This window comes from Calliphora vicina, chromosome 4, assembly GCF_958450345.1.
Source record: "Calliphora vicina chromosome 4, idCalVici1.1, whole genome shotgun sequence".
NCBI classification, from domain to species: domain Eukaryota; kingdom Metazoa; phylum Arthropoda; class Insecta; order Diptera; family Calliphoridae; genus Calliphora; species Calliphora vicina.
Window position 1 is genome coordinate 53,727,309 of NC_088783.1, and position 115,129 is coordinate 53,842,437.

Sequence of the window (115,129 nt, forward strand, 5' to 3'; positions counted from 1 at the left end):
CGAATAATCGTTAAATATTTCGCTTCACAACCACAAAACCTGTTCCAAATTAATATAATTATGAAAAAAATCAAATAATAACAGATTTTTGTAGCGAATAAAATATTATTCGAATAATTATAAACGAATAATCGGTAAAATTAGAATGCTTTATTACAAAAACATTTCGTATGATGTTGAATAAAAACATTTTGTTATAAAATTTGATTTTTGTAATGAATAAAAAGTTAATCGAATAATTGAGAACGATTAATCGTTAAAATTTGGGCCCGACAACCACAAAACTTAATTGATATTATTATTATAATAAAAAATATTAGATAATAAAAAAATTTTGCAGCGAATAAAATATTATTCGAATAATTATAAAATAATAATCTGTAAAATTATTACAAAAACTTTTGGTAGAGTGTTAAATAAGACAATTTTGGTGTATAATGTGATTTTGGCAACGAATAAAAAGTTAATCGAATAATTGAGAACGATTAATAGTTAAAACTTAGGCTAAATAACAACAAAACATAATCCAAATCAGTGCCTTAATAAAAAATATTAAAGAATATACGATTTTTGTAGCGAATAAAATATTATTCGAATAATCGCTAACAAAACCACTGCCTAATAACAAAAACTTGGTTTAAACTGTTAAATAAAGAAATTTTGATATAACAATTAATTTTTGCAACGAATAAAAAATTAATCGAATAACTGAGAACGAATAATCGTTAAATATTTCGCTTCACAACCACAAAACCTGTTCCAAATTAATATAATTAATAACAAAAATCAAATAATAACAGATTTGTGTAGCAAATAAAATATTATTCCAATAATTATAAACGAATAATCGGTAAAATTAGAATGTTTTATTACAAAAACGTTTTGTAAGGTGTTGAATAAGAACATTTTGTTATAAAATTTAGTTTTTGCAACGAATAAAAAAATTAATCGAATAATTGAGAACGATTAATCGTTAAATTTTAGGCTTAAGAATGTAAATACTTTTTGCAAAGTTTACGAAAACTTATTTCAAAGCTTTAAATAAAAATATTTATAGTATAAAATTTGATTTTTGTAACGAATAAAAAATTAATCGAATAATTGAGAACGAATAATCGTTAAAATTTTGACCTTAGATACACTCAACTTAATTGATGTTATTATTATAATAAAAAATATTAGATAAAAAAAATTTTGTCAGCGAATAAAATATTATTCGAATAATTATAAAATAATAATCTGTAAAATTATTACAAAAACTTTTGGTAGAGTGTTAAATAAGACAATTTTGATTCGAATAATTGAGAACGATATTAAAAAATATTAAAGAATATACGATTTTTGTATCGAATAAAATATTATTCGAATAATCGCTAACAAAACCACTGTCTAATAACAAATACTTGATTTAAACTGCTAAATAAAGAAATTTTCGTAAACCAATTGATTTTTACAACGAATAAAAAATTAGTCGAATAATTGAGAACGAAAATTCTTTAAATATTTGTCTATAGAGAGAACGAAAATTCGTTAAATATTTGTCTATAGAACCATTTAATCTGCTTCAAATTAGTATAATAGTATAAAAAAAGTAAGAAATATAAAATTTTCGTATCGAATAAAATTTTATTCGAATAATTATAAACGAATAATCGATCAAATTAGCATGTATTATTACAAAAAAAAAATTAAAGAATATTTTTGTATAAAATGTGATTTTTGTAACAAACGAAAAGTTAGTCGAATAATTAAGAACAAATAATCGTTAAAAATGTGGCTTAATCAAAATCGAATAATCGATAATAAAGCAATTGCCTAATAACAAAAACTTCATTTAAACTATTAAATAAATTAATTTTGATACCAATTAATTTTTGCAACGAATAAAACAATTAATCGAATAATTGAGAACGAATAGTTTTTAAAATGAAGGTTTTATAATTAAAAAACCTGCTTTAAGTTAGTATAATAATGAAAACAAATTAAAGAAAATACGATTTTAGTAGCGTATAAAATGTTATTCGAATAATTATTAACGAATAATCGGCCAAATAAAACTATATTATTACCAAATCTTTTTGTAAAATGTTAAATATGAAAATTTGGTTGTAAAATGGGATTTTTGCAACGAATATAAGGTTAATCGAATAATTTAGAACGAATGTTGGCTTTTGAAATACAAATTTTAACTCAAATATAACAAATTTTAAATAATATAACATTTATGTAGCGAATATACACTTATTCGAATTATTAGAATCGAATAATCGTTAAAATTAGAATAAGTGTTAAAATAAAGTGATTTTTGCAAATAATAAAGCAAATCATCGAATAATTAAGAACGAATAATCGTTACAATTAACTTGTTCCAAATAAGTATAACAACAACAAAAATAAATAATATAAGAGTTTTGTAACGAAAAATGTTGTATACCAATAGATGTTAGCAACGAATAAAAAGTTAATCGAATAATTATTACCGATTAATCGTTAAAATTTCTGCTAAGGATCCCAAAACATAATTTGAATATGTATCATAATAAAAAATATTAAATAATCTAAGATTTTTGTAGCGAATAAAATATTATTCGAATAATTATAAACGAATAATCATCCAAATCAAACTACCTTATAACAAAAACTTAACAAAAAAAAGCTTGTAAAGGGTTAAGTAAGAAAATTTTGGTGTAAAAAGCGAATAAAATATTATTCGAATAATTATAAACGAATAATCATCCAAATCAAACTACCTTATAACAAAAACTTAACAAAAAAAAGCTTGTAAAGGGTTAAGTAAGAAAATTTTGGTGTAAAAAGGAATTTATACATCGAATAAAAAGATAATCGAACAATTGAGAACGAATAATCGTTAAAATTTTTGATTTTAAACTTAATTAAAATTTGTACCATAATGAAAAATATTAAATAATATAAGATTTATGTAACGAATATACACTTATTCGGATAATTATAAACGAATAATCGGTAAAAATAGAATGTTTTATTACAAAATATTTTTGTAAAGATTTAAAATCGAAAATTTTGGTATAAAATGTGATATTTGCAACGAATAAAAAATTAATCGAATAATTAAAAACGATTAATCGTTAAAATGTTGGCCTTAGAACCAAAAAACTTAATTGACTTTAGTATTATAATAAAAAAATATTAAATAATATAAAATTTTTGTAGCGAATAAAATATTATTCGCATAATTAAAAACAATTATCCGCTAACAAAACAAGTGCCTCATAACAAAAGCTTCGTTTAAATTGTTAAATAAATATATTTTGGTATACCAATTGATTTTTGTCACGAATAAAAAAATTAATCGAATAATTGAGAACGAATAATTGTTAACATTTTGGTCTTAGAATCACTAAACTTAATCCAATTCAGATTCATAATAAAAAATATTAAATTATCTAAGATTTTTGTTGCGAATAATTATAATCGATTAATCGGTAATAAAACAAGTACGTAATAACAAAAGCTTCGTTTAAATTGTTAAATAAAAATGTTTTGGTATTCTAATAGATTTTTGCAACGAATAAAAAATTAATCGAATAATTAAAAACGATTAATCGTTAAAATGTTGGCCTAAGAACTGCAAAACATAATTCAAATTTGTGTCATAACAAAAAAATATTAAACAATCTAAGATTTTTGTAGCGAATAAAATATTATTCGTATAATTATAAACGAATAATCGAATAAAATTAGAAGGCAGAATTAATAAATTTTTTTATAAAACGTTAATAACGACAATTTCGGTATAAAATGTGATATTAGCAACGAATAAAAAATTAATCGAATAAATAAGAACGATTAATCGTTAACAGTTTGGCTAGGGATCCACAAAACATAATTAAAATTAGTACCATAATGATAAATATTAAACAATATACGATTTTTGCAGCGAATAAAATATTATTCGAATAATTAAAAACGAATAATTTGAAAAAAAAAAATTACTTTATAACAAAAAATTCGTTTAAACTACTAAATAAAGAAATTTTCATTTATTAATTGATTTTGGTAACGAATAAAAAATTAATCGAATAATAGAGAACGAATAATCGTTAAAATGTTTAGCTTTAACGAAGCAGAAATATTCCTAAGTAGTTTGGGGCGATATTATTTCAAGCAAATCTGAATCTTTTAGAATGTGAACTACACCCCTTTAAAGGATCACATGTTTTATTATGTGATAATTATCGCTCCGCTATCCTTGATAAGTTGTAGTAAAAGTTCTTTGTAAAAAAATTGTTTCAAACAAGCAGAAAATATTCCAAAGTAATTGCGATCGCTATTATTTCAAGCAAATGTGAATCTGAACTACCCCTAATTTAATCGCTCCGTTTTCTTTGATAAGTTGCAGGTAAAGTTCTTTATAGCAGAATGAACTGTGATCAATGTTATTTACATTACTGTAAATAACATTTCTCCTCATAACAAATGAATCTGCCGGAAAACTCGTGTAAAGGAATTTGATTTTGTGAATTCTTTATTAAAAAGAACTTCTGTATTTGTTAATTAAGTTGATTAAAGCAAAAGCTGATAATTGTTTATCAAATGTCAAAACAATATACATATATAAATATATATTTTTGTTTACAGTAATCACACAAATTGCATTTTCAAAACAGATCGAATCGGAGACATGTTAATTTGATTTTAACACTCAAATACTAATGTCGGCGATCGCAACACAATCCAAACAAGACTGCGAGTTATAGAACGCTTCATTTGGGAAGATCTTTATGGTGAAAATTCAAAATGTAAACAAAACTTAAGCTGCTGAGAGATTATGTTGTTGTTGCTGCTTCTGTAGGATTTATTTTTTTTTAAATGAGAGAAAGTTTAATATTAAAATCATCTGTTTCTTTCTTTGTAGCAGCTAAATGTATTGATATGAAGATGAACAAAAAACATGTTGTTGCTGTGAGTAACTCTGCTGCGTAAGGCTCTGCCTCAACCTCTGCTGCTAATGTTGTATATTATCAGTAAACAAACAAACAAACAAAAAAAAAAAGACGCATAGAATATACTACTTTATAGACTTGACAGCGGCAGCGTTTAGTTAGCAGCTACGCCACGTTTTATTAACGTTATTTTATAGAATCGTTTACTACGAGCACAACAACAAAAACAAACAGAAAATATACAAAATTGTAGATCACGTATATTGAAATACATCAGTTTAGATTTAACACTGCTTGACAGCGGAACACGTTCGTCGTAGATTCAGTGTTTTTTTTTCTCGATATTTTTAATGCAAATAGAAAAAAACATTTTAAATAAATTTTTGGGTAATAATACCAACCAAGTGTATATTATAGAAATAATAAAAGAAAGAAGATTTGTTTGCAATGACACAAAAATTTTAAAATTTATTTTCTGAAAAAAAGTGCAAATAAAATTTAATTTAATTTCAAAAAAAGTGTTTTAATTTAAGCCGGTTTTATTTATTTTTTTAAATAATATAATTCTGTGTGAAAAGTTTTTGGATGATCATCACATCATTAAAGTGGTAACAAAATAATAAAAAAAAAACGAGAAACTTGTCTGAAATACTGAAAATAAAATATAATAAAGACAAAAGAATACAACAGCAAATAATACAAATAAAGAAAAAACAAAACAAATACAATTGTTTCTGTTGAGTGAGAACAGAGAAAAAAAAGAAATAAATCTGTACAAAAAAACCCACCAAACCACTACAGGGAAGGAAATTTAAATAGAGGCAGTTGGAACATCCTAAACAACTCTTTATAGTTAAAATCTGTGTAAAAAACTGTATTAAATCAGGTACAAATTTTTCGTCTTGTTTAATTGTTAAAGAATTGTTAAACCAGAAAGTTTTTTCTCCATTAATTTGACATTTAGAAAAGTTAAGTTACATCAAATCGAATAATATTAACCTATCGACTCTTAATATTGAAAAAGAGTTTACAAGAGAAAAAAACATTTGGTTTGAAGTGGTTGGGAAGTTTTGCCTCATCCGCTTTATAGTTCAGACCTTGCCCCATCCGACTACTATTTGTTCCGATCAAAGCAGAACGCTTCCTCTGGGATACGCTTCATTTTGGAATAGAGTATCCGAAATTGTATTGATTCCTTTTTGGCCTTAAAAGATGAGCAGTTCTTTTGGCTCGGAATCCATATTTTGCCAGAAATATGGGAAAAGGTCATCGCTAACAATGGCCAATACTTTGAATAAATTTATATTGTACAAATGTCTAAAAATTTGAAAAAAAAACCGCATTTTTAAGTCATAAACCAAATATTCTGGGTCATTTGACTCATTTTTAAGTCAATCATTTGACACGCATGAGCACTTTGTAGTGCAGAGAAAAGTCAATTGGTTACTTAATACATCCCAGGTAATCTAGCGTGAAGTTTTTTGTCACTAAAGTGTCTCTAAGTAATCTAGAGTGCAGTCACATTATAGAAGTAATCTATTGGATAGTTGTCGTAGGAAGGTTTTTCGCAAAATCTACAACTAATTCAAAGCTATTCTGAGTTAAGCTTTGAACCTTTGCTATTGGAAGCTGACATTGCTGTGATCGCCGCCATTGTTTATTTCCATTTGGACTCTTTTGCAGTATTTTCAAGTGTTTTAAATATCTCGTAGTCTTGTGGGATATTTTATTTAAGAACTTCCAAGAGTCTGAAACTTTTTCACAAAGTAACTTCAAAAAACACCAATGAAAGATGGCTGTAGAATCGAGAGATCTTGTCGGTCACTACAAATTACAAAAAAAAAATCCATTGTCGCGTAAACTGTATGTCCAGTTGCTACTACAAGTTATAACCACAAGCAGGGTTATTATAGCCTCCGATAAATTTTAAAATTTTCGGAATTTTAATTTTTAAATTTTTAGTTATTTAGAATTTGAGTAGTTATTCTTTAGTCGGCTAACAGCTGGCTTTGAACCGCCGCCGACCATTTTTGGAGTCAGCCGCCGGCGCCGGGAAATTTTGTCGGCGCAGGTCTCTGCACAGAGAAAACATATTCGTGATAGCAACCGAATTTGTTGCCAATCGAATGATTCGGTTGCACACATAGAATTTTTCAGTTTTAACAACAGAAAGTCAGTTGATAAAGAAGAATTTCAGTTGAGGCAACCAAACTTTAGTTGCCCCTTCCAAAATATTGTAGCCACAACTGTAAAATTCGGTCACTAAGACAGAATCATTCGATTGGCAACAAATTCGGTTGCTATCACGAATCTGTTTGCTCTGTGTGACTACAAGTCCCCAATTCATTAATTTGCGGTAATAGTTGATCATGGTTCATTACTGATCACTAGCCACAGTAACCGAGTTAATTACATTGTTTTATGAATATAAGATCAGTGTCCCAGAAGAGCGAATTTTATTTGTTTACGTATCCGTTTAGATGAAAATTGTCAACGCCGCTAAAGATTAATTTCGACTTTGAGTTTCAGGAGAAGTGTTTTTGAGGAGTATAACTTTCCATGTCGCCATTGGAGAGTTTTATACGGCTAAAAAAACATGACACACAAAATTTCACGTGCTAAAATTATGACAGCACTTACAAAACAGCTGACAAAACAAAAACTAAAAGTCAGAATGCATTTCGACCTTCGAGGGAAAGGTTTACAAAGGGTTTAAAGGGTTGTGGCGAATCTTATATACCCTCCACCAAATTATACTTAAAATTTTTTTTTGTTTTTTTAATTTTTTTTTTTGGGTAAAAAAAATTCGGGTTAAAAAATATTTTTTCGGATTTTGACCCATTGTAGGTCCAACTTATTATGATCTTATATACGTCGTTGCAAAGGTCTTTGAAATATCTATCATTATATATCCATATTGTCTATATTAATGACTTAGTAATCCAGATATAGATCAAAAATAGGTCAAAAATCGAGGTTGTCCTGGTTTTTTCTTCATATCTCAGCCATTTGTGGACCGATTTTGCTGATTTTACATAGGAAACTTCTCGAAAGCATGTCTGACAGAATTCATATTGAAGATTTGGATCCCGAAGATATCTGGGGTCTTCAGAAAATTGATTTTAACAGACAGACAGTCGGTCATGGCTTAATCGACTCCGCTATCTATAAGCATACAGAATATATATACTTTATAGGGTCGAAAAATTATATTGTGGAAATTACAAACGGAATAACAAACTTATATATACCCTTCTCACGAAGCTGAAGGGTATAAAAACATAATTACTTATTGAGATAATCGGTGTTTTGTAATGCATGCCTTGAGGCACTCTTAGAGGGTTAACACTGACATCAGTCTGTTAATGTTCAGCCGGTTTCCATTGAAATGATAATTTCTCGTTATATTGCACTCCATCTTTTATTAACTCGCTGAAGAAAGCAATCTGTATTCTTCCAAAAATATTGAAAGCAGATCCCGCTCCGGCCTTAAAATGTTCTTCGGGTTTCTTTTCAAAAGTTGTAAAGTGCGTTTCTCTTAGCATTTGAACCATATTTTTCTGACAACCTTACATCATATATATTTTACACCATTCCAATCATAAGCAGCCCTCTAAAAATACCTGCTGATTAGAATAAATGTGCTGAAGAAATAGTGAAAGATATGCCGTCTGACTGTCGACAATGATAGCAATGTTTACACGAATATTTCTGTCATAAAGAGTGCCTCCCCGATCAATCTAATATCAAAAAAACATTGGCTTCCACTGGAAGTCTGTATAAAGTCCCTCAGAAAATATTAGAGATCATGTAACACAATTGATCTTACAACCTAGAATCCTCAGATATCTTTAAACCAGTGGTCGGCAATTATAGCCATCAGGTGCTGAATGCGATCAATAATTCAGGGGAGGAATTACCTCAGTCGTGATCGAATGAGATTTCGTATAGTAAAATAATTTCGAATGCCATAATCACTTCTCCATGAGTGACAAGGGTATATATAAGTTTGTCATTCCGTTTGTAATTTCTACATTTTTCATTTGCGACCGCACAAAGTATATATATTCTGGATTGTTATAGATAGCGAAGTCGATATAGCCATGTCCGTCTGTATGTTGAAATCAACTTTATGTAGCCCCCAAATAACTTACATACATGATTCATATATCAATATATCGAGAATTCTCCCGGCTCGGTAGCCATTTAAAATCAACAAAATCGGCCCATAAATGGCTGTGATATAAGGAAAAAACCGGGAGAACCTCGATGTTGACCCTATTTTTGACCTATATCTGGATTACTAAATCATTAATATAGACAATATGGATATCTAATAATAAATAGTTCAAAGTCCATTGAAACGATGTATACAAGGCTATAGTAAGTTGGACCTAGAATGGGTCAAAATCGGGAAAAAATTTGTCATCCAAAAAAATTTTTTTTTTCAAAAATTCTTCCAAAAAAAAAAATTTGGAAAAAAAAATTTTTTTTAAATTTATAAAAACAATTTAAAAAAATTATGGTTTAGTGAAAGATATATAAGATTCGGCACAGCCGAATGTAGCTCTCTTACTTGTTTACTTTTAATTTTTTTCAAGAATTTTCTTGACATTTGTCAACTACGTTCAGTCCCTGGTGGCTATGAGTTGCGATCACTTATCTAGCTGCAAATAGTCTCAAGAACTAATACGTAATATTGTTTTTTAAACCAGGATATCTCTTTAATTTATTTAATATGTAATATTTTTTACATCTGCCTCTATTTAATTTCCGCCCCAAGTAAACCCCCATTAAATTTTCCCTCACTGTTTTCAAATAGCCAAAACATTAAGCAGGCAGCAGCAGGCAAAAGAAGAATAAAAAAAAACACAGCAACTTTGGCAAAGAAGTTGAAGAATAAATGAAGAAAAGAGCAGCGCACCAACAATCAGCCAACCAACAATAAACAAGAAAAAGAAGTGGTTAAGGAAGACTGACTTGACTGACTTGCCACTAAATACAGTTTATTGGCCTTGACAACTCAACTAAAGAAGATCTACCACTTTGGCTGGCTGGCTGGCAGTATTTCTTTCTAACAACCATTATAATAAAACACATTACAATAGAAACAACAGCGGAGAAAAAGAAACCAACCAAAAACGAAACACTTGAAATCTTACACGGAAATTCAATATTCTGCAGAGACGGAGCCAAAGACAAGAAAACTCAATAGACTCAACAATACTCTTTTTTTACACGCACACGATCTTACAAACCAAGTGATCAAAATATTAGAGTCTCATATTAAACACAGTGTAATGAAACATAAAACGAGGCGTTTAAAGATCAATAAAATTAAACGACGTTACAGATTAAGTTTAATTGAATTTAATGAAAATAAATTTATGCAAATCAGTGCTAAAAACAATAAGAACAACAACAGCAACAGTCCAGAAAAGTGAAATAAAAAAATTAAAAATTTTGTTCTCAAAATTTCATTAATTAAACAAAAAGCAAGCAGAAACCACGCGTTTTAAGCAAAAATAACAATATTTAAAATTTTGTGAGAGTATCTGTGTTTATGTGGTTTGTCCTAAAAAACAGCAACATACATAAATATTGCATGCAACAGCCGTACATGTTGATGCCACACATAAACCAAACCAACATAAAAAGTGCAATAACCCAAACAGCAACATCAATGTTCTAAAAAATAAAACACACACAACCAAACACAGACAGTTTTTTGAAATACAAACTAAAATTAAATAAAAAAAAATAGTGTCATACTGATAATAAAAACAACAACAACATTTTACCAGCCAATTTCACAATTTTCTCAATTAAAGAAAAATCTTTTTCATATTTTTATTTCCACAAAAAATATTCTTAAAAAAAGATTTTATTTATTCCAAAACAAACATAAATGCATAAAAAAAACTTGTGTATTTTTTAAATTAATAAAGATCAAAGATCTTAATTGACCAAAAATAACAAAATCAACGAAAACAAAACACAAAAAAATTCAAAACAAAAAAGAGAGAGAAAAAAATCCCCAGCATCAACAACAACAACAATTAAAGAAAAGTGTGGCAGCAAAACAAAAACATCCAAAATCCAACATCAAGAAAACAACAACAAAAGCAGCAGCATTTATTAAAAAAAAGGGAATAAATTTGGTGCTTAATTTTGGAACATTTTTGGTTTTCTTTTTTGCATTCAACACCTAAAAAAAGTACCCCCCAAGTAAGTAATTCATTTCAAAATATGTTTAAATTTTGTGTTTTTTTTATTCAAAACATTCAATTAATGTAAATGAATATTTTGTTTTATTTATGTTATAAGGAAGTATTTTGAATATTAACTAATAAGTTGATTATTGACAGAATACAAATTAGCCAACGAATAATGATGATTAATTAAAAGGGGATTTTGTTTTTTTTTCGAAATTACAAAATACAATAGTTTTTTTATGAAAATTATATTGAAAACAAGTACAGATGTTTTAAAGTTTTTAGAATTTTATCGGAGAAAACGTTTTTCCCCATGTTTAAGGATTTTTTTTATTTTTTATCATATAAATTGCAACAATATATTTGTAATTCATGATAATTCCTTTACGACTAGCTTTTAAACTAGTTATGCCAGCAGTTTTTTTTATCAAAGCTTTAACTAAATACTATAGTATTCAATGGAATAATTGAAAATAACAAAAAAAAAATCAATTAATTACATATGGGCAATTCCATATCATCGTACGTGACATTTGTACGCCTATAGATTGGAATAGATTTTGCAAAAATAAGAGTATCTGAAAAATAATTTGTTCTTTATGTTCCATTCAGAGGGTACTATATTTTAAAATAATAAAAAGTTCTTTCGAAATATTGTTGTCCAAAATATTGAGCGAAATAAGGGTATATCGTACGTGACATAAAACGGAACTCATTTTGAGGTACATGTAGAAATATGCGAAAATAATCGAATCGTGAGAGGCGTTATGTTTTCTTTTAATTTCTTACACTAAACGAAATATTTTTCCTTTACAATCCGTCATATTTAAATAAAAACAATCTTTGGATGATTTTATAATAAATAAAATTTAATATCGTACGTGACATACCGTACGTGACAGATTTTTCTCTTATAATAAAACAATATATATTCTGTAAATATATGTATACAAAAACTAAAAACATTAATAGAAAATATTCATTCGGTTTCAATAAACAATTTGGCAATAGCAAAAAAGCAATCAGAGTCAAATTTATTTCATACTACAAGCTAATTGGGAGCCTAGTTTTCGCCTCAATTTTAGCCTAAAACATTAAAAAAATTAGATATTATCAGTTTAAACTATTATTTTTGTTTTTAAAATATTGTAAAATGATCTAAGTACTTTCACATAGTAACATTTTATTATTTTCTTCTATTCAAATCATCTTGAAAAAAAGTAGCGATTTTCGTGGAATTCCCCATATTTTACTTATAGACTAGGATTAACAATTTCATGAACTTTCTCCATTCCCAGGAAATATTGTAATTAAAACAAGTAAGAGAACTATATTCGGCTATGCCAAATCTTATATAGGCTTCTCCAAACTAAACTTAAATTTTTTTTTTGAAAATTTAAAAAAAAAATTTCAAAATTTTTTAATTTTTTTTTCGAAATTGTTTTTTTTAATTTCCAAAAAAAAATTTTTTATGTTTCAAAATTTTTTGCTATTTAAAATCGAGAAAATCGGCCTACAAATGGCTGATATATAAGGAAAAACACGGACAGTTATGCCAGCAGTTTTTTTTTATCAAAGATTTAACCTAAATACTATAGTATTCAATCGAATAATTCAAAATAACAATTAATTACATATTTTACTTATAGACTAGGATAAACAATTTCACGAACTTTCTCCATTCCCAGGAAATATTGTAATTAAAACAAGATAACTATATTCGGCTGTGCCGAATCTTATATACCCTTCTCCAAACTAAACTTAATTTTTTTTTTAAATTTTATTTGAAAATTTAAAATTTTTTTTTTTCAAAATTTTGTAAATTTTTTTTTTTAATTTTTTAAATTTATTAGTAAAAAAAAATTATGACAAAAAAAATTTCCTTATACTTCAGCCATTTGTGGGCCGATTTTCTCGATTTTAAACAGCAACCGATCCGGGAGAAATCCCGATATATTGATGTATCAATCATGTTTGTAAGTTATTTGGGGGCTACGGAAAGTTGATTTCAACATACATGTCTATATCGACTTCGCTATCTATAACGATCCAGAATATACTATATACTTTGTGGGGTCGCAAATAAAAAATGTAGAAATTACAAACGGAATGACAACCTTATATATACCCCTGCCACTCATGGTGAAGGGTATAAACTAAATAAGTTTGGAAATTCGAACCCTAAAGAGATGAATTAAAAAGAATTTTATTTTTGGTACATTTTTTCATAAATTATGTTTTTCTATAAATTGTCATAGACATATGAACATTTAATTATGAGCTGTCACTACGATATTCAAATTTATTTGCACTCACATGTGTATTAATTACCACAATGGAGACAAAAGTTACCAAAAAGGGGTAAAAATAGAAAATTGCATTTTATTAAAAATTATGATGGTAATTTTGATATATTGAAACAAAAATTAACTAGCTGGAGTTTTATTTGGAACTATAATGCTAAGTAGTAGCTAGGTGTAAATTTGGACATTTTAAGCAAATGATTAGCGATTTAAATTGGTTCATATATCGAGACCTTAGCGCCAAATTATCGTAAGCGACATTTTCTAATTTTTTTTTATTGACCGACTGATGTTTTAGCGTTCTCAGAATATCAAAATTGTTAATAACTTCAAAATTATAGGGTAAATTATTATACAGTAAACGAGTTTTATCGTAAGCGACACATAGTGGTATAGAAAAAAAAGAAGGAAATAAATCTGTAACTTCTTAATGGTTAGATTGGTTTGAAAGAAATTTCACATGCGCAAAGAAGAAGTGTTGTCGAGTTTAAGTTCTGAAGGTGGACCTCATGGGCCCACCAGGGGCGCGACCAAGGTAGTAGTCCTCAAAGTAGGATACCTCGGGTATGTTACATTTTTAAAACGACGCTATTTCTTCGTTTGTGTTCCGATTTCAAATAGCGTATCCAAATATTTTCCGATTTTGTCCAGTTTTCCTTCATTGGACTACAACATATGTATGTGTCAAATAGAAAAAGAACTGTTTAAAAATAATGACTAAGTTTAAAGTAATATGCATTAGAATTAAAAAAATTTTAAAAAGCCGATTTTCGATAATTTTTTTTGGGAAAAAAGAACTGTTTTTCTTTTTAAGTTATCACAAAAAATTTCTAAGAGGATGTATAAGGAATTTATACTTTCTGAAAGCTAAGTTTTCATAAAATATTTTAAATAAAAAAAAAATTAAAAATTTTTGTTACCGAAGGGACAGGTCCATTCAAAAAAACACCTATTTTTTATGTAAAATTAAACTTTAGGGCAAAAATTCTCAAATCGCATATTCGACATCAAAATATAGTAACCGATTTTAGATGGCCCAATATGCTTTTAATTATTTTGTAAAGGGTTCCGATAACTCCGACCCTGGTATGGATATTATAGTCCAAAAAACTAAAAATTTCCATTTTTGGGATTTTTCAACACTTTTTTGGGAATTGCGGGATTGCTGGTAATAGATTTCAAAATTCGTTTTTATTTTTCCATTTTGAATAGAAAATTTTACATAACTGTGAAATTTCATTAAAAACTATTCATAAATAACAATTTATACAATTCTTGTAATGTCAAACAAAAGAAAATATAAAAAATATGAAAAAAAATCAAAATCAAAGTTTGACATTATAGGGCTAAATATTGAAAACTCTCCCTAGTGATTCTACCTTCTACAATTATTGTATCATGGCTTGAACGAAATTATATTATATCGCATCATAACATTTTTAATTTTATGTATAAATTTCAAAATAATCGAAAAAACCATCTCCTGTAAAATTTGTGTTTTACACAACACTTTTATGAAAACAAAGTATTTGAAATTTCAGTTTAGTGGATAATCAATGGAAAAACGTTTAATTGGTACTTTTACTTCTAATAGTACTCTAAAAGTATTGTATTTACCAACTTAAAACTAAGGTGGTATGGTTCTTAGTGAAGTAAGAATCAAGGATGGAGAAGTTTAATGGGAGAGCTAAATGGTACCTTTTCTGTCTCCAAATGCTAGAGTAACTTCGGGTATTGTGGACTATGCGTCTAATGTGGACCAGTGTCTTTTTTCAGAAACTATTGAAGGTATGATAAAACTGATTTGTCGTACATTTTACAATTTGTTTGAAACGACAATTGCACATATGCTTTCATGAGTTATTGATATGTTGACTTTTAATTCTTGTATTGAAATTAATGCGCCTGCTCAACATTTTTTTCGGCTCAAGTAAGAAACAAAATTTGGTACAGTTACTTGGTAGAATTTAATGTTTGGTTGTTTTATATAGTTAAAGAGGACACGTAGTTTTGCATATATTTGGTAAGAATTTAAGCACATTTAGATTATTAGGTAAAAATAACTTTTTACCACTGTAACCCAAGTTCGTGTAATGTGGACCACTTAAATTACTTGATTATGTACTACTGGTCCATATTACCCGACAATAACTATGTACTTTGTAAGCAATCTATCTAAGCCAAGAACGCGACTTTTTAGTTTGTATTAATAAAAATATATTGAAATTAAATTTTTTAATCATTCATGATTAGCTGGTTCATGAATTTTATTCATTAAATACTAGTCCACATTACCCTCATATAGTGGTCCATATTACCCTCCAATTTTTTTAATGCTGATTTTTGGGTTCCTTACAATATTTTCACATAAATTTTTTATCCTTTAACGGAAAAAATATTCAACTGCAAAAACCATTAGAGAATACATTAGCTAATTTATTGCTTCACAACTCTTTTAATATCCATATATATTGTGGCCAAAATTTAGAAGAAACAAAACGGTAGTCCACATTACCCGAAGTTACTCTACTTTTCGAAATTTCTATCATAGTGAACGTACAAAAAGAAATTAAGCTCATATGAGGAATTAATTGGATTTTTTCCTTTTTGAATAGTACTTGGATTTTCTAAATTAATGAACTTAGACACATAAAATTAGACCCATTTGATTCTGACTGAAATAGGAACCCTAAAAGGGGAAATTAGCGGTACTTTATTTAGAAACTAGTCACATAAAATGAGAACCGTCAAAAGGGAACTTTTTTGCATTGATGTATAAAATAAGTCACCTCTAGAAATTTGGCAAAACACCGCTATTTTAAAAAAAATTTGATCCTTATATAGAAAATACCGTACGCTTATGTTGTCAATTCACCGTCGAATTTCAACTTTCAGAGCATCAGCTGTTTGTGGTTTCCTCATGAAAATAGTCCACAGGGTAGAACAAAACGGCAACCGAAATATTTCTCATGCAACAACTGAATTGTTTAGCCGGTTGTCTGGCGCCCACCCGTTATTAAGAAACATAAATAAATTGCATTTTTTACCTTTACATTTTTTTAATACAACTTTTTTTCCTACAAAACAGAACAAATGAAAGTTTCACCAAATCAATTTAAATAAAGAAATTTGGTTTGCAAATTTGCATAATTTTCAAACAAATTGTATTTTTTTTTTCAAACAAATGGCACCGTTACTTGCTATTCTTTATGATTTTAGATTTATGAATTTAATAAAGAATAAAGTTTTGAAATGATTTCAAATTAATTTGCATTATCAACCATAATCTTTTCTTAAATGAAAAGAAGTATAGATATGAAACGTGTTATTTTTGGTTTATTCCTGTTTCAAATATTTATATTAAATGGTGGGTACTTTTACGTTTATGTTTGTATGCAAAGGTGTTTATTTTTGGTACATTTTCGAATATACAATAACTGAACAAAAGCGTATTATTTATTTATTTTTTCAAGTTCAAATGAAGTGTGTGGTGTGCCAGTTTTTATTTATTTATTCAATTATTTTAGAACTTGTATAAATATTTATTTATATGTTAATAAGAAAAAAAATGGTGGAACGTTTTTAAGAAAGAATAATTTATTATATATATTATTTTAAGTAAATAATACTTATCATACGAATTCAAAAATAATAATAAAACAAAATGTTTAAAAATAAATCCAAACAATTTTAGAGAATTTTTAAAATAACGAATCTTTGTAAGTGAAAATAAATCTCGAACCTTAGAGAATGAGAATTTAAACTGCAATTACTCTGATGCTTTCTGTTATTTTTTTAACAATTATTAAATTTAACCCTAAACGGCGAAAGTGACCCATCTATGAGTTAGACACAAAACAAAAACTTTTCCTATAAAATCTAGGTTATATAAAAAAGTCTCTCTAATCGCACATTAAACCCCCTTCCCAAAAAAGATTAGATATAAATACAGAATTCTCACACAACTAAGTATGTACTTAAATCAAAAAAAGTATGTGACAAGTTTAACTCCCCCTGGTAAAACAAAAAAGAAAATTTATTATAAACAAATACTTTCCATTTCATTTGAAAACTGTAATTAAAAAGAAATCCAAATAAAAGTGTAACAGACAGACAAACGGCACCTACAATTTCAAATACAGTGGAAATTTTAATTATAACCCAATTTTTTTGGAGTAAATTTTTGACTTAAACTAATGTTAATGTTAATAAAATGTTTACATATGAATTAACTAAAATATTAAATTAATTGCTGTAGTAAATTAACAGCCATAATTTAAATTTAATTTTAAACAAAAAAATAAGAAGAAAAATCATATAATTTCACTTCTCTATTTTCAAAATTTATTTTTATTTTGAGGGCAAGTGTGAAGTGAAATCTGTAATGTTTTCTTTTTCTAAGAGTTTTAGTTTTATTTTTATTTTAAAAAGAAGGAGGGGCTAATGAAAACACAGCATTATTTAATTTGTTTATTGTTTAAAAACAAAAACCAAAAGTTTTATTGTTTAAACTTTTTTTTTTTTTTGCTTAGTTAACAGAAAAAGGGAAATAGTAACCCAATTTCGTCTGCAGTTCTAGGTTAAAATTATAAATAAAACTCTAAACATTATTGTAATTTATAATAAAATTGTGAAATGTTGTCTGTTTTTTTTTAGAAAACATTTTACAATAATTTGCAGTTTCATTACATTTCAGTTTTGTTTATTTTGTAAAATTATTTGAAACATTAAACAAAATTTTCCGCTGAATTGATTTTTTTTGTTTTCTTCTTCAAAATTTTTATTTATTTTGTTTATTTCAAGGTGAGTTTTACCTTGAATTTAAGCAATTTTGTTTTTATTTTTCTGTTGTTTTTTATTTGCTGTTTACAAATTATGATTTCCCTTTTTTAATTTGTTGAAATATTTACCAGCCAGCTCCATAAATTTTCCTAAATGTAATTTTTCAAGATTTATAATATTGTTTATAAACGATTTTCATTTGGCAAATAAACATTTAAATAAAATATTTAGAATTTTATGCCAAAATAACACCTGTTACGACACTACAGTGGGGCAAAAAAAAAATAAGTTAACAACAAGTGAAAGAGCTATATCACCAAATTATACTTAAAAATTTGTTTTTTTAAATATTATTATTTAAACAAAATAATTTTTTTTTTTCAAATTGTTTTTAATTTTTTTTTAAAAAAGTTTTTTTAAATTTTTTAATTTTTAAAAATAAATTTTTTTGAAAAGGAATTTATGACAAAAAAATTTTTTTTTTGGTAAAAAAAAAATTCGGGTTAAAAAATATTTTTCCCGATTTTGACCCATTGTAGGTCCAACTTACTATAGCCTTATATACATACATCGTTGCAATGGTCTTTGAAATATCTATTATTGGATATCCATATTGTCTATATTAATGACTTAGTAATCCAGATATAGATCAAAAATAGGGCAAAAATCTAGGTTGTCTCGGTTTTTCCTTATATCTCAGCCATTTGTGGGCCGATTTTGTCGATTTTAAATAGCAACCGATCCGGAAGAATTCCCGATATATTGATATATTATCCATGTATGTCAGTTTTTTGTGGGCTACGGAAAGTTGATTTCAACATACAGACGGACAGACGAACATGGCTATATCGACTTCGCTATCTATAACGATCGAGAATATATATACTTTGTGGGGTCGCAAATGAATAATGTAGATATTACAAACGTAAGGACAAACTTATATATACCCTTGCCACTCATGGCGAAGGTTATAATAAAATCAAATTTTGGAAATTGAATATTCTCTGTTCTGGTACCCAATTTCCCTTCCCATCTTTTGGATGAATACTGATGCTCACAAACGGTTTTGATATTGATGCTTGAATAGCTGCCAATGATTTTGCAGGGTCTTTTTGAGTTATACAACAATCTTCATGGAGTAATTCCACCAATTCGTGGTCTTCAAACTTTTTTTGGCTGGCCTAGGCGTTATTTGTCTTCCGTGTCAAAATCACCACTTCTGAACCGAACAAATCAACTCTTCAATAATTAAGTGACAATAAATGACAGATATGTAGCCTTAAAAATCACCGTATAAGTTATTAAAAACAAAAACCGCGTTCAAAAGATACGCCATCCATTGTAAAGCCCACATTTTTAAGTCTCACACTCAATATAACAGCGTCTTCTATACACTAACTCTCTCACAACTTGCTGTTACCATCTTCTAGAAGTTTCGTGAATAATCTAAAGAATGTTTCATTTCCACAACAATCATCTAGAGTTTTTAAAGCTGATTTACAAACAATAAAGTTTATATTGATGGAAATGTTTATATAAATGCTAGCAGCAGTTACAAACCATTAAATTATATAAATACATCAATAGAAACTTCATTGTTTGTAAATCAGGTATAAAAGCTCGAGATGAACATTGTGGAAATGGAAACTTCGTTAGATTATTCACAAGATTTCTTGAAGATGGCGCTGTGTATATAAATAGCGAGTTGTGAGAGAGTTTGTGTATAGTAGGCGCTATTATCTTCCTAAATTGACATAGGCATGTTATGAGCTCCCACCATGATACTAAAATATATTTGAATAAACTTTGTATCATTTTAATTTGGACAAAAAAAGTACCAAAAAGGGGTAAAAACTGAAATTAAAAAGAAATGCATTTTACGATTATTTTGATAAAATTTTAAACATTGGTTTCTCCAAAATTAAGTAATAGATTGTTATTTGGAACTCGAGTGCTAAGGGTTACATTGGGCCAAATTTAGAAAAACCCGTTTGGTACTTTTTTTAAACTTTTTTTTTTGAGAAAATCAATAGGCTTGAATCGTTTGAGAGTGAAATTTCAAACTCGTTATCTATATCTGCAGCATGATTATCTTGGTGCAACGAATGGAATTTATTGTAACTACAGCGATTTTCGAGAAGTCTTTTAGTATTAGTCTGGGCCGCATTCGGGGCAACGTGATCTCAATCTACACTAACGGATCAAAGACGGCAACTGCCACTGGTTCAGGGATATTCTCTGATGAACATGGCCTCTCTCAGACTGCCCAATATCTGCACCGACATCCAGGCAGAGGAAGAATCAATTAAATGTCGAAAGTGTAACCATTAATGTCTTATAGATTGCATATAATCCTTGGCCCAATTTGGACAAAACATTGTCGAGTTAATATGGAGAGTTCCATGTCATCTAGACTCGCATGGCTATTGGTAGGAATTCGATTAGACTTCTTACGTATATAATCACGTTGGAACGTTTGGGTTATCCAAGCAATAACTATTGCTGAACACCTCCTATGTGACTGTTCAGCTCTGCAGTAGATATCCTGCTATAGGTCTCTTTCATGAGAACGATTATTCATATTCAATATTAAGGGCCTCCTAGTGTATTCGCTAATTTTGAGCATCCACCTCAATCCATCACATATTATTAATTTAAAAATAATAATTCTATATTTCATTTTTCTAATCGGTTCCATGAACTAGTTTGTGTTCCATAGAACGAATTGCTGAAGCAATTGCTACAGAACTGTAATCAATTTCTTTATGTTATTGCGCAATTGTTTTGTTTGCAATTATTCGTTTAATTTATTCGAATAATTTTATATTCGCTAGAAAAATTTTTTATTATTTAATATTTTGTATTATAAAGCAAATTTTTATTAAGTTTTGTGATTATTTAGTGTAAATTTTAACGATTATTCGTTCTCAATTATTCGATTAACTTTTTATTCGTTGCAAAAATCACATTTTATACCTACATGTTCTTATTTAACACTTTACAAAAAGTTTTTGTAATAAAGCATTCTAGTTTTGCAAATTATTCGTTTATAATTATTCGAATAATATTTTATTCGCCACAAAAATCATAGATTAGTTAATATTATTATTATTACTATTATTATGAAACTAATTGGATTAGGTTTTGTGGTTCTAAGACCAAAATTTTAACGATTATTCGTTCTCAATTATTCGATTAACTTTTTATTCGTTGCAAAAATTAGATTTTATACCAACGAGTTTTTATTTACAAAAAGTTTTTGTAATAAAGCATTTTAGTTTTACCCATTATTCGTTTATAATTATTCGAATAATATTTTATTCGCCACAAAAATCATAGATTAGTTAATATTATTATTATGAAACTGATTTGGATTAGATTTTATGGTTCTAAGACCAAATTTTTAACGATTATTCGTTCTCAATTATTCGATTAACTATTTATTCGTTACAAAAAAATCAAATTTTTTATCAACAAATTCTTATTTAACACCTTACAAAAAGTTTTTGTAATAAATCATTCTAGTTTTACCGATTATTCGAATAATATTTTATTCGCTTTATTTTAGAACAAATTCCAGAAATATTCCTGGGAGATTTAGATTTTAAAAGTTGTTTTCTAGCAAAGTATAGTATAAAACCCCTGCTCTTGCACACACTCTTTTAAACTTAAGAATTCCCAGAGAAATTGCCAATATTTGCGCGTATGACAAAGACAAATTTCCAAACATATTTTGTTTTAGTCGCAATTTAAAGAAAATTTCTCAAAAATATTGAAATTATTTCTCATTAAGTAAAGAATACGTTAAAAACAAAATTCTAGCATATGGTTATGTAGTCCATAAATTGAAATAAAAAAAACCTAGAAAAAATATTATCTATCACCTCAGTATTTATTTGTTTTGTTTCGACTTATAGGTCAGTAGGAAAAAATATATAAATATCATTAATAAGAATCTGTCTATCTAAATAAAAAAAAAATAGAAACGGAAAATGTTTGCTTAGGTTTTTGCCCCACCTTTGAACAGTGTGACAAACGGCACGTATACAGACTAATTTTACAATAGTGGACAGGTTTCTAGCGCTGACTCATCTAAAGAGATTTTTATAATTTAATTATAAAAATCTTAAATATTGTGGAAATACTTGAATATCTAAATCTAAATAATTGGATTTTAAAATAATTACCGTATAAAAATATGAAAATTAATTTTCAAACTTTTGGGCAATTTGGACACAATCTTTCTCTTAATTCAGAAAAAGTAACAAATAAAATTTGTTACGAACAAATCCAATTTTGAACAGGTTGTCGAACATTGATCTGTAAATTTCAGAATCTATACAAAATCTATAACAGTATCTTTAAAAATGTTTTAAAAAAAACCTAGAAAAATAATTGATAACAAAACATAAAACAAAAGCAAAAAAACTTGAATTCTATAAACGAAATTGAATTATGTTTATAGCCAAATCGGACATTGACTTTGTTGCCAAAAAAGTCTACCAGCTAATAAAAAAAACAAATCGCAAATAAATAATAATTAAAAATCTTTATATGGACAAAAACAAAACACTCGCAATTTCGCAATGAGTGAGAAAATTAAAATATTTGAAAAAGTGTGTGAATGATTGGTGGGCTTTGTTTATGATTATTAACTAAACAATTGATTATTTTTAATTTAAACAAATTTTTTTCCCCCAATTTTATGGAATTTCATTTAAAAACAAGTGATTTTAAATTCTAATACGTTTTGGTTTTTTCTCCAAACGACACATGTCAGTAAAGTACATAATTTAAATATTTATTGTTTAGTTTTTGTTACTTTTTAAGCTAAATTTAGATTTAACACTTTGGAAAAGTATAAAAAGTTATCTAAAGAGAATTAAAACAAACATGAGAGTAAATTCAAATAATTATAACGAATAATCGTTGACAAAACAACTGCCTAATAACAAAAACTTCAATTAAACTAATAAATAAACAAATTTTGGTTTACCAAATTGATTTTTGCAACGATTAAAAAGATTAATCGAATAATTGGGAACAAATAATCGTTAAATATTTCACTTTACAACCACAAAACCTGTTCCAAATTAGTATAATAATGAAAAAAATCAAATAACAGATTTTTGTAGCGAATAAAATATTATTCGAATAATTATAAACGAATAATGGATAAAACTAGAATTCTTTATTACAACAACTTTTTGTAAAGTGTTGAATAAGAATATTTTGGTATAAAATGTGATTTTTGCAACGAATAAAAAGTTAATCGAATAATTGAGAACGAATAATCGTTAATATTTAGGCTAAATACCCACAAAACATAATTTAAATTAGTTTCATAATAAAAAATATTAAATAATATAAGATTTCTGTAGCGAATAAAATATTATTCGAATAATTATAAACGAATAATCGGTAAAAAATAAAATTCTTTATTACAAAATTTTTTTGTACGGTGTTGAATAAGAATATTTTGATATAAAATGTGATTTTTGCAACGAATAAAAAGTTAATCGAATAATTGAGAACGATTAGTCACAATTTTGGCTAAATAACCACAAAACTTAATCCGCATCAGTTTCGTAATAAAAAATATTAAATGTAGCGAATAAAAATATTTTGTAGCGAATAAAATATTATTCGAATAATTATAAACGAATAATCGGCAAAATTAGAATGCTTTATTATAAAAACTATTTATAAAATGTTAAATAAAAACATTTTTGTTATAAAATGTGATTTTTACAACGAATAAAAAATTAATCGAATAATCGAGAACAAATAATCGTTAAATATTTCGCTCCACGACCACAAAACCTGTTTCAAATTAGTAAAATAATGAAAAAATCAAATAACAGATTTTTGTAGCGAATAAAATATTATTCGAATAATTATAAGCGAATAATCGGTAAAACTAAAATTCTTTATTACAAAAAGTTTTTGATTTTTATAAAGAATAAAAAAATTTATCGAATAATTGAGAACGATTAATCGTTAAAATTTAGGCTTAAGAATGCTTTATTACAAAAAGTTTTTAATTTTTATAACGAATAAAAAATTAATCAAATAATTGGGAACGATTAATCGTTAAAATTTAAGCTTAAGAACGACAAAACTTAATCCAAATCAGTTTCATAATAAAAAATATTAAATAATATATGTTTTTTGTAGCGAATAAAATATTATTCGAATAATTATATACGAATAATGGTTAAAAATAAAATGCTTTATTACACAATTTTATTTTAAAAGTATTGAATAAGAAAATTTTGGTACAAAATGCGACTTTTGCAACGAATAAAAAGTTAATCGAATAATTGAAAACGATTTCGGCCTTAGAACCGCAAAACTGAATCCAAATCAGTTAAATAATAAAAATATTTAATAATATAAGTTTTTTGTAACGAATTAAACAAATTAATCCAATGATTGGCAACGATTTACGCTTAAGAACCACAGGACTTGTTTAAAATTTTAAAAAATAATGAAATAAATAAAATAACAGATTTTTGTAGCGAATATAATATTAAAATGTGATTTTTGCAACGAATAAAAAATTAATCGAATAATTTACAACGATTAATCGTTAAAAATTATGCTAAATACCCACAAAACTTCATCCAAATTAATTTCATAATAAAAAATATTAAATAATATAAGATTTTTGTAGCGAATAAAATATTATTCGAATAATTATAAACGAATAATGGTTAAAAATAAAATGCTTTATTATAAAATTTGATTGTAAAAGTATTGAATAAGAAAATTTTGGTATAAAATGTGATTTTTGTAACGAACAAAAAGTTAATGGAATAATTAAAAACGATTAATCGTCGAAATTTCGGCCTTAGAATTGCAAAACTGAATAAATAATAAAAAATATTTAATAATATAAGATTTTTGTAGCGAACAAAAAAAATTTTTGGAATAATTGGGGATATTAATCGTTAAAATTTAGGCTTAAGAACCACAGTTTAAAATTTTAAAAAAATAATGAAATAAAATAATAACAGATTTTTGTTGCGATTATAATATTAAAATGTGATTTTTACAACGAATAAAAAGTTAATCGCATAATTGAGAACGAATAATCGTTAAAATTTACACTAAATAACCACAAAACGTAATCCAAATTAGATTCATAATAAAAAATATTAAATAATATGAGATTTTTGCAGCGAATCAAATATTATTCGAATAATATAAACGAATAATTGGTAAAATTATAATACGTTCTAAGAAAAACTTTTTTTAAAGTGTTAAATAAGAACATTTTGTTATAAAATATAATTTTTGCAACGAATAAAAAGTTAATCGAATAATTGAAAACGATTAATCGCTAAATAACCACATAACTCAATCCAAATCAGTTTCATAATAAAAAATATTAAATAATCGAAGATTTTTGTAGCGAATAAAATATTATTCGAATAATTTTAAACGAATATTTGCCAACAAAACAACTGCTTAATAACAAAAAACTTTGTTTAAACTGTTAAATAAGATAAATATAATAAATTAAATTTTTCAACGAATAAAAAGTTAATCGAATAATTAAGAACAATTAATCGTTCAAATTTAGGCTTATGAAACACAAAACTTAAAGTATTATAATAAAAAATATAAATTTTTTTCAGCGAATCTAAGATTATTCGAATAATCTTGTTCATAACAATTAAACTATTATAGAGTATTGCAAAAACGTGTGTGTGTTTATTTAAATATCTCTAACGATTATTCATTTGTTTGTTTAGTTGTTCACTTGCATTTAATTCTATTAATTTTACTATTTAATTTACATACTTGTACTGGCTATTTTTAGTGACAAAACGAGAATAATAATATTTACTTAATTTAAAATACAGAAGAATTGACACCACAGTCACCACTCAATTAAGATGAAATACTCGATTTCATAATAGCAATTTGTCGTTGTCGTTGTACTGCTGGCTCGTTTTATTATTAAATAATATTCTTATTGCTGTTGTATTTAGCTTTTATTATTATTATTGCAAAAAAATATATAAATTTTTGAAAAGGGAAAAAAACACAATATTGTGTAATAAAGTTGCCTTAGAAACTGGCTGCTATTAAATTGACCGATCTTGTGGAGGTTCTTTGTAAAGATACAATATTTTCCGTACTGGTTTTAATTACAATGCAGTTTAATTCATAAATAATTTATTAATAATACTTAAGCTATTTAAGTGGTTATGGTGGGCAGTTTGTAAATTTGAATTGCAAAAGGGAGCTAGCTTAAAACATGTTTAGAAAGAGATAAATATGAATAAGAATTTCATGGCAGGCATCTGTCAGATGTTAAGTTGCCGCTTGGACAATGAGGATTTATAGTTTCAACTTAAATTAAGGGAAATGTAAGAAATCAATACAATTCTGCTTTAAAAATACATAAATAAGCTTAGAGCAACTTGTAAATGATAGCCTCTACAAACATTTTGTAAAACCAACTAAAAACTTAGGTTCCGGAAACTAAATCGTTTGAATGTTAGCAAAATTATGCTCTATAATATGATTTTTAATATATTAATACAATTTCTATACTTGTTTCTTGACTACTGAGAAATTTATAACAAAAAAATCAAATTTCTCTCTCCTAAAATTGTTACGATTGTGGTGGCTTGGTAAAGAAACCACAATATATTTCAATCGGTTTAGTAAACCAACTAGATTTTGATTACAAATCTATCCAGACATAATAAACACGCTTACAAAAGTTTCTAATGAAATAACAATTTTGTGGTTAAGACTGTAATACAATAAAAAAAAGAAACCTCATATTTCTGAGGTTTCTGTTTAAAAGAAATATTTATTTAATTATTAACAAACACAGTTAAATTATGATTTTTTTAATCATAATTTAAGAACTATTTCAAGTACTTTCCGTTATTTAGATAAGGGAAAGATTTGTTTTCCTTTCTAAAGACGTTCGATTTTAGGATTTTAGCATTAAAAAATTTAAAACAGAACTCTGAAATTTTTATTTTTAGCACAATAATTGTTTATTATTAATTTTGTAATTATTTAATATTTTTTCCTATAAAGACACCAACGCAATAGGAATAATTAAATCATATTTTGTTTGGCTGTTTTCTGGGAGGCACGACCAAAGTGAGTAATATAACAATAACAATATAAGCCAAATGTAATTTGATCATGGCACAGTGTTTTACTGAAGTGAAACAGATCATAAAAATGGTCTACTTTTAAATTAGTCTTTTTGGGCCATTGAAATTTGCCAAAAATATAACAAAGTATCTTTATTTAACAGTTGAAACCAAATTTTTCTTAAAGGCAGTTGTTTTTTGCCGATTATTCGTTTAAAATTATTCGAATAATATTTTATTCGCTACAAAAATCTCAAATTATTTAATATTTTTATTGTAAGACTAATTTTAATTAAGTTTTGAGGTGTTTATGCCTCAATTTTAACGAATAATCGTTTTAAATTATTATAACGCCTTTTAATTTTACCGATTATTCGTTTATAAATATTCGAATAATATTTTATTCGCCACAAAAATCTTATATTATTCAATATTTTTTATTATAATACTAATTTCAATTTAGTTTTGTGGTTGTAACACTAACATCTTAAAGATTAATCGTTTCAAATTATTCGATTAACATTTTATTCGTTGCAAAAATCATATTTTATAACATAATTATCTTATTTAACATTTTACAAACAGTTTTGGTAGTAACGCCTTCTAATTTTACCGATTATTCGTTTATAATTAATCGATTAATATTTTATTCGCTACAAAAATTGTATATTATTTAATATTTTTATTATAAAACTAATTTCAATTTAGTTTTGTGGTTCTTATGCCTAAATTTTAGCGATTAATCGTTTTAAATTATTCGATTAACTTTTTACTCGTTGCAAAAAAAAATTTTAAAGCTTAATGTTGTTATTTAACACTTTACAAACAGTTTTAGTATAAGGCCTTTGAATTTTATCGATTATTCGTTTATAATTATTCGAATAATATTTTATTCGCTACAAACATTTTATTTAATATTTGTTATTATAATACTAATTTCAATTAAGTCTAGTGTTTCTTAAGCATAAATTTTAACGATTAATCGTTTTAAATTATTCGATTAACTTTATATTCGTTGCAAAAATCATATTTTATAACATAATTTTCTTATTTAACACTTTACAAACAGTTTTAGTAATAACGCCTTTCAATATTCGTTAATAATTATTCGAATAATATTTTATTCGCTACAAAAATCGTATATTATTTAATATTTTTTATTATAATACTAATTTCAATTTAGTTTTGTGGTTGTAAAACTAACATCTTAACGATTAATCGTTTTAAATTATTCGATTAACTTTTTATTCGTTTCAAAAATCATATTTTATAACATAATTTTCTTATCTAACACTTTACAAACAGTTTTGGTAATAATGCCTTCTAATTTTACCGATTATTCGTTTATAATTAGTCGAATAATATTTTATTCGCTACAAAAATTGTATATTATTTAATATTTTTTATTATAATACTAATTTCAATTTAGTTTTGTGGTTGTAAAACTAACATCTTAACGATTAATCGTTTTAAATTATTCGATTAATTTTTTATTCGTTGCAAAATTCATATTTTATTACATAATTTTCTTATTTAACAATTTACTAACAGTTTTAGTAATAACACCTTCTAATTTAACCGATTATTCGGTTATTATTATTCGAATAACATTTTATTCGCTACAAAAATCTTATATTATTTAATATTTTTCATTACAATACCAATTTCAATTTAGTTTTGAGGTCTTTATGCCTAAATTTTAACGATTAATCGTTTTAAATTATTCGATTAACTTTTTATTCGTTTCAAAAATCATATTTTATAACATAATTTTCTTATTTAACACTTTACAAATAGTTTTGGTAATAACGCCTTCCAATTTTATCGATTATTCGTTTATAATTATTCGAATAATATTTTATTCGGTACAAAAATCTAATATTATTTAATATTTTTTAGTAAAATACTAATTTCAATTTAGTTTTGTGGTGTAAGACCAACATTTTAACGATTAATCGTTCTCAATTATTCGATTAAATTTTTATTCGTTGCAAAAATCCAGTGGTATAACAAAATATCTTTATTTAAAAGTTAAAAAAAGTTTTTTGTTGTTTTATTTTATTATAGTACTAATTTAAATTTAATTTTGTGTTTGTAAGACCAACATTTTACCGATTAATCGCTCTTAATTATTCGATTAACTTTTTATTCGTTGCAAAAATCACCTTTTTTAACAACATGTTTTTATTCAACACTTTACAAAAGTTTTTTGTAATAAAGCATTTTAGTTTTACCCATTATTGGTCTATAATTATTCGATTAATATTTTATTCGCTACAAAAATCTTCGATTATTTAATATTTTTTTTCGTTGCAAAAATTAAATTTTATAGCATAATGTTGTCATTTAACACTTTACAAATAGTTTTAGTAATAACGACTTTTAATTTTATCGATTATTCGTTTATAATTATTCGAATAATATTTTATTCGCTACAAAAATCGTATATTATTTAATATTTTTTATTACAAAACTAATTTGGATTAAATCTAGTGTTTCTTAACCCTAAATTTTAACGATTATTCATTATTAATTATTCGATTAATTTGTTGATTCGTTGCAAAAATATAATGTTTAGCATAATCTTCTTATTTAATAATTTACAAACAGTTTTATACGCCTTCTAATTTAATTTTACCGATTATTCGTTTATAATTATTCGATTAATATTTTATTCGCTACAGAATTTTGTTATTATTTAATTTCTTCATTATCATAATAATTTGGAACAGGTTTTTTAGTCGTGAAGCCACATATTAAACAATTATTTTTTTTCTCAATTATTCGATTAATATTTTATTCGTTGCAAAAATCCAGTGGTATAACCAAAAATCTTTATTTATTTGTTTAAACGAAGTTTTTTTGTTTTTATGCAGTTGTTTTGTTACCGATTATTCGTTTATAATTATTCGAATAATATTTTATTCGCTACAAAAATCTTATATTATTCAATATTTTTTATTATGAAACTGATTTGAATTAAGTTAATTTAGCCTAAATATTAACGATTATTCGTTTTCAATTATTCGATTAACTTTTTATTCGTTGCAAAAATCACATTTTATACCAAAATGTTCTTATTCAACACCTTAAAAAAGTTTTTGTAATAAAGCATTTTACTTTTACCCATTATTCGTTTATAATATTCGAATAATATTATATTCGCTACAAAAATCTGTTATTATTTGATTTTCTTTTCATTTTTATATTAATTTAGAACAGGTTTTGGGGTCGAATGACCATTTTTATATGAAAAACCTCTAGTGACACAGTTCACATCTGCTTTGTTTGCAATTCGGTTGTACATCAGATTTGGAAGAGAGGAGAATAGTGTAAGCCTGATGACATGCACTGATTTCCTCATACTTTTGGTGAAATGTCAGCAGGACAAAATCAACTATTGTGCTACAAAAAAATTTCGCTCCTAAACAATATCAGTACTATTGACAATCTGCTGTTATTTGCTTAAATGAGCAAGTATGGAGTTTTCAGATTTGTTACAAATAAAGATCTCTACTTTTTAATCTTCTAACCGATATCTAATCCCTACTTTACGACTTTTCAATTAGTCTTAATGGGAAATATTAAAATAATTGTTTTCTTTCTTAACTCTAAATTCTTTTTACTGACACGTTCCACAACAAACTATTTATTGAAATTTTCTGATTTCCTTAACACAACCATAATTGTTATAAACAAAAGAAATGAAAATCCGTTATAGTTCATTTCCCCTTTTACAAAAGTTCTTCTATTGTTTGCTAAATAAAACACTGTTTCCTTTTATTTCCTAAAGTTAAAGCATGAAATAAAAATACTCATTCATATTACTGAATAGAAGCCAGCCCAGCCAGCCAGCTGTTGCAGTCACGTTTTTTAGTTTAAAGTCCAACGATGGGATTTGTAGTTATAATAAAAATCTGCTGCATCAGCAGCAACAAACCAAAAAAACATAACAAATAAAATGAAACCACAGCAAAATGTAATTGTAATACCGAATAAATAATATAATAACAAACCAACACAAAAAACAAAAACTCCAGGCACTATGTCGGTCTCAATGACTTTCCGACATGATCGATATGAGTCAAACTGTTATGAGAGTCGAGGGTTCCTAAAAGAAAAGCAACTGCAGCAGCAGTACAAACTACAAAAAATGCTTCATTTATTAACTACATTGATAATAAATTAAATTTTATCATACAGACAGACAGACGGACGGACGTAAAAAAATTAAGTACAATATCATCATCATCATGATCACCATGATTGTAAGTATGTATTTAAATCACTTATATCTGTCTGTCGATCGTTCTGCCGTTTTGTATTGTATAAAAAAACTCTACGTTGGAGAAAAAAAGTACTACAGCAAAAAAAATAATAATAATAATTGTAATTTTCTTTAAAGTTTAATGTAAATTTTAACAGTCAATCAACAACGTTTGTGGCAAAAGGTTTATTTTATCGTGTTTGTTTTAACGTTTAAAAAACAACAATTCAATGCGGAGTTTTTAAAGTGTTTTTTCTTTGATTTTGAAATAAATATAAATAATTTTAATGAGTTTATTAAACAATTGAAAAAATATAAAATAAATAAAAAAACTAAATAAAGTATTTAACCAAATAATAAAAAAAAAATATATAGAGAATTAAACAAATCTGTTTTTGAAATAATTTTGTTTAAAACTGAATCATTAATTGTTTAAATAATAATAAAAATAATTACTCTGTGCTAATACTAACGAAAATTAAAGTTAATTGAGACAAATATTAAAAAAAATGTTAAATCAAATGATCGAATTATGTTTATGATTTTAATCTATTAAGATTTGTTTAAAGTGTAGCAAAATATAAAAACCGTTACTAGTTACACAACTAGTTCTAAAGTACATGCAACGGGACATCACGAATTCCATTCAAACATCAGCGTGCTCTGATTTAAAATGTTGAAGCAAAATATTCAAATATGTTTGTGATTAAATATTAAGATTTATTTTAAAGTGTGGCAAAATAATATGTTACAGAAAAAACGATACTCCATAATTAATTCTAGAATGCAAGCAAAGGGGCATAAAACAATCCAGTTTGACAGTGACACCAATTATTATGGCCTTTACATACCAGAGCAGTTAGGAAACTACTTGACTTTTTGAGTTTCCCTCTTGTTAATTAAAATTCAACACTGTTCCTGTCAACTACCTACCACCTGTTAACAGATAACTAAAGTGTTAATTGTATATTACAGTTGCAGAAGGGGAAAAAAGAGCCTGATGACATGTTCTAGTTTTTTCATACTTTTGCTTAAATTTAGGAGAACAAAAGCAACAGCAATTTTATTTAAAACGTCTTTACTGCGCTAAAAAATATCAGTAATATTAACAGCCTACAGATAATTGATTAAATAAGGATGTTTGTAGTTGTAGAATTTGATAGATAAATTTATCTAGTTTTTAAACGTGTTTCCGATTTCAAATCCCTATTTTACCTAAATAGACATTTAAACTGTGTTTTTGAAAGTCTGGAAGTTTTGAGTTCCAATTCAATTCTAGTTCAGTTCTAGTTCAGCTCTAGTTCAGTTCTAGTTCAGTTCTAGTTCAGTTCTAGTTCAGTTCTAGTTCAGTTCTAGTTCAGTTCTAGTTCAGTTCTAGTTCAGTTCTAGTTCAGTTCTAGTTCAGTTCTAGTTCAGTTCTAGTTCAGTTCTAGTTCAGTTCTAGTTCAGTTCTAGTTCAGTTCTAGTTCAGTTCTAGTTCAGTTCTAGTTCAGTTCTAGTTCAGTTCTAGTTCAGTTCTAGTTCAGTTCTAGTTCAGTTCTAGTTCAGTTCTAGTTCAGTTCTAGTTCAGTTCTAGTTCAGTTCTAGTTCAGTTCTAGTTCAGTTCTAGTTCAGTTCTAGTTCAGTTCTAGTTCAGTTCTAGTTCAGTTCTAGTTCAGTTCTAGTTCAGTTCTAGTTCAGTTCTAGTTCAGTTCTAGTTCAGTTCTAGTTCAGTTCTAGTTCAGTTCTAGTTCAGTTCTAGTTCAGTTCTAGTTCAGTTCTAGTTCAGTTCTAGTTCAGTTCTAGTTCAGTTCTAGTTCAGTTCTAGTTCAGTTCTAGTTCAGTTCTAGTTCAGTTCTAGTTCAGTTCTAGTTCAGTTCTAGTTCAGTTCTAGTTCAGTTCTAGTTCAGTTCTAGTTCAGTTCTAGTTCAGTTCTAGTTCAGTTCTAGTTCAGTTCTAGTTCAGTTCTAGTTCAGTTCTAGTTCAGTTCTAGTTCAGTTCTAGTTCAGTAAATAAGGGATCAACAGTAATCTTTAGGAGTTTTTGTGAATTTTGCGAATTTCAACGAAAGTGAGAAAAAATGAATTTCGTGTGCTAAAAAAATCTATAAATTGGGCTACGATTTGCTACCCCATCCATCATATTCTCTATAAAAAAGGCCAAGTATGTTCTGTTGTCCAAAAAAGTAATGGTGACAGTTTTTTTGGATGCTTACGGGATCGCCGATCTCGGGCGAATATTATTCACAACTAAATATCGTTTTGCAACAAAAAACGAACACCTTTAATAAAGAAAAACAAAAAGCTTTTCCACAATGACACACATGGCAAAAATCTATTAATAAAGGTAATAAATTTATCCTCCAGCGATTATTTCCTGTTTCCTAACCTGAAGAAATGGCTCTGCGGTAAGAGAACTTTTAGCTGGACAAATTTTGAGGTTAGAAGTAAATTGGCTGTCATATAATGAAATGTCAAGAATTGCGCTGTCATCCTTTGATAATTATATAGTAAAAACTTGGGAATTTTCAACCATGAAATGCTTTGGACTCACGGAACTTTTTAAAAATCTAAACTGAAACGCATTTTCATCATCTTTAGAGAGAGCCCATTTTCTATTATACGGTTACGTAAAGATCAGTGATCTTTAGTTTCAGCCACATAGCCGGCCAGATAACTATGTTGTTGCATAAGATTCCGTTCGTGTATTTTCTCCATTTGTCGATGTAAATTAGCAGCCTTGTAGACGAATTTCGAGTAAATTTAAAGGGGTTAATTAATGTTTAATGTAGCGTTTAGCGGCTAGGTTGCAGACAAAAATTATAATTAAACAATCTTGTTTATTCATTTAAACTTCCTCTGTTCTTTGTGTAAACAAGATTCTTTCCCGCCTCAATAATGGCAATGAAAATTATAAAATGACGTTGGTAATTGATTAATAACAATGAATGTGTTGTGTAAAATATTTAAATATTTCCGCAAACTAGCAACAACAATAAAAATATGTATATTCACAGATGGCAACTGCGTGCTGCTCACGAGAAAATCATGAATGAATTGAATTGCTTATTGATAAATAAATACAAATAATACATTGATCCAATTAACACATTAATTAAGTTCGATAACTCACTCACTCTCTTGCTGCCAGCTTTTAGAGAAATGATTTTAGTTTTATTTAAATTGTTACGTGTGAACATATGTGATTGATTTAAGTTGGCTGTGGCTAGCAATTTGAAAAGCAAATATGTATTACATAAACTGTAATATGATTTAATATTTATTTGTTATTAAATTATATTTATGCATAAATGATTTAAGTAATTGAACGGTTTTATAATTCAATTGAAAAGTCTAGAACAAACATTATTGATGTTGTAATTTGTAAATAAACAAATCGTGTTTTGCAATGATCGTCATTGTTTATTTAAATGTTTAATAAATTATTGTTAAACTGTTGCAAATTGCCTATGATTTTAAAGTAAAATTGAGTTGGAGTTAAATATTTAAAGTTGTGTTTTAATGCGTTTATTTATGACCCAAATAAGGGAACCAACCACTTATTTATTTCAAATTCACTTTTTCGCATTAAATCTCTTAAAGAAATCTGTAGTTTAGAACTAAATATTGCCCAATAATGTATAAATTTCACCTGACGATCTTGCAATATCAGTGATCGAAAACGAACGACAGCCACGATTAAACTATAAATAGAGAAATGCTGAGGTAATTGGTTGAAATATTCATGATTAAATTTATATTATTGTTCAAAATTGACATCTCAGTTTATTTCAGATGTTCTAAACCAGGGGTGCCCACAAGTTCCTTATGGAAGAGTAAACACCAATACATTTAAAGAAAAGCTACTTTTTATTCAATATTTGTTGTTGCTAAAACCAATTCATACAAAGAAAAAAGAAAAAACTCACTTTCAACACACAAACATTTTTAAAATATCATACGATAAACAAAAACAAAATCTACATGGATGATCGCAGTCTTCAATGTTTACCAGCAAAGCATACGAAAGTGTTGTTGGTTTCAACATGCGTGTATTCAGTGAAGAACGACAAAAAAATAATAAGACAAAGTTGTTTGTGTATTTTGAATTGCTAGTGCTGAGTGCTCTAGTGAGTATACAAAACACACAGCCTATAGCTAAGAGCAATTACAAAAACAAAAGAGTACCAAGAGTATAGGGCTTGGGCATGACTGTTCTAGATTAAAGCTAATTAATCTTAATTAATTAAATTTTTATTTTGAGTAATTAAACAAACATGTTTTCTGCTTTAGTTTTAACAAATTCAGATCATCATTCAACAACAAACTGCAATTTAAATGCAATAATTTTTACACAATTCATACGAATACCAACTCATTACGAGTACACTACACCACCCAACTTCTCGTGAGCCCACTTTTATAGAAATCGTTTTAGTCACATGATTTGGAATATAAATTGGAACAGCCAACAACTACTACTAGCAACAAAAAATTAATTTACACCATTATGGAAACAAATATTTCATTAAATATATAAAAAAAATACTTTATACGACAGCAATTTTACACTCTCTTATCATTAGCTCACTACTCACATGTGCAATTTAAATAAATCTATATTTAAATAAAAAAAAAATTAAACTAAGAATTTATTTAGCAGCAGCTACATACAACACTGTAACAATAAAAGTAACAACTAAATGAAAAAAGATAAACAAACATCATCATCATCGTCACTCTCTGTCATCTTATTTATTTATTATTGTTTACTTTTTGTACAAGTCATTCTCCTACACTTGTTAGTGTGTAAATAATATAAATACATAAATAACAATTGTTGTTGTAAGAGAACAACTACAATAACAACAACCAAGTCTTAATAAACACATGTTGTCATTGTTGTAGCCAATGCAAAAAAAAAAGAAAAGCAAAACAAAATGAATATATATTTATATATATTTATATTTACCGTTGCAACACAATTTAATTGCTCATTTTTTTTTGCTTCTTTTAATCTCTAACCAAATGACCTTTTGTTATCATACATACAATAAAAAGAAGAAGAAAAAGTGCTACAACAGCAACAACAAAAACATACGATTAATAATCATCATCACAATTTCAATGAGCTCTTATCACAAAGTCATAATTAGTGCGATGACTGCATTTATCTGCTAGTCTACTGCATCAGCTCTACATTAGCCTGATCGTTATCGTTATAATCGTTTATTACCTTATCATAAACATAATTAAAACGACAAACGTTTTTAAGAGGCGGTTGTAAAGTTAATTAATCACATCGAGGGGCTATAATCAATACTCTCTATCTTAGATTTTCATGAAAATGAGTTTTTGCTGGCAAAATTTCATTTAAAAGAAAAAAATAAATTTGTATTTTTGTAATTTTTCTATCACCTATATAACCCTCTATCTTTTTTAAAATAATTGCTTTTTAATTAAATTATTTTGTAGAATTTCAATTTGTAAAATATGTACAGTGCCGGTCAAAATAATAGCACCACAGAACCTTAAAGCAATTAACATGGGAAATATTTTTATTTATATAGTAGTTTTAATTAAATATAATATAAGATCGTTAATTAATCTCTGTTTCTTCTATGAGTAAAGTTTTCTTTAAGAAATATTAACCTTTCAATCAATTATATGGTATTTTTGAAAAATACCCAGATTTTGTGCAGTCAAAATAATAGCACCATCGTAAGAAATTGTCGAAAAAATATAGAATATTCATGTTTTTGTTTTAAAAAATCGCCATTAAATTATAATTTGAATCTATTTATATCGAAATGAATAAAATTAAAAACAAAAAAAATTAATTTTACTTTTCTAATTTTTTTAGTAACAAAAAAAGTGGTACATGTGAGCTCTAGTTTAAAAAATTATGATTTCTGAACATACAAATTAGATTAATTCAGAATAAAACTACTTATAGATATTTAGAAATGGTTTTAAAAAAACATTGCGTTGAAATATAAATATAAATTTTAGGTTGCCCAACCGCTTATCGCTTTTAATCATAACACTCTTGGCCCACCGTTTCGAAAATCAGGCATTTATGTTCTGCACGGTGGTCAAAAGTGACGACTAGTGTTGCAGTTATTCGCTGACCATTACCATTTTTCAACATTCAAGTACCAAAACACTTTTTGGTCAAATAATTAAACAAATTATATTGTTTGATATCAGACTTCTATAGAAAGTTATCCGAATCCAATTTCAACCAAAAGAAAAGATAATCACTCCAATCGCGAATCAACATTTCACATGAAATATTTTCCCTTTTCCATTTTTCGTTCATCAACTTTGTTCACGTGAAAAAAATTCCCCTTGTTGTGAAATTTTTAGATGGAATTTTGTAAACAATAAACAGCTGTTACGAACAAAATCAACTATTGTGAATGTAAAGTTCATCATGATATTCCCGATAGCAATTTTCCCTTCGAGGGAAATGGATATTTCATGGGAACAAAATTTCACATGTTATTGCCGATAGGGGTGAATATATTCATCTTATCTTACAAACACACAGATTTTAAAATTGTATTTTGATTGTGGTTTTTCTATTACAACATTCGAAGACTATATTGAATATGTGGAATAAATAATTCAATCTTATATGATCAAATGCTTGATAAAATCATACTCAGATATAAATCAATGAAATTATGACCATAGGAATGATCTATGGAATAATAAACTGATATAAATTTGGGTTTCAAGCTAAAAGGTCAATGTCGTGGGACAGGATGCGATATCCCCAAACACAATTTTATTCAAAACAGATGGCCAAAAGTCACAGAAAGGGTAAAAGGAAACCAAAAATATTTAAGAATTTATTTTGGGGAATGAAAAAATATATTTGGCATACAAGTTCGATAAAAAATGTTTAAAATTTAAGAATCTTTATAGGTAGGAAGGAGGTGGTCGGTCTCTTTTTTGCCAAAAAATACGAAAACAAAAGACAACAATATTTTACTTTTAATAATAACGTGTTAAGAACATTACAAACCATAATAATTGTTACTAAATTAAATTTTGTCCTGGTTAATTTTTATTTATTTTAATCGATTTCTATCGTGGTGCTATTTTTTTGACTGATGAATTTCTTAGGTATTTATATATTATGAAGTTTTTCTTTAAAATTTGCATCTAATTTTCAAAACTATTTTTAAGGTTTGAAAGTTCATTGAATTAAGCATAAATTTATACAAAAACAACAAAAATTAATTTAACAGTTTTTACGTAATATTATTATAAAACAATATGAATGTCGTGGTGCTATTATTTTGACCGCAGCTGTATGTATGTTTTCTTATTAATTTGGACATGGTGATCACGAATATTTTAAATTGACTAATGAAAATTATCGCCAATTTTATATCTCTCAGGTGGTAGCATAAGGTAAAGAGTACATTAATATAGTTTAAGTTGATCTACCTGTTCGAATTAAACCATATACAAGTCATATTCTGGACCATGTTCAGCTTAATGCCTTCAAATAAATGAATGAATTTATAATCTTTAAATAGTGTAATATCCCTGGAATACAATATTAATATTTTTATAGAAAAAAACGTCTATCTTTTATAAAATTGCCAGTGGACAATTTTGAAAATAAATTATCAGCCCAATTATGTAAAAAAAAAATTCCCTGGAAGTTTCGTTTTTTTAACATAGAATTTGAATAGGAAAAATGAGAAAAGGGAAAAAAACTCCCGGCGAGTTTTTTCATAATTGGGCTGTATATGTAGAATTTAGTAGCGATCTTAAAAATATAGGTATTGTAGAAGAAAGAACTGCACTGTACTATGTACAACACATTGCTTATGTTCAATTCAATTCTATTAACATCTTCAGTGTTAACTGTTTTACAAAAATCAGTTAACACTTTAAAAGAGTTCAAATAGTTTTCACATACAAGATGGTAAATTTTAACACGCTGTAAAACGACCTGTATTACAAAAGAGTATTTTAACAATTAAGAGAGATATATTCGGCTGTGCCAAATCTTATATACCCTTCACCAAATTATACTTCAAAATACAAATTTTAAATATTTTTAGGTAAACAAATTTATTTTCCAAAGTTTTTTTTTCATTTGTTATTTAAAATTTTTTTTTTTTTTATAAAAATTATTTTGGTTTTTCAATTTCTTTTTTTTTGGTGAAAAAATATTCGGGTTCTTCTAATGTAAGCTCCTCTCCAGACACAGTCAGAAATTTCTTCAGAATCGCCCAACAAAGACATATAGTTGATCTTACAAAATAATCTTTATGGTATGATCAATAAACCAGAGAGACAATGACAGGAATTTGCCTGTTATTATTTGTGGTTATGTCAGCCTTATATCATGCTCTTTCCAAAGCATTATCTCAGGACACTCTCACTTACTTAGTAATCTTGTAGGAGCAGCAGAAATATTCATTCAAAATTTTTAAATTATTAATTCTCTATAAGTCTTTTTCAGGAAGTTTATTAAAATTTTGGAAAACACAAGCTCCAAATGTGTATCTCTTCTCTAATATCAAGACTATTAGACTGACTGATAAACACAACAAAAATCCGCTTAGAATTGAAGCATCTATAATGCATTTCAGTAGACTTATTTGTGGGGAGTAAAACATTTCAAAAAAGTACAAATTTTTTAATCTATAACAAAATAAGCCGCCATTAATTATCGTTCATTTCCTTAGATAAATAATAAAATAAGTGTGTTAATTTAACTGTTGTTTAATAGGGAAAATACGTAAAAGTGTCACCTGTAATTTTCAAATTTTATTGCAGTATAATAATTTATCATGATCTATTTAATACGTGCAGCAAAGATAATTAAAAATAAAACGTGGCCACATATTGACTTATACTTTATGAAACAAATCGTAAAAAATTCATTAAAATCACAAAACGTTTTTGCGGAAAAAATAACAAAATCTGTTTAAAGAAAACGAAGAGTTGAGACCTTATTTGGTTCAGTTTACAAATAAAAGTTTTTTGGTAAAGACTTGTTTAATAATTCATTTCTGTTATTTAAAAAAACATTTAATATATTGAATAAAAATTTTGAAAAGAACTTTAAATAAAATATTGAAATGCAAAATTGTATTTTATAGAATTTTTGTTAAAATAAACAGTTACTAGCAAAGTTTAAAGTTTTAAAAGCTTCACAATAATGTATTAATGAAAATATATAACATTTAGTATTAAAAAAAATAATAATAAAAATAACCTAAACAATAAATCAACATGCGTGTAAGTTTGCCGGGAGATTTGCTGATGTCAACTGTATTTGATACAAGGTAGTAGTTTCAAATTTATTTATGAACAAATTAAAACTATATACTAAACTTAATAAATTTTCACACAATACTATACAGGGATTGAAAATTTATTTTTTTTTTAATATTCAACATAACCTTTAAAGGCCTTCTAACATTTTAAAACACTTTTTAAATTAGGTATACATTCAAGGTATGTTTTCCACATTTGTGTAAAATCCCTTTCCATAGATGAATTTTTTAGGCTTGAAATTGTATTAGTTGTTGGAAGGCATATCCAAAAAATGCCAGAGTATACTGATCATAACTGTCAAAAAGTGATAGCAGTATGACCGTTCGTGTGACAGTTAACTCTTTCGTAAATTCTATCGGCCTTTATAAAATCAACTTCAGTTTATCATGGTGGGACGAATATGCCTTCTTCCAATAACATAAACAAGTAAGTCTTTTCCAAAGTTGTTTTTTTTTCATTTTTTGTAAAAAAAAAAAAAAAATCGAATTGTTTTTTTAATTTTTTTTTTTGCGATAAAAAAAATTTGGGTTAAAAAATATTTTTTCCGATTTTGACCCATTTTAGGTCCAACTTACTATGGTCTTATATACGTCCTTGCAAAGGTCTTTGAAATATCTATCATTAGATATCCAATTTGGTTTTTTTTATTTCATTTTTTGTAAAAAAAAATCGAATTGTTTTTTTTTTAATTTTTGTTTTGAATTTTTTTTTTGTTTTTTCAAGTTTTTTTTCTAATATTCAGCGAAAAAAAAATTCGGGTTAAAAAATATTTTTTTTCTGATTTTGACCCATTGTAGGTCCAACTTACTATGGTCTCATATATATACGTTTTTGCAAAGGTCTTTGAAATATCTATCATTAGATGTCCATATTGTCTCTATTAATGAGTTAGTAATCCAGATATAGGTAAAAAATAGGTCAAAAATCGAGGTCGAGCAACCGAGCCGGAAGAATTCCGAAGTTATTGATGTATAAATCGTGTATGTAAATTATTTGGGGCTTCGGAAAGTTGTTTTCAACAGACAGACAGACGGACATGGCTTAATCGACTCCGCTAGCTATAAGGATCCAGAATAAATTAAAAACGGTATGACAAACTTATATATACGATTCCTCACGAAGGTGAAGGCTATAAAAATCAGCTAATTAAACATTCGAATGGGAAGTACATACTTAAAGAAATGTCTGTAATTAACAAATTTACTTATACTAGACTGTGGTAAATATTATTATAACAATTGTATTTACTTGCATTTAAGCAAACAAAAGTTATTAATTATTCCCAGAACATACAATATTAAATTTGTTTTTTTTTTTGTATTTTTGCTGACTTTTTCGAAATCGAAACAAAAAAAACTGCAACGTAAAATACTAGACCAATTTGCGCCCTCATTAATGAATTTATTAACAAAGCAAATATCAATAAACAGAGCGCAATAAATGACAGAGAATATGATAAAGAAACGTGATTTTATTATTATTATTAGAATAAATAATATAATAAACTACGTAATATTATTTATTTTATTATTTATATGGTTTATAAAATTTTTTTTATTTCAATTCAAAGCTAAACCCTCAATAATACTAATCATTTCATTTTTTTTGTTCGTTTTCAGTATGGTACTGCAAAATCACAATACAATAGCAGCACGTTCTATAACATCTACCACAAATTCAAGAAATACTGCCGCCTCCTCAGCCTCTCCCTCTACAGACACAGCCAGAACAGCATACAGAATGTCCCAGCAAAGACCCATAGTTGATCTGCTGGTGGCCATGATTGCCGTACCCATTTTGATATTGTGTGCCTTGCAATTGGAAAAGAATCTCCATGATATGGCCAATAGTCCTGAAAGCCGATGGCTGGTATTTGCTTTGGGCATTGGTATGCTAATTGTTAGTGTTATTATTTGTGGTTATGTTACGCATCGAATGGGTGTTTGCATTTGGGCTGGTCCCATCGATGAAGTGGGCAATCGGACAGGAAGTGGAAGTGGTGTAACACATGTAAGTATTTAGGAAATTTCCCGAGTAATCCGTTGAGTGTATAACATTTAATATAGATGCCCCAAGCCTTTACTTACACTACATCAAGAATATAGCATGACTATATCAAGACTATACCAAGAACAATAGCAAGACTATACAAGGCTTTAGCAAGATAATACCAAGACTATACAAACACTAAAGCAAGACTATACTAAGACTATACGAAGACTATAGCAAGACAATAGCAAGACTACAGCAAAACTATATCAAGACTATTGAAGACTATAGCAAGACTATAGCAAGACAATAGCAAGACTATATCAAGACTATTGAAGACTATAGCAAGACTATATCAAGACTATACCAAGACTATAGCAAGACTATATCAAGACCATTAAAGACAATAGCAAGACTAGAGCAAGACAATAGCAAGACTATTTTTTTCATAGCAAGACAATAGCAAGACTATATCAATACTGTTAAAGACTATAGCAAGACTATATCAAGGCTATACGAAGACTATAGCAAGACAATAGCAAGACTATTTTTTTCATAGCAAGACAATAGCAAGACTATATCAATACTATTGAAGACTATATCAAGGCTATACGAAGACTATAGCAAGACAATAGCAAGACTATACCAAGACTATAGCAAGACAATAGCAAGACTATAGCAAGACAAAGCAAGACTATAGCAAGACTATATAAAGACTATTGAAGACTATAGCAAGACTATATCAAGACTATTAAAGACTATAGCAAGACTATATCAAGACTATTGAAGACTATAGCAAGACTACATCAAGACTATAGCAAGACAATAGCAAGACTATATCAAGACTATTGAAGACTATAGCAAGACTATATAAAGACTATAGCAAGACAATATCAAGACTATAGCAAGACAATAGCAAGACTATATCAAGACCATTAAAGACTATATCAAGATTATAGCAAGACTATAGCAAGGAAATAGCAAGACTATAGCAAGACTATACCAAGACAATAGCAAGACTATAGCAAGACTATATCAAGACTATTGAAGACTATAGCAAGACTATTGAGGACTATAGCAAGACTATCAAGACTACAGCAAAACTATATCAAGACTATAGCAAGACTAACCAAGACTATAGCGAGACTGTACTAAGACTATACCACGACTTTACTTTTATCTTGACTTTTTAAATTCAAACCTAAATTCGCTCTAATATAAACATTTTACAATTTTATTAATGTAATTTTCTTCTCTTGCAGATCAATTCCCAAAATGATATTCTGCGGATAGTGGATTCACTGCCACCCAGCTATGATAGTGTAGTTAAATTCGATATACCTCCACCGCCCTATGACTGCCTGGTCATTGATATGGAACAATGTAAAGATGAACCCGAAACCGAAGACAAACCCTCAGTATCAACAGAGAATTCAGCGGTTCATATGTAAAATTTACAAACACCCTAAACGGGAAAAAAAAGAAATTGAATGGGATGTGGCTTATGATCCCATTGGGAGAGAGAATTGAAAAGAGATTGAAATAATTTTGTTAAACAAAATATTTCTTTTAAACACATCAAAACAAAAAACAAAAGCTGGATAATAATGTGTATTTAAGTGAAACAACTAAATATAAAAATGTGCATTTATTAAAAAAAAGGAAAATCCTTGACAGAGGTCCAAGGTCTTAAAAGTTTTGAAATTTGTAATATCCTAAAAAAAGTGTCTACTTTATTTGCAAAAGGCGAAAGTAATATGTACTTGTATTTTAATGAAATGTCTAATGAAAATTTTTATTTAATTTAATTGATAAATACAACTTTTCCATTATTTAAGAACTAGCCAGAGTTGGTTGTATAAGTTATAGAAGAGCTACAAACATAATTTGTATGAAAAGATTATGCCATCTCTCTTTTATTAATAAAACAGCTTTTAAATTATATAAAATAAAACCAACTAGCTGCTTAGATTAAGGATAATTTTTTATAAATTAAAAAATACCAATTCATCTAGTCCAAAAATATGTAATGTACTACTTAATAACGATTATATTTTTTTTTACATACATACATATCTTTGCATACATTTCTTTTAATGTATAAAATAATAATGTATAAATAATTTAGTGTTTTGTTTATGTATAAATTAAATTCATGCATAATATAATATTCATTTTAAAAAAGTATTCTTAGGTATAGTTTTTATTATTTTGTAAATACTGGCTTTATTCTTTTAAGTTTAGTTTTTAAATGTTTAAAATGTAATAAACAAAAAATGAAGTAATTTATAATTGTAACCAACTGTTGTGATGTTTTTATTTGAAAAACTATAGTTTCTGATACTGATTGGGGCCGATCGCAAAATAAATGGTAATAAACTAAATACATACAGCATGATCAGTTTTAACTTGTCGAGCTAATTGAGGAGGTGTTAGGCTTGCTGCATGATGACTGTAGAAATGAAATTAATATGAAATTAAAATATAGGGGCAGGAAAAGAGAATACATTCAAAATTTTAAAGTACATATTTAAAAGATCTGTGAATTTGACTAAGCAAGAGCAAAACAAGTAAGAGAGCTATATTCTTATATACCCTTCACCAAATTATATTTCAAAATAAAAATTTTAAATATTTTTAGGTAAACCAAAATTTTTTTTCCAAAGTTGTTTTTTATTTTTTGGAAACAAATTTTTTTTCGAAATTTTTTTTCTTAAATTTAAATTTTTTTTAAAAAAAATTTTTGCTTTTTTAAATTTTTTTTTTAATATTTAGCGAAAAAAAAATTCGGGTTAAAAAATATTTTTTCCGATTTTGACCCATTGAAGCTCCAACAGGTCTTTAAAATATCTATCATTAGATATCCATATTGTCTATATTAATGACTTAGTAATCCAGATATAGGTCAAAAATCGAGGTTGTCCTGGTTTTTCCCTTATATCTCAGCCATTTGTGGACCGATTTTGAATAGCAACTGAGCCGGAAGAATTCTGGAGATATTGATGTATGAATCGTGTAGGTAAGTTATTTGGGGGCTTCGGAAAGTTGATTTCAACAGACAGACGGAAGGACATGGCTTAATCGACTCCGCTATCTATAAGAATCCAGAATATATATACTTTGTAGGGTCGGAAAATTATATTGTGGAAATTACAAACGGAATGATAAATTTATATATACCCTTCTCATGAAGGTATACAAATCCAAACAGTACTTATATCGCAGACATTTTTGAATTTTCCGCGTGGAAAAACTCAACAACTGTGTGGCGATTAACTCGATTCAAGTTTTTATTTCTGATCTACGTGATTTGTTGGCTTTCCGAATGTAAACGAGACAATTCGCACTTTATTTACTTTTCACATTAATTTGAATGACTATTTTACCCAACAAACTCTCAAATATATTAAGCTATAAATCTTTTTATTAAGAAAATTTAATTATTAACATTAACCCCCAGTAACACGAAGTCTGGTTATGTATTAACTAATAGTTAAACTGACAGTTTTCATACAAAAATATTCTTAACCGACAATTTAACTATTAGTTAGGCCATAACCAGGCTTCGTGTTAATGGGGGTAAGACATGTTAATTAGAAGCAGCAGTTGTGAATTTAAATCATAAATTTGAAAATTAGTGCTAATGAATAATCTAAATGATTCAACATCGCCCAGCGCAAACGCCAAAAGGTAGAGACATGAACTTTGGACTATACGTTCCTCTCTCCCTATGTAGATACACTAATAAGGGATTTTTTTGGAAATTCAAAGGTTAGGAGGTAAAAACGGATAAATTTGGTAATCTTATAAACTAATAAATATACAAACAAAATTTTTTGCATCTTTATCTACTCTTAAAATTAGCAGACAGGTGTTTGGTACTTTTTCGAAATCTCATCCTTCTAGGGGAGAAAATGGGTAAAAACTGTTTTTTTTGGAACTTTTTTGCTAAACCATGTATATTTTAAACCAATAAATTTAGACATAAATTTCTAAACGTGTTCTTTACTTATTAAACGGTACTATATGGAAATTCGAACATTTTATATATTTTTGGTACTTTTTTTTATAAAATACTGTTGAATGCTGAATGTTTTATTATGAACTTCCACTACTATTTAGGCTTGTCACACATTTTTTTCGGAATGGTTTCAATTCCGTAGTTTTTATTCCGATCGATTTCGTTTTAGGTTCTTCAGATTCCGTGTAATTTATTAATTCCAAAAATATTTCATAATTCTGTATTTCTAATTTTAATTTGACAGCGTTTTTCATTTAAAACAAATGTGAAGGTTTTGGTACAGAAATTAATTAAAAATTTTAGAAAACCAAATAATTACAATCAAATATCAATTCCACTTTGAAAACTGAAAGTGGTTTCATTCCGAAAGAAATTTTCCTTTTACTTTTTCTGAAGAAGCAAAATCCGGAATTAATTCCACTTTCGATCGGAATGAAATTCTGAGACAGTCCTGATTATTTCAATGGGGACCAAAGGTACTATTTTGAGTGTGAGTGTAGATAAATCCAAAATCAAATCGATTTTTACTATAAAAAATTAATATTTTAATTCGTTAATAACTTTGTAAATGCTGCGATTCTAGAGAAAATACAACTCAATCTGTGATCACTCATATTATATACCAAATATCGATTTTGAGTATAAAAAACTCAAATATAATAAATTCGTAAATACTACGATTCTAAAGAAAATAAAATCAATCTCTCATATTTTATACCCAAAATCGATTTTTCGTACAAAAACTCAAATATCTTAAATTGTTAATAAATTCGCAAATACTGCGAATCTAGAGAATATTGGTTTTTTAGTATTTGGGTATAAAAAATAAATTCGTAAATATTGCGATTTTAGGGAAAATGAGCTCAATCTGTGTTCACTCATATTTTACACCAAAAATGAATTTTTAGTATAAAAACTTAAATATCATAAATCGTTAATAACTTTGTAAAAATTGCGATTCTAGAGAAAATAAGCTCAATCTGGGATCACTCATATTTTATACAAAAAAATCTTCGTAGCGAAACGGGTCAGTTATTTATATAAAAATTAAAAACAGACTTACCAATTTGAATATGTAAACTCATATGAATTGTAGCAATTTTAAAGATGCTTTAAACTGGATCGTTGAATGTGAATTTAAATGAAGTAATTATCTAAAAACAAATATAATACAATAAAAACATATACATATTAATATTCAAAATGTTTTATCAAGTATTACCTACCATTTAAGATGAGCAATAATTAAAATTGTCGATATTTGTCTTAAAGTTATGGAAGTTGTATTCCAAATCACATGCCGATAACCCTGTTATAAAATCAGCAAATAATAAAAAGCAAGATTTAATTACAAAATAAATTATAAACAATTATTTCTATTAGATACTTACTTGATTATGAGGGTTTTAAATTCTGGCTGTTACCAGTTATCTGCTCAAGAATTTGCTAGAGGTGTATGAATATATTCATATTTGGTATATTTTTCTTTTAATTTCTTTTTAAGCTTTATGTTTGACTGGGAAATGTGTATTTAATTATGCAAAAGATGATAATAGTAGATGATTTCTAACTATAAATTGATAAAAGTCTGTATAGAGATGTAACTGAAAATATTAAAAATAAAAACAAATGCATGACTAAATTAAATACATACAATACATAAATTATAAGGACTATCTACAAATAAATATTAACTAAATATTTAGGGCTAGTTATTTACTTGCTAAACGTAGCGTACAATCCTGTCCTAACCACTGAACCTTGAAAAATGAAATTTGTACTGTAAGTGTATACTTATAGTTTTTCTCGCTCTTCAGGACTTTTTTATTAGCAAACGTTCTCAAAACCTCATAAGAATGTAGTTTTGAGATTGTTTCTTTTATTTAAAAGACATACATATATTTTACCTTTCAAACAAAAGAGACTTTTTGAAAATCGGTTGGAAAATATCTGCGTTACGTTCGTTTAAGTTTCGAAAAACGCTACGTTCTCAACAAATTTTAATTTTGTTTACGCTTTAAGTTTATTGTGAGGCAGTAAAATATTTGTTTTCCTTTTTTAGGGAAAAAGCATACTAAAGTAGCTTTCTAAAACACGTAAGTATGTAAGTGCTGATTCACACACGTCAAGTTTACTTGCACAAGTCTTTAGGAGACGATTTTCCTCTATTTCTTCCTCTCTCTTCTATAAACTGAATGAGTTATGCCAATTTTTGTGATTAGATGTTTTTCAACTTTTTTTTTTTTACTTTTGTTACGACTAGACTAAAAAGAAGTGATCTAGAAAAACTATCAGCCCAATTACGAATAACAAATTCCGCGGGAGTTTGTTCCCCGGGAGTTTTTTTCCATTGAATTTGAATAGGAAAAATGAGAAAAGGGAAAAAACTCCCGGGGAATTTTTATTCATAATTGGACTGTATATATAAGTATTTCCATATTCTATGGACTCCAATAAAACAGTATTGCGAATCCCTGTATATTTTTTCGTTTACTTTTCTATCACTGTGTAATGAAAAACCAAACAAGAAATTCTAATATTTTTAATTCCGTTTGTAGACAGAAAAGTAGAGTACGGAAACAAACAACACGAAACGTTTGCTATCGTTTTGTTCTTTGCAGTGAGCGTGAGCGCAAAATGTACATTAATATAAACGTACGAAGCTAGAAAAGAATAAGAACAATATTGAAACATTCTGAGAAAAAACGTTTAACAAACGTTTGCTAATTGATTTACTCACGTACTACAAAAAGAGAAAAAAAATCGTTAGACACGAACCGGATGATATACGTATGAAACTATAAATTAAATGGACTGCGTCTTCAGTTTTTCATTTCGTGATCCTCTGTCATTTTTAAAGGACTTCAAAGAAGTATGTCAAAAGAATAAAAAGAGTTGTAAAATATTTTATATTATCTTTACTTTATCCTGTAAGGATCAAAAATATCAAAAATGTCCTTTAACATTTTTATCCATTAATATCCTTTAACTCTTACAGCAACGCTTTTTTGTGTTTTTTGAAATCGAATATTTTTTCATAAAAGTATCTGGAAACTGTGGTTGTAGTCTACAATTCCTGCCCTACCTTTGAATCAGAAATGGAAAATTTTGTTTCAAAATAATATTGAAAAGCACTTTTTTCAAACTAATTAATGCTACAATTTAAAATTCATTCATATTAGCGTAGATTTGTGAAACATCTATAAAAATACTGTTGCACAGACGAATTTCTATTGATAAATCCAGTTATACTGAACATTTTCTATAGAAATTATTGTTATACAGCCCAATTATGAATAAAAATTCCGCGGGAGTTTTTTCCCTTTTCTCATTTTTCCTATTCAATTTCAATGAGAAAAAACTCCCGGGGAACAAACTCTCGCGGAATTTTTTATTCATAATTGGGCTGATAATGTAAATTTTATATACAAAAAATTTTTTATAAAAAAATTCTGTCAAATATACCCGCTTTTCTATGAATCAAATCCGAGTAATGTTTTCGTTTTTAAAACGAATTTGCATATTTTGTTAATCTGTAAATCGAATCCATATGATTTACTCGTATTGCTATCGTGCAGACAAACCTGTTTTAATGTAAAACAAGTAAATCATGTGAATTTGATTTACAGAAAACGTTCCCAGGGTTAGATTTACAGAACCGGGGAGAGAATGTATTTCCAGTCAATCCCCCTATTCTGTAAATCGAATTAATCTAACATTTCAGTTTTTAAAACTAATACAAATATTTTGGTGATCTGTAAATCTGTAATCTTTTTTTTAAATCACTCAATTTACAGAACAGTAGCGAGTATATATAAAGTACTTGATTTTTGTAATGAAAATGAAGATATTTCAATAACTCATACGGTTTTTTTTTATTATTTTTAAACAAACATTTTATTTAAGTTTTTATTTTTATGAATATAATGTTTTTTTTTTCTTTTCTTTCGTAAATTACATTTAATATTTATTAAATAAACAAAAAATGATTAAAAAAAATTAATAATATTACAAAAAAAGTAATTTAAATAAATTATAGAGAACTAGAAATTAAGCATTGTGAAGATATATTAAAAAGATCAATGGATTAAAAGGAAAATTTAAAATTTTCCCAGAGATTTGTAAAGGAAATTAAGCAGAAACAATTTAAAAAATTAAAAAAGAATAGAGAGCCAAGTGGGTGGTTATTTCATTAAAAATAAAATAAAATAGTAAAATATAAAGAATTTAGTTTATTGCATTTAGGATTTATAAAATTAATCAGTTAATATTAAAGGGGGAAGAAAAATATAACAAAGTAGCTGCATAGGAAAACAAATTAAAAATAAAATTAAACTCTTTTTAAGAAAAAGAGAGGAAAAAAAAGACACAGGTTATATGGAAAACAAAAAATGAAAAAAAAAGAATTTGAAGCAAACGAAAAAAGTTATATTGAAAACTACAACCATTCTTCTCACTACCAACTAAATATAGAATAGTAATTATAACAACAAAGGCCGTGTTTTTTGTTCAAGGAAATCATGATTTCATTTTTGATATTAATAATATGTAAATTGTGGGATTTTGTTTAAAAATGCTACTCTTACTTTTATGTGTTGTTACATATATAATTTTTACGTTTATATGCTTGAAATATATTGGATTGTTTAGTTAATTAAGTAAAGAATTCCAGGGAAATTTGTTTGTTTGAAATCGTTTCTTGGTTTTTATTTTTTGAAAAGGAGGGAATTTACGTTCATTTTCAGATTTGCTCTTTCAAGATTATTTAAGTTTTATTAGTAGTAAGTAGTAGTAGTAGGAGTTGTAAGTTTGTTTCTTTTACTTTTAATTAGTAATTTAATTAGTTTAAATAACATAAGTTGTGTTTTTCTTTTGTTTTAATTCTTCTTTCTTATATTGTTTAGTTTAAATCACATTAACTGCTGTTTTTTTTTTTGTTTAAATTTATTTTACGCTTGTAATAATCTTGTTTGTTTTTTGCATTTATTAACTAATTTATCAGCATAGTGCGACAAAGATTATTATTAATTTTAATGTATTTTCCATTTACGATGATGTTGTGGGCTGGGCGCTTTCTTACAGCTGTCAACAACTACATATGATGCCACTGTGTTGTTATGGCTGACGTATGTTCGTTGAGGCGAGCAATTTCTTCGTGCAGACCATGACCCAACCAATTCAAGTGTATTTTACTGTAGCGGGCGGGACACAATCTCAACGGATTGCCACGTCTTAGACCCTGATCGGTTTCGCCATACTCATCCAAATAGGGTGGATGAACAAAGCAACCCTTGTTCTTGCCCAAATAGACAATCTGACAGTCACGTATACGCAGGAAGGGAGCAATTTCTGCACCACAAAAGAAGGCATGATATGTGCAGGCTCCCACATTGCGACCATCCAAATCGGGCTGACAGCAATACGATTGAGCACACAAGATATCACCGCACATTAGACACATGGTAGGGGTCTTCATTTCTTCTCTCTCATTGTTGGGACAACTGAAATCGGAAACACTATTGATCAGATCGCTGTAATCTTCGGGCAGCGACACAAGTTGGGGCACGGGCCTATTACAGGGCACTACAACCAAGGGATCACCGGTACGTTTCAATTTGGTGGTCACCACATCTAAATTGGTAATATCATGATGCGAGGCAAACATTTCCAAAATGGTAGCAAAGGGTGAGGCATTATCGAAATAGGATTCCAGCTGGGTGTTCAAGCCCAAATATTTACACATATTCTCGTAGGTGTCACTGTCGGCGGTCGAGAGGAAATCGGGAAATTCCACATCCGTAACAAAGTGGAAGAACAAACAGCTGCAGCGCAAAAACTCACGCATTTCCATTTTAATGTGTTCTAATATAGAGAAAACCATTTGGGGGGTAAGTAATTCAACATCAGGCTGCTGTTGTTGCTCTTGATCTGCTTGCTGCTGCTGCTGTTCCTGTTGCTGTGTCACATCCATCATGCCAGCATCTGTATCATCTCCCTGTTGTTGCGGTTGCTGTTGCTGTGGTTGTTCCTCTGTTTTACTTTCCTTTTTCTCTTGCTTTTGCTGTTCTTGTTGCTTTTGTTGTTTTTGTCTTGCCTGTATATTGTATTTGTTAAAGAATATAGAGATATTCTCTAGGGCCTTGTCGGTGAGCGAACTATAATCCTCCTCTTCGACATCCATTAGACCATCAGCGGGTAGCTCAAATAATACTAAAGCTTTAACAACATTGGCAAGGAAGAAAACTTGTAACGTATAGAAATCCATTAAACTGCCATTGGCAAGAACAGAAGTATCGCCTGATTGAGATGATAAAAGGGAAACAATATAAGATGATAGATTTTCTTTAGTTGAAGGGGGTTTTTAGTCGTGCTTTGATTTTAAGGTTATGTTGGATGGAGGGTGTTAAGAATGTTAAGTGAAAGTGCAGCGGACAAAATTATAATAAACAAATAAAATAAATATATATTCGATAGTAATAAAGCTAATGTAATGGTTTTCGTGAAAAGATATTTCTGGGAAGAAGGGGTTTCCAAAAAAAAATATGTAAATCTTTCCCGATCATTTTGTGAAACATACTTTTTTATGAAAAAGACATAACATTTTTTGTGACACAAGGTTTTTGTATTAAAAGTTAGCTTTCTTGTGGAAAATAGTTTTTCCATGGTTTTATCAAAAAGAGGTTATATAAATAAAAGCTTTTGTGCTTTCGAGCTTTTGTGAGCTTTTTTATGAAAATAACTTTTTGTGAAAATATATTTTTTTTAAAAAAGAGCTTTTTATTAATAAAAATTGTAAAAGAGATTTTTGTGAAAAAAGTGCTTCCGAGCTTCTTATGAAAAAGAGCTTTTGAAATAATAGAAATTTGTGAAAAAATGTGTTTTACGAAAAAAAAAATTTTATATCAAAGAACTTTTTGTGAAAAAATATTTTTTTAATAAAGAGCTTTTTGTTAATAATATTTTTTAAGAGCTTTTTGTGAAAAAAGCTTATAACAAAATAGAAATTTTGTGAAGAAAAGCGTTTTACGGAAAACAAATGGTTTATTTTTTTATAAAAAAAGCTTTTCCAAAAGGGCTTTTTTGTAAAAAAAATGATTGTAAAATAGCTATTTGTTGTTGTAACAGTTCGACTGTGAAAAAAATATTTTTTTTATACAAAAAAAAAATATTTTTGCTTTTTTTAAAGAAAAAGCTTTTTTGTGAAAAATATTTTTTTAATAAAAAAAGGAATCTGAATAAAAAAGCTTTTTTTTTTTGCAAAAGAGCTTTTTGTGAAAACTATTTAAACATAACTTAAGAGCTTTTCTGCTTAAATTTTTCGTGAAAAAAATATTTTTGGAAAATTGGAAACTGTGAAAAATAGGTAAAAATCGAAGTAGTGGTGGTTTCTTGCATATATCTCAGCCACTTGTGGGCCGATTTTTCCTATTTTAAATAGCAAACCAACCAGGACTATACCCGATACATATATAGATGTATCAATCATGTTTTGTAAGTTATTTGGGGCTTCAACAGACGGACATAGCTATTTCGAAAACTTAACAATCATGCTGAAGGTTATAAAAAACTATCCGTGAAAATACAGTTTTCTTGTGAGTTAATAGATTTCTGTCAAAACAGTTTAAATTTCTTTTAAAGAAATTTTGAATATTTAAACTATTCTGGTATATTTTTCAGTATAGGATGATTTTCATTGTAATTAGGACTTTCTCTGAATTGATTTACTTAAAAAGTATACCAAGCAGACCTTGCTACACTTTACAACTGCTACACTTTACAACTGCGATAATTAACAGGATTATTTCCATTGTAATTAGGACTTTCTTTTAATCGATTTAATTGATTTTTAATTGTAACACTATAAACAGATTAGAGCGGCATTGAGGTCCGTATCTTAAAGATGATTTTTCTGAAGAAATTTATTAACAAAATCTATAAAAATGTCTAAAATGTATAAAAAGTCCCCAAATATTACGAAAGAAGGGTAATGATAACATTACGCATAAGTCAGGCCCCAGTTTTTTCTGAATCAATTATAGCTCTCCAGGAAAACACAAAATAATGTTTAGACTAATATAATAAGCAAAACTGATTATAAAGTAAATAATATGTACGAAAATTACACATAATGAAATATTATTAAATGAATATAATAAAATAATAAAAATATATAATAATAATGTTAATGTTATAAAGAAATAAGAAAAACTAAAAACATCTCTACTTACGTTCACGAGCAAACAATATATTCGGCACCATCATTATGGTCGACACCATTTTACTAAAACAATTCCATTCCAACACTGAATCCCCATTATGCTTAAACACCACATTCAACAGTTCGGCCACCGGTTTTATCAAACTCTCAAAATCAGTTTGAGTCAAATGAGCCACATACAGGCAACAGGCGCGTATTAAACCGCTCAAACAACTCTTATGACGTATAGACATTTCATCCTTCAAAGGTTTACCAACTGCCCGCAAATACACCTCCAACGATTGTACGGTATAGATGCAAGAATGCCACATATTGACCAGATCGTCTTCATCATTACGTTTCAATGAATTGATGTAGTGTTGTACGAAATTAACCCAACTCGATTGCAATTCTGGACGGGCTATGGGTTGAGCCATTTTTGCAAACTGTTTGGGATCGGTAACAATGTGTGCTTCCTTGAGGGTGGCGAACCATTCGGGCAAATGGAATTTCCACATGATGGCATCTTCGCTAATCACCAAATTATTGAGTTTATCACTGAACGCACGTATACCTTCGATCCACAAGTCAATGGGATAGATTTCATCGCCTGTATGTATGACATTGGGTACAGAGTATTTGGAGAGCGGTGCTGTTAGTGGCAGTACGGTGTTGCTTAGACAACGACAATAGGGACACTGAAATTCGGTGCTGGGCGACGAGGGAAAGATTTGTAGGGGATGACGTCGGGGACGACGCAACTCTTTTGACTCCTCATTATTGTAGTACTCCTGCCAACAGTTGACATGCATGACATGGCCACAGCTGCTGGTGTGTATGGAATAGGGATAATTCGATTCGGGTTTAAGAACCTGTAGTAATAATGAAAGAAAAATGTAAGTAAAGAAATTTGTTAAGAGATTTCCTGCAAAGAAAAAATTTATTTTTCTAAATGTTCTAAACGTGAGGCAAATAATTTATTAAAAAAGAAACAGAGCTATATTGGGATGTGCAAAATTGTATATACCCTTCACCAAAATAAGATAAAGATTGAAAAAAAATTTTCAAAAATTTTGGTGAAAAAAAAATTTAAAAAAATTTTGGTGAAAAAAAATTTATGAAAATTTTTATTTCGAGAAATTATTTATTTTTCTAAATGTTCTAAACGTGAGGCAAATAATTTATTAAAAAAGAAACAGAGCTATATTGGGATGTGCCAAATTGTATATACCCTTCACCAAAATAAGATAAAGATTGAAAAAAAATGTTAAAAAATTTTGGTGAAAAAAAATGAAAAAAATTTTTGGTGAAAAAAAATTGATGAAAATTTTTATTTCGAGAAATGAAAAATTTGACGAAAAAATTTTTTGGTGAAAAAAATTCTGGTCCAAAAATTTTCGGTAAAAATATTCGGGTTATAAAATCTTTTTCCCGATTTGACCCATTGTCATTCCGAATTTCTATGACGTTATGTACGTCATTGGAAATGTCTATTATATAGATCAAAATGAGGTAAAAAAATCGAAGTAGTCCTGGTTTTTTGCATATATGTCAGCCATTTGTGGGCCGATTTTCCGGAATTTAAACACCAACCTAAGAGGGACTATAGCGGATATTTTGGTGTATCAATCATGTATGTAAGTTATTTGGGGGCTTCGGAAAGTAGTTTTCAACATACGTACGGAAAAACGGACATGGCTATATAGACTCCGCTATGTATAATGATTCATATACAGTGGTTGACAAAACAATGGAAACTTTTCCAAATATTTCATTAGTTGCCTAAAATCTGAAATAATTTTTTAAAAAAATTGTTTATAACTGCTACACATCGACGATGCATTGAACCAATTAAAGAGTCAATGGTCTCCTTTGAAATATTTTGCCATTCCCTTATAACCGCCTCCGATAAATCTTCCTTCCTGGTGTAATTTTGGGTCCTTATTTTACGATCTACAATTTCCCATAGATTTTCTATGGGATTGAGATCTGGCGATTGGGCAGGCCACTTCAAAACACGTACCTCGTTGGATTGTAACCACTCGGTTACAACCCTAGAGGTGTGTTTCGGGTCGTTGTTTTGTTGGAATCTCCAAACTAGTGGCATATTTTCCTCAGCGTATGGATATATAACATCGTTTAATATGGTTCTGTATCCTATACCTGTCATGGTATCTTTTATAATATGAATTAAGCCCATACCTTGCCCTGAAAAATATCCCCATACCATAATATTGCCACCGCCAAACTTTACAGTCTTATTTGTGTACTTTGGATCTAGCTAGTCTTTTTCCCTTTGGTCGTCTTACAAATGTTCTCTCATCACTGCCTCTTAAATTGTATTTGGATTCGTCGGAAAAGAGGACAGTATTCCATTTCTGTATCGACCAGTTTAAATGATCCCTGGCAAATTGTAGACGAGCAGAACGTTTCTTTTTAGAAATGAGTTGTTTTTTCACAGGACGATAGCAACCAAGACTAGCCTTATTTGCCATGCAACTAACTGTTCGTTTACTTATTTCTAATTTTATGCTATTAACAACCTCTCGAGGAGTTATTTTTGGGAATTTCTTGAACTCTCTCGCTATTAAATTATCTTGTCTAGGAGTAGTCTTACGAGGTCTTCCACCTAAATGTTGAGTTTTTACAGAACCGGTCTCACGAAATTTCATTATAATTTTTGAAACTGCTGATTTATTTATTGAATATTTGTCACAGATACTTTTTTGTTTTAAACCAGCTTTAAAATCGTTAATTATTTTATTTTTTAAGTCTTCACAAATCTTAACTTTAGATATTTTCGTTAACTTTGAAAAAAAGCACTTATGCGAAAAACTTAGAAAAAGAAATTGTGAAAAATTACCAGAATTTAAAAATAAAATAAAATAACTGTAAACAGGATGCTTTTTACATCGTTCTTTTAAATATTATTTTCGTTTTACACTTCTTTCTTGCAGAAGTTTAAAAGTTTCCATTGTTTTGTCAGTAGCGAAATAGTGAATATTTTTAATTTTGTTCCCTTTTTTCAGAATATAATTAATTATGTTGTTTGTTTTTCAGTTAATTTATACATGTAAAATACTAAAAAAAAAAAATTTATTTTAAAAAAATATTTTAAATTTTGGGCTGCATATGGAATATTTGGAAAAGTTTCCATAGTTGTCCATTGTTGTCTACCACTGTATATATACTTTATAGGGTCGAAAATTAAAAATGTAGAAATTATAAACGGAATGACAAACTTTGTATATACCCTTGACACTCATAGTGAAGGGTATACACATCTTTTTTTTCGAATTAATCAAGAACTTTCGAGCTTTCTTTTTCTGACACTTATATCTGGCTCCACTTACCTTCGATTTCTGCACAAAAGCCGAATACACCAATGTGGGACCATCTTTACACACGGTTGCCTCCTCGAAACACAATATACAATTGTATTTCTCCTCCTCCGGCTGCTGCAAACGTCTTTCGACACCCAAACAGGCAATCGAATTGTAAGCCACCGCACCCTCCATACAATTGTCATCTTGCCATTCCATGACAGAGCCCGCATTGGCATCACTGGCCACATCATTGGCATTTGCAAACATCTCAGCATTTGAGGTCATGAATTTATTTTGGGCCTTTTGCATTTGTGCCAAAATTTTGGCGCGTCTCTCGGCCGCCAAACGGGAACGTTCTTCTTTTTCGCGTTTCTCTTGTTCGGCCGTGGTGGCCGTATCGGCGACATTTTGCGAATCATCGTTGGAGGAAGAGGCGCCCAATTGTTCCATATCATCGCTTTGCATACGTTCCGAGCTTTCAGCGGGTTGTTTGGCTTGTAGGTCTTTGAATTTTTTTATAGTCCACAAAATGAAGTCACGATGAGCTTCAACCTTTAATAAAATAAATGTAGGGAGAATACTTAGTGAAATTTCGTTAAATTTAAAAGATTAATTCAGCTTAAATTGAAATGAAACATAATATCAGATATTTAAAATTTGGTTTAAGATATCTAGAATGATGTGACTTTGTAAACTTACTCTAGCACTACGCGATAATTCGTCCAGTTTTTGTAAAATTTTATATTTCTGGGAACACTGATAGAAAGACAAGAAGGGATAGTTTTCGGATTCTTCCTCTTGCAAACCATAGCCAATAAGATGTAAAATCTATAATAAAAACAAATACAATTAATATTTAAACGAACCTTTAAATTAAAAAAAACTTACCTTTTGCAAATGATTTTCTTGAAAACTTTTGGTTTTAAGATCTAAAGCTCTTTCCAAAATGGTATTCATAAGATGCATCATAACATCACATTGCAACAGATTGGCAATTGTTCTAAAATAAACAAAAATATATAATTAATATTAACAAAATAATCTTTATTACATTACAACAAACTTACACAAAAGCATCTGTTAATTTGGGCAGTTTTGGTGGTGGACAACATACCAATTCGCCCTTGGTTTTACGCCTCAATCTTTGTGTCTCCTCAGATTTGGATTTATCCTCTTTTGTATAGTGATAGAAGTACATGTTGTAGTCATCATACAATTCCTCCTTCAGCTCATAAACACCCTTGGCATCTAACTTTTGGGGTTTCTTGAAAACCGCCACCGTATCAATGACATCTTCTAAAGCGGTATCATTATTTGAATCGGGCAATGCTCTATTGAGCTCCGAATGGGAATAGGGTTTTATGCACAACAACTGTAAGATTTCCTTCTTGGTACGATCCTCTTCGCAAACATGAGCCACACCGGGCATATAACGTTCACCTATGACCACAATCAACAGTTCAAGGAATTCATCGATCATTGAGAGACGTCTTATGAAATCGTCATCTGTGGGAAGTTCTGTATTGGAATCTTCATATTCTGGCTGTATCCATTCCATGAGATTGAATTTATTTAGCAGATGTATCAAATATTGATTGCTTTCGATAAGTGACGCTCCAATCTGCATGCCCACAATATCACGATCCAACATTTCGGTGCGACAGCGCACATTGCGATAGAAGTATAGCTGATGGAGCAGAGAGTAACCGTTGCGGCGCCACATGCCCGAATGAACCTGGTAAATTAAGGGATAATTGAACAAATGAGTTAAATTTGTTTAAAATGGTACTTTTAAATAGGAAACTGTTCAAAAAGGGTTTAAGTAAAAAAAAAAAAAAATAAAAAAAGAGCTATATTCGGCTGTGCCGAATCTTATATACCCTTCACCAATATTTTTAGGTAAACAAATTTTTTTTTCCAAAGTTGTTTTTTTAATTTTTTGGAAAAAAAATTAAAAAAAATTGTTTAATTTTTTTTTTATATTTAGCGATTGCTATAGCCTTATATACGTCGTTGCAAAAGTCTTTAAAATATCTATTATTAGACATCCATATTAGTAATCCAGATATACAATGGTTGACAAAACAATGGAAACTTTTCCAAATATTCCATATGTAGCCCAAAATTTAAAATATTTTTTTTAAAATAATTTTTTTTTTTAGTATTTTACTTGTATAGTTTTATTTATATAAATTAACCGAAAAACAAACAACATAATTAATTATATTCTGAAAAAAGGGAACAAAATTAAAAATATTCACTATTTCGCTACTGACAAAACAATGGAAACTTTTAAACTTCTGCAAGAAAGAAGTGTAAAACGAAAATAATTAGCCCAATTATGAATAAAAATTCCCTGGGAGTTTTTTCCCTTTTCTCATTTTTCCTTTTCAAATTCAATGGGAAAAAAACTCCCGGGGAACAATCTCCCGCGGAATTTTTTATTCATAATAGGGCTGAATATTTAAAAGAACGATGTAAAAAGCATCCTGTTTACAGTTATTTTATTTTTAAATTCTGGTAATTTTTCACAATTTCATTTTCTAAGTTTTTCGCATAATTGCTTTTTTTCAAAGTTAACGAAAATGGCTAAAGTTAAGATTTGTGAAGTCTTAAAAAATAAAATAATTAACGATTTTAAAGCTGGTTTAAAACAAAAAAGTATCTGTGACAAATATTCAATAAATAAATCAGCATTTTCAAAAATTATAAAGAAATTTCGTGAGACCGGTTCTGTAAAAACTCAACATTTAGGTGGAAGACCTCGTAAGACTACTCCTAGACAAGATAATTTAATAGCGAGAGAGTTCAAGAAATTCCAAAAAATAACTCCTCGAGAAGTTGTTAATATCCTAAAATTAGAAATAAGTACCCGAACAGTTAGTCGTAGGGCAAATGAGGCTGGTCTTGGTTGCTATCATTTCTAAAAAGAACCGTACGTACTGCTCGTCTACAATTTGCCAGGGATCATTTAAACTGGTCGATACAGAAATGGAATACTCTCCTCTTTTCCGACGAATCCAAATACAATTTAAGAGGCAGTGATGAGAGAACATTTGTAAGACGACCAAAGGTAAAAAGATTAGATCCAAAGTTCACAAATAAGACTGTAAAATTTGGCGGTGGCAATATTATGGTATGGGGATGTTTTACAGGGCAAGGTATGGGCCCAATTCATATTATAAAAGATACCATGACAGGTATAGGATACAGAACCATATTAAACGATGTTATGTATCCATACGCTGAGGAAATTATGCCCCTAGTTTGGAGATTCCAGGACCCGAAACACACCTCTAGGGTTGTAACCGAGTGGTTACAATCCAACGAGGTACGTGTTTTGAAGTGGCCTGCCCAATCGCCAGATCTCAATCCCATAGAAAATCTCTCGGAAATTGTAGATCGGAAAATACGGACATAAAATTATACCACGACGGAAGCATTATCACACGCTGTAATAAGAAAATAAGCAAAATATTTAGAAGGAGACGACAGATTGTTTAAGTATTTCATCGCTGAGGAAAATATGCCACTAGTTTGGACTGGTTGGTTACAATCCAACGAGGTACGTGTTTTGAAGTGGCCTGCCCAATCGCCAGATCTCAATCCCATAGAAAATTTATGGAAAATTGTAGGTCGTAAAATAAGGACCCAAAATTACACCAGGAAGGAAGATTTATCGGAGGCGGTTATAAGGGAATGGCAAAATATTTCAAAGGAGACCATCGACTCTTTAATTGGTTCAATGCATCGTCGATGTGTAGCAGTTATAAAAAATAAGGGATACCCAACAAAATATTGAGTTATTGCTAAGTTTAGACCATATTTGTTAAAATAATACCTAAGTTTCCATTGTTTTGTCAATGCCGTAATAATGAAATCTTTTAATTTTGTTTTCTCATTTTTGAATTTAATTAATTATGTCCTTTGTTGTTTGTTAAATTAAGTTAATAAAAGTATACAAATAAAATACTACAAAAATGTTAAAATTTTTTAAAATTTTTTTTTCAGATTTTAGGCCACTAATGAAATATTTGGAAAAGTTTCCATTGTTTTGTAAACCTCTGTAGGTTAATAATCGAGGTTGTCCTGGTTTTTATCCTTATATCTCAGCCATTTGTGGACCGATTTTCTCGATTTTAAATAGCAACCGACCCGGAAGATTTCCGGAGATATTGATGTATGAATCGTGTATATAAGTTATTTGGGGGCTTCAGAAAGTTGATTTCAACAGACAGACGGACATGACTCCGCTATCTATAAGGATCCAGAATATATATATTTTATAGGGTCGAAAAATTATATTGTGGAAATTACAAACGGAATGACAAACTTATATATACCCTACTCACAAAGGTGAAGGGTATAAAAATAGTTTAAAGAAGTATTTTTAAATAAGATATTGCTTAAAAACATAAAATACCCTTTAAAAAACCGGAATTTTTGAAACAATATTAAAATAACTATAAATTATTTGATAACTTAAACTAACCTGAGCAATCATCACTTGTGTGCACAATATCGGCTCCATTATCTCTTCGGGTGTCCTCTTCAAACTGGTGACCAAATCGAAATTTAAACCATATTGACCCAAATGTAAATAAATACCCGCAAAGAATCTAGACAGGGGCAAGTGTATGGACACCGGTTTCGAGGATACATCATAGATCAAACATTTAGCTATATGACCGGCCACCGTTTTAGATTCCACCTTGGCTGGTGTGACAATAAAACCGTTTTGCATTAAATTGCGCATCACCATTTGATAGAGTTTCACCAACACCTCCTTGTCGGTGGCACACCATTCCAAGACCAAGGAAATTGTGTTGGCCAATTTGATGTGCAAATTGAAAGCGCATTCCCATTCGGGTTCATAGTCCATGTGCTGGCCGGTTTGTCGTGTCACCGATTCCATGCCCTGCATAGCATTTAGCACGCGCAGCAAACCTTTGCAACCCTCTATGAAACCCTCACGCAGATCGCTGGTCCAAGCATCCGGCTTAAAGCTGAGTATATAGCGCAAATCGTACAGTATATAAGCGGCCCGTTTGAAGTGACTCAGGGTGGAAACACTTTTGGAAAAGTGCAGTGTTTTGTTTTGCATAAAATCCTCTATGGACTTGTGATAGAACGTGTGCAGCAATTTAAAGAAGATGCCCTCGCGTGCTATTAGATAGTGAGCGATACTTGGTACCGTAAACAGCTGAACACTTAGTGATACAATGGAAAATGAATGATCGTGATCATCACTTATAAAGTCTTGTACAATGGTGGCATAGTTCTTGGAGAATTCTTGAGCCAAAGCCATTTTATTGTCGTACTCCATTAACATGCCGGATATTAACAGGCGATGCCAGCAAGTACGTGCCGTCTTCCACAAGGCCACATCATATTCCAAAATATGACGTATGCAATACGGTGCCTTCTTGTCCATTATGATGCGGCAAAATATCTGACGAAATGTACTGTGACGCACCAAAAACTCCTGGAACCAGGTCAGCAACTGCAGAGCAAATTGCTGACAGGCCACCGCGCGTATGTGTAGCACTGAGACACGTAGCGATTGATTGGCTCTACTATTTGGCATTTGCAAATTTGGTGGTACCGATTGTTTTTCAATCGCCTCCTTCAAGTTATTACACTCACCAAACGAATCACACTTGACCACGGCTCTGCCCTCCCGATCAATGCTGGCCACAATTTCGGTGGCCTCTTTCTGTTGGACTTTGGCGATTTTCGTTAATGTCTGTATGACCTGATCGAATGTATGAGATTCGTCATTGTAGAGTACGGTACAGTAGTAGTCGTCGCCCGTACCATCGCCATCTAAACATTCGAGACTAGCTTTAGATTCAATTTCCAAGTAATTTACACAAAACGAGAGTATGGCTATGAAAGCTATTTCGCAGCGTTCTTTAATGGCATCTGTAATTATGGTACTGCTCGAACTGTTTTCCTTGCCCCGCTGGGAAATTAAAAAGACATTTGTTTTTAGTTAAAAAATTTTCAAATTTGTCCAGGAGAAATATATTGTGAAGAATATGCACAGGAAAACAATGGGAACAATTGTTTTTGTATTAAAAATCTCTCAAGATTCTTTCTGAAACATTTTTCTGTAAAGAGAAACTCTCGGACTCTGAGACTTTTTCTGTATAGAAAAACTATTTCAGACTTCCTTAGACATTTTCTGTATAGAAAAACTCTCTCAAAGACTCTGAGTTACTTTCTGTATAGAAACTCTCTCAGAGACTCTGTGAAACATTTTCTGTCTAGAAAAACTCTCTCAGAGACTCTCTGACTCATTTTCTGTATAGAAAAAATCTCTCAGATACTCTCTGAGATATTTTCTGTATAGAAAAATTCTCTCAATGACTTTCTGAGACATTTTCTGCGTAGAAACTCTCTCAGAGACTCTCTGAAACATTTTCTGTCTAGAAAAACTCTCTTAGACATATTCTGTAAATCAAAAATCTCTCAGATTCTATTTAGACACTCCCTGAGTCGTTTTCAGTATAGAAAACTCTCTCAGAGACTTTCTGACACATTTTCTATTTAGAAAAACACTCAGTCTCTTTCTGTATGGAAAAACTCTCTCGGAAGCTGAGTAATTTTCTATATAGAAAAACTCTCACATCTCTCTGACAAATTTCCTGTATATAAACACATTCTCTGAGACTCTATGAGACTTTTTCTATAAAGAACAACACTCTCAGAGTATTTCTGAGACATTTTTCGGTATTGAAAAACTCTGTCAGTGTCTCCCTGAAACAATTTTCGGTGTAGAAAATAATCTAATTTCAGAGAGAATTTTAACTAGAGAATATTGATTTAAAAATTAATCAATGCCCTTCTTACTCACCAAGTGTTCCTCACAATATTGATCCTTCTTCCATGCCTCTTCGTCGCCACAATCACAACAGCCACCGCCGCCCGATGTGGACATTTTGTATTTATGATAACGATGCGCAGATTGTTTAAAACAATTCACACACAACACACAGGTGGGATCCATGCCACACTCACGACAACTGTAGGTGGGTTCACCGATCTTAAACACTTTGCCACATACAGCCGATGTGGCGCCTTCTGAGTGTAATTTATCCAACACAGATTTGGGATTATCGCCCAATATGAATTCCAGAAGAACATCGATAATGCCTTCTTTAGCACCAGCCTCTTTAAACATACATTTTACTGCAAGTGCACAAAGTAGAGAAAATTAAAACAATAAATTATAGGGAAAACAATTTAATTGTACATAATTCATCAACAAATAGAAATAAATAAATATGTAGCTAAAAAAATTACAACGTAGAACATGGTAGATTTATGTTTATTGTTCACTAAAATTGTTAATATTTTTTTGAATTTCTTATTAAAAGTTGATTGTTAATTAACAATTAATATTAAGAGATATTTTGCGGCTGCTAAAGCGCTATTACTTACAGATTGGTTATTTAAATGATTTAATTTTGTTGTAAACGAGAACAAAAAAAAATAAATAGAAAAATTAAAAGCCAATTCAATAAAAATAAAATAAATAGAAATAAAATAATTTTCCATACCAAATACAAAAAAAAAACTTACAAGAACCATCATATCCTCGTTTATTTTTCAAATTTTTAAATTCTGATAGAACATCTTGCCCTTAAAGATTAAGAAAACGTATTCGTTGATAATGTGTATTAAAAAAATATGTATAAATCTTATTCAAAATTTAATTGAAAAAATATATAAATGTAAGTACATACACGTAAAATACAATTAAAGTATTTTTTCCATAAAAATTTTATATTTTTAATATGATAATTTTATGCGTTTGTCAGTTCTTATGAACAGAACACGAGTAAATATTGTTTATGAGCTTAAAATAGTGTTTGCAATTTATCGTAACAATTGAGGAGCCGTTTTTACCTTTTAAAAATGGAAGTTCATTTCCTTTAAATAAACCGTATTCTTTTAATTACAAATAAAAGTGCCGAGTAGTTTTAAAATTCTAGCAACTCTTATTTATTCAAATTTACAGAAAATTTTAAATAGTCACTATCTTTTAATACACACACTTATATTACAACAAGTAAGAGAGCTATATTCGGCTGTGCCGAATTTTATAAAGTGGTTGACAAAACAATGGAAACATTTCCAAATATTTCATTAGTGGCCTAAAATCTGAAATAATTTATTAAAAAATTTTAAAATTTTTGTAGTATTTTATTTGTATACTTTTATTAACTTAATTTAACAAAAAACAAAGGACATAATTAATTAAATTCTAAAAATGAGAAAACAAAATTAAAAGATTTCTTTATTACAGCATTGACAAAACAATGGAAACTTAGGTATTATTTTAACAAATATGGTCTAAACTTTGCAATAACTCAATATTTTGTTGGGTATCCCTTATTTTTTATAACTGCTACACTTCGACGATGCATTGAACCAATTAAAGAGTCAATGTTCTCCTTTGAAATATTTTGCCATTCCCATATAACCGCCTCCGATAAATCTTCCTTTCTGGTGTAATTTTGGGTCCTTATTTTACGATATACAATTTCCCATAGATTTTCTATGGGATTGAGATCTGGCGATTGGGCTGGCCACTTCAAAACACGTACCTCGTTGGATTGTAACCTCTCGGTTACAACCCTAGAGGTGTGTTTCGGGTCGTTGTCGTGTTGGAATCTCCAAACTAGGGGCATATTTTCCTCAGCGTATGGATACATAACATTGTTTAATATGGTTCTGTATCCTATGCCTGTCCATGGTATCTTTTATAATATGAATTGGGCTCATACCTTGCCCTGAAAAACATTCCCATACCATAATATTGCCACCGCCAAACTTTACAGTCTTATTTGTGTACTTTGGATCTAATCTTTTTAACTTTGGTCATCTTACAAATTTTCTCCCATCACTGCCTCTTAAATTGTATTTGGATTCGTGGGAAAAGAGGACAGTATTCCATTTCTGTATCGACCAGTTTAAATGATCCCTGGCAAATTGTAGACGAGCAGAACGTTTCTTTTTAGAAATGAGTGGTTTTTTTACAGGATGATACCAAACCATACCAGCCTCATTTGCCCTGCGACTAACTGTTCGGGTACTTATTTCTAATTTTAGGCTATTAACAACCTCTCGAGGAGTTATTTTTTGGAATTTCTTGAACTCTCTCGCTATTAAATTATCTTGTCTAGGAGTAGTCTTACGAGGTCTTCCACCTAAATGTTGAGTTTTTACAGAACCGGTCTCACGATATTTCTTTATAATTTTTGAAACTGCTGATTTATTTATTGAATATTTGTCACAGCTTTAAAATCGTTAATTATTTTATTTTTTAAGTCTTCACAAATCTTAACTTTAGCCATTTTCGTTAACTTTGAAAAAAAGCAATTATGCGAAAAACTTAGAAAAAGAAATTGTGAAAAATTACCAGAATTTAGAAATAAAATAAAATATAATAACTGTAAACAAGATGCTTTTTACATCGTTCTTTTAAATATTATTTTCGTTTTACACTTCTTTCTTGCAGAAGTTTAAAAGTTTCCATTGTTTTGTCAGTAGCGAAATAGTGAATATTTTTAATTTTGTTCCCTTTTTTCAGAATATAATTATGTTGTTTTTTTCAGTTAAATTATATAAATAAAACTATACAAGTAAAATACTAAAAACAAAATTTTATTTTAAAAAAATATTTTTTAAAATTTTGGGCTATTTGGAAAAGTTTCCATTTTTTGTCAACCACTGTATATCGTTCACCAAATTATACTTCAAAATACAAATTTTAAATATTTTTAGGTAAAATTAAAAAAGTTAAATTTTTTTTTGATTTGTTATTTTAAGATTTTTTTTTTTAATTTAATTTAAAAAAAAAATATTGTTTTTTTAATTTTTTTGGGTTAAAAAATATTTTTTCCAATTTTGACCCATTGTAGGTCCAACTTAATATGGTCTTATATACATACAAGGTCTTTAAAATATCTATCATTAGATATCCATATTGTCTATATTAATGACTTAGAGCTAGTTTCTTACTTGTCAGTTAAACTCAGCTTAACACGCTGTTATATTAATCCTGAAACATATTTTGCCGGAATTTAACCAATGATTGTGTTTCTCACTAGTGGATTAATTTTGTTAGCATTGCCATACTTTTCAGTCAAATCACATGTTTATTCTTCAAATTTTTTCATATAAATATGGCAATACTATACATTTTATAAGAAAAAGCAACCGCGTTACATAACTTTTTTTGTAAATTTTAACTTTCTAAAAGAAAAAGCGACATAAAAGTATATAAAATGTATATTAAAAATTATATTGATGTTAATAAAGCAAATAAAAACAAAGAGCTGCTGTGCTGAATTGTTTATTTTATTTTCCATCTGTTTGTGCTTTGGCATTTTATACTTAGGTTTAACTCACCAATGATGCTCAGTTAAACCTAGATTATATAGCATATAAACAATAAGTGAGAAACACAATTTTTAGTTTAATTTAGGTTTAAGCGAAGAATGTAGATTATCTCTATCCCAGAAACTAGCTCTTAGTAATCCAGATATAGGTCAAAAATCGAGCCATTTGTGGACCGATTTTGCTGATTCGCAAACTTCTCGAAAGCATGTCTGACAGAATTATTGAAGATTTGGATTCCGAAGATATTTGGGGTCTTCAGAAAATTGACAGACGGACATATATAAGGATCCAGAATATATGTATATACTTTATAGGGTCGGAAATGAAAAATGTAGAAATTACAAACGGAATGACAAACTTATATATACCCTTCTCTCGAAGGTGAAGGCTATAAAAACTAAAAACATACTGGTAATACGGTTGATGTTAACTCTAACAGCGCCTACGATATACTGACTCACTCACAACAAAAATAGTGGATATAATCGAATCATACTACTGGAAACAAATCGCAAAGAATATACCATAACTTTTGGAGAAATGGTTATAAAGAAATTCCCGAAACTTTTCAAAATGGTTGTTTTGAAATCGATCGATTTCCATCTTATAACTGTTTCAAGATATTAATGCCCAATTTCATTTTCTAGGCTCCTTTACCCTCTATTATTTGTTTTTAAAATTCTACATAAATAAATACATAATAATTTATAGCTAATATAAACAAATTATATCCATTAAATCAATGTTAAAATTTCAGTTTCCTTTATAAAAATTGTAATTTAAAATATTATAAACAAATCATACATATGATACTTACAGCTTCGAGCAGAATCTGAAATAAAAATAAAGAAATATTGATTATTAAAAGAACTTCAACTAATATATATTAAATTTGTTATTGATTTTAAAATTTAAAAATAAATATTAAACCTAGATAATGTTTAGAACTTGTTCTAAAATCACTAGTTCTAGAACGACTATAACTAGAACCGATTAAGATTCTGTGATAACATTAAAGAAGGGCTATTTGAGTCCTCGTTAGTAAAACCATTGAGGGAAGGTCACACGAGGGAATCTCGGATCATAGGGTCGCGACCTTTAACTTAGATGTCTCACCCCCAGTAGAGTTCCCCAGTAGGGATGAATGGATTGAATCCGATAAACTGTTCGAAGGGTGTGCAGTTTTCTCTGATTGTTCCAAGATGGACTCTGTTACAGGGGCCGAGGTTTATATGGTCAACAAAAGTATTAAACGGTCATACAGACTCTCTGACGAATGCAGCGTCTTGTAGTCAGAGATCTTCGCGATCTGGAAAGAGATATTTGCGATCTGGAGAGTTGATAAAAGCACACGTCACAGAGGGATATGTTGTGACAAATTATATAGACAGTCAGGCGACTTAAAGAGTTATTACAGGGAAATGATGTAGCAGATGAACTTGCCCGACATGGCTCAGATCTGAACCATAGTATTAGGGACCGTGGAGTAAGACCTCCTATTTGTCACTGCTGCAAGCTAATATTTGAAACAGTCCGTGACTCCACCAACGAACCCTGGAATAGTACGATGGATTGTCAAGAGTCCAAAGCCTTATGGCCAAAACTGAATGCAACGGCAACAAAACACTAATTGGGTTGGTTAGGTGTAGTCTCAGAATTTTAGTAGGAGTAATAACCGGTCAATTAGAGCCTTTATAGGTAAATGGATTTTTGTAGAATGTGTGGAGATATAGAGGTTTTGGAGACAGTAGAGCATATTCTGTGCAGCTGTCCGAGACTACAGAATCATAGATTTAAATGGCTAGTTACCGAATTTCTATATGAACTTGGGAGTGTTGCAGGCTGTGAAGGTTTTATCAGGGGAATAGGTTGGCTAATTAATGAATATCCTACGGTGAATTCAAATATGTAACCACTTTCACTATCTTTACGCAGACTTGGATTTTCCTTTTGCTATATCTAAGACACTTTTCTTTTTCTTTCTTTAATTTATGGCAACATGGTGGCGATGATTGCACTTTCGGTAATTATGCCGCAAGACTTGGGTTACCTTATCACGACTTCTGCAGAAGCTGTCAGAATGAGGAAGAGGAAGAGATCTGCGGGTTATCTGTGAAGGAACTAAGGTGCATAGACGCCTTTATCAGGGAAAGCAGATGGTTGATAAGACCGAACATGCAAATTGCAACTCTTAGGGACCCAGAAACTATCCCATGATGGTCTGCGTTAGTTGAATTATTTCACTCTAACTCAATCTATAGACTTCCCTTTTCTCTTCTATCTGTTTTCATTTTCTCTTCAATTATCACAAAGGAAACGATTATTGGAACCAAGTGCTGTACGAGATGATGGTTTTGATTACCATACCATATGTCCCCCTTTTTTAGGCATGGCATACTGTCCCTTGAAGGATATCACAAATAAATTAAAACTAATATAGTTTTTCCTGGGATAGTTAGTTTCCAGCTAATATTCCAAACAATAACGTAATCGTACAATTTATATTTCAAACGTTAAAGTTGAAGTTTTTTAAAAAAAAAACTATCAAATACAATAAACATTAAATGATCCGAATAATAAAACTGTTGCTAGCTTCTGTTTAATGATAATGGTTTATTGTAGTTTATTTTATTTTGATAATGAACAATGCATTTGGATGTGATTCACCAAAAAGTTTTTTTCTTTGTGGTTGATAAGATCAATGCATTCGCCAATAATTTTACTTTTAACAAAGAGAAAAAAATAAGGAAATGCAACAATATCGAAAATAAACAGAGCAAAAAATATTTAAAAAAGTTGACTAAATTTTGAGAATTATTTTACAAATTATTTTTAAAGTGCGTTTAAAATTTCAAAGTCTTTACGTCTCTGGACATTTCCCTGCCAATATTTTTTTGTTATTTATTATTTGCTGCAATAAAGTAAATGCATTTGAAAAACAATTTGAATAAAAAAGGAAAAATTTTTGTCTCACAGTATAATTAAAACAGTAAATAATAATTTATTTTCATGCAATAACCTGGTAACAACACCGGTTTGTTGTTTCTTTTTTATTGTTATTTTCTTTTAATGGAAATATTTAAATAAATAACAAGTTTGATTTTTAGTTTAACATTTTGTTTTTGTTTAGTTTTTGTTTGTTTAAAACAAGATAAAAATCAAAAGTGAGTGCAAAGTCTGGGGATGAAAACAAAAAGTTATTTCACTAGCAGGCAGGCAGACACGTTTAGTTGTTAAGTGCAAACGAATGAAATATTTTAACAACAAAAAAAGTGTTTAATTAAAAATTATTCAAATCTTGACAGCAAAGTTTTTGTATATTGTATTCAATATAGTTCAAGGTTAATAAAATGTGATGATTTTTACGACGATTTTGTTTAAATTTATTTAGTTTGTTTTGTTTATATTTTATTTTTAGTATTTAAAGTTAATTGTTTTTCAATATGTATTCAACAATACAGTAAAATCAAAAGCTTTGCTTTGAACTCGGCAAATAATAATAATAATAATTTGCAATATGTATTTTGTTTAAAAATAAATATTGAGTCATCATTCATGTCATGTCATGTTTTTTTATACATATGAACGAGCGAGCGAATTTATTACTGACATCAACACTGCATTTGTAAATGAAGTGGTTGGTTTTGAATGTAATAAAACAATACCAACGTTTATTTTAGTTGCAAAGAGAATATAACTATTTGTTTGCTTTACAATGTTGTTGAATTTAATTAAAGTTAATTTCTTAGAATTGCTTAAGATGATATTTAACAAAATGTTTTATTTTTAATTGAATTTAATTTTCAACGATTCAAATATTTGACCAGGACTAAACACCGACCGACCGTATATTACATTCAAATTAGGCAAAAAATCAGATTTCATTCAGTATTTGATTTTCGGACAAAATTTGGAAGATACAGAACCAATTCAGTTCTTTTCGATAGCAGTAATTATGAAATCAAAGGCAAGAGTAAACAGCCTACCTACAAATTTAAAAAAACTTATTCGTATTTTGAATTCATAAACAAATTTTGTTCAATCTTAGCCTTTTTGGAGTTATCTAGAGTTCCGAATCGGGAACATAGAGGAAATACAATTTATTCGGCAGTAATAATAATCTTATAAGAGATTCGAGGGTGGCAACCGACTCTTTCCTTACGGACCACGGCAGCATTATTTATTCGTTAAATATTGTTGCGCCCAAACGGGAACTCTTCAGGGATGCTAGAAGAACAAATTTTAAAGCAAGTTTAAGAATTGTATGACACGTGAACTTTTGCCATTTGATATGGATAGTGTGGTAAATAAGATTACCCACTTACTAAAGGGGAACTATGAGCTATCCTTCCCAGTGAAGTCTTCAGGCAGGTGGAAGCACCTAAATGGTGGATAATAGAAGAATTGATGGCCAGAAGGTTGATCAACAAAGCTCTCTTTCGAGCGATAAGTTTCAGTAAGTAAAAAGGAGATCTCAAGAGGGCAAAACTGTATTCATGGGTATCATACCGTAAATCCATTGTTAACGTCAATGAGTTTTCCAGGTTCCGGTGAATTTTATCCAAAGACCCAAAAGTCGTAGGGTACATTCAAAGGGAGGATAACTCATGGAGGGAGTCTAGCTCTGAGACTCTCTCCCTTCTTATGGAAACACACTTTCCTGGTTGTACAGAAACTGAAATTAGGGATGACGACTAGGGGGACACTGCACCTATGGGCCTCAGTCACATTTCTAGTTGTATTGAGGAAATAGTCTCAGGGAAATATTAGTATGGGCGGAGAATACTTTCGACCCGTATAAGCCACTGGGTCCGGACGGGATTTTTCCGGATATGCTATGTAATATTCCACATGAAGCATTTTTTCTATTGGCTTATATTTTCTGGATATGTCTCAGTACCACTCGAAGCCAAAGTCATCTTTTCTGTTGAAGACTACTGAGCGACTGATATATCTTTATCGTAAGAGCAATATACATAGATATCAACCTCGTTAGCAACGCTCAGTAATATACTTTAGCTGCGTTTTTGGGATATAGAGGGAGCCTTTAATAACATTAGGATAGCGGCAATAAGAGAGTTGTTAGTTGAACTCGGGGTTAAGGACTTTAGTTGCGTTTTTGGATATAGAGGGAGCCTTTAATAACATTAGGTTAGAGGCTCTATTCACAAGAACTTTGAATATAAGGGTATGAATATAGTTGCCTAAGCGGACGACGTTGTGATTCTGATCAAGGGAAAGTTTCTTTCGACAATCAGCAAAAATCATTCAGACAATCAGCAAATGGGCAACGAATTAAATATAGTGAAGGGAGTTTTAATTTGCCGGAAATAGACGGCGTTGAGCAGACTTTATCGGAGGAAACCAAGTATTTAGGAACCTTCTTTGATAACTAATTATAATGGAACAATACTCAGGAAAGGCTTTAAAGGGGTATCAGTGCCTACTACACTTGCCGGAATTCTACAGATAAGAATTGGGGATTACGACCAGGCATGATAAACTGGATTTACACATCGATTGTAAGGCCCATTATTACTTATGGTTTGGTGGGATGCATTGAGAAAAAGTAGTTATAGGAAGATACTCAGTAGAGTTCAGAGATGTGTGTAATTGGTCAGGCTGGTATCCCTACTGGGATTTAGGACCATAGGATAATGACTTTGGACTTAGGTATTACACCTCCAATTGTTTTTCCAAGTAGTGACAAGTGGGTTGAATATGAACAGCTGTTTAAAGGGGGTGCAGTTTTCACTGATGGGTCCATGAAATCAGGCACGGTGGTCGGAGTTTAGGTAGTAGAAGACGTCATCAAAATGTCATATAGACTCCTAGACGAATGCAGCATCTTCCAGGCACAGATCCCAGCGATCTGGTATGCCACGGATTTGATAAGGGTACACAGAGGGGTCTGTAGTGATAATCTTATATATAAATAGGCCACACGTTTTTTTGTGGTACACTTTTAAGTATGTTATTGTCCACCAATATTGATGAAACATATATGGTTTAAAAGCTTATTTTCTCTAGATGTGGACATTATAAAAAAATTATTCAAAATTTATTTCCAAAAAAGTGGTAAAAAATAGTTTTAAAAGTGGTCGAATTTCGGCCACCAGGAATATGGTACACTCGCGTTATTGGAACTATAAGCAATCAGATTGTGTCGGGTACCAGGGAACTGCAACATAGAAGGTAATGAGATGGCCAGACAGGGTTTGAGTCTGGACGATATTAATAGAGTTTGGGAGGTTAAACCTTCTATATGCCACTACTATAGGTTGATCTTCGAAAGATTCCGTGACTCTACGTACCAATCCTGGTATAGTAGGATGGATTGCAGGGTGTTCAGGTCTATTTGAACAAAGTTGGATGCATGGAAAATTCTGAGGTTTTGTGTTACATAGGAAAATTCGGAGGTTTTTAGTTGGAGTGATAACCGGGCACTGCTCAATTCAAGCCTTCTTTGGTAAATGGGATATGGGCGCACAAGATTTCTGTAAGTTGTGCGATTATATTGAGTAACTACAAACAGTGGAACATGTTCTGTGTTACTACTGTCCTAGACTACATGGTCTCAGTCAAAATTGTCTAGTTGAAAGATTCCATGATGAAGTGAGGGACACAGCTAGATAAGATCTAGGAAATCTATTTGGCTTTATGAGGGGAATAGCCTGGCTATTTTAGGTAACGAGACTTTGGGAATCCCAGTCTATACTAATTTCCTTTTTGTTTGGACTGGGTTCTTTCTTTTTCTCTGCAATTAGATTTCTTCTCTTCACATCTAGATCACACTTGGTTATATTTCAAAGGGGTATCACAATGGATCCTGTGGGTCTCCGAGTGAAAATTCACTCTAAATTAAAAATTATTAAATTTAAAAGTTTATTTGAAAAAAAAATTTTGTCCGACCATATAATACCCTACACTAAGTAAAAGAGCAATAACATTTTTCTTTTAAAATTTCAATAATTTATATTTTTGAGTGACTTTAGGAAGCGGGTATATATGGGAGCTATGACTAATTATGGACCGATCGTTACAAAATTTGGTGACATGAATATTGTATATATAAAACTTATTTGGAGCGGAATTTATGGAGATACATACAGAGCCGGTCAAAATAATAGCACCACAGAACCTTAAAGCAATCAACATGGAAAATAGTTTTATTTTCATAGTAATTTTAATTAAATATTTATAGTATATCGTTAATTAATCTCTATTTCTTCTATGAGTAAATTTTTCTTTAAGAAAAATTAACCTTTCAATCAATTATATGGTATTTTTGAAAAATACCCAGATTTTGTGCAGTCAAAATAATAGCACCATCGTAAGAAATTGTCGAAAAAATATAGAATATTTATGTTTTCGATTTAAAAAATCGCCATAATATTATAATTTGAATTAATTTATATCGAAATGAATAAAATTTAAGACAAAAAAATTAATTTTACTTTTCAAATTTTTTTAGTAACAAAAAAAGTGGTGTATGTGAGCTCTAGTTTCAAAAATTATGATTTCTGAACATACAATTAGCTTAATTCAGAAAAAAAAACTATTTATAGATATTTAGAAATGGTTTTAAAAAACATTGCGTTGAAATAAAAATATAAATTTCAGGTTGCGAAATCGCTTATCGCTTTTGATCATAACAATCTTGGCCCACCGTTTCGAAAATCAGGCATTTATGTTCTGCACGGTGGTCAAAAGTGGCGACTAGTGTTGCAGTTATTTGCTGACCATTACAAGAACAAAATTTAAATTATTAAAATCCTAGAAAAGTTTTATCAATAACGATATAACATCCTCTATTAAAGGTAAAATTTCCAAAGTCACATTACCATTTTTCAACATTCTGGTACTTGAAAAACTTCTTAGTCAAATAATTAAACAAATTATATTGTTTGATATCAGACTTCTGTAGAATGTCCTCTGAATGCAATTTCAACTAAAACTTAAGATAATATATTCATCTTTTCTTACAAACACACAGATTTTAAAATTATAATTTGATCGTGGTTTTTCTACTATAACATTCGAAGAATATATTGAATATGTGGAATAAATAATTCATTATATGATCAAATGCTTGATAAAATCATACTCAGATATAAATCAATGAAATTATGACCCTAGGAATGATCTATGGAATGATAAACTGATATAAATTTGGGTTTCAAGCTAAAAGGTCAATGTCGTGACACAGGATGCGATATCCCCAAACATAATTTTATTAAAACTAGATGGCCAAGAGTCACAAAAAGGATAAAAGGAAATCAAAAATATTTAAGAATTTATTATGGGGAATGAAAAAATATATTTGGCATACAAGTTGGATACAAAATTTTAAAAATTTTAGAATGTTTATGTTTAGGAGGTGTTCGGTCTCTTTTTTGCCAAAAAAAATACGAAAACAAAAGGCAGCAATATTTTACTTTCAATAAAAACGTGTTAAGAACGTTACAAACCATAATAATTGTTACTAAATTAAATTTTGTCCTGGTTAATTTTTGTTTATTTTAATCGATTTCTATCTTGGTGCTATTTTTTGACTGATGAATTTCGTAGGTAGTTATATTTTATTCAAAATTATTTTTAATTTTTGAAAGTTTATTGAATTAAGCCTAAATTAATACAAAAACAACAAAAATTAATTTAACAGTTTTTACGTAATATTTTAATATAACAATATGAATGTCGTGGTGCTATTATTTTGAATGCAGCTGTATATAAATTAAACATTTATGACCGATAAAGTCCAATTTCGGAAGGACATTTGTATGGGGGCTAGGTGAAATGGGCCGAAAAAATAATATGTACCAAATTTGATCGAAATATCTTCAAAATTGCGACCTTTACTTTGCACACAAGATTTACATCGAGCCAGCCAGCCAGCTAGACGGACGGATATCGTTTAATAGATTCAGAAAGAGATTCTAAGTCTATCGGTATACATACTTTAAGGTGGGTGGTTAGACTAATATTTTTGGACGTTACAAACATCTGCACAAACGCATTATACCCTCCCCCCTATGGTGGTGTAGGGTATAAAAATTGTTAAAATCTTTCCCCGGGAATAGAAAATGTCCGGGAAATTAGGAATCCTAGACCTATCATATCCCAATTTTTTTTTTTTTTTGTTATTTTACCATTTAAAATACGTTTTAAAACCCAATAATCAAGTTTTTTTTTTGTTATCTGTGGTTTACTTACAATTATAAATTTATATCTATTGCAATGTGCAATATAAAGTATTAAACATTTTTTATTGCATATAATTATGGTTTTGCTGCTGTTGCTGTTATAATTGTTTCCTTAAATAATTAACTAATTTAAGCATTTTATAAAATAAAGTAATTATAATAGAAAAAATAAAACATTCATATAAACAGACTGAATAATAAACTCTACTAGTACTACTTTGCTTTATGAGAATACAATTAATCAGCAACGCAATTATATTCTTAACGATTTTTAACATTCAACAGTTTCTTGTACTATTTATTTATGAGTTTTTTCTTATATTAATTATTAATATATTTTCAAACGCCAACATTAAAAAGTTCACTGAACTTTCGTTTTAAGAGTTTAAAAAGTATTTTAAACTTTTTTTTATTCGAAATTAATTTTTGTTCGTTTTCATGTTCCTTTGTTGTTTGTTTTCATCATCCTTTTGTTTAAAAGAAAAATCATTATTTATCCTGATTTTTTTATGCTCTTTTTTTGCAGCTTCTCATTACAACAGCCAACAACAGAGTTATAAATTATTGTAAAAACAAACAAACAAAAATTAATTTTCTTTCTTAAATTTAGTAGTGGGTGACTCAATTTTAAAAAATAAAAATCTTATTTCATCATAAATTTTTAAGAATACCAAATATATACCTAGTATATTTTTGTATGTATGTATTTCATTTTATATTTGTTGATCATTAAGATAAAGTCAATTGAACCCAGTGAGGAAAAAATCTTTTTTTTCAGTGATTAATTAATTGTTACATATTTTGTTTGCAATATACTGAAATATGACCTAATTCTAATACTGAGGGAGACCTTGTATTGGGACTAGGTATAATTTCAGAGTACTTAGAACTAATACAGTGGTTAACAAAACAATGGAAACTTTTCCAAATATTCCATATATAGCCCAACATTTAAAATATTTTTTTAAAATAAAATTTATTTTTTTAGTATTTTACTTGTATAGTTTTATTGATATAAATTAACTGAAAAACAAACAACATAATTAATTAAATTCTGAAAAAAGGGAACAAAATTAAAAATATTCACTATTTCGCTACTGACAAAACAATGGAAACTTTTAAACTTCAGCAAGAAAGAAGTGTAAAACGAAAATAATATTTAAAAGAACGATGCAAAAAGAAAGCATCCTGTTTACAGTTATTTTATTTTTAAATTCTGGTAATTTTTCACAATTTCTTTTTCTAAGTTTTTCGCATAATTGCTTTTTTTCAAAGTTAACGAAAATGGCTAAAGTTAAGATTTGTGAAGACTTAAAAAATAAAATAATTAACGATTTTAAAGCTGGTTTAAAACCAAAAAATTATCTGTGACAAATATTCAATAAATAAATCAGCAGTTTTAAAAATGATAAAGAAATTTCGTGAGACCGGTTCTGTAAAAACTAAACATTTAGGTGGAAGACCTCGTAAGACTACTCCTAGACAAGATAATTTAATAGCGAGAGAGTACAAGAAATTCCCAAAAATAACTTCTCGAGAGGTTGTTAATAGCCTAAAATTAGAAATAAGTACCCGAACAGTTAGTCGCAGGGCAAATGAGGCTGGTCTTGGTTTCTATCGTCCTGTGAAAAACCACTCATTTCTAAAAAATAACCGTTCTGCTCGTCTACAATTTGCCAGGGATCATTTAAACTGGTCGATACAGAAATGGAGTACTGTCCTCTTTTCCGACGAATCCAAATACATTGATGGGAGAACATTTGTAAAACGACCAAATGGAAAAAGATTAGATCCAAAGTACACAAATAAGACTGTAAAGTTTGGCGGTTGCAATATTATTGTATGAGGATGTTTTTCAGGGCAAGGTATGGGCCCAATTCATATTATAAAAGATACCATGACAGGTATAGGATACAGAACCATATTAAACGATGTTATGTATCCATACGCTGAGGAAAATATGTCCCTAGTTTGGAGATTGCAACACGACAACGACCCGAAACACACCTCTAGGGTTGTAACCGAGGTACGTGTTTTGAAGTGGCCTGCCCAATCGCCAGATCTCAATCCCATAGAAAATCTATGGGAAATTGTAGATCGTAAAATAAGGACCCCAAATTACACCAGGAAGGAAGATTTATCGGAGGCGGTTATAAGGGAATGGCAAAATATTTCAAAGGTGACCATTGACTCTTTAATTGGTTCAATGCATCGTCGATGTGCAGCAGTTATAAAAAATAAGGGATACCCAACAAAATATTGAGTTATTGCAAAGTTTAGACCATATTTGTTAAAATAATACATAAGTTTCCATTGTTTTGTCAATGCTGTAATAAAGAAATCTTTTAATTTTGTTTTCTCATTATTGGAATTTAATAAATTATATCCTTTGTTTTTTGTTAAATTAAGTTAATAAAAGTATACAAATAAAATACTACAAAAATGTTTAAATTTTTTAAAAAAATATTTCAGATTTTAGGCCACTAATGAAATATTTGGAAAAGTTTCCAACCATTGTAATTTTATCGGGATCGATGCATAATCAAAATATTTATAACAGTATACATTTGTATAGGGACTAAATAAAATCATGGACCGATATTGAACATTTTCAATACGAAACAAACAAACCTTATAAACAGAGAGTATTCGTGGGCCCTATTGTGTTTTAAACAGACAGACAGATGTACAGACATAGCTAGATCGTCTTAGAATATTATGAGGACCCAAGATATCTTGGTTATACGACCAATATTTAGATATGTTACAAACGGAATGACAAAATCAATCTTTTTTGATGGAAGAGTTACCCCCATTTTCTCAATCTCTGGTTATCGTTTTTCGTAAAGATATACTTCTTTGCACAAAAGATTTTATTGTGAAAAAATAATGTTTCGTAAAAAAATTTATGAGATAAAAGCTTTTTGTAATGAAAAAAGCTTTTTTTAATATGTTTTGTGTCAAATAATGATTCTGATGAAACAAGTTTTGTTATATATTATTCAATAGTTAAAAACCATTTAAATATTTCAATAAATCTCGCTTTTATATTTATATATAAAAAAAAAACGTTAAGATAAAATCTGTATGCATTTTCAAATGGAAATATTAATATTGTATTAGTCACAGATAGTCACAGATATTAAAAATATTAAATATCAGAATTTATTATTGTGAATAATTTCAACTCATCATCATTTTTAAACAAATGATGAGTAAGGTTGAAAAATTATGAAATTAAATTTCAAGATTTGTCAATTATTATTAACAATAGTGGAATTTGGCTCATATTTGATCCATATTTAGATTGATTAATAATTATAATTAATAATAATTATATTTCAAATCAATAAAATCCGACCACGGTTTCATCAAAATACAAGTATTTAAAGTTACAGCAGATGTACATTTTCTTGATCTTTAGAAAAGTTTAAATCGTGAATAAAATCGAAATATAAAAGAATAACAAGTAAGAGAGCCTTCACCAAATTATACTTTAAAATAAAACTTTTTAAATATGGGTTAGTTCTATTGGATAGTAATTCAGACACAATTCTTTTGAGCAAAAAAAAAATTTTAAAAAAGGTCCCATATATTGGAAAAAAATTTCGATTTTGCAAAAAAATTTCAAAAATTGTATTTCTTGAGTTATAAAATATTTATTTTGATAGATATCCCATTCCACTAAGGGACTAACAATATCTTAAAGGAATGGACCTAAGCTTTCTTTTGACTAAAAAAAAATTTTTAAAAAAGGGCCCATTTAGAAAAAAAAATCGAATTTGTCAAAAAAAGTCAAAAATTGTAAGTCTTGAGTTAAAAAATATTTATTTTGATAGATATCCCACTCGCATCCTACTAAGCGACCAAAAGGGTCTTCAAGGAAAATATCTAAGCTTTTGTTTGAGCTAAAAAAAAATTAAAAAAGGGTCCATTTTAAAAAAAAAAGTCAACAAAGTTTTTGATTTTGGAAAAAAAGTCAAAAATTTAATGTTTTGAGTTACAAAATATTTATTTTGATAGATATGCCACTCGCATCCCACTAAGCGACCAAATAGGTGTTCAAGGAAAATATCTAAGCTTTATTTTAAGAAAAAAAAAGTGCCCATTTAAAAAAAAGTCAAAAAAGTTTTTGATTTCGAAAAAAAATATTAAAATTTTTTTTTTTTTTAATATTTTTTTTCGAAAGATTGAAGAAAGAGCTATCTAAACTATTTGGGACACATTTTGCTAAGAACAATATAAGTTACATGGATAAGAAAAAACAACTGCTTGACCAAAATGTCAAACTTTGACCCCCTCTAACTCGGAGAGTTCTCGACCGATCTTGTTGAAAAATTGTGTCGGAGTTACTATCCAATAGAACTAACCATCCCGATCGGAAAATATCGATTTCAAAAGATGTCCACTTGACATGAAATGCCCTATATATTTAGGTAAAGAAAATTTTTTTTTTCCAAAATTGTTTTTTTCATTTGTTGGAAAAATGAATGTCTCAAAGTAATCTAGAGTGTAGTCACTTTAAACGTTAATTTTGTGCTGCACTTTTTTGTGAGAAATTCGTATAAACTGGTTTTATACAAATTGTATTAATATAATTCTCATGCAATTTATTTTATTTTTGCTTACCCCCTGTCTATACTTGAGTAATATTTATCATAACAATTTATAAAGTTGTCAAGACAAAGTTGTCTGAGCAAAAGCCCTATAAATTTTGTCATAACGAAGCAATAATACTAATAAATGGAGACTATACCTGATAATTTTTTATCTTGACAACAATTTTCACGTTTATCATGATACAAATTTATCAGTTATAGACAGGGAGTTAAGTATATACTGACCTTTCATGTAACCTATCATGATGGCGATTGTTCCTTTAATGTCTCTAAATAGTCTATTTAAAAATTATTTTGTACTGCGGAGCGTAGTTATATTTCCCACCAGAAGTAATCAATTGAGGAGTTGTCGGAAAATGTTTTGTTTACAAGCAATCGGTTATTGGACTGTCTATGGGATGTATTTTTAACTGACTATTAGAGGTCAATTAGCAACCGTAAATGTATAAATATCTAGTTATGTAGCTGACCAAGTAACCAGTTATGTAGCTAGTAAGGTAACTCTATAACCGGCATGTGAATCCAATGCGTTGACTTCTTTGAACAAGCTATCAGACAGTCTCATTGTAGTCCAAGAGGGCCAATTGACCCCCTTGCTTAGGACATGCACGTGTTAAAATAACTAGCCACGTAGCTAGTTATGTAATTAGTTGTCACCCTTAATAATATGTAAAAATCTTTAGTTCGGGACAGTCTCCTAGAACTGCTGGAATGCAAATTTTATCCAACAACAATACATTATACAAATTCATATATAAACATTAACATCTTGTATTAAATTGTCTAAAGTTTACGTCACTATGCAGTTAATTTCACTATATTATTAACAATTTGTTTTTTTTTTTTTAAAACAACAACAAGCATTAACAATATAAACTTGTTATGAAATCTACATGGACAGAAACTTCTATAAAAAAGACTCGTATGAAATCCATAAAAAAAGCTAAAACAAAAGAAAAGAAGTAATAGAAAAAACGTCATTGTTTTAAAATATTTACTATTATTTAATTTTCTCATACAATGTTTCGTTTCTTTCTAATTTGTTACTTGAGTTGTACTATTATTATTATTATCATTATAGTGATACAAGTACATACAACATACAAGTATTAAATAATATTAACTACTATATAATATACGGAAATTCATGGCTATTTATGGTGTTGGCGGAAAATCCTTCAAATAAGTATACAAAACAACATGTAGTTTTTTTTTTTTCTTTCTTAATTTTTTTTTGCCGCAACAACATGCAACAATTACTAAACAAAAACAACAGCAGAAACTATGAACAAAAAAAAACAATTACATATTAAACAAATTGAAAAAAAAAACAAACAAGTTTTGAACCACAAAACTTAAGCCGCAGAAATGTATTAATGAATAAATAATTGTATAATACTTATTGTTGTAATCGTTTGTGTATTAAACAATGACTTGGTACTTTTTGAAATTATTTTATTTATATATTTTGTATTAATATTAAAAATAATTGTACTATTTTTGGTTTATGTGCTAGACAAACAACGGGTAACTGTATAAATAGTAAGTTTTATTATGATTTTTTTGCTTTAATTTTGTTTAGTAGTCAAGTTTATTGCAATTGTTTGTGGTTTTTATACCTAGACTCCAGCATATGAATATGAAACATTAGTTTAATTGTTTTTCGATTAAATTAATGGAGGTTAAATCTTGACTTTAATAGTCAGGGTAGTTGTTAAGCCATATTCATATATCATGATATTCAACTTGATATCAAATATAAAATGGGACACAGGTGTTAAAGGAAAACTTCTCATATTTGTTTATATCATTAAGAGTTAAAGGTAGAGTTGTGGGCTTTTCAAAAATTGTACCTATTTTTGTTAAAAAAGTAATTTTTTGTTCTAATTAAAAAAAAAAGATTGTTATGAAATTAAAGTCCTTTTTAAATATCTCTGTTTTTTTGGAAGATATCGGTTTTATTTTCGATTTAAAATATGATCAACTATAAGTTTTCGCTCATATCTGAACTACATACAAATAGTTTATGTCAAAACAATGTAAACTTTGGCAAATATTCAACTTAGTGATTGCACTACTTATCTGTGAATGTATTTGCTGATAGTGTACAAAATGAAAAGGTGACAACAGATTCAATTGAATTTGTTCGTTCATAAACAACCCAACTCTAGCTGAGACTTTAAAAGGTCGGCGCAACTGAAAATTAATGCAAGTTCCTTTGTAATTTCACTTTTAATTTTCATATTTTTTTTTATAATTTGTGTAATTTTTCAAGAAAGCAAAAATTAATTTAAAGAAATTTAAGAAACTAAGTATGTATGCAGCTCGATAGACAACAAAATGCGCTTTTATTGTTTTTTTAAGAGGTTTATATGATATTTTTTGTGGCTAAACGAATAGGTTTTACATCGATTTTTTTAAAGACGTGATCAATGTTATAATCAGATTTTGGAAAAAGATTTCCTGATGATCTGGCCTAAGCAACCAGTAAAATGCGCATAGGAAGTAGCTTATCCCCAACAATAAATTTCAGTGAAATTTTATTAACCACATTTTACATTGTTTTTTTTTTTGTCTGAAAGAACGACAAATTTCTTAAATATAACAGTGCAACACGAAAAAATATAACCATATAAAAATTTTTAACATATAAAATAAAAAAAACTTCATCTTCAAGATCAAAGTCGCAAAATCTCTGTTCAGGTCCATAGGTAGCAAACCGTTCAAAATTCAAGGAAACAATCAACTACAAAAATGTACCTAAGATCTCAATAAACAATTTTCTAGAACATATGAACTTCCAAGGAATGATTCTTAACACCGTTAGGGTAGGTCAATCTAGTAAGAAAAAACGAATTAAGTGTCTTGGGTCATAAACTATTAAATTATTATAAACTAAAGCATACTTTTAGGCAGCTTTAAAAACAATTATTTCTAAATTTATTTCAATTTTTTAAGTTTTTGGCGATTTTGATCTTTATATGTTCACAATTATTGTTCTTTATGACAAAGGCTACAACTTTGCCTCAGAGAGTAAATCAGAATTCCGAACCGTTTTCAAAATATGACCCTGAGAAAATTATCACTTTTTTGCAAAAATTACACCAATAAAAATTTCAAATCCTTTGGGGCCAATAAAAAAAGAGCATGACAATTAAAAAAATTCACACTTTTTTGCCAAAAAAAAATTATTTTTTTTTTTAAAGGTGAAAATAGGAAATGTACAAGCACTGTTATATACCGCAATAGAATATTAAATCTATATTTTCAAGAAAAAGAAAAAAGTTTCTGCAAGTTTGTGCAAATATTTTGAAGAAAATGAAGAAAATAAAACTTCCGAAATGTATGTGCAACTATACAATTAGCAACCCATGAATGAGTCCAACAATGCACAAGATTCTTATTCATGGCGGTACTGTAATAAAGCAATCAATAGTGCCAATTGGACAACTGTCAGAGGAAGCGTACGAATTATGCGAGGAAATACAGCAGAAGTGATAAAAATCGAGATGTCCTGAATATATTATTTTTGAGCAGTGAGTCTTTTTAAGCTGCAGACACACTTTTTTGACCTATCATCATAATATAATTTGGTAAACTGATTAATATTCATATAAAACCCGTTCATGTTGAATTTTATCGCGGTACTAATATTTTTAAATCAATTATGAACTTTAAACTAATTTTCTTAAGGGGCCTTATATGGGGACATTGGAGCAATTATGGACCAATCATAATAAAATTTGGTAAAATGATTAAGATTTATTTATGATTAACAGTTTATATTTCCATAATTTTTTTCTGTTAATATTCACATTTTCTGTATTGCCGGCCTTCGGCCGGGTGAAGGGACTTTTAACTCTGGGGCGAATCGAACACCGGCTTCGCTAAAGTCACATTTTCTGCATATCAAAATTTTCTGAAGTATTGTCATATGAAATCAAAAAGGAATTTTTGGTTCACAATATTAATAAACTGTACCATATTATATATCATATTAAAGGTATTGTGAAGCACTATTCAATGATACCCATAACGATCAGTTTGTTTTCCAAATATATGAGAAATGTACTATTATATGTATTGACTTTAAATTCATATAACTCTTAAACTAAGAGAGAGCAGGCAAAAATATTAACGTTTTTATGCTTCTAATTATGAGAGCTATCAACACCAAAGAAATTATAAAAATGCAAGCTGTTTCGCTGATCTTGATTTATACCGTGTTTTTAAGTTAATTGTGGACGTTAAAGTAAATTTCTGAAAGGGGCTTTATATGGGGACTAGGGTCAAATGAGGTATATTTTTACCAAACATTACAGCTTGATTCCTGAGCACACAAATAGTTTTGTGAAAAGTTTTTATGAGTTAATTCCAAGGGGAATTTGTATGGGAGCCGATTTCAACCAAAATCAGTTCTTCGTTGGGCCTAATTAATCCTACAACTATCAAGGCTTTAACTCGAAAATTACTTCTAGGTTTGCCGGCAATTCCCTGGAAAATTCAAAAGATTAGAACTCCGAATCATAGTTATCTTAACTATTTATGGACTGGTTTTGTTAAATTTCAGGTGCAAACTTACTGACAGCATCTCCTGATTGCATAGATGTAGAAAAACATCAAAAGTGTTTGACAAATCCATAAAATGGAAGAAACATCTAAATTTCAAATACATTTTTGTAGTGCACAATAAGAAAAACATCTTTGAAAAATCTATAACACAAAAATAAATACCACATTTGCAATGTTTGCAATGACAAGTTCATTACAAAAGAAATCAATCCAACCATTTTTCGTTAACCTCAACTCTATATCAAGTTCAATAAAACATAAAAATTTGTGGTTAAAAACGCCACACAAAGCTGACTACTTACTGCTCCTTGCCTACATGACAACAACAAAAATAGCAGCAGCTAAACTAACAGAATTTGATCTTTAAACAAGGTTTGTTTTGTTTTAAATAAAACAATTAAGAAAAAAGTAAAACTTAAAGGTAAAATAGAGGTTTATTTTCAACAGTACATTGAAAATGTATGTATGTAAAAATATGTATGCAAATGTGTGTGTGTATAGCATCAATATGTCTACAATAACTATATATATGTAACGGTACTTACCCACACCATTGTCAGGTTGAAATTCAAAATATTTTCTTGATTCTTTTTGAAAGAATTCAATGAAATCTTTCTTCTCCAATGTACCAGTCGAATGTTTAACACGCCAGTTTTTTAGGGCTGATTCGGAGGCTGGTGTTGGTGGAGCCACAACATCATCCATATTGATTTGAGTTTTGCAGCAGCAATAGTTTTTTCCTTCTTTTCTTGAATTCTTTTTTTTTGTTTTATCTCTCCTTTAAGAATTTTTTCGTAGAAACAGGCAGCTTTTTATAGGTTTTACTTTTGTGGCGGCTATTATTCTTGTTAATTATTTATATTTTGTGCATTTAAATTGTTAAATTATTATTATTGTTTTTTCATAAATTGTTTAACGATTTTTATTCACAATTTATCGAATTCTTGCGTTTCTCTAGTATTTGGGCAGCTGTAAGAGAAATTAAAATGAAAATAATAAAAGTAAAAAAAAAAACGATTGAAGATGCCAGACACACAAGCTTTTGGCTAAAACAGTGTTGCCCCAAAAACTTAAGTGTTGGCCAAAATGGGCAATATTAAAATTCTCTAGCTTTTTGTGGGCTAAAAATAATTATCATAGAGATATGTAGTTTTAGAAATGGAATTATTACGCCATATACCTAAATCTGTGGACGGAATTTATAAAGGTGTTTGAATTAAAGGTACGAAAGAATTGATTCTTTTTTTTTAATTTTTAATTTATATATCAAGATTCAGTAACCTAGCCTCTTGGCCATAATCGTTTACAAATTTCTACTTAAAAATATTTTACAAAAAACAATACTATTGAGTACAATAACATAAAAATTATGGAAAGTAATTATATGTGGGAGGAAAAATTGTTCGACAATATAATTGGAATAATTTGACCTTCCGAGTTCCAAATTTGATAAAATTTGGTCGAAGCGGTTCAATGCTTTTGATTGCCCACTGGATACTTCCCTATTCACCGGAACAGAGTTATCACATGGAGGAACAGAATCTGCAACCCCATTCACAGTCTCATCGTTCCCACGACAGCCGGTTCTACCCACTGGAATGACCCGAGTTCACTCGGCCAAGGGCTGCCAACTCAGCATATACTGTTGCTACAACAGTCTCATCGTCGACTGCGAGGCAGCCTGGGAAATGAGTGGCCAGTAGGACCTCAAGTAGTTCCTTACTATTCAGAGTCCATTTACCATAGGATTTCTGAATGTAACTTTGTAAAACCGGTGAGGTTGATCGAATTTTACGTAATCGGTTAGTCTCAGAGGCTTTCCTTTTCGCGTTCCTCGTAAGGTTCATAAAGTGATTCAATGAGGACTTGTATGGCGGCCAGTTACCCAGACTCTTTGAACAGTTGACGAGAAAAGTCCTTCTGGCGTGTGCTATCTCAGGATTCCACCACGGAGGCTGATTTCTACCTTAGTTAGTTCTTCATTAGTTTGGCAATGTAAGAATGATCTGTCAAGGTTAGGTTTTCTATCTGACATTACTTAAGTTTGGGTCCCTGTGCACAGATACTTCTATGGCAATGAAAAGCCAGATGAGTTATGGGATCTATTTTGGATATCTGCAATTAGACACTTTCTTACAAAGGGATATATCAAGGTTGCTGGCAATATTAACGGGGCACTGGACGCTTTGAAAGCATGCAAATCGCCTTGGACTCCCATTAAACGACCACTTAAGTTGTTTTGACAAAAGTAATGAATTAATTCAACAATGAATGAAATGAAATCATTTGAACGGAGCTAAAGATTTTGTTTTATTGGGAATGGTTTTTTAATTCTGAAATAAGAATCTTGAGTATTTTCAGAGTTTTATAAATTCTAATTTTCAAGAGAGTGTTTCCATAATAGTTTTTCTTGATGAAAATACTATCAACAATCAAAATTCTTAAGGAGTTTAAACCATTTGTATTATAAATGAGTTAATTTGTGTAAATTTTCAGACTTTGTAAAGAAAATATAAAATATACGTTCTACAAGCACTTATCATTGGTTGTGGTTTGCAGAGCGAAAGAAAAATACAATTTTTAATAGGCAACGAGTGTGATATATATTTGTGCCTCTTTCCAAACCACAACCATTTTGAAATTTCCTTACGTTTATTTTTTCTATTGCAATATTACTAGAATTAGCTGATTCATATCTGCTTAATCTGTGTATAACACTATCGTTATTTCAAAGTCTTTGAACTTGAAATTATCAAATAAAAAGTAATGCATTTTTGTATAATCTATTTTATTTCATATTGAAAAAATAAATATATTATAGATTAAAAATATAGATTAAAAAATATACGTGCTTTTGTAAATAAATGTTAAAAAATTATTAACAAACGTCACCAATTCAAACCCTTGCAAAATTTGCAAACTTATGCACAAATAAATACATATTTTGCATTTGTAGTATTTGTGCAAATGTTTGCATTTTCTTATTTGTTCAAGGTAACAAATGAACTAAGATCAATTTAAAAACAAAGTAAATACGTAAATCAGACTGAATAATGAAGTAGGTATATAGAGAGTTTCGATTTAATTATTTCAATTTAGGTTTAATTCACTAAAATCTCATTTCAGAATTAAAAGATGTCAGCAATAAATTCCATAAAACAAGTCCCAAGCAAATTCTTTAGCTTCATTCAAAGACTTTTATTTGAATAAAATTTATTCATTTATATTAAAATTTTCATCCAAATTTGTTTTTTTTTTTTTTTTAGTCATTAACAATAATTTGTTTGTTACAAAATAAAAATTAACAGAGGACGCCATGGCACCCCAAACCATGATACTGTAATCTCTGTATTTAACTCTAGTTATCGAATTTTGTGTTGAATTTGAAACATTGAAGATTTCCAAAAATGTTGTTTTTAATTTCATCTATAAATAGAACACAATTCCAAAAATCCGTAACCTTTTCGAGATGAACTTTCGCAAACTCAAGGCGTAAGTTGCAATTTTCAGCAGAAATCTTTGGCTTTTTACGTGCGCAAACTCAAGGCGTAAGTTGCGATTTTCAGCAGATATCTTTGGCTTTTTACGTGCGAGTCTGCTGCTTAACCCAATATTATTAAATAATATTTGGATTTCCTTAGGATGTAAATTTTTATTGGAGTATTTCACAATGTATTCCTGGTTTAGTTCTTTCAGGATAAGGGTAATATCTCGAATTGTTTGTAAAGTGGGTCGATTTAATTTTACCATTTTTGCTATTTCACCCTATGATTTGTTTTCATTTCAGAGATTAATAAAGAGATTTATAATCAAAAATTCAGCTTAGCTATTGTTACTGAAATAGCTGCAAATAGCGTTAACATTAAATTATGTTATCGCTATTCTATAAACGTTTAAATTAATAAAAATACAAGTTTTTAAATTCAATAACCTTTGTCAACTTATTTTTAATTTTTGCAAATTTTATAAAAAATGTAATTAAGGATGAAATTATCCTTATCATTAAAATCCGCTACCGTTTCTGAAATACCTCCAATTTTCAAACAGTAGTAAATCTTACTTGTTTCAACATTAACAATTCTTTAAAACCATAAAATTTATGGATGTATGTAGAATTTTTCCTTGACTGTATATTTAAGCAATAATTTTTAAAATCGAGTACTAATAGGATTTCCTAGCACCACTAGTAATAAAAATTTTATTTCCTAAGCTTCCCAATAAAAACTTGTAACGAAAGGGTTAAAACTAGGAATATTTTTTTCTGGCAACACTGTTTTTTGCCAATAAGGATTTGTCAATAATGCTGCTTCTTATTAGAAAAAAAACTTTGACATTTTTTCCAACAAGGAAATGACGACACATACAAAATTTTTTCACTATTCACAAAATTATTTAAAATAAAACAGATTTAAGAATATTTCACACAATTCCTTTTAAAATATTCAACAATGATGGTAGCAAGTTTTTTGCAATAATGCAAATATATTTTGATAGTTAAAACAATTCACTTTTATTATCTCAGCTGACGTCAACGGCGCAGCTGTTGTTATACAAAACAAAATAACAGAACCAAAAATTGACTGGCGTAGTGGGAGCAAAAACAAAACACAAACATTCACACACACACAAAAGCTTAAATTGTTATTTACAACAACTTCTTTTTTCACACAAACAAAAAAAAACAAATCCAAAAAAGCAGGTTCCTTTGCACAACAAAACCAACAACAACATAACAGACTAACGAAGGTCGTGATTCAGTTTTAAGATGGTGTTTTAAAACAAAATTTTGTCATTAACCCACAAAATAAATACAAAGTATTGTTTTATTTTCGCTTTTTTTATATTGTTATTATTATCACGCACTAATATTAAACATAGGTGTTTAACTTTTCACTTTTAATTTTATTATATTTTCTTTTTGTTCAATTTTGTTGCATTTTTTGTTCGTTTTTTTCAGTACAATGTGTGTATGCGAAAAATGTGTGAATGTAGATTTGTAGCAGGAAAAAGAAAATTATTTCCACGTAAAATTTTCAGATAATGGAAATTCTTTGTTATTAAGCCTTTGTGTTTAAAATAAACATTTATTTCCTTTTTTGTGGTGTTTAATTTCGTTTAGTTCACATTAAAATTGTTTTTAACAAAGTCATCACTTTTGTTCACTTGAAAATTTTTCCAAACTTTTTTGTTATAAACTTTTTGGGGTTATGTTGCCAGCAGAGGCAGCATTAATGCAGCATTTTTCTTATTTTTTTTCACTGATCAATTTTTACTTTTATTTGCTTTCTTTGCTTTGCACATAAACTTTAATTTTACCTTAAATTTTTTGTTTAAAAATTTATTAAAATTTTTCTTTGTCAAATAGCTAGCTCTTATACTTTATCTTTTCAGATACTTTTAATTTGTATTAAAAAAAAAACTTTTGATAATTTTGTAATATTTGCTTTTTTGCGTATTTGTTTTAACAGAAAATTTTCTTCAACTTTAGTTGTTGTAAATTTTACTTTTTTCGTTTCTTCTTTGCTTTTATTCTACTTTTCTTTTCCTGTTTCTTTTTTAATTATATTGCGAAATAACATTATCGCAATATATATACAAAGTTAATTATAATTAATTAATAAAAACAATACAGCGTTTGCTTTACAATTAAAAAAATAAACTGAACAAGTTGAAGCACAAAATAGAACTGATGAAAAGTGAACAAAAATTATCGATATGAAGAAAACAAACCGTAAAAAAAGTTTGTAAAGTTTTGTTTTTGTGTGGTAAGTATTATTTCATTTGTTGTATAGAGGTGTATTTTCGTAATTGTTATAAAATTTAAAACATTTTAAACTAAACAAATATAAACAAATTATAATTAAAATAATGTATCAGAAAAATAAACATAATAAAGAATCATTGATAGAATTAAAAATGTCAGCAACTTATTTCATGAAACCATTTCCAACAAAACAAAGTCTTTAGTTTTATTCAAAGTTTGAATTAAAGCTAAAAACTTTTAAACAAACTTCGAAAACTCAACATTTGGGAAAAATACCTCGTTAAACTACTCCAAAACAAGATAATTTAATAGCAAGAAAGTTTAAGAGATTTAGGATACGATTGAATCTTTAATTGGTTCGTCTTTGTAAAGAAATAATAAAAAAACAAGTTAGAGAGCTATATTCTGCTCAAAATACAAATTTTAAATATTTTTAGGTAAACAAAATTTATTTTTTTTCCAGTTGTTTTTTCATTTTTTTAAAAAAAAAATTTGTTTGAATTATTTTTAATTTAAAATTTTTATTTTTTTAAATTTTGTTTTGCTGAATTTTGACCCATTGTAGGTCCAACTTACTATGGTCTTATATACGTCGTTGCAAAGGTCTTTGAAATATCCATCATTAAATATCCATATTGTCTATATTAATGACTTAGTAATCCAGATATAGGTCAAAAATAGGTCAAAAATCGAGGTTGTCCTGGTATTTTCCTCATATCTCAGCCATTTGTGGACCGATTTTGCTGATTTTAAATAGAAAACTTCTCGAAAGCATGTTCGAATATATCTGGGGTCTTCATTGATTTCAACAGACAGACAGACGGACATAGCTAATCGACTACGCTATCTATAAGGATACAGAATATAATATACTTTGTAGGGTCGGAAAATTATATTGTGGAAATTACAAACGGAATGACAAAGTTATATATACCCTTCTCACGTATAATAAGAGATATCTAACAAAATACTAAGTTACTAAAAGAGCCAGAATATTTTTGTAAAAATAAAACCTAAATTTCCATTGTTTGTCAATACCATAATAATGAATACTTTTCAGTTTGTTTCTATTTTCCGAATTTATTTAATTCTATTTAAGTGTTTTGTTTATATGAGTAAATAAAAGCATATATATATTGATGAAATACTAAAAAATATATAGCTTACAAATATATTTTAAACCTCTATCCGTCCAATTTTATTTTGAGGTAAAAAAATATACCAGGTTATTGTTTGAATAAAAAAAAAATACGTTGGAATAAAAACAAAACAAACGACATTTATCACAATAAGTAAATTATTTGTCTCTTTACACATATTTACCGTTATAACGGGAGAAATAAGCAAATAAAGCAGCATTATATACATTTAACATACCCGCCTAAAGGCAGCCTGGCCGGTTAGAGGGTTAAGCTTTTCATATTTGTTCCTTTTTATTGCAACTGTGTACATTATTTGTTTATGTTGCCACTGAACAGTAATTGTATAACGGCAGGGTTGCTTTTCACATAAATGACCGTTAAATTTAAACTATGAATTTGTCATTATAACAAAATGTTATTTCAGTTAAATATTGATTTTTAATGACGAAATTAAATTTAAAAATGGAAAATTAATTCAATATTACATCACAAAATTATAGTTATTTCATAAAGACCATATTTTTTTTATAGTTTTTAATATGAATTATGTAAATATAAAATGAAAGGAAACAATTTTTTAAAATTAAATTTTATTTTGGATATAAATTGAAAGGAAATCAAAATTTGTTTAAAATCAAATGAAATTATATTTTTTTAAAATTTTATTTTGGTAATTAAAAAAAACAATATTTTCAAACTTTTCGCACAGTGCCTAAAACATATGAAACAAATTAATAACACAAAAAAAGAGCTTTCGAGAAAAAGTTTTCTTGCCATCATACCCCAACAAACTAAACTTTGTAACGCGGTAACAAGGAACGTAAACAAAAGGGTATTAAACGAGATATTAAATAAACAGGATACGTATTCAAAAAAGTTACGTCGACGAAGACTATTGAAAAACATTTAATATTTTGTATTTTTAACTAAAGGAAACTAAAAAGTAAACGCACTGATACCAACAATATTATTGATTAGAAAACTAATTAAAAAAAAAATAATTAAAGTGAAAATAAGTGGACTACATACTAAAAAAATCAATAGCTCTTGCACAGAATTGTAAGAAAATACAAAAAACTGTTTAAAACACCAAACTAAAGTGAAAAATTAATAAAACAACTAGTTAAACTACAAAAATAAATCAAAACATTTAAAAATAAGAAAACAATTTGAAAACATTAAATTTAAACAGATTCCTTTTGACGAAATAAATCGAAGTTCATTAAATGTCAAGGTCAGTCAGTCAACAACTTTAAAGGATGATTTTTAACTACACTAATGCCCAACAACACATACACACACAACAATCATAAAACAAACAACAACATTCTGCTCTTTTAGTGTTGTTGCCTTTTAACCTTTGTTGATTTTTCTTTTTTTTATGCTCTTTTCCCAGTAGAAGTGTAAAATAACAAGTAAGAACAACAAAAATAAGTAAACAAATAAATAAATACAGTTAAAACAACATGGCAAATCTGGCAAATAATACAAAAACAATAATAACAACATCGTCAACAATGACACCGACAACAACAAATACTTCTTCAACATCATCGGTGTCATCACCGCCATCTTCATCGCTAACGACAACGACGACGACAACAAAAACAACAACAACATTATTGTCAAAGCCAAATACAGGAAATTTAGTTGCTAATGCATTTTTAATGGAAAATCTTAATATGCTACAACCTCCAACAACAACTACATCAACACTATTGCCTCTACATCCACCACCACCACCCTATCATCATGATCCCAACTCAGTAGATGCTAAGGAGCCCAAGAAGTCCTTGCCTATTTATATGCCACAACACAATTTACTAGAAACCAAATCATCTATGTCCGAAAAACTATTAAATGACAAAAATAGATCGTCTATGACAACACCACCCTATCTATCACCACTCGATACTGGCGCTTTTGGACCGGCATTGAATGAGCCCCAAAAGCCCCGTTGGTTGTCATCGCTACACAGTGTAATTTTCATTATAACTTGTGCTTTGGCAGTCTTTATTGTTTTTCGTAATGTCCTTACTTGGTAAGTAGCTGATACTTATAGAAAATGTCCTTTTATACGAGTACATTTAAACTTAAAACCTAGGAAGGGGTAGATAGGAAAAGAACGTAAACAAATGCTATAAATACTACCAACAAAACTTAAAGTACACACAATAATAGAGTTTAGGGAAAGGGGAACTTTTATTTTAAAACGCTACAATAAATAACCATTTTAAAACTCACCCTCTTTGAATTAAATAACATTTTATAAAGTTTTTAAAAATCCATATTCATATACTTTTTTTTAATGAAACACAGGTTTTTGAATAAGAAATAATTTTTTACACATTTATACATTTTGTCCTAAGTTTCTCCAATTTTGTGACTAAAGTGGCTAAATCCGGAGAATAAGGCGGATGAGGAAGCAATTCGTAGCTTATTTCATGGATTTTTGTCTTGGAAACTGCACTGCAAAACTGCTAAGCATCTAGAAGTTACAGATTTATTTCCCTCTATTTTTTCTATACCACTGTGCATGTGTCAGTTGACTCTTGTCGAATTTTGAACAAGATGCGTCATTTATTTTACAGAAATAATACAGATTCGACAATTCTGCACCATTAATTCCAATGGTAAAAAAGTGGTTTCCTGAATTTCGTAGTGGCCGAACAAGCACGAAAAATGCGAACGTTCTGGAGACCCAGTTAAGGTCTCTACACCCGAAACAACTGAAAAATTTACGATATGGTGTTGGCCGATCGTAGATTGGAAGTGCGAGAGATTGTGGAAGCCATAGGCATCTCATATGGTTCAGTGATTTAAATTTTGAATGATCATTTGGGTATGAGAATCTAGAATTCTAGATACTTAGTCCTATTTAAATGAAATTTGACATGCGCAACGAAGTGTACCCTCAGTGTTGGGTATTATATGGTCGGGATTGACCGTCACTTTGTTTGATCAGGTAGTACATCTCCGTTTAAAATCTACCACACTTTTGGACACCTTTCTCTCGGTACAAATAACACATTATTGTTCTGGTACCACTCAAGACCTTGCTTACCATAGTGACAGAATGCCAAATCAGGACAAAAATAAGTGGACACATTAAGAAGTCTTATGAATGGAAGCAACCTCTTTTGTAAAAATTCCTTGATTTAAATTTCGGTATTTATAGAGCCCTTTGTAACAAATGTTTGGCTTCTTTTGCGCAACTGCATTATGCTTGCCATACCAAGAACTTTTTGGGAAAATTTTCTGCTTTGGACCCTAAACTTTTCTACAGCATTCCCTCGAGCATCAGCAACATAAAAACATTTTCCTCTCAGGAAATTTTTGTGAGTCTTGTATGTTTTTAAACCTGCATTGGCTTTAGCTTTTCGTACCAAATATTCTGAGTACTGAGCTAACCGGACTGTTTTCCTACCGGATGTGTTGGGAGCTCTTTTGATTCCTTCTTCCTGAACCAGGTTTTCTATCAACGTAAATCAATGTACATATTTTGAGTTTTTATATAAAAAATCTTTCAGAAATATAAGTGATCACAGATCGAGCTCCTTTACTTGATTAAACGCTTATTGTTCAAGTTATTGGCGAATTTAGATATTGTGGATTTTTATATAAACAAATCGATTTTTGGCCAGAAATATGAGTGATCACAGATCGAGCTCCTTTTCTTGATTAAACGCTTATTGGCCAAGTTATTAGCGATTTTAGATATTGTGAATTTTTACATAAAAAATCGATTTTTTTTCAGAAATATGAGGCTCTCTTGTTGAAGAGCAAATAGTTTTAATTTTAGTTATAAGATTTAAATATTTATTGTAAGGTCGATAACAGACAGATTCAATAAATCAATAAAGTGTTGAAAAAAAACATATCGAGCTTCTTTTCTTGATTAAACGCTTATTGCCCAAGTTATTAGCGAATTTAAATATTTTGAGTTTTTATATAAATATGAGTGATCACAGATCGAGCTCGCTTATTGGCCAATTATTAATAATAAATGTTTGGTGGGGCAAAATTGTTTTGAATGCACATAAGTGCATTATGGCCACCTAAAAGTTTCTTCGGATTATCTTAAGCATTTGACAGTCTTTTCGTTCGGTTTTGACATTAATTTAAGTTAGCTTATACATATTATAGTTGGGCCTTAAATCGATCCGACCGTTCTCTACTGATGCAATTACCAACGAACGATATTATACTTTTATTTATACAGATTTTAGTACGCACTTTTTTCTCGTCACTAACATACTTTTCAAAGGTAACTTGATGGAAAGAAAATATCAAATAATACTTGGGTTAAAAGTTTTAATGAAAAACGGCGTTAAGGTTTTTTCGAACTCACTCCTTAATAGATACCCTGAAATGATTTGTTGATATTACCAATAAATCCCTTTTCCCCAAATCCCTTGAATATAAATAGCAGACAATTCTCACTTAAGAATGGAATTGAACTGTGTAGATATTTTAATACTCCCAGATACAGTGGTGGCCACCAATTTAAGACAAATACTTGAATTTTTTTCATCAACTGAATTTTAAGTGCGATGAGCCAAAATAAAAGGACCTCTAAGGGTATGAAATTTATTATTAATGTTTCTAGTTTCTGAAAAATGAAACTAATGGAACTAAAAATTCGAAATTTTGTCCGAATATTTTATAATAATAAAAATATAATGATATAAATGTGAGAAAATATGTTTATTTAAAAAAAAAATTTTTTGGTCAAGTTGTAGAAAAATTTTATGTGTTCGTGGTGAATATGTATGAATTGACACAGTCGAATAAAACACACTTGTGTGTTAAAACAGTCTTCATGCATACATATTTGTGGAAATATTTGAAAAAATAATTGAAAATCACGTGGAATTTAGCAAACAATTCCTGTCTTAAATTCCTGGCCACCACTGTATATCCTTGCTAAACCTAAATTATTAATTTTTTGAAAACGGAAAAAAGAAACTCATAATTGAAATAATTTTTAGTATAATTTTCATGCAATTGAATAAAATTCTACTGAAAATGTGACTATTTCTAAAAAATCTGCTCACCTGTCCACGTTTTTGAGAGCGCGGGTAAATGGCAGATAAACTTTGGCACCCTGTATCTCACCTTTTATTAATTTTTGAAAGCTTATGTCCTCTTGTTCGATTTGTTTGTACATCATATTGCAATCGGACCATAGCTTTAACAAGAGAGCTATATTCGGCTGTGCCGAATCTTATATACCCTTCACCAAATTATACTTCAAAATAAAAATTTTAAATATTTTTAGGTAAACAAAATTTATTTTTTTTCCAAAGTAGTTTTTTCATTTTTTGTAAAAAAATTTTTTTCGAATTGTTATTTTAAATTTTAATAAAAAATCATTTGTTTTTTAATTTCGGTTTAAAAAATATTTTTTTCGATTTTGACCCATTTTAGGTCCAACTTACTATCTTATATACGTCGTTGCAAAGGTCTTTGAAATATCTATCATTAGATATGTATATAATATGGATATTGTCTATATTAATGACTTAGTAATCCAGATATATGTAGGTCAAAAATAGATCAAACATCGAGGAGTCCTGTTTTTTTCCTCATATCTTAGCCATTTGTGGACCGATTTTGCTGATTTTAAATAGGAAACTTCTCGAATGCATGTCTGACAGAATTATTGAAGAGTTGGATCCCGAAGATATCTGGGGTCTTTATAAAATTGATTTCAACAGACAGACGGACATGGCTTAATCGACTCCGCTATCTATAAGGATCCAGAATATATAAACTTTATAGGGTCGGAAAATTATATTGTGGAAATTACAAATGGAATGAAAAACTTATACATACATATATACCCTTCTATATACCCTGAAGGGTATAAAAATGTATTGAATGATTATATTTTTCTTCAAAACCAAACTGAATGAAGAAGAAATATTTGAATTAACAAAAAATTATCATTCAAAGGCTGAATGAATTCTGATATGAATTAATAATACCATTATGAATAAATTCAACTATTTAAATAAAAGCCTTTGAATGAAGTTAAATGATAAATACATTTAATTCGAAGCTCTGCCAACTAACGGATCTGGCTTCCTTTTGTATTTATTATGTATGGAAATTTCAGTTCTACATTTTTCTGCCCTCTTTTCCGAAAAAAGTTAATATGTAATGTACTGGACGTTGTTGTTATATTTAGTATCAAGATCTATATGTATTTTAAATAATGTCCAGGTTGAGATGTTTGAAGTACTAAGGAATTAATTCGTAATGAAATGGTTAAGAAAACATTTAATATGATTTGGTATATGTTCTTATGTTTAGGAAAGTTGTACTGTGTTCCTCGTAATGTCAATGAGATAAGATTATGTATATTTTAATTTAAATTCTTTATAGTATTATTAGGATTTCCAACGGTCGATCTTTCCCCATTCATAATGTAAAAAATTAAACATTTTTTTTTTTTTTTGAAAAATAACTCATTAATTTATTATAAAACATTTATTTGGCTGTTTAAATATTTATACTCAATTGGCTACTCAAAAATCAAAACATACTCACAAACACTGGCAAATTCAGTTTCCAGTTATTTGCAATTGTATCTACAGTTTGTATACAAATGAGTGTAAAGTTTAAAGATTTTTTTTGTATCTGAAAACTACTACGAATAATACCCGACATGCATACATTTAAACATTTTCTTTCTTTCTTTTTCTGATCATATACATGGAGACGATACAGTTTTATGACGCAGTTCAGTCACTTTTAAGCGATCTACACCGAATGAACTTAAATTGAAATTTTGCTCTTGTGTACCAAAAAAAAAACAAATTTAGAATAATTATTATAATTTAATAATAAATTAAAAAGAAAACATTTAATAATAATAATGGAAAAACTAATGGATTTTCCTTTATTCCCCGCCAGGCATTTACAAAGCTTCTGGGGAGCCTCCGGAGATTTTTGGCAAGCTCAATGGGATAAATTTATCGATATTACAGGTAAGTCATATTTATTTTTGGAAACTTAAGATTTCAAAAAATAAGAATTACTATTTAAGTTGTATAATCTTAGTATTGTAATGAAAACTAATAAATATTTATAAACAAAAAATTAACACTAAAGTGCTATGTAGGTAGATCATGTAACAAGTGTTTTAGAATTTTGTGAATTAAAATAAAACAATTGTTCTTTCACTCGTTTAAGTACTTAAATATGATTGTGATTTTTTATCTTTTGCAGTTTTTTTTTCGTTTTGTTTTGTTTTTAAATTGTACAATAACAAAGAGCTCTGTGAAATTTTACTTTGTGCCATTGTTTACTTATTCATCTCACAACAACAAATGCCAAACAAATCACAAACATATTTACAAATGAAAGGCACACACACCCACCAACCCATTTTCAATATCAACATTTGGTATGCAATTATTGTTTACATTTTTCTATACATAGGTGTGTATGTATGTAATAAGAAATACCGGGTAAATAAATCGATTCTCTTAATCTATCTCTCTCTTGTTATTATCAGTTGATTTTTGAGTACTATTAATTAGAAAATAATACCCAAATAGATTTTAGACTTTACAATTTCTGTTTTTATTGATTTCTATATTATTGTTATCATTAATCACATTTTATAAATGCTAATTAATTGTTTATGAAAGTGAATTAACCACTAAAATTACTTACAACAAATAAGTTACAGCACAGTGATGCCGAACGTGAAATAAATGTTAATAGAACTCTTATATAAACAGAACACCTATTTAAAAAAAAAATTGTGAAGTTCATTGAAAATTCAAATTGTTTCTAAATTATTTGCTAGCGTTTGAGCTGATTTGCTCACTGATGATTAAAACAGTTTTTTTTGTTATGCTTTTAATAATTTTCAAAATGAATTAAATCCATTTTGTAATAGATTTGAATGCAGGAAATATTTAATCATTCAATTAATTTTATGAAACTATTTTGTAATGGATTTGAATTAAAGAAAACTTGAATGATTCAATAAGGCATTAATTCTATAAAGACTGTGAATTAATTCGTAATGAATTATGTAAGGGAATGGTTATTATAAAATTGGATTTTCATAATTGAATTAAGCATTAATTCTTTCGAGCATTTGATTCCAAAATAAAGATTTCCTATATAAAGATTTTTTTAGAAATAAGTACATGCCCAGGAATTATTGGATGTATGACTTAAAAATTGCGGGATTTACAATAGATATCGTATCTTTTGAACGCGGTTTTTGCTTTCAATAACTTATATGTCATTTTGAAGGTTACATATCTCACCTTCGTGAGAAGGGTATATATAAGTTTGTCATTCCGTTTGTAATTTCCACAATATAATTTTCCGACCCTATAAAATATATATATATATTCTGGATCCTTATAGATAGCGGAGTCGATTAAGCCATGTCGGTCTGTCTGTCAGTTGAAATAAACTTTCTGAAGCACCCAACTAACTTACACGATTCATACATCAATATCTCCGGAATTCTTCCGGCTCGGCTGCTATTTAAAATCGAGAAAATCGGTCCACAAATAGCTGAGATATAAGGAAAAAACCAGGACAACATCGATTTTTGACCTATATCTGTTGAAATAAATTTTATGAAGACCCCAGATATCTTCGGTATCCAAATCTTCCATAATTCTGTCAGACATGCTTTCGAGAAGTTTCCTATATAAAATCAGCAAAATCTGTCCACAAATGGCTGAGAATGAACAAAAAAACCAGAACAACCTCGAGTTTTGACATATTTTTGACCTATATCTGGATTACTAAGTCATTAATATAGTCAATAAGGTTATCTAATGATAGATATTTCAAAGACATTTGCAACGACGTATATAAGACTATAGTAAGTTAGACCTACAATGGGTCAAAATCGGAAAAAATATTTTTTAACCCGAATTTTTTTTCACCAAAAGTTTTTTTTCGTTAAATCTATATAAATAAAAATCAAATGTCGTTCGTTGGTAATTGCATCAGTAGAGAACGGCCGGACCGATTTAGACAAATTTTTTTTTTAAATGTTGGTCATAACCCAACTTAGGTTTTTACGGAATGAAAAACTGACCACGCCCACTTTTTTCGATTTATCTAAAATCGGAAAACGGCTACATCGATTTGGCTAATTTTGTGTTTAAATGATCATAGTAATCCCATTTATGTTTTTACTGAAAGATAAATTGACCACGCCATTGACCGATTTGACTAATTTTTTTTTTTAATTTTCGCATAGTCAGCATAGTCCACTAATACGCCCACTTATTAAATACATCTGCAAAATACATCGGTCTGTGATCAATCATATTTCAGACCTAAATTCGATTATTTATGTACATATATAAAAACTCAAAATATCTAAATTAGCTAATAACTTGGCCAATAAGCGTTTAATCAAGAAAAGGAGTTCGATCTGTCATCACTCATATTTCTGACCAAATATCGATTTTTTATATAAAAACTCAAAATATCTAAATTCTTGGCCTTGGTTGAATCCTTTTCTTGATTTAGATATTTTGAGTTTTTATATAAAAAATCGATTTTTGGTCAGAAATATGAGTGATGACAGATCGAATATGAGTGATCACAGATGGAGCTCGATCTGTCATCACTCATATTTCTTAACAAAAATCGATTTTTTTTGTATAACAACTCAAAATATCTAAATTCGCTAATAACTTGGCCAATAAGCGTTTAATCAAGAAAAGGACTTCGATCTGTGATCACTCATATTTCTTAACAAAAATCATTTTTTTATATAAAACCTCAAAATATCTGTGATCAATCATATTTCAGACCTAAATTCGATTACTTATGTACATATATAAAAACGCAAGATATCTAAAATCGCTAATAACTTGGCCAATAAGCGTTGAATCAAGAAAAGGACTTCGATGTGTGATCACTCAAATTTCTAAACAAAAATCGATTTTTATATAAAAACTCAAAATATCTAAATTCACTAATAACTTGGCCAATAAGCGTTTAATCAAGAAAAGCAGCTCGATCTGTGATCACTCATATTTCTGACCAAAAATCGATTTTTTATATAAAAACTCAATAAATATATAAATTCGCTAATAACTTGGTCAAAAAGCGTTTAATCAAGAAAAGGAGCTCGATATGTGATCACTCATATTTCTGACCAAAATTCGATTACTTATTTAACTTGGACAGGACAACGTCTGTCGGGTCAGCTAGTATTAAAAAAAAAAATTAAAAAATAAAAAAAAAAAATTTAAAATTTAAAAGAAAAAAAATTTAAATTTAAAAACAATTCGAAAAAAAATTAATTTTGTTTACCTAAAAATATTTAAAACTTTTATTTTGAAGTATAATTTGATTCGGCACAGCCGAATATAGCTCTCTTACTTGTTTATTCTAATTTAGTTATTCAATATTATAGTGTAAACAACTAAGATTAATTTTGCTTTGAAAATGTCGAATTTTGTACCAACAAAATTTTAAAATTGCTCTCCAAAGCTTAAGGCAAATGTGTTCCAACGGTTTTAACGTGCGAGAGATGGTTTGACTGAAGTTGTGATTTTGACACGGAAGACAATGATCGACCAGGCCAACCAAAAAGTTTGAAGACCAATAATTATAGGCATTACGCCATGAAGATTGCTGTCAAACTCAACAAGAGCTTACAAAATCATTGGGAGCTACTCAAGGCAGCAATATTCCTTCAAAGTCAGGGAAATTGGGTACCATACGAATTGAAGCCGAGAGACCTTGAAAGACGATTTTAAATGTCCGAAATACTGCTTGAACGCTATAAAAGAAAATAATTTTCGCACCGAATCATTGCTTGCAATGAAGAATATATCCATTACGACAAACCGAAGATTGAGAGATTGTATGTAAAGCCTTGGTAATACTCTGTATGTGCTGGGAGCAAAAGTGTCCTATCTATTATGAACTGGTGAAATCTTGCTACGTCAACTTTGTCTTAACAACAAACGTCATTAATTGTTATGATAAATATATGTCAAGTATAGACAGGGGGTTAAGACCTATAGTGAATTGTGTTGCACTCTGCCTTGGATTTTGCTGAATTCTGTCTTTCAGTTTTGGATTAAATATTGTTACGAAATTGTTCTTGAATTCAAATATAACGATTTTAAGGGCTGATTTAAAAGTAACATAATGCTTTCAAATAACAGTGCTGTAATAGCAAACTTTAACATATCTGTGGCCATTATTAAATAAAAGCTTTCAGTTGACCATTGATCGTAAGTTGGCAACGCTGTTCGCTGCGACCGTATATTCGAATTCGAATATTCAGTTAAAGAACATTGTAGAAATAGAGCTTTCTAGATGGTAATGCAGTGTTATAAATAGTGGCAGAGGTTGCAGTCGTGAGTCAGTTTTATCAGAGACGCTTTTCGAATAAACATCAACTGAGTGCCTTAAAGTGTGTTGTGTTTTTCAAATAAATTCGTGTACATTATAAATTGTGTCTGTATTTCTGCGAATTTACAAACGTGTATAAAAAAACATTGAGTGACTATTTAATTCTGTTGTTATACATTTGAATAAATAAAGAGTTGTTACCATTTACAAACTACTAAACGGCTTTTATTTGCAATCAAAAGTATCCGGTTTATTTAAAGGAAATAAACCAAACGTTTTGAAAAGGTTAAAACGTAACAATATTTAAACTCCAATGTTATTTGTCATACCAAGTACCGGGTTAACATTTTTGTTAATTTGTTCCCATAAAAGCCATCATCTGTTAAAGATAAAAGATGGACGTTTCTGTTAGCTTTGGATTAAACGGAATATTGAAAAGTCTGCTGAAACATAATCTAAAAGTGAGCATTCAAAAGCGGTTAGTTTCGGATTAACATGAATATTATTTCTTTTTTGAATATTAGGTTCTGTTTTGGTCGAACTTTATGGTTTTTCCATGTAATAGTCTAATGATCATATTGATTAATTTGTCTAACGATTAATTTCAATCAATATGACTTAATTCTAAATTTTGAAATAATCTACTAATTAATAAAATTTACTTTTTAATTATTTCAGGAGATGATCCTTTGGTCTTTTGGGTAATTGGCACCAACATCTTTACCATGTTAGTGTACTGGCTAGTCGGTGGTATATACACGTTTATGGATTTAACAAATCGGCCAGCATTTTTGCGTAAATATAAAATTCAACCGGGTACAAATGAACCCGTTGAAAGGGCGCGTCTGTTAAAGGTAAATTAAACAATATTGATAAAAAAAACTAATTTTTATTAATTTTCAACACTTTAGGTTATTTCAAAAGTGATCAGCAATCAAATATTTATTGGTGTGCCCATATCATTTCTCTCCTATAAATTGATGAAACTAAGAGGTCTAAGTTCAATTCGAGAATTGCCCACATTTCATTGGGTGTGTGTCGAATTGACCGTGTGTATTTTAATGGAAGAACTGGGTTTTTATTACTCACATCGTTTGCTGCACAATAAAAATATTTACAAGTTTATACACAAACAACATCACGAGTGGACTGCTCCGATAGCAGTGACAGCTTTGTATTGTCATCCCGTGGAGCATATTTTTAGTAATTTATTTCCACCATTTTTGGGAGTTTTCCTAATGGGCAGTCATGTAGCCACCGCCTGGTTATGGTTTGCCTTGGCCATACTCTCAACACTAAATGCTCATTCGGGTTATCATTTGCCCTTCTTTCCCAGTCCAGAGGCCCATGATTTTCATCATTTAAAGTGAGTTTTATTTTGGTGTGATCAAGAAATGAAATTTTATTATTTTAAAAAATATATTTTTTAGATTCAACAACTGTTTTGGTGTGTTGGGTGTTTTGGATCGCTTGCATGGTACTGATACTTTATTCCGAGCTACCAAATCCTATGCTCGTCATCTTATGATGTTAAGTTTTGTACCACCGCGTGATGCTTTCCCTGACTCCACCATGAAGTGAATTTTAAGGAAGGAATAATCGAAATATTTAAGTACTCGTATAACACGTTAATTTAAGTGAGGAACGAAATGAAAAGCTTTAAATTTTTTAATAATTATGGAGAAATAAACAAACAATGTAATTGTAGAGTTAAAATAAAATATTTTTATCAAGACTTTTGATAAAGGTTCATGTAAACGATTTTATCAAAGAAATATGAGAGAAAAAAATACCAAATACATAATATATTCTGTAATTGTGTGTAATAGATTAGTTAAGTATTTGATAGTTTTAATTAATTAATTAATTGTATGTAGGTCTAATAAATATTTTATATAATTGGTATATACAACGCTATATAAATCATATTCATATTGTATGTACTCAAATTATGAACATTAACAAATAATACATGCAAAATAAATTAAATTATTTTAATTTATAATGATTTGTTTAGTATTTTAGTAATTAATAATAAGGAAGCTTGATCGACAGCAGTCTCCAATAACGTTTAATCGTGAAAAGGAACTCGATCAGGGAATTTTTGTCGGGAAGTTTCGTGAATTTCTTTATAAGTTTTCTTTTTAAAGTTACAGATTTGTTGTGATTTGTTGCTAATTGAATGATTTGGTTATATCCACTAGCAACGACAGTCAGTTGACACAGAAGAGATACGATTTATTGGGTGCATAACATAAAAGTTTGAGATTCACAACAGACGGCGTATCTTTTGAACGCTGTTTTTTGGTTATTAACTTACATGTCATTTTGAAGAGTACAAATCTGTAATTTATTCTCACTTTGTTATTGAACATTATAGTGTAAACAACAAAGTTTTTTTTTGTGCCAACAAAGCGTGATATTGGGGATGTTTTGCTTTACTTCTTTAATTTGAAAAAAAGTGAAGCTTATGATAAATGTGTTCTATCGGATTCCACGTGCGAGAGATGCTGTGTGAGGTTCAGAAGTGGTGATTTTGACACGGAAGACAAAAATCGCCTAGGCCAGCAAAAAACAAGTAAGAGAGCTATATTCGGCTGTGCCCAATCTTATATACCCTTCACCAAATTATACTTCAAAATACAAATTTTAAATATTTTTAGGTAAACAAAATTTTTTTTTTTTCCAAACTTGTTTTTTTTAATTTTTTGTAAAATTTGTTTTCGAATTGTTATTTTAAATTTTTTTTTTTTAAATTTTAAAATTTTTTTTTTGTTTTTTAATTTTTAAATTTTTTTTTTGTGTAATAAAAAAAATTTGGGTTACAAAATTTGACCCATTGTAGGTCAAACTTACTATGGTCTTATATACGTCGTTGCAAAGGTCTTTGAAATATCTATCACTAGATATCCATATTGTCTATATTAATGATTTAGTAATCCAGATATAGGTAAAAAAAATCGAGGTTGTCCTGGTTTTTTCCTCATATCTCAGCCATTTGTGGACCGATTTTGCTAGGAATAGGAAACTTCGCGAAAGCATGTCTGACAGAATTATTGAAGATTGGGATCCCGAAGATATCTGGGGTCTTCAGAAAATTGATTTCAACAGACAGACGGACATGGCTTAATCGACTCCTCTATCTATAAGGATCCAGAATATATATACTTTATAGGGTCGGAAAAATTATATTGTGGAAATTACAAACGGAATGTCAAACTTATATATACCCTTCTCACGAAGGTGAAGGGTATAAGAAATGTGAAGACCAAGAATTGGAGACATTACTCCATGAAGCTTTCTGTCAAACTCAACAAGAGCTTGCAAAATCATTAGGAGCTACTTAAATAGTAAATTCAAAACGTTTGCTAACAGCAATATTCATCCAAAAGCAGGAAATTCGTATGGTAACGAATTGAAGTCGAGATACCTTGAAATACGATTTTGCATGTCTGGAATTCTGCTTGAACGCTATAAAAGAAAATCATTTTTGCACAGAATCATTACTGGCGATGAAAGAAATGGATCCATTACGATAACCCGTACTGGCCAACCAGCCAAATCGACACCAAAGCCAAACATCCGTTAAGGTAATGCTCTGCATTTGGTGGGTCCAAAAGGGCCCAATCTATTATGAGTTGCTGAAATCTGGCCAGAGCATCACAGGGAACCTGTACCGAAAGCAACTGTTTCGTTTTAAGCGAGCATTGGCGGAAAAATGCCAAGAATATGCGGCCAGACATGAAACCGTAATATTCCATCATGACAACGCTAGGCCACATTTGGCAATACCCGTTAAAAACAATTTATAATGAAGTGGTTGGGATGTTTTGTCTCAACCGCCTTATAGTCCAGACCTTGCCCCTTACGACTACTATTTATATCGATTGATGCAAAACGCACGAGGAGGATATGGCATGCTTTGGACTGTAAATGCACGTTGTATCTACTTGGTTTAAAACGAATACGACTTAGCAATATGGTGGCGATGATCACCGGACATACTTTCGGTACCCATGGAGGAGGAAGAGACTATCTTCCACTACTTTTGCAATTTTCCGGCACTGGGTGATCTGCGTGCCATGCTTTTAGGCTTTGGGCCTAACCTTTTTTTTAGCTAATGCTAATAATATTATGTATAAAAAAAGTTTCCATTGTATTGCCACTCAGTGTATTTCTAAGAACCCTTTCACACTAGGCAATGCGCAAGTCTATTGCCCAACAACAAAACAGCATGCAAAATTTTCTTCTCCTCAACACGGCATTACCTCTGGTATCTACAAACAAAAGAGAATTGCGCAACTAAATTGCCAAGTGTGAAAGGGGTCTAAAGAAAATATGCTCTATGTTTCTCTATGGTAGGGTATCTCTTTATTTTGACATATTTAGCTCTATAAAAAAAATTGTACCTAAATATTTAAATAAAATTGATAAACCATTAGCTATTTTGGAATAATTTGATAACCACTAGTTGAGTTTTGATAAAGAAATAAATAGCGAATTGTTATTATCAATGCCCGGGTGTATATTGCATTTGAATGACAGGCACTTTATAACATGGTGGTTCTCAAACAAATTTTGAAAAAAAAAATTTTTAACAACAAACAAAAGAGTTTAGTTTAAATCAATAGGTTAACATGGACACAGGAACTATTTTTCAACCTTTAGCTGCAAAATATCATTATGTGGGCATTTTAATTGAAAGAAAATGGAATGATTTCTTAAATTTAGTGGGTAATTTAATAAATTAATCAAAAAAGTAGCAACATGATTAAAAATATTTTTTTGTATTTAGGAGATGATCCCCAAACAGTGTGGATTTTTGGCACCACTTTGGTATTCATGTTGGTCTATTGGTTAAATGCCAGTTGGTATACATTTATGGACATTACAAATAGACCGAAATTTATTAGAAAATTTAAAATACAACCGGGTAAAAATGAGCCAGTCAATAAAAAGAAATTAATATCGGTAAGTATTGCTTGTATATTTCTACACAGAAAAATGAAATTCATGGAATGCAATTTTTAATAAATATTATTAATCGAACATGACTTTTTTTGTCCTAACTTTTTCCATTCTGAACATAGAACAAAACTACACCATTTCCAAATTGTATTTCAGAATTTTTTTTGTATTTCAGAAAATTCCAATTGAATTTCAGAAATTTCCAATTATATTTCAGAATTTTCCATTTATAATTCAAAACTTTCCAATTATATTTCAGAAATATCCAATTATTTTTTAGAATTGTCGAATTGAATTTCAGAAATTTCCAATTATATTTCAGAATTTTCCATTTATATTTCAGAATTTTTCAATTATATTTCTGAATGTTCTAATTGAATTTCAGAATATTCCAATTATATTTTAGAAATTTTCAATTGTATTTATGAATTTTCCAATTAAATTTCAAAAATTTCCATTTGTATTTCAGAATTCTTAAATTATAATTTAAAAGTTTCTAATTGTATTACAGAATTTTCCAATTATATTTCAGAAATTTCCATTTGTATTTCAGAAAATTCTAATAGTAATACCAATGGATATTTCTGAAATACAAATAGAAAATTCTGAAATACAATTGGAAAATTCTGAAATACAATTTGAAACTTTTTAAGTATAAATTAAAAATTCTGAAATACAAATGGAAATTTCTGAAATTCAATTGGAAAATTCCTAAATACAATTAGAAAGTTCTGAAATATAAATGGAAACTTCTGAAATATAATTGAAATATTCTGAAACTCAATTAGAAAATTCTGAAATATAATTGGAATATTCTGAAATTCAATTAGAAAATTCTGAAACACAATTAGAAAGTTCTGAAATATAAATGGAAACTTCTGAAATATAATTGGAAAATTCTGAAATATAATTGGAATATTCTGAAATTCAATTAGAAAATTCTGAAATTCAATTGGAATTTTCTGAAATACAATTGGAAATGGTTTAGAATAAAACTAAATAAATATTTTTTCTTATAGGCCATTTTGAATGTTCTAATGAATCAAACTTTAGTCGGCATACCCATGTACTTTATACTCTATCATACGCTCTTCAAAATACGCTGCACCTCACCCTTGCGCGAACTGCCATCTCTAACCAAGATTTTATTGGACATTGTTGTGGTTTCCCTACTGGAGGAATTCTATTTTTATTATATACATCGTGCCATGCATCACAAATCGATTTATAAATATGTCCATAAAAAACATCACGAATGGACGGCTCCCATTGCAGCCATTACTTTCTATTGTCATCCTTTGGAGCATATTTTCCTCAATTTGATACCGGTATCCACTTCATTTGCTTTAATGCGTTCGCATGTGTTTACTGTTTGGCTATTTTTGAGTCTGGCCATTCTAAATTCAATGGCCGATCATTGCGGCTATTCGTTTCCGAATTCGGGCGACTCAATACGTTATCATGATTATCATCATTCAAAGTAAGTATTTGTGGCATTATTTAGAAACGCGGTCGGAAAATATGTTTGAAAAACACTCAAACTATTTAAATAAAATTACCGAAAATGTTTCATAAAAAGGTCATTAGATGAAAGGTTTCGAATCATAGATAAATATGGTTCGAACGACTTAATTCTTAATTAATTATTCCAAATCAAATAAAATTATGTCTCAAACATTTCCATTGAAGGAAGAATTCATTACGAATAAATTCTTAGGCTTAATTCTTTAGTACTTTGAACGTACTTTCCTTTGAGAATTATTTTTTATAGAATTCAAGTTTTCTCTAATTCAAATCTATTTAAAAATTTAAAATAGCTTAATAAAACTTATTAAATGATTAAATTTTAATTCAATTGAAATCCATAACAAACAATTAGGTTTTAGAAAATTAGTTTCAATTCATTTTGTAAATAATTAAAAACAAAACAAATTGAATGAAGATAAAATATTTTCATTTAAATTGGTTTAGTTTTGAATTAACACAATTTTAAACTTTCAGCGGTTGAATGCATTCTGGTATGAATTAATTCAACGATGAATTGACTTAAATGAATATACAGCCCAATTATGAAAAAAAATTCCCCTGGAGTTTTTTCCCTTTTCTCAATTTTCCTATTCAAATTCTATGTTAAAAAAACGAAAAGGGAAAAAACTCCCGGGGAATTTTTGTTCATAATTGGGCTGGTAAAGAATACGATTTTGGGAATAGATTTATTAAATGAACGGCTGACATTTTAGAATTCCGAATTTAGATTTTAATGAATTAAGCTCAAATTATTTTATTAATTTATTCGATGCTCTGTACCAAAGCGAATTCAATATTGTTTTAATAATAATTTTGTAACTTTCTAGATTCAATTTTAATTATGGAATGTTTGGCTGGTTGGATAAATTACATGGCACTTACAGGGAAACCAAAGTAATGGAGACTAAAACTTCAAAATCTACGAATATAAATGTAAAAAATGTAAAGAGTTTACAGACTGCTAATAAAAAGAAATTTAAATAAATATTTTCAATATGTTCGCACTAAAAACATTTACACTTATTTAAATTTAATTTTGAATAGATTAAATTTTGATTAAAATAAATACATCGCGTGTAGCATTCTCAGAGTAATATGTGATCGTGATCGTTGTAATCAAAGTAGTTTACGAAATTTTGAATTAACGTTAACTAGTAAGAATGTATAATCAGTCAAGCTTATAATACCCTACACTGAGTATATTAGCAAATCATTATTTTATTATAATTCTGATTTCATGATTGATTTTCCAAAGTGGAAGCTACGACCAATTGGGGATCGATTCTCCTTATTTTTGTTAAATTTTATTTGAATTCCAACATTTTTAAGAGATTTATTCTTGTTTAAGTCGTTTTCGGGAGTGGGCCTTATATGGGTGCTATGACCAATTATGGACCGATCGTTCTGAAATTTGTCCTCGTGATTTGCTTCTATATGAAACTTATTCCTTTTGAATTTTATGCAGCTACCGACATTTTTAATAGATTTATGCTCGCTAAAGTGATTTTCGGAAGTGGGCCTTATTGGGAGCTATGGTCAATTACGGATTGATTGAAAAACCTTTTTTAAATGTGATTTCCTTTTATATAAAACTTATTTGTGGAGGAACTTGTGTTGATACTTAGATAAATAAGACATTTATGACAAAAAAATCCTATTTCGGGAGGACATTTGTATGGGGGCTAGGTGAAATAATGGTCCAATTACAGCCATCTTAAATATACTCGTCCTTGGGGCAAAAAATATGTATGTGCCAAATTTTATCCAAATTGTATCTTCAAAATTGCGATCAGTACTTTGCGCACAAGGTTTACGACAGACGGACGGACATCGTCAGAAAGTGATTCTGTGTCGATCGGTAAAAAATTTATCCTAACAATTTTCAGACTAACATTTTCCTTAAATGGGACGTGAAAAAGTCCGTGACTTTTTTAATGAAATACAGGTTTTTGGATAACAAATTAATTTATTTTTCAACATAGTCTCCTTTGAGCTCTATACACTTTTTTAACTTCTCACCAAATTTTTTCAGCCTTCCAAAAATAAGATTTGTCAAGGTTATCAAAATATGTATTTTTTTGATTCCATCTTTGGAGTCAAATTTATATCCGCCGCGCCATTTCTTCTGGATTTTAAACATGAAATTTCACTCGGAGGTAAATCCGGAGAATAGGGCGGATGTGGGAGCAATTAATAGACTAACTGCTCATGTGTGCACGATTGCGTTTGTGTTCGATTTTGAGCATCCATCATGCGGAAAGCTTTCTCAAGTGAAAATTCAACAATGAAAGCACAGAACCATGTAAGATGCCTATGGCTTCCACAATCTCTCGCACTTTCAATCTCCGATCGGCCAACACCATATCCTGCATTTTTCTATTGTTTCGGGTGTAGAGACCTCAACCGATTGTTTCGGGTGTAGAGACATTAGCGTTAAATTATTCGAAAATAAAAGCGCCATTGTAAAGATAAAGTAGATGGTTTTGTAATAGAAAAGACTATTTCCTATGTAAATAACAAATTTTCAATTGGGTATTCTAAATTCTTTAAATAAGCAAATTGTTTTTGTCTACAATTAAATTTTTATTAGCAGATGTTGTACTTAAATGTTTAATTTTGCACCTAAACTGTCCTTTGATTTTGGTAATCTTAACGTTAATATAAATTTAAAACATAAACAAATTCAAACATTTTAGAGTTTAAGCCGAATATGATATACACTACCTAAGAGTAAAACATTTTACACAATACCAACAGTAGTAGATAGATTCTCTAAAGTATAAAGGGAAGAGTCCAAAAAAAATATAGTGAGTATGACTTAAATATACGGGATAGATATATTTCAGAATAAGGCCATGATTCAGAAACACGTCTGAAAAACAATTTTCTATTTTTTTTATTAAAAACACTCAAAAATTAGTTGAAAACACACAGCCCAATTATGAATAAAAAATTCCCCGGGAGTTTTTCCCATTGAATTTGAATAGGAAAAATAAGAAAAGGGAAAAAACTCCCGGGGAATTTTTATTTTTAATTGGGCTGATAGTGATTTTAAAACAAAAAATCATATTCAGCGATGAGGTCCATTTCTGGATGAATGGG

The 115,129-nt window shown here is 29.0% G+C and overlaps 4 protein-coding genes across 8 annotated transcripts; 3 read left to right on the forward strand and 1 right to left on the reverse strand.

Annotated features, from left to right (window-relative positions):
• Window positions 1-5,312: 5,312 nt before the first annotated feature.
• On the forward strand, window positions 5,313-45,200 carry LOC135957790 (uncharacterized). Of its 3 annotated transcripts, XM_065508595.1 has the most exons (4): window positions 5,313-5,533; window positions 9,748-11,153; window positions 42,533-42,923; window positions 44,165-45,200. In XM_065508595.1, the coding sequence occupies exons 3-4, from the start codon at window positions 42,534-42,536 to the stop codon at window positions 44,351-44,353; spliced, it is 579 nt and encodes a 192-aa protein (XP_065364667.1). In that variant the 5' UTR covers window positions 5,313-5,533; window positions 9,748-11,153; window position 42,533; the 3' UTR covers window positions 44,354-45,200. The 3 variants fall into 3 exon arrangements, with proteins under 3 accessions (XP_065364667.1, XP_065364666.1, XP_065364665.1); XM_065508594.1 differs by lacking the exons at window positions 5,313-5,533; window positions 9,748-11,153 and adding an exon at window positions 40,789-40,921; XM_065508593.1 differs by lacking the exons at window positions 5,313-5,533; window positions 9,748-11,153 and adding an exon at window positions 40,792-40,924.
• Window positions 45,201-51,661: 6,461 nt separating this feature from the next.
• Window positions 51,662-92,900, reverse strand: Ubr1 (Ubr1 ubiquitin ligase). 3 transcript variants are annotated; one of them, XM_065506958.1, is made up of 12 exons: window positions 92,761-92,900; window positions 87,802-88,225; window positions 69,677-69,691; window positions 66,034-66,093; window positions 65,306-65,640; window positions 62,939-64,411; window positions 59,514-60,181; window positions 59,335-59,446; window positions 59,146-59,274; window positions 58,474-58,998; window positions 55,152-55,992; window positions 51,662-53,220 (listed from the first exon to the last, which is right to left on the reverse strand). In XM_065506958.1, exons 2-12 carry the CDS (start codon window positions 87,959-87,961, stop codon window positions 52,016-52,018), a joined length of 5,523 nt encoding a protein of 1,840 aa, XP_065363030.1. In that variant the 5' UTR covers window positions 87,962-88,225; window positions 92,761-92,900; the 3' UTR covers window positions 51,662-52,015. The 3 variants fall into 3 exon arrangements, with proteins under 3 accessions (XP_065363030.1, XP_065363031.1, XP_065363032.1); XM_065506959.1 differs by lacking the exon at window positions 92,761-92,900 and adding an exon at window positions 92,573-92,691; XM_065506960.1 differs by lacking the exon at window positions 66,034-66,093.
• Window positions 92,901-100,941: 8,041 nt separating this feature from the next.
• On the forward strand, window positions 100,942-107,521 carry LOC135958037 (fatty acid hydroxylase domain-containing protein 2). The gene is made up of 4 exons (XM_065508900.1): window positions 100,942-101,157; window positions 106,211-106,386; window positions 106,444-106,898; window positions 106,963-107,521. Exons 1-4 carry the CDS (start codon window positions 101,046-101,048, stop codon window positions 107,111-107,113), a joined length of 894 nt encoding a protein of 297 aa, XP_065364972.1. The 5' UTR covers window positions 100,942-101,045; the 3' UTR covers window positions 107,114-107,521.
• A 2,427-nt stretch (window positions 107,522-109,948) lies between these two features.
• Window positions 109,949-113,026, forward strand: LOC135957897 (fatty acid hydroxylase domain-containing protein 2-like). Its single transcript, XM_065508730.1, has 4 exons — window positions 109,949-110,266; window positions 110,328-110,503; window positions 111,520-111,980; window positions 112,855-113,026. The coding sequence occupies exons 1-4, from the start codon at window positions 110,170-110,172 to the stop codon at window positions 113,009-113,011; spliced, it is 891 nt and encodes a 296-aa protein (XP_065364802.1). The 5' UTR covers window positions 109,949-110,169; the 3' UTR covers window positions 113,012-113,026.
• Window positions 113,027-115,129: the final 2,103 nt, after the last annotated feature.

What these genes read in the sequence shown, in the direction of transcription:
- LOC135958037 (XM_065508900.1), top strand. Translation starts at nt 101,046, where the DNA reads ATGGAAAAACTAATGGATTTTCCTTTATTCCCCGCCAGGCATTTACAA. An exon ending in TAAATTTATCGATATTACAG is followed by an intron (nt 101,158 to 106,210) that starts GTAAGTCATATT and finishes TAATTATTTCAG; the next exon opens with GAGATGATCCTTTGGTCTTT. An exon ending in CATGATTTTCATCATTTAAA is followed by an intron (nt 106,899 to 106,962) that starts GTGAGTTTTATT and finishes TATATTTTTTAG; the next exon opens with ATTCAACAACTGTTTTGGTG.
- LOC135957897 (XM_065508730.1), top strand. Translation starts at nt 110,170, where the DNA reads ATGGACACAGGAACTATTTTTCAACCTTTAGCTGCAAAATATCATTAT. An exon ending in TGATTTCTTAAATTTAGTGG is followed by an intron (nt 110,267 to 110,327) that starts GTAATTTAATAA and finishes TTTTGTATTTAG; the next exon opens with GAGATGATCCCCAAACAGTG. An exon ending in ATAAAAAGAAATTAATATCG is followed by an intron (nt 110,504 to 111,519) that starts GTAAGTATTGCT and finishes TTTTTCTTATAG; the next exon opens with GCCATTTTGAATGTTCTAAT.
- Ubr1 (XM_065506958.1), bottom strand. Translation starts at nt 87,961, where the DNA reads ATGGATGATGTTGTGGCTCCACCAACACCAGCCTCCGAATCAGCCCTA. An exon ending in AAGAAAATCATTTGCAAAAG is followed by an intron (nt 59,275 to 59,334) that starts GTAAGTTTTTTT and finishes TTTTTATTATAG; the next exon opens with ATTTTACATCTTATTGGCTA. An exon ending in CTTTTGTGCAGAAATCGAAG is followed by an intron (nt 55,993 to 58,473) that starts GTAAGTGGAGCC and finishes TTATTACTACAG; the next exon opens with GTTCTTAAACCCGAATCGAA.
- LOC135957790 (XM_065508593.1), top strand. Translation starts at nt 40,869, where the DNA reads ATGCGTGTAAGTTTGCCGGGAGATTTGCTGATGTCAACTGTATTTGAT. An exon ending in ACTGTATTTGATACAAGGTA is followed by an intron (nt 40,925 to 42,532) that starts GTAGTTTCAAAT and finishes GTTCGTTTTCAG; the next exon opens with TATGGTACTGCAAAATCACA. An exon ending in GTGGAAGTGGTGTAACACAT is followed by an intron (nt 42,924 to 44,164) that starts GTAAGTATTTAG and finishes CTTCTCTTGCAG; the next exon opens with ATCAATTCCCAAAATGATAT.